At 42.9% G+C, this 133788-nt stretch overlaps 3 protein-coding genes and 1 non-coding gene across 5 annotated transcripts; 2 read left to right on the plus strand and 2 right to left on the minus strand.

Moving 5' to 3' along the window:
- Positions 1 to 8093: 8093 nt before the first annotated feature.
- On the minus strand, positions 8094 to 33290 carry dhx29 (DEAH (Asp-Glu-Ala-His) box polypeptide 29). The gene is made up of 28 exons (XM_021622707.2): positions 33135 to 33290; positions 32217 to 32412; positions 31974 to 32047; positions 31772 to 31885; positions 31507 to 31636; positions 31244 to 31371; positions 30925 to 31068; positions 30504 to 30630; positions 25981 to 26148; positions 25438 to 25606; positions 24642 to 24762; positions 23993 to 24355; positions 23628 to 23894; positions 23243 to 23386; positions 15881 to 16057; positions 15321 to 15461; positions 14911 to 15055; positions 14595 to 14715; positions 14364 to 14448; positions 14040 to 14257; positions 13839 to 13914; positions 12628 to 12852; positions 11967 to 12103; positions 11574 to 11664; positions 10641 to 10973; positions 10228 to 10359; positions 8684 to 8780; positions 8094 to 8481 (listed from the first exon to the last, which is right to left on the minus strand). The coding sequence occupies exons 2-28, from the start codon at positions 32380 to 32382 to the stop codon at positions 8426 to 8428; spliced, it is 4149 nt and encodes a 1382-aa protein (XP_021478382.2). The 5' UTR covers positions 32383 to 32412; positions 33135 to 33290; the 3' UTR covers positions 8094 to 8425.
- On the plus strand, positions 32787 to 87837 carry LOC110536793 (exosome RNA helicase MTR4). The gene is made up of 26 exons (XM_036936984.1): positions 32787 to 32925; positions 34902 to 35045; positions 35321 to 35387; positions 35491 to 35553; positions 35693 to 35805; positions 36005 to 36179; positions 36423 to 36638; positions 37011 to 37109; positions 43200 to 43320; positions 43466 to 43597; positions 50543 to 50622; positions 51622 to 51732; positions 52022 to 52123; positions 56926 to 57051; positions 63940 to 64090; positions 64639 to 64811; positions 65038 to 65106; positions 66720 to 66848; positions 68182 to 68292; positions 68487 to 68675; positions 78242 to 78405; positions 80736 to 80841; positions 83130 to 83186; positions 84033 to 84195; positions 86869 to 86973; positions 87562 to 87837. Exons 1-26 carry the CDS (start codon positions 32834 to 32836, stop codon positions 87612 to 87614), a joined length of 3111 nt encoding a protein of 1036 aa, XP_036792879.1. The 5' UTR covers positions 32787 to 32833; the 3' UTR covers positions 87615 to 87837.
- On the plus strand, positions 36784 to 36913 carry LOC118937929. The gene has a single exon (XR_005035337.1). It is a non-coding gene; the product is annotated as a small nucleolar RNA SNORA35 (small nucleolar RNA).
- Positions 87838 to 100075: 12238 nt separating the features above from the next.
- plpp1a (phospholipid phosphatase 1a) lies at positions 100076 to 124931 on the minus strand. 2 transcript variants are annotated; one of them, XM_021622709.2, is made up of 6 exons: positions 124393 to 124931; positions 111807 to 111958; positions 109642 to 109925; positions 107120 to 107177; positions 102074 to 102250; positions 100076 to 100722 (listed from the first exon to the last, which is right to left on the minus strand). In XM_021622709.2, exons 1-6 carry the CDS (start codon positions 124448 to 124450, stop codon positions 100603 to 100605), a joined length of 849 nt encoding a protein of 282 aa, XP_021478384.1. In that variant the 5' UTR covers positions 124451 to 124931; the 3' UTR covers positions 100076 to 100602. The 2 variants fall into 2 exon arrangements, with proteins under 2 accessions (XP_021478384.1, XP_021478383.1); XM_021622708.2 differs by lacking the exon at positions 111807 to 111958 and adding an exon at positions 116348 to 116502.
- Between the last annotated feature and the right edge of the window lie 8857 nt (positions 124932 to 133788).

The raw sequence follows: 133788 nt of genomic DNA on the forward strand, positions 1-133788 counted from the left end.
TGTCAAGTCATGTAAATTACAGTTATTTCAATATTTTTTTTGTGATTGCTGATCGGTTCATTTGTATATTTATGATTTGTATATTTATGAATCAAAAGTTTGGACACACCTACTCATTCAAGGGTTTTTCTTTATTGTACATTCTAGAATAATTGTGAAGAGATCAAAACGATGAAATAACACATATGGAATCATATAGTAACCAAAAAAAGTGTTCAACAAATCAAAATATATTTGAGATTCTTCAAAGAAGTCACCCCTTTCCTTCATGACAGCTTCAAATCAAAACAAGTGTTATTGGTCACATACACATGGCAACTACCTTATACACACAAATACACACAAATGTAAAGGGATGAATAAGAATATGTACATATGGATGAGCGATGGCGTGCGGCATAGGCAAGATGCAGTAGATGGTAGGTAATACAGTATATACAGTGGGACAAAAAAGTATTTAGTCAGGCACCAGTTGTGCAAGTTCTCCCACTTAGAAAGATGAGAGAGGCCTGTAGTTTTCATCATAGGTACACTTCAACTATGACAGACAAAATGAGAAAAAAAATCCATAAAATCACATTGTAGGATTTTTAATGAATTTATTTGCAAATTATGGTGGAAAATAAGTATTTGGTCAATAACAAAAGTTTATCTCAATACTTTGTTATATACCCTTTGTTGGCAATGTTATATACCCTTTGTTGGTCAAAAGTTTTCTGTAAGTCTTCACAAGGTTTTCACACACTGTTGCTGGTATTTTGGCCCATTCCTCCATGCAGATCTCCTCTAGAGCAGTGATGTTTTGGGGCTTTTGCTGGGCAACACAGACTTTCAACTCCCTCCAAAGATGTTCTATGGGGTTGAGATCTGGAGACTGGCCAGGCCACTCCAGGACCTTGAAATGCTTCTTGTGAAGCCACTCCTTCGTTGCCCGGGTGGTGTGTTTGGGATCATTGTCATGCTGAAAGACCCAGCCACATTTCATCTTCAATGCACTTGCTGATGGAAGGAGGTTTGCACTCAAAATCTCACAATACATGGCCCCATTCATTCTTTCCTTTACACGGATCAGTCGTCCTGGTCCCTTTGCAGAAAAACAGCCCCAAAGCATGATGTTTCCACCCCCATGCTTCACAGTAGGTATGGTGTTCTTTGGATGCAACTCAGCATTCTTTGTCCTCCAAACACGACGAGTTGAGTTTTTACCAAAAAGTTATATTTTGGTATCATCTGACCATATGACATTCTCCCAATCTTCTTCTGGATCATCCAAATGCTCTCTAGCAAACTTCAGACGGGCCTGGACATGTACTGGCTTAAGCAGGGGGACACGTCTGGCACTGCAGGATTTGAGTCCCTGGCGGCGTAGTGTGTTACTGATGGTAGGCTTTGTTACTTTGGTCCCAGCTCTCTGCAGGTCATTCACTAGGTCCCCCCCGTGTGGTTCTGGGATTTTTGCTCACCGTTCTTGTGATAATTTTGACCACACGGGGTGAGATCTTGCGTGGACCCCCAGATCGAGGGAGATTATCAGTGGTCTTGTATGTCTTCCATATGTCTTGTATGTCATTTCCTAATAATTGCTCCCACAGTTGATTTCTTCAAACCAAGCTGCTTACCTATTGCAGATTCAGTCTTCCGAGCCTGGTGCAGGTCTACAATTTTGTTTCTGGTGTCCTTTGACAGCTCTTTGGTCTTGGCCATAGTGGAGTTTGGAGTGTGACTGTTTGAGGTTGTGGACAGGTGTCTTTTATACTGATAACAAGTTCAAACAGGTGCAATTATTACAGGTAAGGAGGACAGTGGAGGACAGAGGAGCCTCTTAAAGAAGAAGTTACAGGTCTGTGAGACAGAAATCTTGCTTGTTTGTAGGTGACCAAATACTTATTTTACACCATAATTTGCAAATAAATTCCCCCCCACTGTACATATGAGATGAGTAATGTAGACATTATTAAAGTTCCGTTATTTAAAGCTTTGCACACTCTTGGCATCCTCTCTACCAGCTTCATGAGGTAGTCACCTGGAATGCATTTCAATGCATTTCAATTAACAGATGTGCCTTGATAAAAGTTTATTTGTGGAATTTCTTTCCTTCTTGGAGCCAATCAGTTGTGTTGTGACAAGGTAAGGGAGGTATACAGAAGAAAACCCTATTTGGTAAAATACCAAGTCCATATTATGGCAAGAACAGTTCAAATAAGCAACAAGAAACGACAGCCCATCATTATTTTTAAGACATGAAGATCAGTCAATCCGGAAAATGTCAAGAACCTTGAAAGTTTCTTCAAGTGAAACCATCAAGCGCTATGATGAAACTGGCTCTCATGAGGACCACCACAGGAAAGGAAGACCCAGAGTTACCTCTGCTGCAGAGGATAAATTAGAGTTACCAGCCTCAGACATTTTTGCCCAAATAAATGATTCACAGAATTCAAGTAACAGACACATCTCAACATCAACTGTTCAGATGAGACTGCATGAATCAGGCCTTCTTGGTCAATTTGCTGCAAAGAAACCACTACTAAAGGACACCAATACTAAAAAGAGATTTGCTTGGGCCAAGAAACATGAGTAATGGACATTATACCGGTGGAAATCTGTCCTTTGGTCTCATTAGTCCAAATTTGAGATTTTTGTTTCCAACCACCGTGTCTTTGTGAGATGCAGAGTAGGCGAACTAATTATCTCCACATATGTGGTTCCCACCGTGAAGCATGGAGGAGGAGGTGTGATGGTGTGGGGGGGCTTTTCTGGTGACACTGGTTTTCTGGTGACACTGACTGTGATTTGCTGCGTGGAGGTGGTACCGAATAGACCGGACCGTACAGGCGCACTAGAGCTCTTGAGCACCGAGCCTGCCCAACCTTACCTGGTTGAATGCTCCTGGTTGCCCTGCCAGTGCGGCGAGGTGGAATAGCCCGCACTGGGCTATGCAGGCGAACCGGGGACACCGTGCGCATGGCTGGTGCCATGTAAGCCGGCCCAAGGAGACGCACTGGAGACCAGATGCGTAGAGCCGGCTTCATGGCACTTGGCTCGATGCCTACTCTAGCCCGGCCGATACGCGGAGCTGGTATGTACCGCACCGGGCTATGCACCCGCACTAGGGACACCGTGCAGCGTGGTTATCTTTATATATCTTTAATGAAAGATGAAAAATGAACAATATACAAAACAAGAAAACGTGAAAAACCAAAACAGCCCTATCTGGTGCAAAACACAGAGACAGGAAACAATCACCCACGAAATACTCAAAGAATATGGCTGCCTAAATATGGTTCCCAATCAGAGACAATGATAAACACCTGCCTCTGATTGAGAACAACTCTAGGCAACCATAGACTTTCCCAGACAACTTAACTAAACACAATCCCATAAACTACTAAACCCCTAGACAAAACAAACCACATAAATCACCCATGTCACACCCTGTCCTAACCAAAATAATAAAGGGAACACAGAATACTAAGACCAAGGCGTGACACACCATGTTTTATTTATTCGTTTTTATCTGTATTGTTTATCACTTATTTTCTTTGGTACAAATAAATTAAACCATCAACCTACATCACAATATATTAAGCTAGCTAGGGCTGTGGGTCCAGATCCCTTGATCCCAAGTTTAACACCTCTGAAATTCTCTCGATTTCCAAAGCAAAACATTTTGAATTGCTTGCGGTTAAAGTGAACGTATATAAGGACTCCCACATCACTGTAGTCAGCTACTATAGACCGCCCTCGGCTGCTATAGACCGCCCTCGGCTGCTATAGACCGCCCTCGGCTGCTATAGATCGCCCTCGGCTGCTATAGATCGCCCTCGGCTGCTATAGACCGCCTTTGGCTGCTATAGACCGCCCTCGGCTGCTATAGATTGCCCTCGGCTGCTACAGACCGCCCTCGGCTGCTACAGACCGCCCTCGGCTGCTACAGACCGCCCTCGGCTGCTACAGATCGCCCTCGGCTGCTATAGACCGCCTTCGGCTGCTATAGACCGCCCTCGGCTGCTACAGACCGCCCTCGGCTGCTACAGACCGCCCTCAAGTTAAATGACTCTAAACTCATTATTTTAGGAGATTTGAACTGGAACATGCTTACATCTGTATTGGACTCTTTTAAAGAATTGTGTGACTCTGAATCTCGCTCAATTAATTCATGCTCCTACAAGACCGAATCCCAGAGCACCTAACAAATCAACTCTATTGAACATTCTTCTAACGAATACCCCTCACAAATACACACCGACTGGGATATTCTGTGATGTCAGTGATCACTGTGCAATTGCTTGTGTTAGAAATACAAAAATGACCAAAGCCAATCCCTGTTAGATTTTTAAAAGACGTTTTAGACACTTTTATGAGCAAACATTCTTACATGATCTGTACTATAATATTGATAGAGTACGTCTGATTCCCGATGTTGACACTGCCTGGGACTATATGAAATTTGCTTCCATTTGTGATAAGCATGCCCCTGTGAAGAAATGTAGAATCAATGGAAAGGACAATCCCTGGTGTTCAGATAACTTGGCAGAATTAATTAGAAAGAGAAATGTCTCTTGGGCTCAAGCTAGACATACAAATGCTCCTGTTGACTGGGCCACCTTCAGGGCGCTAAGAAACAAATGCACAAGATTGATCAGGAAGTCCAAATCAGATTTCTATCCAAATGCAGTCACAGAGAACCTGAACAACCCTACCAAGTTCTGGAAGCTAATAAAATCTGTGTCAGGTTCTAATACTGAGGTAAAGACAGTTTCAGGTTGAATATTCAACGGATATTTGCGCTTTCAAACCTCAATAGCTTTTAAACTACTTCAGCAAAAGAATCCAAATAAGTGTCATGATGTTGGAAAAATTTGTTCTTATTTTCAAGATATATACATTAATTTGCTTTCCAAAGCTAATAAACATGTGGAAATGTGAGCAGCATTTTGTATTCCTAGTTGAATTAGTTAGGGAGCATAAGCAAAGTACTTTTTTTTTTACATTCGAATTTCAACAGCTGGTCATGTGACTGACCTCAAACAAGGTTCAGAATGTATACTCAGTGGGCCTACACACAGATGAAAATGGACAAACTAAAGGGTGTGCAATGTGTAGGCCCTCTGAGTGTACATTTTGAACCTTGTTTGAGGTCAGTAACAATGTTTATTACAAAAGTAACAATGTTTATTACAGCAACAGGGGCAGGCAACCGACAGGTCAAGGCAGGCAGGGGTTGATAATCCAGAGTAGAGGCAAAGGTACAGGACGGCAGGCAGGCTCAGGTCAGGCAGAGGTTGGTAATCCAGAGTAGAGGCAAAGGTACAGGATGACAGGCAGGCTCAGGTCAGGCAGAGGTTGGTAATCCAGAGTAGAGGCAAAGGTACAGGATGGCAGGCAGGCTCAGGTCAGGCAGAGGTTGGTAATTCAGAGTAGAGGCAAAGGTACAGGACGGCAGGCAGGAAAGGTCAAAACCAGGAAACTAGAAAACAGGGACAATAGCAAAGACATGCGCAAGGGAAACCACTGGTAGGTTTGAACGAACAAAACAAACTGGCACAGACAGATAGAAAACACAGGTATAAGTACCCAGGGGATAATGAGGAAGATGGGTGACACCTGGGGGGGGGGGGGGGGGGGTGGAGACAAGCACAAGGACAGGTGAAACAGATCAGGGCGTGACAGTTGGTGGACCTAAGGAAAACTACAAGCGAATATTTGTTGAATACCCAACCTGAATCTGTTTTTACCTCTGTGGTTCTAATGTATCCTCTGGCCTTCCTGACCATTTCATGATGGATTCTAATGAAGTGAAGGATAAAGCCGATAATGAAGGAGTTTTAAACAAGCAAATATCTGCTGGTTCAGTTTTTAATAATGGTGGGGCCCAGGGCTCTAATGTAAGCTATGTTACAGTAAACTATGATATAGGCCCTCATGGGAACTATTTGAACTTTGAGCCTGTTTCTTATGCTGAGTTCTATAAAGCACTAAAGGCAATAGACAATAAAAAGTCTGCAGGTCCAGACAACCTGGATCCCTACCTCTTACAGGTAGCAGCTTGTATTATTACTGAACCTGTGGCTCACATTTTCAACGTGTCTCTTGACCAATTCCATACCCAGCATTTGGAAATCAGCTCATGTCCTCCCACTGCTGAGCGTGGAGATCCTTCAGATGCTAATAACTATCGTCCTATCTCTAAACTCCCTATCCTGGCCAAAGTCTATGAATCCCTAGTGAACTCCCTATCCTGGCCAAAGTCTATGAATCCCTAGTGAACTCCCTATCCTGGCCAAAGTCTATGAATCCCTAGTGAACTCCCTATCCTGGCCAAAGTCTATGAATCCCTAGTGAACTCCCTATCCTGGCCAAAGTCTATGAATCCCTAGTGAACTCCCTATCCTGGCCAAAGTCTATGAATCCCTAGTGAACTCCCTATCCTGGCCAAAGTCTATGAATCCCTAGTGAACTCCCTATCCTGGCCAAAGTCTATGAATCCCTAGTGAACTCACAGCTGAAAAACTTGTTATTTGAAAAGAACATACTGAGCGGGGTTCAGTCTGGCTTTAGATCGGGACACAGCACCACAACTGCAGCTATAGCAGTGGCAAATGACATTAATGCACTTGATAAAAAGCAACATTGTGCTGCTTTGTTTGTTGATTTATCAAAGGCCTTTGATTCAGTTGATCGTGAATTGTTACTAGCTAGACTCAGTAACATTGGTCTCTGTGAAGGGGCAGTAAACTGGTTTAGGAACTATCTTTCTGACAGAAAATAATGTGTATATACTGACAATCACAAGTCTAGCTTTCTTGAGATTAATAGTGGGGTTCCCCAGGGTTCCATTTTAGCTCCTGTGTTCTCAATTTTTATTAATGATTTGGGAAATGGAATGCAATCAGCAAAGTTGCATCTATACGCAGATGATAGTCATATATTTATGTGCTCCTTCTCTGGTTCGGGCTGTTGAAGAGCTCCAGACTGCTTTTCAGTCACTGCAGGCCTCCCTTTATGGTCTCAAACTGGTCTTGAATGTACAAAAAACAAAATTAATGAACTTTACCAGAGCTCGCACTCAGCCATAGAACGTTAGCATTGTCACATCTGGTGGCTTATACATTGAAAAAGTGTAATCCTACAAATACCTTTGTATTTGGTTGGATGACAAGTTGTCCTTTAAAGTTCATATGGATAATCTTGTGAGGAAGCTTAAATTGAAATTGGGTTTTTATTTTCGTAATAAGGCTTGCTTGCCGCTTATGGCTAGAAAGTAGCTTATTGAGTTTTCTCTCTGTAATTGAATTAATTGACTTATTGTATATGCATGCAGGCTCCTCTGTCTTAGAGATCAGACTCTGTTTATCATGCATCCTTTATTACAAATGCCAAGTCACTCACCCACCATTGCACCTTTTACCAAATGGTAGGTTGGACCTCACTTTATATACGCAGAAAGCTACATTAGTATATGTTCATCTACAAAGCCCTTTGGGGTAAACTCCCTCTTCACCACCAGCCAAGTTCTGTTTGGTAGCATCCGAACCGTTCGGGCTACAAACCAATGGGACCCCACTATAGAAAGATTCTGAGCAACATGATGGTGTTCTTGTAAAGGTCAAAATCAATATTTTTTCCGCAAAATTTTTTATATACATTTTTTTTTATACCTAAATCAAATAGTTAAATGAGCCATAGTATGACTATCTTAAAACATTTCCATATGTCACCTTTTCACCCCCCTCCCCCAACATCTTAAACTTTAAAGAATTATGCAATAAGGCCCGAGGGGGTGTGGTATATGGCCAATATGTCACGGTTAACGGCTGTTCTCTGACACGACGCAACGCAAAGTGCCTGGATACAGCACTTATCCATGGTATATTGGCCACAAACCAGTGAGGTACCTTATTGCTATTATAAACTGGTTACCAACGTAATTAGAGCAGTAAAAATAAATGTTTTTTTATACCCATGGTATACGGTCTGATATACCATGGCTGTCAGAACCACCCAGTTTATAATCTGAAATAACTGTTTGGGCAGCACCAGTCTGGCATAATTGCAGGAATATTTCAAGGATGTTTACTAGGCGCACACACAAGGCCATTAGAGTTTTGTTTATTTTAGAAAACAAAGACATGCTAATCACCAAAGGATGTTTGTTACATTCCGAGGGAGGGAGCTATGAATTCATTTCAAATGTTTATTTCCCTAAAACCGATATCAAACATAAATTAGCCATCAACACCACATACAGCTTTATTTTGTTTGGCAACAGTCATCATTGATAAGAGAAGAAATATATTCTTTAATTTCATGATTTAAATGTCATTATACAGTACAACCACCACCTTCTGATCTTTAGGCTGTCCATCTGTCCTTGGACAACAATGTATGACCAAGGTCTCCAATGAGAGGTCAGAGGTCACAGTGATCAGAAGACATTCTCCATCTTGATCAGTTCTATTATCAACTGGATGGTCTTCTCATCTACGGGAGAGAGTAAAAGAGTAAACAACACCATTTACCACTACACAGTTAAACAACACACAGCACAATGTCATGAACACAAAAAATAAAAATGTAGGGGGCTTAGGAAGAGACGAAGGATGAGGAAGAAGGAAACAGAAAATGATAGAGGGATTCAAGAGAAAAGGGAGGGGGAAAAGACAGAAAAAGGGTAGAATATGACCTTCTAGATTCATCCTTGGGTTCTCCAGCTTCTTCTCCAGTAGTGAGTCTATGAGCTTCCTCAGATGTTTAAAGATCACTCCGATCCTCACTGGGGCCTGGGAGAGAGAGAGGAGGACAGGGAGGAACAGAGATCAGACAGAGCCTTGCTTGCGACAGTATGCTCAACTACAAGGGTTTCCTGGACCTAGATTAAGGCTGCAGTCCAAACACAGTAATTTTAGCCCTCGCAATAGCCACTTTCCCTTGGGGGAATCCTCGTCAAAACCGGATGCAGTTTGATTGCCATCTTAAGTGGAGGTCCAATTCACTAACGTTGCCCCCTCGGCCCTTGATTTAGCTTGAGGGAGCGAGTGATTGATATGGGTTGATATGACCCACAATTTAATGCAAACTGTAGTCACGTGTCAAATTGAATCAACATGGCTGAATTTTCGGCATGTCAGACAAAATTATGACGCTAGCTTGCTAAAAGAAATATATATAGATGACATTGATTTTAGCATTGTCAAATTGGCTTAGTCTCGTAGTGAGGACTCTATAAAAACGTAGTTAGCTTCATAAACATATTTTGGGGGAATTCAGAAATGTATTGGAATAAATAAACTATAATACTAGCTAGCCAGCTATGGGCAACTGTAGCTAGCTACCTGACAGGATTGCTAGCTAGCTGTTAGCTTACTAGGTACATTAATAGCTTTAGGATTGTTTTTAAACTCAATTTCAATATTTCCTCCAACAACGTTACCTCTCCGATCAACACTCTTCCTCGCTTGGGCAATGGACATTTAAAGTACACTCGGATGTAATGATGTGGTTTAGGGCCGAGGGCTGTCTACTTTGAATTTGGATTGTAGCCTAAGACTAGTATTGGACTATAGAGCACTTACAATGGAGATTCTCTATTGAGAAGACATTTTATTTTTAATCTGGGTCTGGGAAACTGGCTACAAGAGTTAGATTTTCTTTCTCTTTGTGTATCACACTGTCTCTGCTGTAGCACTGACACACCACTCTAGTAATTTGTAAAAATCGCTGAAGTTGGAGACTTTTATCTCCCTCACCAACTTCAAACATCTGCTATCTGAGCAGCTAACCGATCGCTGCAGCTGTACATAGTCTATCGGTAAATAGCCCACCCAATTTTACCTACCTCATCCCCATACTGTTTATATTTATTTACTTTTCTGCTCTTTTGCACAACAGTATCTCTACCTGTACATGACCATCTGATAATTTATCACTCCAGTGTTAATCTGCATAATTGTAATTATTCGCCTACCTCCTCATGCCTTTTGCACACAATGTATATAGACTCTCTTTTTTTCTACTGTGTTATTGACTTGTTAATTGTTTACTCCATGTGTAACTCTGTGTTGTTGTCTGTTCACACTGCTATGCTTTATCTTGGCCAGGTCGCAGTTGCAAATGAGAACTTGTTCTCAACTAGCCTACCTGGTTAAATAAAGGTGAAATAAAAAATAAAATAAAATAAAATTCACAACACAGACATGTAATACAGCTGACCCAGATATGAACTCTGACCTGGAAGTGTATCCATCCATCCAGAGAGATGAGTCTCTCCCGGTGTTGTACGTCGATGTCCCCTCCAAACAGTAGCATGGGGAAGGGAGAGATCAGCGTTGTGTCCCGCAGGTAGATCTTAGAGTATTTTACCTGAGGGAGAGTCAAAATTAGATTTAAAAAAATGTGCAACTTAATAGTATTTTACCTACAATTACACACAGTAAATTATTTTATTTAGGCCTACCTGGGAGTTAGAGGTTTCCCCGGCCTAGCCACACCCTTGGTTAGGATTACAAGTAGGGAGAATTTGATCCTATATCTCCAGTTAAGGGCACCTTCTACACCCAGTGAGTAATCGATTTCACCACAGAGATTACAGACAGGTAGATTGAATGATCATCGATCAATATATCTCTATGGGACCAACTGACCTTCTCCTGGAAGAGCAGCCAGCCGCGTGTCTGCAGGCAGCGGTTGACAGAGGAGGGGTGGACTTGGGCCTTCCCCTGGGCTGTCTCCACAGAGCACGCCACCCGGTCCAGGACGTCCACAGAGGGAGTGTAGAGGATCCGCCCCACGCTGTCATACAGTCCTGCCGTCAGCACCGCGTTCAGGACACAGATCTGAGGCTTACCAAGGGGGGTGAGGGGAGCCTGGGGACCCCTGGGGTCAGACCGATCCCGGGAAGGTGGTCCTCGACCGGACCTGGAGGAACCAGAGAATCCAGCTTGGTCCATCATACGCATCAGCTCCTGTTTGATGTCCTGATGGAGAAGAGATCCAGGTTTAATGTCCTTACCAGCCACTCTAAATGTCGTATGATCTCTTATAACTAGTGTCACTGTGTACAGCAGTTGTACATGCTCAACAGGGTTGGGGTAAATTCAATTTCAACGGCCTCCCGAGTGACACAGTGGTCTAAGACACTGCATCGCAGTGCTAGCTGTGCCACTAGAGATTCTGGGTTGGAGTCCAGGCTCTGTCGCAGTCGGCTGCAACCGGGAGACCCATGAGGTGGCGCACAATTGTCGCAGCGTCGTCCGGGTTAGGGGAGGGTTTTGGCGGCAGGGTCCTTGTCCCATCGCACACTAGCGACTCCTGTGGCGGGCCAGGCACAGTGCATGCTGACACGGTCACGGTGTTTCCTCCGGGTTAAGTGGGCATTGTGTCAAGAAGCAGAACTCCCATACGGGAGTTGCAGCAATGAGACAAGACTGTAACTACCAATTGGATACCACAAAATTTCAATTCAGTCAATTCAAGAAGTAAACTGAAATTCGAAATTGACCCCAACCCTGACGCTCACTGTTAAAGCATATCAGATGAGAGAACCACACACACACACAAGTTAGAAAATAGAGTACCTCTATGGTGATGAGGGCGGTACGGTTCAGGAAGTGTTTCCTGCAGTAGGCCATTTCGGCTCGATATCCCTCACTGCGTATGTTCTTCCACCTGTTAGCAGAACAATACCATTAGAGAACAGAAACCAAGATGGTGGCTGAGCCATTAAAATGGCACAGGAACAATCAACTTCTTCAGGGTTAGGCTATGTGTCATTTATTTTTTTTAAATGTATTAGGCACAATATGGAAGAATGTATTGAAACAGAGAGGGACTAGGTGAACTTGACCAAGAAACACATGTTTTCTTTACTGTCGCAAAACAATTTGCTGCCACGTGCCCAACTGAACATGACCCTGAATTAGCTATCTCCGATTTTGGTCATTCATACTCTTGAAAAGAGATGCACCTACCCCAGGTAAGCATTGTAGATAGTCAGGTGATCTGAGTTGGCTACAGCCAGGGCAGCTTTAGCCAGGTTAGCCTGATCCTTCTGGTTCATGGGTGTGGCAAAGGGAGACTTCTCCGAGATCGCTGCTGCTATAGTCGCCTGCAATACAATTACATTCAGTCATTATGGAAATTAGATTTATCCTTTAAAGCTGGAATCCTTAGTTGCTACATCTATTTTTGGACTTAAAAATAAATTATATATACCCATTTATTCTTGAAGAAAATAACTTCTAAATGCCTCATGAGCTTAGTTCAACTGTCGTACCCCATCAGTACTCAAAGTATAAGCTTGTTTTACTCCAATATTTGTAAACAATGTCAAATGTAAACAAACACTGTATAGCCTGAAAACATGGTTAAATCTATCATTTTGATATCATGGATGGTCAGTCCTTGAATCCATAGCTCTTGTCTATGAATTTGAGTGGTTAAATTTCTCCAGGCCCATCCCTCAGCTTTTTACCAAGACACAGGCAGGGTGACTGCTTTGTTCTTGTTTCAATTAAGGATTCTAGCTTTAACTAGGTGAGTCCCATTTCACATGGTTGATTGCTGATTTTGCAAGCAGTTAATACAATACAATGCTAATTCAGAAATGTACGACACCCCGTATGGACTTACAATGGGGTCCAGGCAGCCCAAGATGGCACCAAAGATGAGCATCTTGCCGATCTTGACGTTGACAGGCAAGGTGGCGAGATGGTGACCCAGCGGGGTGAGGGCGTGGCCCTCCGGTATACACGCTCCGATCCTCCGGAGCAGGCACACGGCGTTACTCACAGACTGGGGCTGGGGCGCGTCTAGGGCTCGACACAAGAACTCCTCTGGAGACCCATACTCACATTTCTGTACAGGGGACAGAGACGGAACAGTGATGGTTAGGGTGGTTTACAGTGGTTTGGGGTGGTTGGGGTGGTTACGGTGGTTTGGGGTGGTTACGGTGGTTTGGGGTGGTTACGGTGGTTTGGGGTGGTTACGGTGGTTAGGGGTGGTTACGGTGGTTTGGGGTGGTTACGGTGGTTAGGGGTGGTTACGGTGGTTTGGGGTGGTTACGGTGGTTTGGGGTGGTTACGGTGGTTAGGGGTGGTTACGGTGGTTTGGGGTGGTTACGGTGGTTACGGTGGTTTACGGTGGTTGGGGTGGTTAGGGGTGGTTACGGTGGTTACGGTGGTTGGGGTGGTTACGGTGGTTTGGGGTGGTTACAGTGGTTACGGTGGTTTGGGGTGGTTACGGTGGTTGGGGTGGTTACGGTGGTTGGGGTGGTTACGGTGGTTGGGGTGGTTACGGTGGTTTGGGGTGGTTACGGTGGTTGGGGGTGGTTACGGTGGTTGGGGTGGTTACGGTGGTTGGGGTGGTTACAGTGGTTTGGGGTGGTTACGGTGGTTGGGGTGGTTACGGTGGTTGGGGTGGTTATGGTGGTTGGGGTGGTTACGGTGGTTGGGGTGGTTACGGTGGTTTGGGGTGGTTATGGTGATTGGGGTGGTTACATTGAGATTGCCATCTATTTTTCAAGTGAGCCCTGTGAGTGGATTGTTCCTGTGTCTATTATGAAGAATATCTAAGAATAATTAAGTAATAAGGCACCTTGGGGGGGGGGGGGGGGGGTTGTGGTAAATATACCACAGCTAAGGGCTGTTCTTAGGCACAGTCCTTAGCTGTGGTATATTGGCCATTTACCACAAACCCCAGCTGCCTTATTGCTATTATAATGTAATTAGAGCAGTAAAAATAAATGTTTTGTCATACCCGTGGTATACGGTCTGATATACCACGGCTGTCAGCCAAATCACCATTCAGGGCACGAACCACCCAGTTTACAGTTGTCAGTGTACCATGATATGAAGACACAGCTCCTCCAGTGGAACCCTCAGTATCTCTGGTATGGAGTAATCCATGAAAGCCTGAAACCTGTTACATAGAAGAACATTCACAATCAGGCTGTAACTTGTGTAGCTGCTGACCTCAGATAAGGCAGTAGAGGTATTTGTGTCGTAGACAGCAACTTGTTCTGTGATTGAGAGGGAGGGGCTGACCTGAATTTGGGGTACAGGCGGAAGCAGAAGCCATCCCGCACGCGTCCTGCCCTGCCTTGCCTCTGGAGGGCGCTGGCCTTGCTGACAAACGTCTCCACCAGGGAACTCATCTGGCTACTCTCATGGTACTTGTTTTCTTTGGTCTTTCCGGTATCAATAACGAACACAACATCAGGTATTGTTACTCCAGTTTCCGCTATGTTTGTGGACAGCACAATCTAAAATAGGGTAGACAGGGTGATAAAAATTAGTTTTTCACTTTTGTTAATTCATAGCAATATGTATCTCAGTTCATCACTGCACTAAACAAAGAAACCCCAGTACCTTTCTAACTCCAGTAGGGGGCACTGTAAATGCAGCAGCCTGGTCCTTAGATGACAGTGTGGAGTGCAGGGCTACCAGTTTGTACCTGGACAGTGAGACATAAACCAATCTCTTTATGAAAGCTAAAACCTTTGCTACAACAAAATAGTTTATAAATTAATTTAGAAATTGCTAGCACGCAAGATGGCATTCTTCTCAGGATGACATTGTCAGTGAAGACTATAAACTTACCTGTCTTTGCCACGGAACCTCTTGTCTGTGGAGAGCAGGTCATAAAGCTGTTGGATGTGGGCCAGACCTGGGAGGAACACCAGAACAGCTCCATCCACCACTGCAAACTGAGGAGACTTATCTGGGGGAAGGGGAAAAAATATTACAGTTGGCGAAACACCAATCAATCAATCAACATCTAAATTGCCCCAACATGTAGTACAGCCATTTCAACAACCATAAACCATATATAAACTGGACTAACTCTCCAGCTCTCTCCACGTCCTCACACTGGGCTGAATGAACCCGCAACTCTGTCCAGGAGCTGTGTATTTACCCAGGTAGTCGAGCAAGTCCAGGACCAGTTCCATGTTGATTTTGTTGGGGTTCATGTACTGCAGGGCGTGGCGGGTCCGGCTGCTGAAGTGGTCCAGGTCAGGACCCAGGTCCCAGCCAGAGCCTGTGTCTTTCACTATAAACTCCTGGAGAACACACACAAAACACCATGAGTTACGTATTGGTTCCTGTTCACTGTAATGCACAACATGGATCTGAGGCATTTACAGTAGTGTAGAATAGGATAGCACACAGCACAATGATCACTATAGTTTAGGAAATAAGGCACTACAGTGTTTTCAGAGACAAGTCAGTAATCAATCTGGCCCTGTGACCCAATGCAGCAGGTAGGTACTATCACAAGGCCCCTCAATCCCAAAGATCTCACCCCTCTGTCACACCCCCTCTCACCTGGTGCTGCATGCTCTTCCCTCCTTTCTGCGTGAAGTTGATGTTGACCTCCTCCTCCTCCTCCAGGATCTTCTGGCTGTATTCAGAGTCCTTCTCCAGAACATAGCCTGTCTCCTCCACTATGTCCTCCAGATGGAACACCTGACAATAGAGGTGCCACAAAGCACTTCAGAACCACCGAAATATAATCACTTTCCGCTTTATTGCCGTGGCGACACTCAAAATGGCCGACCAGTCCACCCATTATGACATTTTATTTCACCTTTCTATTCATTTTAATGATATGGTCAGAACACATCAGGACAACACCATACAGCACGATACAACAGAATATCTGAGACACACTGTAACAATACTCTACTACATCGATCGCTGAAATAACATTTTATATCAGGACAACCACAAGTAGTATGATACAAATAACATCCTTTTTGGCACTTAGACAGACTAAGACAGGACTATAATTCACTTGTGATGGAAAATACAATTTAAACAGAAAATACAGTTCATATTTTCATATCTGTGAACTATAGGGAAATGAAAAGTTCCCGACATCTAACCTCGACAGGGAAGGTTCTGCCAGGGATGTTGACTATAGGACAGCGGTTGAAGTAGGCAGCGAACTTATCACAGTCGACCGTGGCGCTCATCATGACCAGGTGCAGGTTGGAACGTTTCTGGACCACGTCCTTCAGGATGGTCAGCAGGAAATCAGACTGGACGCTGCGTTCATGGACCTAGAATGGATGAGACAGACAGCGTGTTTGATGGGATCGGTTTGAGCAAGGCAAGGCAGCATAGTTTATTTTGGTTATTTGGCATGCAGGGTAATATGTAGATTAGTAAGTCTGCCCAGTTTGGCTGCAATGTAGTTGATCTGAAACATGCACAGACTGAAGTGTGAGAGTCTGACCGAACCCTGGGCACAGTGGGCAGTGTGTAAGAGGTCAGGTGTCTAGACTAGAGTTTTCATAGATCCACCTGGACACAAATTCCACAGACGCAATCGGGAACCGAGCGGGTCACAGGTCTGTGTCAGATCTGTTATGATTGTCATGGGTCAAATCAAATCGTATTAGTCACATGTGCCAAATACAACAGTGAAATGCTTACTTATGAGCCCCTAACCAACAATGCAGTTAAAAAAAATAAGAGTAAGAATAAGAAATAAAAGTAACAAGTAATTAAAGAGCAGTAGTAAAATAACAATAGCGAGACTATACACAGAGGGGTACCGGTACAGAGTCAATGTGTGGGGGCACCGGTTAGTTGAGGTAATATGTACATGTAGGTAGAGTTATTAAAGTTACTATGCATAGATGGTAACAGAGAGTAGCAGCGGTGTAAAAAAAAAGGGGGGGGGGGGGGCGCAATGCAAATTGTCTGGGTGGCCATTTGACTAGATGGTCAGGAGTCTTATGGCTTGGGGGTAGGAGCTGTTTAGAAGCTTCTTGGACCTAGACTTGGCACTCCGGTACCGCTTGCCCTGCGGAAGCAGAAAGAACAGTCTATGACTAGGGTGGCTGGAGTCTTTGACAACTTTTAGGGCCTTCCTCTGACATCGCCTGGTGCAGAGGTCCTGGATGGCAGGAAGCTTGGCCCCAGTGATGTTCTGGGCCGTTCGCACTACCCTCTGTAGTGCCTTGCAGTCGGAAGCCGAGCAGTTGCCATACCAGGCAATGATGCAACCAGTCAGGAAGCTCTCGATGGTGTAGCTGTAGAACCTTTTGAGGATCTGAAGACACATGCCAAATATTTTCAGTCTCCTGAGGGGGAATAGGTTTTTTGTCATGCCCGCTTCACAACGGTCTTGGTGTGCTTGGACCATGTTAGTTTGTTGGTGATGTGGACACCAAGGAACCTGAAGCTCTCAACCTGCTCCACTACAGCCCTGTCGATGAGAATGGTGGCGAGCTCTGTCCTCTTTTTCCTGTAGTCCACAATAATCTCCTTTGTCTTGATCACGTTGAGGGAAAGGTTGTTGTCCTGGCACCACACAGCCAGGTCTCTGACCTCCTCCCTATAGGCTGTCTCGTCGCTGATCACTGTTGTGTCATCGGCAAACTTAATGTTGGAGTCGTGCCTGGCAGTGCAGTCATGAGTGAACAAGGAGTACAGGAGGGGACTGAGCACGCACCCCTGAGGGGCCCCCGTGTTGAGGATCAGCGTGGCGGATGTGTTGTTACCTACCCTTACCACCTTAGCACCTGAATAGCATTCTCACATGTGTTCCTTTTGTCCAGGTGGGAAAGGGCAGTGTGGAGTGCAATCAAGATTGCATCATCTGTGGATCTGTTAGGGCAGTATGCAAATTGGAGTGGGTCTAGAGTCTCCGGGATAATGGTGTTGATGTGAGCCATGATCAGCCTTTCAAAGTCCTTCATGGCTACAGACGTGAGTGCTATGGGTCGGTGGTCATTTAGGCAGGTTACCTTTGTGTTCTTGGACACAAGGACTATGGTGGTCTGCTTAAAACATGTCGGTATTACAGACTCAGACAGGGATAGGTTGAAAATGTCAGTGCAGACACTTGCCAGTTGGTCAGCGTATGATTGCAGTACATGTCTTCCGTCTGGCCCTGCGGCCTTGTGAATGTTGACCTGTTTAAAGGTCTTATATCGGCTGCGGAGAGCGTAATTACACAGTCTCCCGGCAGCTGCTGGTGCTCTCATGCATGTTTCAGTGTTATTTGCCTCGAAGCGAGCATAGAAGTAGTTTAGCTCGTCTGGTAGGCTCGTGTCACTGGGCAGCTCTTGGCTGTGCTTCCCTTTGTAGTGTAATGGTTTGCAAGCCCTGTCACATCCGACGAGCGTCAGAGCCGGTGTAGTACGATTCGATCTTAGTCCTGTACTGATGATTTGCCTGTTTGATGGTTCGTATTACTAGTTTATCTAGCTTGTCCTGCGTTGCATATAATCGATGCGGTGCCTGTTTATTTCTCATCGAATCACAGCCTACTTGGGTGATTATTTAACAAGCGCATTCGCGAAAAAAGCACTGTCGTTGCACCAATGTGTACCTAACCATAAACATCAATGCCCTTCTTTAAAATCAATACGCAAGTATATATTGTTAAACCTGCATATTTTGTTAATATTGCCTGCTAACATGAATTTCTTTTAACTAGGGAAATTGTCTTGCGTTCCGTGCAAGCAGTCAGGGTATATGCAACAGTTTGGGCCGCCTGGCTCGTTGCGAACTGTGTGAAGGCCAATTTAATCCTAATACAGACCATAGTTAATTTGCCAGAATTGTACAGAATTATGACATAACATTTAAGGTTCTGCAACGTAACAGCAATATTTAGACTTAGGGATGCCACCCGTTAGATAAAATACGGAAAGGTTCTGTATTTCACCGAAAGAATAAACACTTTGTTTTCGAAATGATAGGTCATTATTATGGTCAAATCTGGAAACTAAGGCTCGTATTGCTGTGTGTTATTATGTTATAATTAAGTCTATGATTTGATAGAGCAGTCTGACTGAGCCGTGGTAGGTTTATTTGTGTATACCCTCTCAATCTATACACAATACCCTATATAATGACAAAGCAAAAACAGGTTTCATACATTTTTACAAATGTATAAAAAAAACATGGACTGAAATATTACATTTACATAAGTATTCAGACCCTTTACTCAGTACTTTGTTGGAAGCACCTTTTGGCAGCGATTACAGCCTTACAGCTGAGAGGGTATTGTGTATAGATTGAGAGGGTATTGTGTATAGATTGAGAGGGCATTGTGTATAGATTGAGAGGGCATTGTGTATAGATTGAGAGGGCATTGTGTATAGATTGAGAGGGCATTGTGTATAGATTGAGAGGGCATTGTGTATAGATTGAGAGGGCATTGTGTATAGATTGAGAGGGCATTGTGTATAGATTGAGAGGGCATTGTGTATAGATTGAGAGGGTATTGTGTATAGATTGAGAGGGTATTGTGTATAGATTGAGAGGGTATTGTGTATAGATTGAGAGGGTATTGTGTATAGATTGAGAGGGTATTGTGTATAGATTGAGAGGGCATTGTGTATAGATGAGATAAATCTATTTTAGAAGGCTGTAAAGTAACAAAACGTGAAAAGAATCAAGGAGTCTGACTTCTTTCCGAATGCAGTGTATATTGTGAATCACCCATAAGTTTGAAAATAATCTTAAATGATTTCTAGGCCATATCACCCAGTCCTAAGAATATGGTCATTCAGTAGACATAAGGAAAGATGAGTAACTCAGTGAACATATGGTACAGAAGACCAAGTCATGCTGTTCAATGAGGAACATCGGAACTGACTGAATTGAAATGAAGGGTTTGACTACAACCCCGAATCAATGCATGACATAAGGAGAGCTGAGCAACTCATGGTTCAGTTTAAATTGAACAGATCTTGAATCAGTTAAACATTGTCATCACGTCTTTCTCTCACCACAGGAGTTGTCAGAGTATGAAACATGAACATGGAGTTTGACCCTCCCATTGAAATCAATACCAGCTGTTGGTGAGGGACTTAAAAGGGGCAATCAGCAGTTGCTACATCCATTTCCAGAGTTCTAAATTAAGGATATGTACCCATTGATTCTTGAAGAACATAACTTCTCAATGCCTCATGAGCTGCCACACTCCAATGTTAATAAACAACGTAAATGTAAACAAACCATAATAAGCCTGAAAAACACACATCCATAGCTTTATGAATTTATGAGTGGTTACATTTCTCCATCCCCATCCATCAGCTTTTTACTGAAACAGTAGCGGGGAGTGCACTTCGTTATCCTTCCTGTTTTGAGTAGAGGTCGACCGATTAATCGGAATGGCCAATTAATTAGGGCCGATTTCAAGTTATCGTAATCAGAAATCGGTATTTTTGGACGTCGATTTATTTTTTAATTTTTTATTTAACCTTTATTTAACTAGGCAAGTCAGTTAAGAACACATTCTTATTTTAAATGACGGCCTAGGAACAGTGGGTTAACTGCCTTGTTCAAGGGCAGAACGACATATTTTATTTGTCACGTGCACCAAATACAACAGGTGTCAACCTTACAGTGAAATGCTTACTTACGGGCTCTAACAAATGGTGCGAAAAAAAAATGGTGTTTGTGTGTGTAGGTAAGTAAAGAAATAAAACAGTAAAAAGACATTTGAAAAAAAGAGTAGCAAGGCAATATACAGACACCTGTTAGTCAGGCTTATTGAGGTAGTATGTATATATATATATATATATAAAATTCTGTGTGATTATTTAGGTATTTAGTAAATAAATAATTAAGCCTATTTGTGTATTGCTGATTGAACTTATTAGCTAGGGTTCGTGCAGATAACCCATTTCTTACAACAATCAGAATGAGACTGATCAAGGTGCCGATTAATAATTGACTGCTATTGATATAAAAGATCTTCAGATCTTTAAGACAGTGGATTCAGGAGATAACCGCTCTATATAAATTAATGCTTCCCTGGTTCCCCAGGTTATTAATGGTTTAATTGTTGCATGGTTTAATTCAATCACGTAATAAATTAAACGTTAGGTAATCGATTTGATAAAATAGCATGTCATATAATTTAATCATAGTCAGAGATACGACAGGCCAGATTGGGAATTCAGCCAGGACATCGGGGTTGACACTAGAGGTCGACCGATTAATTGGAAAGGCCGATTAATTAGGGCCAATTTCAAGTTTTCATAACAATCGGTATTTTTGGACGCCGATTTTGCCTTTTTTTTTTACACCTTTATTTAACGAGGCAAGTCAGTTAAGATCACATTCTTACTTTCAATGACGGCCTAGGAACAGTGGGTTAACTGCCTTGTTCGGGGGCAGAATGACAGATTTTCACCTTGTCAGCTCTGGGATTCAATCTTGCAACCTTACGGTTAACTAGTCCAACGCTCTAACCACCCGCTTCTCATTGCACTCCACAACGAGCCTGCCTGTTATGCGAATGCAGTAGAAGCCAAGGTAAGTTGCTAGCTAGCATTAAACTTATCTTGTAAAAATATCAATCAATCAATAATAATCAATAGTTAACTACACATGGTTGATATATTACTAGTTTATCTAGCGTGTCCTGCTTTGCATATAATCCATGCAACGCTGGGGATGATTTAACAAAAGCACATTTGCGAAAAAATACCGAACGGTTCTGTAATTCACTGAAATAAATGTTTTGTTTTCGAAATTATAGTTTCCGGAATCGACCATATTAATGACCAAAGGCTTGTATTTTTGTGTGTTATTATGTTATAATTAAGTCTATGATTTGATAGAGCAGTCTGACTGAGCGATGGTAGGCAGCAGCAGGCTCGTAAGCATTCATTCAAACAGCACTTTTGTGCGTTTTGCCAGCAGCTCTTCGCAAGCACAGCATTGTTTATGACTTCAAGCCTATCAACTCCTGAGATTAGGCGGGTGTAACCGATGTGAAATGGCGGTTAGCGGAGTGCGCGCTAATAGCGTTTCAAACATCACTCGCTCTGAGACTTGGAGTGGTTGTTCCCCTTGCTCTGCAAGGGCCGGGGCATCTGTGGAGCGATGGGTAACGCTGCTTCGAGGGTGGTTGTTGTCAATGTGTTCCTGGTTCGAGCCCAGGTAGGGGCGAGGAGAGGGACGGAAGCTTTACTGTTACACTGGCAATACTAAAGTGCCTATAAGAACATCCAATAGTTAAAGGTATATGAAATACAAATGGTATAGAGAGAAATAGTCCTAGAATTTCTATAATAACTACAACCTAAAACCTCTTACCTTGGAATATTGAAGTCTCATGTTAAAAAGGAGCCACCAACTTTCATATGTTCTCATGTTCTGAGCAAGGAACTCAAACGTTAGCTTTCTTACATAGCACATATGGCACTTTTACTTTCTTCTCCAACACTTTGTTTTTGCATTATTTAAACCAAATTTAACATGTTTCATTATTTACTTGAGGCTAAATGGATTTTTATTCATGTATTATATAAAGTTAAAATAAGTGTTCATTCAGTATTGTTGTAATTGTCATTATTACAAAAAAACACACACAAAAAAAAAAGAACAAAAAAAAAAATCGTCCAAATAACCAGTATCGGGTTTCTTTGTGATCCTCCAATAAATCGGTATCGGCGGTGAAAAATCAAAATCGGTCAACCTCTAGTTAACACCCCTACTCTTACGATAAGTGCCATGGGATCTTTAGTGACCACAGAGAGTCAGGACACCCATTTAATGTCCCTTCCAAAAGACGGCACCCTACACAGGGCAATGTCCCCAATCACTTCCCTGGGGCATTGGGCTATTTTTTAGACCAGAGGAAAGTGTGCCTCCTACGGCTCTTCAACACCCCTTCCAGCAGCATCTGGTCTCCCATCCAGGGACTGACCAGGACCAACCCTGCTTAGCTTCAGAAGCAAGCCAGCAGTGTGATGCAGGGTGGTATGCTGCTGGTAAAGTATCTTAAAAAATGAAATAGAGGCCTCCTTAGTGGCCCAGCGGTCTAAGGCACAGCATCGCAGTGCTAGAGGCATTCCTACAGACCCAGGTCCGATCCCGGGCTGTATCACAATCGGCCGTGATCGGGAGTCCCATTGGGCGGCACACAATTGGCCCATCGTCGTCCGGGTTAGGTTAGGGTTAGGCCAAGGGTGCTTTACTTGGCTCATCGCGCTCTAGCGACTCCTTGTGGCGGGCCAGGGGCCTGCAGGCTGACCTCGGTCGTCAGTTGAACGGTGTTTCCTCCGTCACATTGGTGCGGCTGGCTTCCAGGTTAAGCAGGCGGGTGTTAAGAAGCGCAGGTAGGCGGGTCATGTTTCGGAGGACGCATGACTCGATCTTCGCCTCCCGAGCCAGTTGGGGAGTTGCAGCGACGAGACAAGATCCAAATTGGGGAGAAAAAGGGGGTAAAATACACAAAATAACATATATAAATAACAATAACTAAATACCTCGTCCACTATGATGTGGGTCAGAGAGCTGAGCATGTGGTCCTGCTGCAGCTTCCTGAGGAGAACCCCGGTGGTGCAGTACAGAAGACGGGTCGAGTCTGAAGACTTGTTCTCCATCCGGATCTGGTACCCGCACAGCGACGACTGAAACATCAACATTGTAAACAAGTAATAGAAAATACCTTCATCAAATGTGTTGTATTCAACTCTTCCCTTACCCAACACCTAACCTTTTTGAGGCACCCTTAAACCACACAAAACCACCTAACGTAACCCTTTAACCACTTCCACCACCCCAACCTACATGTAACTTATTGTTGTCAAGCTCAATCCAATCTCAAACCACCTAACCACTTCCACCAGTCCATCACATATTCCCTCTAACCTTGGATCCAGGCCCGTCGTCACAGCCCAGCTCCTGAGACACCCTGCTAGCCAGACTCATGGCAGAGATCCTGCGTGGCTGGGTGACCACTATGTTACAGGGCTGTGCAGCAGCTCCCCCAGTCAGAAGCTCCTCTAGAATAAACTGGGGGATCTGGGTACTCTTCCCGCTGCCCGTCTCCCCCGCTACCACCACCACACGGTTGCGTCGCAGAGCCTCCATAACCCGCACGCGGTGCTGGAACACCGGGAGCTGCTCTCTGTCCGTCTGTAGAGTTTATAAACATTTAGTAAAGTGTCACTCTATTACAACTATTGATAAGACATTACAACTGATTAAAAATAGATTAAAAAAACATTACAGACCTGTAACCGCCTGGACAGGGCTGAGCCACGGAGCTTCAGAAGAAGGGCCCGAGCCGCCACCTCTGCAACCCCACCACCTCTCTCCTTCGGGGTAATGGTTTTCCCTGGGTCCTCCTCTTCCTCCAGGTTGGCCAGGCTCTCCCAGTCATCCTCGAGCTCGTCCCCAGCTCCCTGCAGCCCTGGCTGGGGAGAAGGACACTTCTTCTGGGGTTGCTGCTGCTTCAGTCGGGTCAGCAGTCGGGTGATGAACTGGTCTCGGGGTTTGTTGATGGCTGTGCGGAGCTCCTCCTCCTCTGCCTGCTCGCTGTCCCGCCACTCCAGCCACACCTCACGGTACGTGGGAGGGATCAACATATGGACTGACTGGGATGGCGAGAGAGCAAGAGAGAGAGACAGAGAGAAATAGAGACAGAGAGAGCCACACACAGATAGAAAGGCAGACAGAGAGAGACAGACAGACAGAGAGAGCGAGAGAGAGACAGACAGAGAAATAAAGAGAGAGACACAGAGAGAGAGAGAGAGAGAGAGAGAGAGAGAGAGAGAGAGAGAGAGAGAGAGAGAGAGAGACACAGGTTACAGTTATTGGAATGTAAAAAAGCATCAAAAACACACCTGACCCTAGTTGAGGTTACATACAGTATGAACTCACCTGTCCTTTACATAGGTTGTAGATGGCCAGTGTTGCACCCAGGTGCTGAGCCTGCATGCCGTCCTCAGTGAGAATATTGGGACAAACCTCCAAAACATCATCCAGTCTCTGAACACGAACCCTGGGAGAAACAATACCAGTCTTACTGTGAGACAAAACACATATCATACACTGTCCAAGTCTGGCTGACACCAAACTCCAAGTCTTCACCACTTGGAAAGGCTCCTTGATGTTGCAGGCACGATAATGAAGGAGGCTGTGATTTTTTACTGGTTGGTTCTCCTCTGTGTCTTTCTCACTCAAACGCCCACACAGACAACCACACACAGCCCCTGAGCCCCACTGCCCCTAACCCGGATTGGTTCTTTCAAACTTTTTTTCAGGCGCTTAGGGGCTGTGTGTGGCTGTATCAGGGTTAGGGGGTGGCGCTCAAGGGCTGTGTGTGGTTGTTCATGTGGTTGTGTGTGAATTCTGCATTTAAAACAGACTCCTGACCAGACCAGTGTGTCAGCTGTCCCTGGCTGTCTACCATGTCAGCCAGGCTAAAACTGTTCATCTTCCAAACACTATCCCTGGAGGATAACAGATTGCAGAAAACGGATGTGCAGCTTCTCTGACTATCAATGTTAAGGTAAATTTCATTTTTATGCAGCTAATTCAGTCAAATAAACTGAAATTCCAACTCAATGAAAACTCATTGAAAAAGCAGTTGACTGAATGAAATGGCATTGACCACAAGCCTGCAGACTACTTTAACAACATGACAGAGATCCTGAGATTGGATCCAATCACTCACCTGCACTTCCAGTATCTCCCAGCAGCAACCTTCTGGAAGGAGGGAGCAGGGCTCTTAGGGAGGTTCTTCCTGACCCAGTCAATCAGGAACTGTTTGGGGGACTTGCCGGTCCAGCTGCGAGCCGTGTAGTCAAAGTTACGGATGTCTTTCGGCTCATTATTTTTCGCTGCTAAGGAGACAGAAATATGATGTTTTAATACGAAACCTCAGTACCACAGTTATACTGTAATGTGTAGGATTTTACTACACAACTTAATATGCATTTGAACACTCACATACAACTGCCATGCACTATTGTTTTGAATAAGTACAGATACAGTGCATCATATACTCAGTTGACACCACAGGAGGCTGGTGGTGCCTTAATTGGGGAGGACGGACTCCTGGTAATGGCTGGAGCGGAATAGGTGGAATGGTATCACCAACATCAAACACATGGTTTCCATGTGTTTGATGCCATTCCATTTGCTCCTTCCCTGCCATTATTATGAGCTGTCCTCCCCTCAGATTGACCAAACAGACATTTGATCAATTCATACTTACTTTTCTCTGCGGGAGGGGGCGTTTCCTTTTCAGCTTGTTCAAACAGGCCGAATGCCAGTTCTTCCTTGCCCTCAGTTGGAGCAGGTGGTTTCTTCTCCTCGATTTTGGGCATGTCTACAACTTTTATCACTGTGTTGAACATAGGATGGGATTCTAGTGGCTTCATCTCTAAAATGTGAATAGAAACATAACCATTAATATGTGGTGTGAAAATAAAACCTATATAAACTCAGCAAAAAAAGAAATGTCCCTTTTTCAGGACCCTGTCTTTCAAAGATAATTCGTAAAAATCAAAATAACTTCACAGATCTTCATTGTAAAGGGTTTAAACACTGTTTCCCATGCTTGTTCAATGAACCATAAACAATTAACAGGTACAGGACGGCAACAACAACTGCCCGAGTTACACCAGGAACGCACAATCCCTCCATCAGTGCTCAGACTGTCCACAATAGGCTGAGAGAGGCTGGACTGCAGGCTTGTAGGCCTGTTGTAAGGCAGGTCCTCACAAGACATCCCCGGCAACAACGTTGCCTATGGGCACAAACCCGTCGCTGGACCAGACAGGACTGGCAAAAAGTGCTCTTCACTGACGAGTCGCAGTTGTCTCACCAGGGGTGATTCGCGTTGATCATCGAAGGAATGAGCGTTACACCAAGGCCTGTACAGTCGTGACCAAAAGTTGAGAACGACACAAATATTAATTTCTTTAGAATATTAGATATTTTTGTCAGATGTTACTATGGAATACTGAAGTATAATTACAAGCATTTCATAACTGTCAAAGGCTTTTATTGACAATTACATGAAGTTGATCCAAGAGTCAATATTTGCAGTGTTGACCCTTCTTTCTCAAGACCTTTGCAATCTGCCCTGGCATGCTGTCAATGAACTTCTGGGCCACATCCTGACTGATGGCAGCCCATTCTTGCATAATCAATGCTTGGAGTTTGTCAGAATTTGTGGATTTTTGATTGTCCACCCACCTCTTGAGGATTGACCACAAGTTCTCAATGGGATTAAGGTCTGGGGAGTTTCCTGGCCATGGACCCAACATATCGATGTTTTGTTCCCCAAGCCACTTAGTTATCACTTTTGCCTTATGGCAAGGTGCTCCATCATACTGGAAAAGGCATTGTTCGTCACCAAACTGTTCCTGGATGGTTGGGAGAAGTTGATCTCGGAGGTGTGTTCTTTATTCATGGCTGTGTTCTTAGGCAAAATTGTGAGTGAACCCACTCCCTTGCCCGAGAAGCAACCCCACACACAAATGGTCTCAGGATGCTTTACTGTTGGCATGACACAGGACTGATGGTAGCACTCACCTTGTCTTCTTCGAACAAGCTTTTTTCTGGATGCCCCAAACAATCGGAAAGGGGATTCATCAGAGAAAATGACTTTACCCCCATCCTCAGCAGTCCAATCCCTGTACCTTTTGCAGAATATCAGTCTTTCCCTGATGTTTTTCAGGGAGAAAAGTGGCTTCTTTGCTTCCCTTCTTGACACCAGGCCATCCTCCAAAAGTCTTTGCCTCACTGTGCGTGCAGATGCACTCACACCTGCCTGCTGCCATTCCTGAGCAAGCTCTATACTGGTGGTGCCCCGATCCCACAGCTGAATCAAATTTAGGAGACGGTCCTGGTGCTTGCTGGACTTTCTCGGGCACTCTGAAGCCTTTTTCACAACAATTGAACCGCTCTTCTTAAAGTTCTTGATGATCCCATAAATGGTTGATTTAGGTGCCATCTTACTGGCAGCAATATCCTTGCCTGTGAAGCCCTTTTTGTGCAAAGCAATGATGATGGCATGTGTTTCCTTGCAGGTAACCATGGTTGACAGAGGAAGAACAATGATTCCAAGCACCACTCTCCTTTTGAAGCTTCCAGTCTGTTATTCGAACTCAATCAGCATGACAGAATGATCTCCAGCCTTGTCCTCGTCAACACTCACACCTGTGTTAACGAGAGAATCACTGAAATGTCAGCTGGTCCTTCTGTGGCAGGGCTGAAATGCAGTGGAAATGTTTTTGGGGGATTCAGTTCATTTGCATGGCAAAGGGGGACTTTGCAATTAATTGCAATTCATCTTATCACTCTTCATAACATTCTGGAGAATATGCAAATTGCCATTACACAAACTGAGGCAGCAGACTTTGTGAAAATTAATATTTGTGTCATTCTCAAAACTTTTGGCCACGACTGTACTCTGGAGTGGGCTCGATTTGGAGGTGGTGGGTCCGTCATGGTCTGGGGAGGTGTGTCACAGCATCATCGGGCTGAGCCGGTTGTCATTGTAGGCAATCTCAACGCTGTGCGTTACAGGGAAGACATCCTCCTCCCTCATGTGGTACGCTTCCTGCAGGCTCATCCTGACATGACCCTCCAGCATGACAATGCCACCAGGCGTACTGCTCGTTCTGTGCGTGAGTTCCTGCAAGACAGGAATGTCAGTATTCTGCCATGGCCAGCGAAGAGCCCGGATCTCAATCCCATTGAGCACGTCTGGGACCTGTTGGATCGGAGGGTGAGGGCTAGGGCCATTCCCCCCAGAAATGTCCGGGAAATTGCAGGTGCTTTGGTGGAAGAGTGGGGTAACATCTCACAGCAAGAACTGGCAAATCTGGTGCAAACCATGAGGAGGAGATACACTGCAGTATTTAATGCAGCTGGTGGCCACATCAGATACTGACTGTTACTTTTGATTTTGACTCCCCCCTTTGTTCAGGGACTCATTATTCCATTTATGTTAGTCACATGTCTGTGGAACTTGTTCAGTTTATGTCTTGAATGTTTTTATGTTCATACAAATATTTACACTAAGTTTTTTGAAAATAAACGCAGTTGACAGTGAGAGGACGTTTCTTTTTTTGCTGAGTTTACTTCTAGGAAATATTATCAAAAAGGATGCTCTGTGGTCAAATACGGAACATTGATGAATATGTTATTGTAAGTAGTTTGAAAGAATGTATGCAGATCAGGGGTGGGCAACTGGCAGCGGCCCCCATTATGTAGGCCCACGAATAAATTTCCAAATACCAAAACATAACATCAAATATTTAGTACCATAGGACTGGTACTGTATATATATATTTTTAGGAACTCAGTCTGGGTCTCAGCTTACTGTTGAGAGTTAGAATAGTAGAATACACCAGGTGCAATTTCGAAAATGGGTTGTGCATCAGCAGTTTCTCTTTCTATGTCAGTCAGTAGCTAGGTTTCCATCCAGTTTGCAACAGATTTTCATGCAAATATTCAAAGATTTGTATAAAACAATATGAGCACTTTCCCACCAGGGATGTGTTTCAATTAAACTGACCTTTTGTGGATAAAAGGCTGTGCATGATGATGTAATGCACATAAAAATTTACTTTTGCCATTAGATTCCAATGGGTTTCGATCGCATTTTCAATTCTACTGATGATTTTGTCACAAAACTGTTGTTATATAGTAAATATGCCTAATCTGGTCTTGGCAGATGTGCTCTAACCAACAGCTGGCAGATACAGTGCGGGTAGGCTACCTGCATTATGAGATTATTATAGATAAGAGCGATTTATTTGTATTTGTCAAACGGCGGCCAGGCATTGATGTCAACAGAGTAAGACCCTCAATATTTATTGGAAAGGAGCATCAAGCTCATCACCTTGCACTATCACCCCCCTGTGAAGTTCATAACTAATTTAATCTGTAGTCTAATAAACTGCATGCATTCCTGAGTCGTAGTGGGAGGACCACACAGCATATCATCGTGTGACTCCAAGTTTACTTCCATATGATGGTTATTGTTATTACATCATAAGGTGTTTCTACTGCCATTTCTTGCATAATTAATTTTACAGACACAAAAAGATCCCACCATGTCGAACGAACAAATTGTCTGTCGGCATTCATAAAATTGTACCGGCATTTCATGTTTCCATCAGCCCGGTCGTTACTTTATTCACGCGTCAGGTAATCAAATAGTTGGATGGAAACGTGGTTACTGACAGTCACTCAATTAAAAATTGTTTTAGATTGGTAAGTTATCTAAACTTGTAGTAATCATGGTTGAATTACCGACTGGGTCGTCCCCCATTGATTTTGTTAATCATTCTGACTCAGATATCATATTAAAAACTGCTAACATTTCTTTCCACTCTATGGAAAAATGTGTACAAGTGCAGGAAAGTAGCTGTAAAACTTCACATTTTTCTCCACGCCCCATGGCAAAATTAGTAGAATTACATTAAATGAGTTATAAAATAACAAAATCTTCTTTCTGTCCCATGGCTAAATGTGTAGAATTGGAGCAAACGTGCTTTAAAATGGAAAAATGTTTCTGTTGTTGGGGGGGGCAACAACATTTTGCTTAGGGCCGGCTCTGACTGCATGTGTGGGTATGGATGTGGGTACGGAGACCGATGTGCCACTGAGGCCCCTCATGATGAGTTCCGATTTTCTGTGGCACCCATCCCCGTTCAAAGTTGCCCGTCCCCGATATAGATAATGTGGGTGTTCAGTTGACAATGGAGGACCCATACAGACCTTGCTGTATGACTCTGATTCTGTCCTGTGCAGTCCTCTGTCCTCCTTTGTCCTTCTTGGCCTTGGCTGTAGCAGCCATCTCCTTGGCATCATACAGCTGTGCAGTGAGCACCAGGTATCTGTCGTTCTACACAACATCACATGACCAGAGTGAAGGGAAACAGTACTACCCATCAAGCCCAGTAGTTATAGTCCCTAGAACTTTCAGAAAAGTAGCCTGGGTGCCAGTCTGTTTCTGCCGTCTTGCTAACTCCTTATGGAATTGTCATGCTAAACATTCCATAATGTGTTGGCAAGAGTGCAGAAACAGAGTTGCACCCAGGCTATGAGAAAAGTAAGACCAGCTTAGATTGTCACCATTTATACAATACATATCAGTGTAACAGGTGAATGTGTGACATGATTGCTGAGTTCAGCTTACCGGATCAAACTTCTCATCCAGTTCTGGGTTCCGTGTCTTCTTCCCACTCTGCTCCTCCTCTTCTTCGCTGCTCTCCTCACTGGACTGCTCTGCGTATCTAAGGATCCACTCCTTCACACTGGCTCCCTCATCCTTCACAGGCACCTGTCAACATGGAGATCACCATGGAGATGACTGATCATTAATTGACTCACAGACTCAGAATGTGTAGAAAATGTTTCCCAGAATCTTACGTTGCCAGACTGTAAATGTCACAATTGCTCCGCATACTCTAAGCAACACAATAGGAAAGGGTGGATCAAGGCTATATTTTCCCCACCTTTGCAGGCTCTTTCTTCGGCTCTTTGGGAGACTCAGGTTCGGGTGCTTGGGGTGCAGGCTGGAACTTTGGCTTGGTCTCATGGTTCTCTTCCTGCATCCTCTGACTGAAACCTGCTGGCAGCTCCTCTGGAGGAGAGGAGGTGGAGGGAATGAAAGAAAGCTAGAGTAAAACGAGTCAGTCAGAGGATCAGTGAAGAAGTTTACTGCAATAAGAGGGTAAAAAAAAACAGACAATTTGAAAATCAGTATAAGTATAAGTACCATCTTTCAGGTTCAGGCAAAGCCAGTCGAGGGCAGAGTGCAGGTCTCCTCCATACAACACACTGCTTTTCATGGCTTCCTCAATGTGCTCCGTCTTAAACTTGAACTTCTGCAGAGCTAAGTAGAGATCCTGTATAACACAATCACAAGCTACATCATGACAGTGTAACACAAAGCATATGACATTAGAATATATTAACAAAATACATATGACAGACATGTGAATAAAGGATTGTTTGTTACTGTGACATATGATGTTCTTTACCAGCAGTTTCTTGTTGGTGAGTCTTCCTGATATCGGTCCTTTGTCTCCATTCTCTTGCCTGAAATCATTGATCAGTTTGATGATCTTCTTCTCCAAGTCCGTTTGAATGACAACCTGTCACAGAAGTAAAACATTTCAGAACGTGTTTATAAAGTAGTAGGCTAATAACAGGGTTAAACATCAATCTATTCTGCACACTTACTTTGAGTATAGACTTGTCAGTGACTCCTCCTGTGTCCACTTGTGCTGTGTTTGTGAGGCTGTAGGTCTTTGGACCTGTCAAACGAGTCAATGAAAGTGTCAGACTCACACAGATGGTTTAATTATGCCTGCCATATGCCATCCAACATTGAATCATGTATTACAGGCTATCATTACCCATTAGGGGTTTCTGACTCATAACAGCCACAGCCTTCTGAGAAATTACTTTATATGAGTGACATACCTTTTGGCTTGATATCTTTCACAGCAGATTTAGCAGGAGTTGGCTTCTGCTTTTTCCCAGTAGTAGCAGGGTCAGCCACGCCGTTTCCAACAGCAGGAACATTGTTGCCTGCTGCTGCCGGTTGGACTGTAGGGATAGTGGCTGATTTCTTCTTCTTTCCACCCATTCAGAAACTGCGATCTGTTGCCCTACAGGTCTAATAAATTGAAAAACATCTGCCAACAGCTAATTTCATATGTTTCTTAAATATATAACGGTTGTTTGGCTACTCTAAAAACAGATAGATAGCTAGTAACATTAGCTAGTTAGCAAACAGCTACACCTTGCAGGCACCGGTGAAAAGACACAAGCACTTCCAACGCAATCTGTTTGTCACGTTATAATAACACGTTATAACACCGCTGTACTAAACTAGTATATAGTCAGTTTAAACGATTGACTATTCAAGAGTGGAGTCGAGCATGTTTTCTATATTCATAATAATGCTGTGGCTAGTTTGCCAAATAATAAAACGCGTCTAAAATATTTTTCGCGAGTTATGAATTGGTAGTTTCCGGTTTCCGTAGCGGAAGTAATATTGTTGCATTGTGGGATTTGTGTGCTTTCATCTTGCAATCATGGCGGACGCCTTTGGAGACGATTTGTTCAGCGTGTTCGATGAAGAACAAACATCTTCAACTAAAAAGAAACCACCAATACCTGAAAAGGGGTATGTTAGTTATGGGTTTTCATTCGGTTCGAAAGTTATTTTCAATTCATAAAGTAATGACACAGACAACTATCAAATAAGAACACTCGCAAACAACATCTCGCATTGCTGGCTAGACAATGCTAACGACGGCTAGCTACTAACGTTACATATACACCGGTTTATGTTTAATTCCAGACTCTTGGTTGTGAGACTGTTGTTGTGCTTACCAGTTAGCTGATGATATGAACATTTGGCCACATTTTATTCGTTTAAATATTTAGTGTTAGTGATTTTAGATATAGTATAGTCGGAAGGTAACTATCAAACTAGGCAGCATTCTGCCTTCTCCCTACAGTCCTCAGACATTAACTTCGTCCACGACTGCCTCGTGAACTACATTACAATCCCGACGCTGTGTTAACGTTTAGACACGTAGATACGCATCGCTTACAATATGGCTGGTATTAAAGATGGTAGATAAATGACGCTGTTTTACTCAAGCCGTTTACTTTTGAAATAAATGGTAAGTTCCGGTCTGCTTAACGGGGTTGATCTCCCATGCCCCAATCCGATAGCGGCTGGGTCTGGCCTGCTTCGTTAATTGACTGAAATGTAACCGGGGGGGCACTTCTGTCTCAGGTGTAATCTTTCCCAATATGCCATTCTGTACAGATGTTCCACTGTGTCCCTCGTTCAGTTTGAACTTTGACCCTTATCAAAGGACCACACTTTGGAAGATCAGCCAGATATTGCTGTGGAATAATAACCTGCCAATATATAATACCCCTTCAAATGAGTTTTGGCAATTTCGTTCACACCCATTGCTGACAGGTGTATAAAATATTGCACACAGAGCTCAGTGACTTTCAGCGTGGCACTGTCCTAGTATGCCACCTTTCCAACAAGTCAGTATGTCAAGTTTCTGCCTTACTAAAGTTGCCCTTGTCAACTGTAAGTGCTGGAAATGCCTTGGAACCGTTATGGCTCAGCCGCAAAGTGGTAGGCCACGCAAGTTCACAGAACTGGAGTGCTGAAGCGCGTAACAACCGTCTGGCCTCGGTTGCAACGCTCACTACCGAGTTCCAAGCTGCCTCCTGAAGCAACATCAGCTTCATGAAATGGGTTTCCATGGCCGAGCAGCAGCACACAAGCCCTAGAGCTCCATGAACATGGTTATGCCTAACATTTTTAGAAGCATTAGACCAGAACCGTGATACTGTTTGAACATTAGTCATGAAACCAAGCGTTGGCTGGAGTGGTGTAAAGCTCGCCGCCATTGGACACTGGAGCACTAGAAAGGCGTTGTCTAGAGTGAATCACGCTTCACCATCTGGCAGTCCGACGGCCGAATCTCGCTTTGGCGGACGCCAGGAGAATGCTACCTGCACCAATGCATAGTGCCAACTGTAAAGTTACGTGGAGGAGAAATAATGGTTTGGGCTAGGCCCCTTAGTTCCAGTGACAGGAAATCGTAACGCTTCAGCATACAATGACATTCTAGACAATTCTGTGCTTCCATCTTTGTGACAACAGTTTTGGGAAGGCCCTTTCCTGTTTCAGCATGACAATGCCACCATGCACAAATGAGGTCCATACAGAAATGGTTTGTCAAGATCGGTGTGAAATAACTAGACTGGCTTGCACAGGGCCCTAACCTCAACCCCATCAATCAACTTTGGGATGAATTGGAACGCCGACTGCGAGTCAGGCCTAATCGCCCAACATCAATGCCCAACCTCACGAATGCTCTTGTGGCTGAATGGAAGCAAGTCCCCGTGTCAATGTTCCAACATCTAGTGAAAAGCCTTCCCAGAAGAGTGGAGGCTGTTATAGCAGCAAAAGGGGTAACAAATCCAGATTAATGCCCATGATTTTGGAGTGAGTTGTTCGACGAGCAGATATCCACATACATTTGGTCGTGTAGTGTATCAAATCAATGGAAGATGTAATTGACGGAATTACTGATTTATTCTCACTTTATTCTCACTTTTCAGGAAAGCAACCAGTAATAATGATAAAGGCGGAACGAACGAGCCCCCTGCTGCCAAGACCAAGAGGGAAGCAGACAACGACGGGACAGATGAGGTGGTGTTCGGGAAAAAGGCCAAGCTGGAGACTGTCTCTACAGAGGAGATCAAGTAAGATGACGTGACTTTGAACAATTCTAGATTTGCTGCCTTAAGATCAGATATAGCTGCAGCATGGGATTGAGTCCGGCCCACTGCAATTTCAGTGCACTCTTTCATCTCTACCGACTGCCTAGATTTGTAATTGTGTCAAGTGTTATGATTCCCTGTTGGTGTAGACACATGGCTTCATGGCTATATGATACACAAATTAGAGTGATGTGTGAATTCTACTCATGGTTGGTTAAGGGATTGAATGCTAATGAATATGAAATGGCCATCCCCAGTCTTGCCGACTGCATGCCCAAAGTGAAGGTGGAGCCGGTTGAGACAGTGGAAGGATGCAATCACGAGGTAAGAGCTTTCACAGATCTTTTTATATATTTTGTTAATATTTCTTTCCAATATATCAACCGGCTTCCCCTTACTGACATTTGTGTTTTCCTTACCTGAACAGGTGGCTCTGCCAGCCAATGAGGAGTACACACAGCTTAAGCCTCGTGTGGGGAAAGCGGCCAAGGTAGTGTAACTGTAAATCTCTGTTGTGTGGATATGGTGAAAGCACGGTCTGAAAATCAGGGCCTTAAACATTGCTTTGTCAAGTGACTCCAGTCAACCCATTTCTGTTCCTGCTAATGTCTTTCTGGTCTGTTTTGCAGGAGTACCCCTTCATTCTGGATCCCTTCCAACGTGAGGCCATTCTGTGTATAGACAACAACCAGTCAGTGCTTGTGTCTGCCCACACCTCTGCAGGAAAGACTGTCTGTGCAGAGTGAGTTTGACACACCGAGTGTGTGTTATTTTGGCTGTAAATTAGTTAATTGATTCATGTCACTGATTGGCTTGAGATTCCACTCACCTGATGTCCCAGGTAAAAATCAGTACCTGTACTTAGGACCTCAAAGGCCAGATTAGTGTATCTAGGCAGTCTCTTAAACACTTTCCCAAACCCACGTCTACCCCTCCTCCAGGTATGCCATAGCTCTAGCCCTGAGAGGGAAGCAGAGGGTAATCTTCACCAGCCCCATCAAGGCCCTGAGTAACCAGAAGTACAGAGAGATGTACGAAGAGTTCCAAGATGTTGGCTTGATGACCGGTGATGTCACCATCAACCCCACTGCCTCCTGCCTTGTCATGACCACTGAGGTACAACATCAGAGCTTTCCGTTATCATTCCATTATCATCACATTATCAACTCTCCACTCTGTCTGCTCAACTTGATATTGCCCTTGGCGCCGACCCCCGCTCCGACCTCCGACCCCTGCTCTCATCTGTCTCCTCTGCTCCATTCTATATTTTGGAGGGATAAGGATAAAACGGAAGACGCATTTCTGTGGGCATTTGTGTATACATTGGACAATAAAGTTAACTTCTCCTTATTGTTTCAGATTCTGAGGAGCATGTTGTACCGAGGGTCAGAGGTCATGAGAGAGGTGGCCTGGGTCATCTTTGATGAGATCCATTACATGAGAGATGCAGAGCGTGGTGTGGTCTGGGAGGAGACCATCATCCTGCTTCCTGACAATGTCCACTATGTCTTCCTGTCCGCCACTATCCCCAACGCCAAGCAGTTTGCTGAGTGGATCTGCCACCTCCACAAACAGGTGGGGTTTATTTCATTAACTTGGTCACTTACTTGACTTAACCCTTGGTTCCTATAAGAAGCGCAGGCTGTTGACAGATGTCCCACATCTTGTGCCTCCAGAGGTGTCCACCACATATCCTATTACTTTTAAAGACCGGTCCCCTCGTCACTGTCTAGTGACCGGTCTGCCATCCCCCTGGCTGCCCTGTCTCACTCCAGTGCCACACTAACCTTGGTCAGCAGAAGGACTGGGCCGCAACACTGGCCGTTCCCTTTCGAAGGCCGAGCACACACTTGGAAAGAATTTACTGAATCGACTTAACTGTGAATAAATTGTTATTGTGATGAGATGCTAATACTTTACTGGTGACTTCCTCTTGTCCCCATGCAGCCCTGTCACGTGGTGTATACTGACTTTCGGCCCACCCCCCTGCAGCACTACATCTTCCCAGCAGGTGGCGACGGACTTCACCTTGTGGTGGATGAGAACGTAAGGACATCCACAATACCAGAGGTTTCCTCTTGTCTTTGCTGTGACAACACGTTACCTTCTGCATTTACTTTTCACACTCACACACAGATGATGCACACCCTGTCATGGTGGAAATGCACTTAATTCACTTCCTTGTACAGTCATTTGATAGATGTATCCATAAAGATAAAGTGGAAATGTTTAGGAGCAGCAATGGCTCAGTTGTGAAGTGGATGATCACACAAGCTCACAGAACAGTACCGCTGATGCGTAATTCCTCAGTTGCAAAGCTCACTACCAAGTTCCAACCCACCTCTGGAAGCAATGTTAGCACAATAACTGTTAGTTGGGAGCTTGATGAAATGGGTTTCCATGGCCAAGCAGCCACACATAAGCCTAAGATCACCATGCGCAATGCCAAGTGTTGGCTGGACTGGTGTAAAGCTCTGCGCCATTGGAATCTTGAGCAGTGGAAACGCATTGTCCGGAGTGATGAATCACGCTTCACCGTCTGGCAATCCGACAGGCTAATCTGTGTTTGGCGGATGCCAGGAGAATATTTTTTATTTAACCAGGTAGGCCAGTTAAGAACAAGTTCTCATTTACAACTGCGACCTGGTCAAGATAAAGCAAAGCAGTGCGACACAAACAACAACAGTGTTACACACAAACAAACGTACAGTCAATAACACAATAGAAAAATATATATACAGTGTATGCGAATGTAGTAAGATTGAGGTAAGGCAATACATAGACCTTTGTGGTGAAATAATTACAATTTAGCATTAACACTGGAGTGATAGATGTGCAGAAGATGAATGTGCAGGTAGAGATACTGGGGTGCAAAGGAGCAAAATAACAATATGGGGATGAGGTAGTTGGGTGGGCTGTGTACAGGTGCAATGATCGGTAAGCTGCTCTGACAGCTGATACTTAAAGTTAGTAAGGTAGTAATGCTACCTGCCCCAATGCATAGTGCCAACTGTAAAGGAGGAATAATGGTCTGGGGCGTTTTTTCATGTTTCGGGCTAGGTCTGTGTTAAGCATTGCTTGCATCACGCTGTTGTCCTAACAGACCAGATGGGTTACAGTGATGAGAGCACACAAAAATCACTCCATTATTTAGGTTCGGTTTACAATGTCTGTCAGTGGGATGACTAAGCATGGTGTTAGGTGCCTGGCTAAACATACAAGTAGCAGCCATTCACACCTCTGAGAATAGTAGCTTAGTGATAACTATTCACACCTCTGAGAATATTAGCTTAGTGATAACTATTCACACCTCTGGGAATAGTAGATAGTGATAACTATTCACACCTCTGAGAATAGTAGCTTGGTGATAACTATTCACACCTCTGGGAATAGTAGATAGTGATAACTATTCACACCTCTGGGAATAGTAGCTTGGTGATAACTATTCACACCTCTGGGAATAGTAGCTTGGTGATAACTATTCACACCTCTGGGAATAGTAGCTTGGTGGTAACTATTCACACCTCCGAGAATAGTAGATAGTGATAACTATTCACACCTCTGAGAATAGTAGCTTGGTGATAACTATTCACACCTCTGGGAATAGTAGATGGTGATAACTATTCACACCTCTGAGAATAGTAGCTTGGTGATAACTATTCACACCTGAGAATAGTAGCTTGGTGATAACTATTCACACCTCTGAGAATAGTAGCTTAGTGATAACTATTCACACCTCTGGGAATAGTAGCTTGGTGATAGACATTCACACCTGGGAATAGTAGATAGTGATAACTATTCACACCTCTGGGAATAGTAGCTTGGTGATAGACATTCACACCTGAGAATAGTAGCTTAGTGATAACTATTCACACCTCTGGGAATAGTAGCTTGGTGATAGACATTCACACCTGGGAATAGTAGATAGTGATAACTATTCACACCTCTGGGAATAGTAGCTTGGTGATAGACATTCACACCTGAGAATAGTAGCTTAGTGATAACTATTCACACCTCTGGGAATAGTAGCTTGGTGATAGACATTCACACCTGAGAATAGTAGCTTAGTGATAACTATTCACACCTCTGGGAATAGTAGCTTAGTGATAACTATTCACACCTGGGAATAGTAGATAGTGATAACTATTCACACCTCTGAGAATAGTAGATAGTGATAACTATTCACACCTCTGAGAATAGTAGCTTGGTGATAACTATTCACACCTCTGGGAATAGTAGATAGTGATAACTATTCACACCTCTGAGAATAGTAGCTTAGTGATAACTATTCACACCTCTGGGAATAGTAGATAGTGATAACTATTCACACCTCTGGGAATAGTAGATAGTGATAACTATTCACACCTCTGGGAATAGTAGATAGTGATAACTATTCACACCTCTGGGAATAGTAGCTTGGTGATAACTATTCACACCTCTGGGAATAGTAGATAGTGATAACTATTCACACCTCTGGGAATAGTAGCTTGGTGATAACTATTCACACCTCTGGGAATAGTAGATAGTGATAACTATTCACACCTCTGGGAATAGTAGATAGTGATAACTATTCACACCTCTGGGAATAGTAGCTTGGTGATAACTATTCACACCTCTGGGAATAGTAGCTTAGTGATAACTATTCACACCTCTGGGAATAGTAGCGTAGTCATAGCCATTCACACCTCTGGGAATAGTAGCGTAGTCATAGCCATTCACACCTGGCTTAGAGAACTATTCACACCTCTGGGAATAGTAGCGTAGTCATAGCCATTCACACCTCTGGGAATAGTAGCGTAGTCATAGCCATTCACACCTGGCTTAGAGAACTATTCACACCTCTGGGAATAGTAGCGTAGTCATAGCCATTCACACCTGGGAATAGTAGCGTAGTCATAGCCATTCACACCTCTGGGAATAGTAGCGTAGTCATAGCCATTCACACCTCTGGGAATAGTAGCGTAGTCATAGCCATTCACACCTCTGGGAATAGTAGCGTAGTCATAGCCATTCACACCTCTGGGAATAGTAGCGTAGTCCTAGCCATTCACACCTGGGAATAGTAACGTAGTCATAGCCATTCACACCTCTGGGAATAGTAGCGTAGTCATAGCCATTCACACCTGGGAATAGTAGCTTAGAGAACTATTCACACCTCTGGGAATAGTAGCGTAGTCATAGCCATTCACACCTCTGGGAATAGTAGCGTAGTCATAGCCATTCACACCTGGGAATAGTAGCTTAGAGAACTATTCACACCTCTGGGAATAGTAGCTTAGTGATAACTATTCACACCTCTGGGAATAGTAGCGTAGTCATAGCCATTCACACCTCTGGGAATAGTAGCGTAGTCATAGCCATTCACACCTGGGAATAGTAGCGTAGTCATAGCCATTCACACCTCTGGGAATAGTAGCGTAGTCATAGCCATTCACACCTGGGAATAGTAGCTTAGAGAACTATTCACACCTCTGGGAATAGTAGCGTAGTCATAGCCATTCACACCTCTGGGAATAGTAGCGTAGTCATAGCCATTCACACCTGGGAATAGTAGCTTAGAGAACTATTCACACCTCTGGGAATAGTAGCTTAGAGAACTATTCATACCTCTGGGAATAGTAGCGTAGTCATAGCCATTCACACCTGGGAATAGTAGCTTAGAGAACTATTCACACCTCTGGGAATAGTAGCGTAGTCCTAGCCATTCACACCTCTGGGAATAGTAGCGTAGTCATAGCCATTCACACCTCTGGGAATAGTAGCTTAGAGAACTATTCACACCTCTGGGAATAGTAGCTTAGAGAACTATTCATACCTCTGGGAATAGTAGCGTAGTCCTAGCCATTCACACCTCTGGGAATAGTAGCGTAGTCCTAGCCATTCACACCTCTGGGAATAGTAGCGTAGTCATAGCCATTCACACCTCTGGGAATAGTAGCGTAGTCATAGCCATTCACACCTCTGGGAATAGTAGCGTAGTCATAGCCATTCACACCTGGCTTAGAGAACTATTCACACCTCTGGGAATAGTAGCTTAGAGAACTATTCATACCTCTGGGAATAGTAGCGTAGTCCTACCCATTCACACCTCTGGGAATAGTAGCGTAGTCATAGCCATTCACACCTGGCTTAGAGAACTATTCACACCTCTGGGAATAGTAGCTTAGTGATAACTATTCACACCTCTGGGAATAGTAGCGTAGTCATAGCCATTCACACCTCTGGGAATAGTAGCGTAGTCATAGCCATTCACACCTGGCTTAGAGAACTATTCACACCTCTGGGAATAGTAGCTTAGAGAACTATTCATACCTCTGGGAATAGTAGCGTAGTCCTAGCCATTCACACCTCTGGGAATAGTAGCGTAGTCCTAGCCATTCACACCTCTGGGAATAGTAGCGTAGTCATAGCCATTCACACCTCTGGGAATAGTAGCGTAGTCATAGCCATTCACACCTCTGGGAATAGTAGCGTAGTCATAGCCATTCACACCTCTGGGAATAGTAGCGTAGTCATAGCCATTCACACCTGGCTTAGAGAACTATTCACACCTCTGGGAATAGTAGCTTAGAGAACTATTCATACCTCTGGGAATAGTAGCGTAGTCATAGCCATTCACACCTCTGGGAATAGTAGCGTAGTCATAGCCATTCACACCTCTGGGAATAGTAGCGTAGTCATAGCCATTCACACCTGGCTTAGAGAACTATTCACACCTCTGGGAATAGTAGCTTAGTGATAACTATTCACACCTCTGGGAATAGTAGCGTAGTCATAGCCATTCACACCTCTGGGAATAGTAGCGTAGTCCTAGCCATTCACACCTCTGGGAATAGTAGCGTAGTCCTAGCCATTCACACCTCTGGGAATAGTAGCGTAGTCCTAGCCATTCACACCTCTGGGAATAGTAGCGTAGTCATAGCCATTCACACCTCTGGGAATAGTAGCGTAGTCCTAGCCATTCACACCTCTGGGAATAGTAGCTTAGAGAACTATTCACACCTCTGGGAATAGTAGCTTAGAGAACTATTCACACCTCTGGGAATAGTAGCGTAGTCCTAGCCATTCACACCTCTGGGAATAGTAGCGTAGTCATAGCCATTCACACCTCTGGGAATAGTAGCTTAGAGAACTATTCACACCTCTGGGAATAGTAGCTTAGAGAACTATTCACACCTCTGGGAATAGTAGCTTAGAGAACTATTCACACCTCTGGGAATAGTAGCTTAGAGAACTATTCACACCTCTGGGAATGACCGATGTGTTGAATATTAGGGCCGGATGTTGACTGTCGAGATTGCTTACAACTATTAAAGTTTTATCCTTCACTACAGAAGACCGACCTGCGTCAAAGTTAGATATGTCAGTTTGTAATAGAATGTGAAATAAGCCCAGAGTGTCTGATCGTGTCTACTCTAGGGTCGGTTATTGATCCAGTGTCTGATCGTGTCTACTCTAGGGTCGGTTATTGATCCAGAGTGTCTGATCGTGTCTACTCTAGGGTCGGTTATTGATCCAGAGTGTCTGATCGTGTCTACTCTAGGGTCGGTTATTGATCCAGAGTGTCTGATCGTGTCTACTCTAGGGTCAGTTATTGATCCAGAGTGTCTGATCGTGTCTACTCTAGGGTCGGTTATTGATCCAGAGTGTCTGATCGTGTCTACTCTAGGGTCGGTTATTGATCCAGAGTGTCTGATCGTGTCTACTCTAGGGTCTGTTATTGATCCAGAGTGTCTGATCGTGTCTACTCTAGGGTCGGTTATTGATCCAGAGTGTCTGATCGTGTCTACTCTAGGGTCTGTTATTGATCCAGAGTGTCTGATCGTGTCTACTCTAGGGTCGGTTATTGATCCAGAGTGTCTGATCGTGTCTACTCTAGGGTCAGTTATTGATCCAGAGTGTCTGATCGTGTCTACTCTAGGGTCGGTTATTGATCCAGAGTGTCTGATCGTGTCTACTCTAGGGTCGGTTATTGATCCAGAGTGTCTGATCGTGTCTACTCTAGGGTCTGTTATTGATCCAGTGTGTCTGATCGTGTCTACTCTAGGGTCTGTTATTGATCCAGTGTGTCTGATCGTGTCTACTCTAGGGTCGGTTATTGATCCAGTGTGTCTGATCGTGTCTTGTTTCCTCCAGGGAGAGTTCAGAGAGGACAACTTCAACACGGCCATGCAGGTGCTGAGAGACACAGGGGACTCTGGGGGCAGTAGCGGAGGTGGCAAGTGGGACACCAAGGGACGCAAAGGAGGAACACGAGGTGTGTGACTAACTGCCTATACTGCTGACCACAAGTACTAATGTGAGCAAAGTTTTGTCAGATGACTTAGTGTCATCTAAATTTGGGTTTCAAAATTCCTGGAATGTTATCCAATATCCCGTTTTGTTCACTGTGTTTCCTTTAGGGCCGTCCAACGTGTTCAAGATCGTGAAGATGATCATGGAGAAGAACTTCCAGCCGGTTATCATCTTCAGCTTCAGTAAGAAGGAGTGCGAGGCCTACGCCCTGCAGGTGTCCAAGCTGGACTTCAACACAGGTAGCTATTCCCTCGATGGGGAGAATTCATTAGAGCACACCATAGCAATGTGCTTTGCAGTGGAAAACGGATGATTCTTATTAGACATGTTCAGGTAGTCTGCCTCCACCAGTCTGTTTTCTTCTACTTGGTGCTTGCTGCGTACAATCATGTACCTCCTCCAAGGGTGGGACTGGAATGTTAGGAATTTTGCTAACAGTGTTTTTAATAGTCGCCATCACTCAAGATTCAAACAGGGCCTAAAATTAACACCTGCCAGCTGCGGGTAGATTTCACCAGTCACGTTGGCGCGTGGTCAGGGCTCCACAGTGCTAGTATATCATTTGTATAAAAAAATGGTATGGTATCTGTATAGTGTGGTGTATCTGTAGGGGGGTGTCTGTATGGTGTGTGGCTCCACAATGCTAGCATTTCACTCGCATTTGTAAATACAAATTGTGTGGGGTGTCTGTATGGTGTGTGTGGGGTGTCTGTAATACAGACACCATACAGACACACACACCATACAGACACCCCACACACACCAGACTACACAATTTTTATTTACAAATGCGAGTGAAGTGCTAGCACTGTGGAGTGGGTGTCTGTATGTGTGGGTGGTGTCTGTATGGTGGGTAGTGTCTGTGTGTGTAGGTGGTGTCTGTATGTGTGGGTGGTGTCTGTATGGTGGGTAGTGTGTGTGTGTGTGTGTAGGTGGGGTGTCATTTCTTTGTAAAAAGGTATTTTGGAATCTACCAGCCACAAAATGTTAATTTTAACTGTACATGTAACTCACTGCTCTCTCTCATTTGCTCTCTTCGTGGTGTGACTAACAATACAAACTACATCCACTGATTTGTTATGCAGACTATGCTGATTCATTGCGCGATGATCCTGAGTATCAGCAGCAGGATGATGAATCTAGGCTGCAGATTTAATTGGTTAACTGTGGAAAAACCCACGAGTCAGAGTACGTTCTGCGTAGCTGGTGCAAGGGCACTAAATGTTCTCTGTCCACCGGCCAGACTAGGATGGCTGCGTATCCAGTGAGCCGACGACTCCAGCAGACATCAATATGCCCCATTGTGCTTACCTGGCTGCTTTTAGATCTCTGCTCCACTTACAGTGAAGAAATGCATTATGGGGTACTGCCCAGTCAGTCTCTGAGGGGGGAGACAACAGTGTAATGATAAAGATGGAGCAGATAAATCTTGGCTTGACCCTACAGAGGTTTCTATCCCTCCATCCTGACCAGAGGCTGTTTGTACTAAAATAACAAATATTTTGACATTCTTTCTCCCTTTGTTGTTGCGTTGCAACACACTGACGCTGATACATCTTGTGAAAGATTTTGTATTTACACAACCAATTTCGCTAAGCCGTGCGTGTGGTTTATGCAGAAGGTTTTAGAATTCCTCTCTCTCTCTCACTCACTCCACTCACTCACTCACTCACTCACTCTTTCACTCACTCTCTCACTCACACTCTCACACACACACTCACACACACACACCTGTATCACCGTAGCAGTTCTTTAATAGCATCGTGATAAGGAGCAGCACTGTTGTAGTTTCGTCTGTTGTATTTATAGAAACAGAGCTGCTGGTCTGTTTTCAGGTTTAGGCAAATCCAGTGTTTCTTTAACCCTGTCCTCAGGACTCCAAGGGCTGCACATTTAGTTCTTTTGCCCTAGTACTACACAGCTGATTCAACTAGTCATCCAGCTTTGATTGTTTAACTCAGCTGTGTAGTACTAGGGCAAAAAAACAAAATGTGCAGCCTTTTGTGTCCCCGGGACGGCAAGGGTTGTAGTAATGCTATTGAGGATCATAGAGAGAAGGGAGCCACGTGCATCAGTCTTTCTCTTCTCTCTCCCTCCTGACCCCTCCCCCTCTAATGAACTTCTCTGGCTGGGGTTTAATCCTTTGACACATTGTTTCTGGGCTGTGTTTCTGGAACTGTCAGGCATGGCTTTTCCTCTGACACTGCCCCTGGAACCAACCAACCAACAGCATTACAGACTGACCGGCTCTATGATGAGTAGTCACATGTTGAAGTGTCTAATTGACTGATAAAGTGTGCGGTTGTTAAATAAGTAGTCTATCACTTGACTAGGCTACCAAGAGAATCAGACTATGATAAATGGTCATATGTTTGTTTCTCAGGCTGACCTGGATGTCATCTGATTAACTGTGTGTGGTGTGTGGCGTGGAGCCTGTATTGTGTGTGGGGCCTGTATTGTGTGTGGTGTGGCGCCTGTATTCTATGTGTGTGTGGTGCCTGTATTCTGTGTGTGTGTGTGGGGCCTGTATTGTGTGGGGCCTGTATTGTGTGTTTGTGTGGTGTGGCGCCTGTATTGTGTGTGTGGTGTATTGTGTGTGTGGTGTGGAGCCTGTATTGTGTGTGTGGTGTGGAGCCTGTATTGTGTGTGTGGTGTGGCGCCTGTATTGTGTGTGTGTGTGGTGTGGCGCCTGTATTGTGTGTGTGTGTGGTGTGGCGCCTGTATTGTGTGTGTGTGTGGTGTGGCGCCTGTATTGTGTGTGTGTGTGGTGTGGCGCCTGTATTGTGCGTGTGTGTGGTGTGGCGCCTGTATTGTGTGTGTGTGTGGTGTGGCGCCTGTATTGTGTGTGTGTGTGGTGTGGCGCCTGTATTGTGTGTGTGTGTGGTGTGGCGCCTGTATTTGATGTGTGTGTGTGGTGTGGCGCCTGTATTTGATGTGTGGCGCCTGTATTTGATGTGTGGCGCCTGTATTTGATGTGTGGCGTGTGTGTGATGTGTGGCGCCTGTATTGTGTGTGTGTGTGATGTGTGGCGCCTGTATTGTGTGTGTGTGTGTGTGTGTGATGTGTGGCGCCTGTATTGTGTGTGTGGTGTGGCGCCTGTATTGTGTGGGTGTAGCGCGGCGCCTGTTGTGTGGCGCAGCGCCTGTATTGTGTGTGTGATGTGTGGCGCCTGTATTGTGTGTGTGTGGCACCTGTATTGTGTGTGATGTGTGGCACCAGGACTAAATGTCAGTTGGCTTTTCATAGCCAGTCATTCAGAGTATCTATACTGCTCCTGCTGTCTCTAGAGTTGAAAACAGCAGGTCTGGGACAGGTAACACGTCCGGTGAACAGCTCAGGGTTCCATAGCCGCAGGCAGAACCGTTGAAACTGGAGCAGCAGCACGACCAGGTGGACTGGGGACAGCAAGGAGTTATCATGCCAGGTAGTCCTGAGCCATGGTCTTAGGGCTCAGGTCCTCCAAGAGAGAAGGAGAAAGAGAGAATTAGAGAGCATACTTAAATTCACACAGGACACCGGATAAGACAGGAGTACTCCAGATATAAGACTGAACCTAGCCCCCGACACAAACTACTGCAGCATAAATACTGGAGGCTGAGACCGGAGGGGTCAGGAGACACTGTGGCCCCATCCCATGATACCCCCAGACAGGGCCAAACAGGCAGGATATAACCCCACCCACTTTGCCAAATCACAGCCCCCACATCACTAGAGGGATATCTTCAAACCACCAACTTACCATCCGGAGACAAGGCCAAATATAGCCAACAAAGATCTCCGCCACAGCGCAACCCGGGGGGGCGCCAACCCAGACAGGAAGATCACGTCAGTGACTCAACCCACTCAAGTGACGCACCCCCTGGGTACGGCATGGAAGAGCACCAGTAAGCCAGTGACTCAGCCCCTGTAATAGGGTTAGAGGCATAGAATCCCAGTGGAGAGAGGGGAACCGGCCAGGCAGAGACAGCAAGGGCGGTTCGTTGCTCTAGAGCACCTTCACACTCCTGGGCCAGACTACACTCAATCATATGACCCACTGAAGAGATGAGTTTTCAATAAAGACTTAAAGGTTGAGACCGAGTCTGCGTCTCTTGCATGGGTAGGCAGACCATTCCATAAAAATGGAGCTCTATAGGAGAAAGCTCTGCCTCCAGCTGTTTGCTTAGAAATTCTAGGGACAATTAGGAGGCCTGCGTCTTGTGACCGTAGCGTACATGTAGGTATGTACGGCAGGACCAAATCGGAAAGATAGGTAGGAGCAAGCCCATGTAATGCCCTTGCCTTAACAGCAAGCCAGTGTAGAGAGGCTAGCAATGGAGTAATATGATCACATTTTTTGGTTCTAGTCAGCGTTCTAGCAGCCGTATTTAGCACTAACTGAAGTTTATTTAGTGCTTTATCGCTTTGTGGCGACTGTATAGTGTGGTGCCTGTATAGTGTGGTGCCTGTATAGTGTGGTGCCTGTATAGTGTCTATAGTGTGGCGCCTGTATAGTGTCTGTATGGTGTGGCACCTGTATGGTGTGGCGCCTGTATGGTGTCTGTATGGTGTGGCGCCTGTATGGTGTCTGTATGGTGTGGCGCCTGTATGGCGTGGCCCCTGTATGGTGTCTGGGTGGTGTGGCGCCTGTATGTTGTCTGTATGGTGTGGCCCCTGTATGGTGTCTGTATGGTGTGGCGACTATATGGCACCTGTATAGTGTCTGTGTGGCGCCTGTATGGTGTGGCGCCTGTATGGTGTGGCGCCTGTATGGTGTGGCGCCTGTATGGTGTGGTTACTATATGGCACCTGTACTGTGTCTGTGTGGCGTCTGTATGGTGTGGCCCCTGTATAGTGTCTGTATGGTGTGGTGTCTGTGTTGTGTGGCACCTGTATGGTATGGCGCCTGTATGGTGTCTGTATGGTGTGGCGCCTGTATGGTGTCTGTATGGTGTGGCGACTATATGGCACCTGTATAGTGTCTGTGTGGCGCCTGTATGGTGTGGCACCTGTATGGTGTGGCGCCTGTATGGTGTGGTTACTATATGGCACCTGTACTGTGTCTGTGTGGCATCTGTATGGTGTGGCCCCTGTATAGTGTCTGTATGGTGTTGCGCCTGTATGGTGTGTCGACTATATGGCGCCTGTATAGTGCTTGTATGGTGTGGCGCCTGTATTGTCTGTGTGGTGTCTGTATGGTGTGGCCCTTGTATGGTGTGGCCACTGTATGGTATGGCGCCTGTATAGTGTCTGTATGGTGTGGCCCCTGTATAGTGTCTGTATGGTGTGGCCCTTGTATGGTGTGGCCCCTGTATGGTGTGGCGCCTGTATGTTGTCTGTATGGCTTCTGTATGGTGCGGCTTCTGTATGGTGCGGCGCCTGGATGGTGTGGCGCCTGTATTGTGTCTGTATGGTTTGGCGCCTGTATGCTGTCTGTATGGTGTGGCGCCTGTATGCTGTCTGTATGGTGTGGCGCCTGTATGCTGTCTGTATGGTGTGGCGCCTGTATGGTGTTGCGCCTGTATGGTGTGTCGACTATATGGCGCCTGTATAGTGCCTGTATGGTGTGGCGCCTGTATTGTCTGTGTGGTGTCTGTATGGTGTGGCGCCTGTATGGTGTCTGTATGGTGTGGCACCTGTATGGTGTGGCCCCTGTATAGTGTCTGTATGGTGTTGCGCCTGTATGGTGTGTCGACTATATGGCGCCTGTATAGTGCTTGTATGGTGTGGCGCCTGTATTGTCTGTGTGGTGTCTGTATGGTGTGGCCCCTGTATGGTATGGCGCCTGTATAGTGTCTGTATGGTGTGGCCCCTGTATAGTGTCTGTATGGTGTGGCCCTTGTATGGTGTGGCCCCTGTATGGTTTGGCGCCTGTATGTTGTCTGTATGGCTTCTGTATGGTGCGGCTTCTGTATGGTGCGGCGCCTGGATGGTGTGGCGCCTGTATTGTGTCTGTATGGTTTGGCGCCTGTATGCTGTCTGTATGGTGTGGCGCCTGTATGCTGTCTGTATGGTGTGGCGCCTGTATGCTGTCTGTATGGTGTGGCGCCTGTATGCTGTCTGTATGGTGTGGCGCCTGTATGGTGTTGCGCCTGTATGGTGTGTCGACTATATGGCGCCTGTATAGTGCCTGTATGGTGTGGCGCCTGTATTGTCTGTGTGGTGTCTGTATGGTGTGGTGCCTGTATGGTGTCTGTATGGTGTGGCACCTGTATGGTGCCTGTATGGTGTCTGTATGGTGTGGCGCCTGTATGGTGTGGCTACTATGGTGTGTCGACTATATGGCACCTGTATAGTGTCTGTGTGGGTGGCCCATGAATAGTGTCTGTATGCTCTGGCGCCTGTATAGTGTCTATGGTGTGGCGCCTGTATAATGTCTGTATGGTGTGGCGTCTGTATGGTGTGGCGCCTGTCTGGTGTGTGTGGTGTCTGTATGGTGTCTGGTGTGTGTGGTGTCTGGTGTGTGTGGTGTCTGTATGGTGTGGCGCCTGTGTGGTGTATGTCTGGTGTCTGTATAGTAATGTGACCATGGCGTCTAGTATTTCTATAGCGGTGTGAACACATTTATAGGAGAGGAGAGGAGAGGCGCACCCTCCCATACCGGCACACACAGGGTCCTGCCTACAGTCACCGTGGAGTGCAAATACAAGTCATGTATTTGAATATGAAAATGGCTGTGGGTTATCATATCTGCATGTATTTTATTCTTGTTTGCCTCAGTTCCTGGTCTGATCCATCAGACTGTCTATCACTGCATGTACTTTTACATGGTCTGCGCTGCAACATTGTTCTCAGACAAAACACTCACTACCTGCCCTGTCAGAGGGTCCTGTGTGGCTGTCTGTAGAGCGTGGCGTTTGCAACGCCAGGGTTGTGGGTTCGATTCCTATTGGGGACCAGTACAAAAATGTATGCACTCACTACTGTAAGTGGCTCTGGATAAGAGCGTCTGCTAAATGACTCACTACTGTAAGTGGCTCTGGATAAGAGCGTCTGCTAAATGACTCACTACTGTAAGTGGCTCTGGATAAGAGGGTCTGCTAAATGACTCAATACTGTAATTGGCTCTGGATAATTGTCTGCTCAATTGACTCATGTAAATGTAGAAGGCTGTTGATCTTTGGAGTGGTGGCGGAAGTGGCACTATACATGTCTGATGGTCGACCGTGTCAGTTAATATGCACATGTCCCATTTGTTTTTCCAGATGAGGAGAAGCAGCTTGTAGAGGAGGTGTTTAACAACGCTGTAGACTGTCTGTCTGACGATGACAAGAAGCTGCCTCAGGTGGGTCGGTTGATTTGAATATCATTAAATATATACATGCCCACACACTGAAAAAAGCCTGATTTGCTTGTTTGCAATACATGCTGTTCTCACTTAAATCAGCCAATTCATGCATCCCATACAATGTCAATAGAGGCAGAAGAAAAGTCTCCTGTCATGTTGAACTCCACTCTAATAAAGTCTGTGTGAATTGGGTCTCCTTGATGTGTGGTCATCCATGGCTATTAGAACTCTAACACACGAGCCACAGCAAAGAGCAACGTGAAGAGCTTGTTCTGAAATGGTTCAGATCGGTGACATGCAGAGATATTTTGGAGGTTCTGAAAGTGGATTCTTTATTAGCCTGTAAAAGTTTCCACCAGTCTCTCTGTGGTTCGCGCTAGTGGTTTTGATTACAAGCACACTCTATATTTCCTTATTTCTCTATCCCTTTATACCGTTAGTTCAGGCTGTATAGGATGTGTTCTTCTGTGGTTGTTTCTGTTTGTGTAGTTTGAGCAGGCAGACTAGCGATTTAAGACAATTGGGACAGTAACGAAAGGTTGCTGGTTCGAATCCTTGAACCGACTAAGTTAACCTGTCAACATAATCCCTTGAGCAAGGCACGTAACCCTAATTGTTCCTGTAAGTCGCTCTGGGTAAGAGCATCTGCTGAGTGACAAATGTAAAATTCTACTGAGCGGTGGTCGTTGGTTTATAGTGTAGTAGAGCTGTCAGAAGGCTGCTGCAGTTTGAAGGCTGGCTCAGAGGGTCTGGTAATGGTCACAACCATGTGTGTGGCTCTGCTAGGGTCAGAGGAGGACAGCATATTTTTATTCTTCAGATGGATGGCTGGCTTAAGCTAATGTGAACAGTAAAAAAAAAAAAAATAGTTTTACATTTTGATCTGACATCATTGTATGGCTTCACTGATTTCTAGATTGTCTTTGACATATATTAGTGTGTCTTTAACAATAAATGTGTTATTCATCAAATGACTTATTATTGCTGTGTTTCCAGGTAGAGAATGTTCTACCACTACTGAAGAGAGGTATAGGGATTCACCACGGGGGACTGCTCCCCATCCTGAAGGAAACCATTGAGATCCTCTTCTCTGAGGGGCTAATTAAGGTAGGCCTTGCCGGTCTGGAACTTACCTGGATCTCACTTTAACTTATACAGAACGTTGTCATTCACTTGAAACCTTTTCACGCTATCACTCCCACCCCAAACATACTGTGCTGGCTTGGATATTGTCATTTCCAGCACGGTTCCAGCAACTATTATGGATCCAACCAGACTAGCACAGTATACCTCGGCTAATCTCAGCTCAATAGGGTGAAAAAGCTATAGCCATTCCTGTGTGTTTTAAATTGGAGTGAGTTTGTTAAATGTATTGTTGTTGATCCTCTCTCCTCAGGCGTTGTTTGCCACAGAGACCTTTGCCATGGGCATCAACATGCCTGCCCGCACCGTCCTGTTCACCAGCGCACGCAAGTTTGACGGCAAAGACTTCCGATGGGTAACACACCTTTTAATAAGCCATGCTCCCGCTGGGTAACGCACCTTTTGATGAGCCAGGCTCCCGCTGGGTAACACACCTTTTGATGGGCCAGGCTCCCGCCGGGTAACACTCGTTTTGATGAGCCTGGCTCTCACATACCTGTGATTGTGCCACGCGCTCTTCTCTCTGTCTAACAGGTCATATTGAGGGTTCATCATTTCCGTTGTGTGTGTGTGTGCATTGACGCCTTTATAAGGCCACGGAGGGAGCACAGAGGGAGCTGGGAGTCTCTGGCGTAAGATAAACAGCCACGTATTGTTTGTGAGGAGCTGGGGGCCACGGGGCCGGCCGTGAATCAAGCTGTTGGGAATGAAAGGGCCAGATCGTTACACCTCTGGCTCGGAGAGGGATATGGGGGAGAAAAGATGAGGAGAGAGGGAAAGGGAAGCGGCTGTCCAAGAGGCTCGCGAATAACATCTGGTGTGGTTAAACTGGTGCCAGAACACCACGCATGCAGTCAAGGCTTCCCTTCTCCTCTCCCCCCTCTCTCCTTTCCTCCCTCAGTAACAAAACAGAGAGCAGAAATCCAGGGCCTCTTCGTGGGGTGACTGCTCCCTCTTATCTCGCTCCATATGCTCATCTTTCTCCATCCCTCCCTCCTCCCCTTCCCCCTCTCAGAGATTTATGAGGAGAGGACCGTCCAGAGCCAGTCTTATAATCAGGACCTTATGATGTAGAGCACCAAAAATGCCCAAGAGATTATGATTGAATCTGCATGACGAAGGTATCAACAGAGCTGTTCGGGTTAGTTTCGTGGCAGAGAATGTTTATACAGTTAGAGATGAAAGAAAATCTGTTGATTAGCCTAATCAGGGCCATGTGTGTCATGCAGCGTTAGTAAAGCAGAGGGTTTTAAAGCCAAGGGGCAAATCAAGGCATTCCAGCTCTCCTCCATGTTAATGTTCTGAAGAGGTGTTGCAACGCCAGGGTAAAGTTTCAAGTTTTACTAGTCTGGGATACACATGGTAAACACCGTCCAACGAAATGCTTACTTGCAGGTTCCTCCTCGACAATGCAACAACCACAATAAAAGTTAAGAATATGATCATAAAGTAAATGGCTTAGTAGAATATAATAAACATTTTTGCATAAGAATCAAATCAAGTTTTATTTGTCACATGTGCCGAATACAACAGGTGTAGACTTTACCGTGAAAAGCTGAATACAACAGGTGTAGACTTTACAGTGAAATGGTGTAGACTTTACAGTGAAATGCTGAATACAACAGGTGTAGACTTTACAGTGAAATGCTTACTTACGAGCTCCTAACCAACAATGCAGTTAAAAACAAATAAGAATAAGAAATAAAAGTAACAAGTAATTAAAGAGCAGCCGTAAAATAACAATAGCGAGACTATATACAGGGGTACCGGTACAGAGTCAATGTGCGGGGGCACCGGTTAGTTGAGGTAATATGTACATGTAGGTGGAGTTATTAAAGTGACAATGCATAGAGAGTAGCAGCGGTGTAAAAGGGGGGGGTGCAAATAATCTGGGTAGCCATTTGATTAGACATTGCGGTGTCTTATGGCTTGGGGGTAGAAGCTGTTTAGAAGCCTCTTCAACCTAGACTTGGCGCTCCGGTACTGCTTGCTGTGCGGTAACAGAGATAAGTCTATTACCAAGGTGGCTGGAGTCTTTGACAATTTTTAGGGCCTTCCTCTGACACCGCCTGGTATAGAGGTCCTGGATGGCAGGAAGCTTGGCCCCAGTGATCTACTGGGCCGTTCGCACTACCCTCTGTAGTGCCTTGCGGTTGGAGGCCGAGCAGTTTCCATATCAGGTAGTGATGCAACCAGTCAGGATGCTCGTGATGGTACAGCTGTAGAACCTTTTGAGGATCTGAAGACACATGCCAAATCTTTTCAGTCTCCGGAGGGGGAATAGGTTTTGTCGTGCCCTCTTCACAACTGTTGGTGATGTGGACACCAAGGAACTTGAAGCTCTGATCCTGCTCCGCTACAGCCCTGTCGATGAGAATGGGGGCGCGCGCTGTCCTCTTTTTCCTGTAGTCCACATTCATCTCCTTTGTCTTGATCACGTTGAGGGAGAGGTTGTTGTCCTGGCACCACACGGCCAGGTCTCTGACCACCTCCCCATAGGCTCTCTCGTTGTTGTCGGTGATCAGGCCTAACACTGTTGTGTCATCGGCAAACTTAATGATGGTGTTGGAGTCATGCTTGGCTGAGCAGTCATGAGTGAACAAGGAGTACAGAAGGGGACTGAGCACGCACCCCTGAGGGTCCCCTCTGTTGAGGATCAGCGTGGAGGTGTTGTTACCTACCTTTACCACCTGGGGGCAGCCCGTCAGGAAGTCCAGGATCTAGTTGCAGAGGGAGGTGTTTAGTCCCAGGGACCTTAGCTTATTGATGCGCTTTGAGGGCACTATGACATTGATCGCTGAGCTGTGGTCAATTAATAGCATTCTCACATAGGTGTTCCTTTTGTCCAGGTGGGAAAGGGCAGTGTGGAGTGCAATAGAGATTGCATCATCTGTGGATCTGTTGGGGAGGTATGCAAATTGGAGTGGGTCTAGGGTTTCTGGAATAATGGTGTTGATGTGCGCCATGACCAGCCTTTCAAAGCACTTCATGGCTACAGATGTGAGTGCTATGGGTCGGTGGTCATTTAGGCAGGTTACCTGAGTCCCTGTGCCCAAGAACACTATGATGGTCTGCTTAAAACATGTTGGTATTACAGACTCGGACAGGGAGAGGTTGAAAATGTCAGTGAAGACACTTGCCAGTTGGTCAGCGCATGCTCGCAGTACACGTCCTGGTAATCTGTCTGGCCCTGCGGCCTTGTGAATGTTGGCCTGTTTAAAGGTCTTACATCGGCTGCAGAGAGCGTGATCACACAGTCTTCCGGCAACAGCTGGTGCATCTCATGCATGTTTCAGTGTTATTTGCCTCGAAGCGAGCATAGAAGTAGTTTAGCTCCTCTGGTAGGCTTGTGTCATTGGGCAGTCCTCGGCAGTGCTTCCCTTAGTAGTCTAATGGTTTGCAAGCCCTGCCACATCCGACGAGCATCAGAGCCGGTGTAGTACGATTCGATCTTAGTCCTGTATTGCCGCTTTCCCTAATTGAAGGTTCGTCGGAAGGCGTAGCGGGATTTCTAATAAGCTCCCGGGTTAGAATCCCACTCTTTGAAAGCAGCAGCTCTAGCCTTTAGCTCAGTGCGATGTTGCCTGTAATTCATGGCTTCTGGTTGGCGTATGTAGGTCATTGTGGGGACGACATCATTGATGTACTTATTGACGAAGCCAATGACTGATGTGGTGTATTCCATAGGCGGAATCCCGGAACATATTCCAGTCTGTGCTAGCAAAACAGTCCTGTAGCTCAGCATCTGCTTCATATGACCACTTTTTATTGTTTGAGTCACTGGTCCTTCCTGCTTTAATGTTTGCTTGTAAGCCCGGAATCATGAGGCTTGAATTATGGTCAGATTTGCCAAATGGATGGCGAGGGAGAGCTTTGTATACGTCTCTGTGTATGGAGTAAAGGTGGTCTAGTTTTTTTTTCTCTCTCTGGTTGAAAATTACCATGCTAATTGAAATTTGGTAAGACATATTTAATGTTCCCTACATTCAAGTCCCCGGCTACGAGGAGTGGCGTCTCTGGGTGAGCGTTTTCCTATTTGCTTATGGCAGAATACAGCTCATTCAGTGCGGTCTTTGTGCCAGCATCCGTCTGTGGTGGTATATTGACACCTACGAAAAATACAGATGATAAACTCTTGGTAGATAGTGTGGTCTACAGCGTATCATGAGATACTCTACCTCAGGTGAGCAAAACCTTGAGACTTCCTTAGATATTGTGCACCCGCTGTTATTTACAAAAATACATAGTCTGCCGCTCCTTGTCTTACCAGACTCTGCTGTTCTATCCTGCTGATACAGCGTATAACAAGCCAGCTGTATGTTGATGGTGTCGTCGTTCAGCCACGACTCAGTGAAGCATAAGATATTACACTTTTGAATGACCCGTTGGTAGTTTAATCTTCCGCGTAGGTCATCGATTTTATTTTCCAAAGATTGCACGTCTGCTAGCAGAATGGAGGGAAGTGGGGCTTTATTCGATCGCGTACGAGTTCTCAGAAGGCAGTCCTCCTTCTGGCCCCTTTTTCTCTGCCTTTATACAAATGAAGCAGTATATCATACACGTCAGGCTCGTCGGAGTTGTTAAAGGGTAAAAAGGATTCTGCCAGTCCATGGTGCGTAATCGGTGTTCTGATTTCCTCAAGTTCTTTTCGGTCATATGAGACGGTAGCAGCAACATTATGTACAATATTAGTAAAAAATAATCATTTACAAACGACGAAAATAAACAAATAAAAAACACAATTGTTTATGAATACGGAAAACGTCAGCCTTGTTCTCCGGTGCCATCTTTATAATACAAGAATTACAATTTATAATATTTACACGTTTGGGGGATTGGCGCCAAGTAATGTAGATGTTGCATAAAAAAACAATCCACCTTCAGGAGCATACCCCCGCTGACTGTTCTAGCTCGTATTTGGTTCAGAAAAAAAGCATTTGAACATGTACATGTAGACCTCTAAAAGAATCCTTCCCATGACATTCTGTACACATTGGTTTGAATGACTAGAAACTGAAAGTTTTCCTTGTTTCATTGGTCCTACACATTTATTCTGCTCTACATTACATCTCTGTGTGAATGTTGACGTGCTGTGTGTGTGTGACAGATGTGTGACCATATTAATGAGTTGTGCATCTCTCTCTCTCTCTCTGTTAGATCACGTCTGGCGAGTACATCCAGATGTCTGGCCGAGCTGGCAGGAGAGGGATGGACGAGAGAGGTATTGTCATCTTCATGGTTGATGAGAAGATGAGCCCTGCAGTAGGGAAACAGCTGCTCAAGGTACTACTGACTCCACAGACTGCACACTGGGGTTTTTAAATAACAGCCGTGTGCGTCTGTGGAACATATTCTTGGAGATGAATGATTAATCATCATAGTTTATCTCCATGTATAAACTGTGTCAATACACACACAAACCATTGGGATGCCTAAAGTCTTGGCATTGATATCTTCTTTAGACGTTATACAGTGTACGTACTAAGACATGTGTTTTGAGTCCCTGTAGACTTTGGCCAGTTGTAAAATCCGTTCAGCACCAGACCAGTAACTCTTGGAACGTTGCAATAATCCTAACCCCTGTTGGGATGATGTCACAATGGTTCTCGTGCCAACACAGCTCCCCAAGTGTTCTCAGAACGACTCAATCTCTCCCCTCCACACGCTGTCCAAGTGACATACAGACTCTGCGAATGATTGCAATGAGGGGGGTGGAGAGATTAAGGGATTTACAATTGCAACCTGAGCCAAGACCCTCATATCCTCCTGAGCTGCAGTGGGAGAGTGAGTCAGTCATTTTGGGGTTGTCTCCTGGGTCATAGAGCTACTTCCCGGCCCTCAGGTCGTTAACAAACACGCTCCACAGCCGAACACACACAGGCGTGTGCAGAAAAACACTTCTCTGAACCGTTAGCAACTTCCTGACCCATGGGTCATTTACAAACTCACTCAGCTGTAGCCAAACACTTCTCTTAAACTTTAGGGAGCAATGATATCATCAGGTACCTAAGGACTCTTGGTATGATTAACTGACTTAAACGTTCAAACCTCAACCCCCTTCCTGATCCATTTTTGGAGTTCTGTAGAAGTTTTGCAAAGGGAGTCATGATATGACCTGGGAAGTCTGGAGCCTTGGTTTGATTAACAGGCTTTCAGGCCTCAAACTCCAAACCTTAAACCTCTTTCTCTCCATTTAGGGGTCTGTCATGTTAAAGTTGTCTCTGGGACAACAGTCAGTCCTCCATGTCTCTGCTCTGGTACCTTGGGTTGTTGGTCCTGGGTTGAGATCCATTTAGGCTTGCACAACTGGGTCTTTAATGGGCCAAGGGGCAGTTTAACACATGACAGATTAATGGCAGGGAGTGAAATGTCTCATTTTAAATTATCTGGCCCCCCTGGAGATCTCATTTCTCTTCTGACTATTCTGTTGTAATCGCTCACTAAGACTTTCAATTGCGCAAGACAGTATCTGCAAAACTCAAACTGCCCTTGGCTTCGTTGACGAGTGGTCTCAACTAGAGGTCCACCGATTATGATTTTTTTCAACGCCGATACCGATTGTTGGAGGACCAAAAAAAGCTGATACCGATTAATCAGACGATTTTTAAAAAATTATTTGTTTTATTATATTTGTAATAATGACAATTACAACAATACTGAATGAACACTTATTTTCACTTAATATAATACATCAATAAAATCAATTTAGTCTCAAATAAATAATGAAACCTGTTCAATTTGGTTTAAATAATGCAAAAACAAAGTGTTGGAGAAGAAAGTAAAAGTGAAATATGTGCTATGTAAGAGAGCTAATGTTTAAGTTCCTTGCTCAGAACATGAGAACATATGAAAGCTGGTGGTTCCTTTTAACATGAGTCTTCAATATTCCCAGGTAAGAAGTTTTAGGTTGTAGTTATTATAGGAATTATAGGACTATTTCTCTCTATACCATTTGTATTTCATATACCTTTGACTATTGGATGTTCTCATAGGCACTTTAGTATTGCCAGTGTAACAGTATAGCTTCCACCCCTCTCCTCGCCGCTACCTGGGCTCGAACCAGGAACACATCGACAACAGCCACCCTCGAAGCAGCCTTACCCATGCAGAGTAAGGGGAACAACTACTCCAATTCTTAGTGAGTGACGTTTAAAAAGCTATTAGCGCACATCGAGCTAACTAGCTAGCCATTTTACATCGGTTACACCAGCCTAATCTCGGGAGTTGATAGGCTTGAAGTCATAAACTGCTCAATGCTTGAAGCAAAGTGAAGAGCTGCTGGCAAACGCACAAAAGTGCTGTTTGAATGAATGCTTACGAGCCTGCTCCTGCCTACCACGGCTCAGTCACACTGCTCTATCAAATCATAGACTTAATTATAACATAATAACACACAGAAATACGAGTCTTAGTTTCCAGATTTTACCATAATAATGACCTATCATTTCGAAAACAAGACGTTTATTATTTCGGTGAAATACGGAACCGTTCCGTATTTTATCTAACGGGTGGCATCCCTAAGTCTAAATATTGCTGTTACGTTGCAGAACCTTAAATGTTATGTCATAATTCTGTACAGTTCTGGCAAATTAATTATGGTCTGTATTAGGATTAAATTGGCCTTCACACAGTTCGCAACGAGCCAGGCGGCCCAAACTGTTGCATATACCCTGACTGCTTGCACGGAACGCAAGACAATTTCCCTAGTTAAAAGAAATTCATGTTAGCAGGCAATATTAACAAAATATGCAGGTTTAACAATATATACTTGCGTATTGATTTTAAAGAAGGGCATTGATGTTGATGGTTAGGTACACATTGGTGCAACGATGGTGCTTTTTTCGCGAATGCGCTTGTTAAATAATCACCCAAGTAGGCTGTGATTCGATGAGAAATAAACAGGCACCGCATCGATTATATGCAACGCAGGACACAAGCAAGAAACTAGTAATATCATCAATCATGTGTGGTTTACTAGTGATTATGTTAAGATTGATTGTTTTTTATAAGATACGTTTAATGCTAGCTAGCAACTTACCGTGGCTTCTTGCGGCACTCGCGTAACCGGTAAGCAGCCTGCCACGCAGTCTCCTCGTGGAGTGCAATGTAATCGGCCGCAATCGATGTCCAAAAATGCAGATTACCGATTGTTAAGAGAACTTGAAATCGGCCCTAATTAATCAGCCATTCCGATTAATCGGTCGACCTCTAATGTTCACATCAGAAGCCTCCTCTCTAAGTTTGTTTTATACTGCTTTAGCACACACTGCCAACCTGGATGTCCTAGCTGTGTCTGAATCTTGGTTTAGGAAGACAAAAAATCTTCCTGAAGAAAATCCTGAAATTCCATCTCTTTGACAACTGTCAAAGGGGGTGGAGTTGCAATCTACTGCAGAGATGGCCTGCAGAGTTGTCTTACTATCCAGGTCTGTACCCAAACTTTTCGAGCTTCTACTTCTAAAAATCCACCATTCCAGAAACAAGTCTCTCACCGTTGTCGCTTGCTATAGACCACCCTCTGCCCCCAGCTGTGCCCTGGACACCATATGTGAATTGATTTCCCCCTGTCTATCTTCAGAGCCCGTACTGCTAGGTGACCTAAACTGGGACATGCTTAACACCCCGGCCATCCTACAATCTAAGCTTGATGCCCTCAATCTCACACAAATTATCAATGAACCTACCAGGTACAACCCCAAATCCGTAAACACGGGCACCCTCATAGATATCATCCTAACCAACTTGCCCTCCAAATACACCTCTGCTGTCTTCAACCAAGATCTCAGCGATCACTGCCTCATTGCCTGCATCCGTAATGGGTCTGCAGTCAAACAACCACCCCTCATCATTGTCAAACGCTCCCTGAAACACTTCAGCGAGCAGGCCATTCTAATCGACCAGGCCCGTGTATCCTGGAAGGATATTGACCTCATCCCATCAGTAGATTATGCCTTGTTATTCTTTAAAAGTGCCTTCCTCACCATCTTAAATAAGCATACCACATTCAAAAAAATCAGGAACAGATATATAGCCCTTGGTTCACTCCAGACCTGACTGCCCTTGACCAGCACAAAAACATCCTGTGGCGTACTGTACTAGCATCAAATATCCCCCGTGAGATGCAACTTTTCAGGGACGTTAGGAACCAATATACACAGGCAGTTAGGAAAGCTAAGGCTAGCTTTTTCAAACAGAAATTTGTAGCACAAACTCAAAAAAAGTTCTGGGACACTGTAAAGTCCATGGAGAATAAGAACACCTCCTCCCAGCTGCCCACTGCACTGAGGCTAGGAAACACTGTCACCACCGATAAATCCACGATAATTGAGAATTTCAAAAAGCATTTTTCTACGGCTGACCATGCTTTCCTCCTGGCTACCCCTACCCCGGGTAACTGCCCTGCACCCCCCACAGCAACTCCCCCAAGCCTCCTACAATTCTCCTTCACCCAAATCCAGATGGCTGATGTTCTGAAAGAGCTGCAAAATCTGGACCCCTACAAATCACCTGGGCGAGACAATCTGGACCCTCTCATTCTAAAATGATCACATGAAATTGTTGCAACCCCTATTACTAGCCTGTTCAACCTCTCTTTCGTATCGTCTGAGATCCCCAAAGATTGCAAAGCTACCACGGTCATCCCCCTCTTCAAAGGGGGAGCCACTCTAGACCCAAACTGCTACATACCTATATCCTACCCTGCCTTTCTAAGGTCTTCGAAAGCCAAGTTAACAAACCGATCACCGACCATTTTGAATCCCACCATACCTTCTCCGCTATGCAATCTGGTTTCCGAGCTGGTCATGGGTACACCTCAGCCACGCTCAATGTCCTAAACGATATCATAACTGCCATCAATAAGAGATAATACTGTGCAGCCGCTTTCATCGACCTGGCCAAGGCTTTTGACTCTGTCAATCACCACTTTCTTATTGGCAGACTCAACAGCCTTGGTTTCTCAAATGACAGCCTCGCCTGGTTCACCAATTACTTCTCTAATAGAGTTCAGTGCGTAAAATCGGAGGGCCTGTTGTCCGGACCTCTGGCAGTGTCTATGGGGGTGCCACAGGGTTCAATTCTCGGGCCGACTCTCTTCTCTGTATACATCAATGATGTCGCTCTTGCTGCTGGTGCTTGTCTGATCCACCTCTATGCAGACGACACCGTTCTGTATACATCTGGTCCTTCTTTGGACACTGCTAACTAACCTCCAGATGAGCTTCAATGCCATACAACTCTCATTCCGTGGCCTCCAACTGCTCTTAAATGCAAGTAAAACTAAATGCATCCTCTTCAACCGATTGCTGCCCTCACCTGCCCGCCGGTCCAGCATCACTACTCTGGATGGTTCTGACTTAGAATATGTGGACAACTACACGTACCTAGGTGTCTGGTTAGACTGTAAACTTTCCAGACCCACATTAAGCATCTTCAATCCAAGATTAAATCTAGAATCGGCTTCCTATTTCGCAAAAAGCAACCTTCACTCATGCTGGCAAACATACCCTCGTAAAACTGACTATCCTACCGATCCTCGACTTCGGCGATGTCATCTATAAAATAATGTTCTCAACTAGCCTACCTGGTTAAATAAAGGTGAAATAAAAAAAATTAAATACAAATGTGAACACCTTTTGGTATGAATTGGAGCGCAGAATGCAAGCCAGGCCTTATTGCCCAACATTAGCTCCCGACCTCACTAATGCTCTTGTGGCTGAATGGAAGCAATTCCCGCAGCAATGTTTCAACATCAAGTGGAAAGCCTTCCCAGAAGAGTGGAGGCTGTTATCGCAGCAAAGGAAGGACCAACTCCAAAATAATGTCAATGATTTTAGAATGAAATGTTCGATGCACAGTTGTACACACACTTTTGGCCATGTAGTGTATATCTCATGTGCAATTTTTTTATGCTAAATATAAGCCTCACTAAAAATGTTATTATTTAATCAAATAGTTTAACGTGCTTTTTTGTTTAAGTCGGTCTATGAAAATACCCTTTTTGTTACAAATTTGACCTGAACCATGCACAATGCACGAATAATGACTAACTTCTTGAAGCAGGCATTATAGAAAAATGAACACGGGTCTCATACACAATCTCTCAAGCACAAGTCCACGTGCTAGTGAGTAGCCAGCTAATCTTTATACTTGAAGTTTAGCCTACTTGGATCTGTTTACTTGCGAACACATCAGAACAGTTGAATTATGAACACAGCCGTCTCCAACCATTTGAACAGCGTGCTAGTCTGTCCAATTTGTTCAGATGTTGAAATAAATGACCTGCCTCATTTTTCAGAATGACAACAAGTTACCAATTCCTTATATAATTGTTTTATGCTTATTACACTTTTATAGAACAGACTAGACAGCTAGTATAAGTCTTTGGCTAAAAAGCTGCTAGCGGTACTGCAACCTGAGCTTTCATTTTCCAGAATCAATGTTCATTGATACTTTAGTTTTAGTAGTGTCTGTTCTGTGTGCAATTTGAGTAGTTGAGACATTAAAATGGTGTAGATAGAAAGGGTAACTTCTCTATTACAGTGTAATGTCTGTGTGTTTGTGTCCATGTGACCCATTCTGTTGGACCAAACCTCAAATGCAAATAGCGAGTTGAAACTGCTTGACAGAGAGGAAGATGTGATCTCTCAACTTTATTTGTTGTGTGTTGCAGGGGGAGGCGGCTTGTGTGTGTGTGTGTGTGTGTGTGTGTGTTTTTGTGTGTAAACAGAGGAAGAGGCGAAGCGAGAGGTTTCACTCTCGCCAGAATCTGTCCCAAATAAGCCCAATGTGTTTCTATGGGCTTATTTTGGACATAAGTTTGTTGCCTGCCTTTCAGCCTTTGGGACAACAACTCCCATTATTAGGGTGGAAACATGAGCATCTCGTCATTATATTCAGATCTCTGGTGTACATGAGAAGGAGCGAAGGAGACGAGACCAAAAAGACAACATGGGAACAAGCGGACATAAACGAAAAATAACAAAGAACATTGTTTCTTGCCATGAAGGAATTTGGAAATTCGCACATAAAAACAAACATTTGAATTAATCAAATTATTTTATGTATCGCTCAGCCTTACTTCCTCTCCTGTTCCACCTCACCTACAACATGGTCCTCAACCTGCTGAATAGCGACCTGTTTAACCTTCCTCTCTCCTCCCGCTCTCCACAGGGCTCAGCTGACCCTCTCAACAGTGCCTTCCACCTCACCTACAACATGGTTCTCAACCTGCTGCGGGTGGAGGAGATCAACCCCGAGTACATGCTGGAGAAGTCTTTCTACCAGTTTCAGCACTACAGGGCTGTGCCCGGCGTCGTAGAGAGTGAGTGCAGACAACCCTTCAAGTCTAGTCCTATATGTAATTCTCGGATCCTCTTTCATAGGAATTCTCCTGCCAGTGGTGCTTTATTCAAATTAATTTACCAAGTTCATTCAACGTTCTGTTCTGTTGATTTGGTCTGGCTAAGTATAGCACAAGTAATGTTTTATCTTTGAGCATTTGAACTCTATACACTGAGTGTACAAAACATGAACACCTGATCTTTCCATGGCGTAGACTGACCAGGTGAATCCAGGTGATAGCTATGGTCCCTTACTGATGTCACTTAGGGCTGCCTGGTATACCGTATTTTACGAAATAACGGTATTGATGCACTGACCGCCAAGCAAGCATCTCAATATTAGCAAGGTGTTCTTAATGTTTTGTACACACTGTACATGGCAACATCAGGTGCTATTTCTGTGTCGTTTGACCACCGCTGTGGACATTGTGTTAGGTTTGCTATGATCACCTTAAAATTAGAATAGAATACGAGAATCCCCATTCTAGTTTTTCTCTGGGTATGATTGATCTCTGTTTTAACTCCACAGAGATGGGGAAGCTGGAGAAGATGTATAACGCCATAGAGATCCCCAACGAGGAGAGTGTGGTCACTTACTATAAGATCCGCCAGCAGCTGGCTAAACTGGGCAAAGAGATCGAAGAGTTTGTCCACAAACCCAAGTTCTGCCTTCCTTTCCTCCAGCCTGGTAGATTGGTCAAGGTTAGAAACAAATAGCACTCATACCACAGCCAACACCACCAACTGAAATATTTCTATATTGCACAACCACACAGACAAAATGTGCTCCACCATTTCCCCATCTACTTTGTCTTTGTTCTGTTTAATAAGGCTTCCGCGGATAGAAAACAACTTAGTTTTGCTCAGATAAGGAACTATTTATTACTGAACATACAGATGTGCCAATTGCGTTGACCCTTTTTTACAGGTCAAAAACGAAGATGTTGACTTTGGATGGGGCGTAGTCGTTAATTTCTCAAAGAAGTCAAACGTCAAGGTAATATGGATTAAAAAAAGAGACGTCCTCTCACTTTATTTTCAGCAAACTTAGCATGTGTAAATATTTGTATGACCACAACCAGATTCAACAACTGAGACATAAACTGAACAAGTTCCACCGACATGGAAAAATGTGTCCCTTAAGAAAGGGGGGGGTCAAAATCAAAAGTAACAGCCAGTATCTGGTGTGGCCACCAGCTGAATTAAGTACTGCAGAGCATCTCCTTCTCATGCACTGCACCAGATTTGCCAGTTCTTGCTGTGAGAGGTTACCCCGCTCTTCCACCAAGGTGCCTGCAAGATCCCAGACATTTCTGGGGGGAATGGCCCTAGCCCTCACCCCCGATCCAACAGGTCCCAGACGTGCTCAATGGGATTGAGATCTGGGCTCTTCGCTGGCCATGGCAGAACACTGACATTCCTGTCTTGCAGGAACTCACGCATAGAATGAGAAGTATGGCTGGTGGCTTTGTCATGCTGGAGTGTCATGTAAGGATGAGCCTGCAGAAAGGGTACCACATGAGGGAGGAGGATCTCTTCCATGTAACGCACAGCATTGAGATTGCATACAATGACAACATGCTCAGTCCGATGATGGTGTGACACCGCCCCAGACCATGACGGACCCTCCACCTCCAAATTGATCCCACTCCAGAGTACAGGTCTCGGTGTAACGCTCATTCCTTCGACGATAAACTCGAATCCAACCATCACCCCTGGTGAGACACTACCGCGACTCGTCAGTGAAGATCACCTTTTTGCCAGTCCTGTCTGTTCCAGCGATGGTGGGTTTGTGCCCATAGGCGATGTTGTTGCCGGTGATACAACAGGCCTACAAGCCCTCAGTCCAGCCTCTCTCAGCCTATTGCGAATAGTCTGAGCACTGATGGCGGGATTGTGCGTTCCTGGTGTACCTCAGGCAGTTGTTGCCATCCTGTACCTGTCCCACAGGTGTGATGTTCAGATGTATTGATTCTGTGCAGGTGTTGTTACACGTGGTCTGCTTCTGCGAGGACGATCAGCTGTCCGTTCTGTCTCCCTGTAGCGCTGCCTTAGACGTCTCACAGTACGGATAATGCAACTTATTGCCCTGGCCACAGCTGCAGTCCTCATGCTTCCTTGCAGCATGCCTAAGGCACGTTCACGCAGATGAGCAAGGACCCTGGGCATCTTTCTTTTTGTGTTTTTCAGAGTCAGTAGAAAGGCCTCTTTAATGTCCTAAGTTTTCATAGCTGTGATCTTAATTGCCTACCATGTGTAAGCTGTTAGTGTCTTAACGACCGTCCCACAGGTGCATGTTCATTAATTGTGTATGGTTCATTGAACAAGCATGGCAAACAGTGTTTAAACCCTTTACAATGAAGCTCTGTGAAGTTATTTGGATTTTTACTCATTTTCTTTGAAAGACAGGGTTCTGAAAAAGGGACTTTTCTCTTTTGCTGAGTTTGTTGAATGTTATCAGAAAGTATCTTTGAAAACAACATTTAGTATTTAAAGTAACTACAAAGTAGATATAGTTTATCGCTTATGTTTTGGCCTTTGTGTAATGTACGTGTTGTCCTTCAGCTTAGTGTCGTGCCCATGTTGAGTATGTATGTTTTTCTTCTCCAGGCCAGTACAGGTGATGCAGACCCTCTGTACGTGGTGGAGGTGCTGGTCCACTGTAGTCAGGAGAGTGTGAAGAATGCAGCTACAGAGGCTGCTAAACCTGCTGCCACTGGGGAGAAGGGTGAAATGCAGGTGTGCATATGATGGAAAACGCCATGGCTCTGTCAGAAGTAGCACCCTATTCCCTATTCTAGTGCACTACATTTGACCCTGTGTGAGAGACCCAATAGGAGCCAATTGAGATAGTCCATGTGTATGCATTGCTGTGACGACTGGACACTATATATTCCTAGTTTGGTGGTCAGCAGTAGGATGGAATCCAAAATTAATACATTCTAGAATGTAGTCCACACACAATCATTATGGGAGGGGTTACTAACTGTCCTTGAGACTGAAGGAAATCAAACATGGCCAAGGCTTTAGTGGTCAAACTGCTGCTGGGCTGTGTCCTAGAGAGCTTCTCTTCAATTTAAAGCAACATCCACACAATTAAATGGAATAATGTTTGGCTAATACTGCATATCCTCTTGATTCTAAGATACATTTTCTAAAATGGTATCTAATTTAGAGCCATTTAAGACGTTCCTTCATTCTCAGATTGAAACATACCATGCTTGTGTGGTTGGAAAAGATGCTCCTCATTCAAAACATTTGGTTTGGTAACCTTCCATGTAATATAAACACCTTCCGAACTCTTAGATCTCTTTCAGTTAAGAGTTCATATTCACACACTCCCACAGTGTTATTTTTTTACCTGATTTCATTAGCTGTTGCTGCTGCACATTTGACTTAAGTTTGCTTGGCTTAATGGACCAATAGAACAGCCCCTAAAGTACAAACCCTGCCCACCACCTGGCCCTCCAGGCAGGTTAAAGGATACACTCAAAGTATTTGAAAGATCTCAAGTGGTATTTGAACCCAGATCTAATTCCATGCATTAAAACTGCCTCTGCTGTTGCGGCGCATTTTCCCTCAATTGTACGCTAGTCCCTTTAGAGTCCCAGTGTCTTGTGTTATTTAGTTCTGTCAACCAGTCCTAAACCCCTGAGCTCTGTGTCTACATCAAGAGTACTTCAGCTGCCTCTTGGCTCATATTATCTCTGAGGAGCCAATAAACTCCAGCTAAAACACTTCCTGGTCCTGCTCTCTGGGCTGGCTTCTGCTAAATGCCTTATGCTGCATTAACTAGAAGTACAGGCTAGGGGAACAAGTTTGATTTAAACTGGAAAGGTTAAATCAGGTGTTCTTCAGTTTGTGCTAAGATAAAGATCCCACAGACTTGTAGACATAGCAGCAGTCAGGATTGCATTTTAGTGCTGTATTTGTGTTTAAAACCCCCATTAAGTATTTCAGGATCTCCTGCTGCAGTCGATGATGGCTACCATGTTGGATACTAAATAGATACTAATATATTTAGAGATGAACTGTATACATAAAATAATATACTATTTGTCTTTGTGATCAGGTGGTTCCTGTGATGCTCCGCCTCTTGACCTCTATCAGTTCAGTCCGTCTCTACATCCCCAAAGACCTCCGGCCTTATGACAACAGACAGAGCATGCTGAAATCCATACAGGTGTGAGAGACAGCCTTGTGTTCATCAATGCCTTTCTCAACCATTAACACTATTGCTCAAGCTACTCAGAAATCAGTTTTATTCCATGAAAACAGGCTGGGACATTGGAGACGGTTATATATAGTTTTATTGTATTTTACTTTCATTAAAGCTGTTCTTATGCTTCATTCTCTGGTCCCTTCTCCACCACACAGGAGGTGCAGAAGCGCTTCCCAGACGGAGTTCCCCTGCTGGACCCCATTGATGACATGGGCATCAAGGACCCAGGCCTGAAGAAGATCATCCAGAAGGTGGAGGCATTCGAACACAGGATGTACTCCCACCCCATGCACTCCGACCCCAGCCTGGAGGCTGTCTACTCCCTCTGCGAGAAGAAAGCCCTGGTGAGGATGGGTGGGGTGGTGTTATTTTGGATGGTTGGTTCATGTCCTGTAGGACCACACTGCGGTGTGTGTGGCAGGGGACCATACAACGTTCTGTCAGTAATGTACTGACATAAACAAGCACAGGATGAGTATCAGAGGAAAATAATATTGGATCTGGCTCTCATTCACTTACTCACATTTTGGCAGAACATTCAGCACCAAACGACTGTTCATCTTTTTAATTGACCTTTATTTAACTAGGCAAGTCAGTACAAATTCTTATTTGCAATGACGCCAAACCCTGACGACGTTGGGCCAATTGTGCGCCTCCCTATGGGACTACCAATCATGGCCAGATGTGATGCAATATAAGAGAATATAAAGACTCGTATTTCACTTACCAGTCTAACGTTAGCATCCTCTCATTTAGCTGTTGTCGATTATATTTTTCTGCAAGACTATCGTCCAAAATCTGTATACTTGGACTTTGATTTAGCTTTTCCAATATTAGTAGCCATAAAGTAAGTTCAACATTTGCAAAACACTTAGTTTTCATAACTCACAGGTATGCTTAACACGGAACCCAAACCGGCTGCGCGCGTGCGCTATTGTGCATAAATGTATTTTGCCCCCCCCCACACCAAACGCGATCACGACATGCAGGTTCAAATATCAAAACAAACTCTGAACCAATGACATTAATTTGGGGACAGGTCGAAAAGCATTAAACATGTATGGCAATTTAGCTAGCTTGCACTTGCTAGCTAACGTTAATTTGTCCTATTTAGCTAACTTGCTGTTGCTAGCTAATTTGTCCTGGGATATAAACATTGAGTTGTTATTTTACCTGAAATGCACAAGGACCTCAACTCTGACAATTAATCCACACATAAAACGGCCAACCGAATCGTTTCTCGTCATCTCTCCTCCTTCCAGGCTTTTTCATCTTTGAACTTATATGGTGATCGCATCTAAACTTTCATTGTATTACCCCGACAACTGGCAACAAAGTTTGTCTTTCAATCACCCATGTGGGTATAACCAATGAGGAGATGGCACCTGCTTCTATAAACCAATGAGGAGATTACTTTCAGCGCGATCTGCGTCAGAAATAGGAACGGCTTCTATTTTAGCCCTTGGCGTCACAGACGCTCGTTGGCGCGCGCGAGCAGTGTGTGCAGTAATTGAATAACATGGATTTCTACATTTATTTTGCGACGGAAGCGACGTGTCCGGTCTGGTCAGCATGTAATGCGCTTCGCCATATTCTTGCATGAATGTCCAAGAGGAACTAGCTTCCTGGCGCAAGGTTTACTGGATGATTGTGCGACGGATACTGGGTTTCCAAATACTCTCATAAACCCCAGCTCATTGGCTATGTAGCTAGCTTGGTTTGAACACGATTGGTGCTCGTTTGACAAAGTTACAGTCAATCAAGTGAACACCGCCCGTGTTACTAAAATTGGTATCCTATTGGATATACTAAATGCCAAACAATATCGTGAAGTCTGGTTACATTTTAGGGTGTCTGATTAATAAATATGACCATAATTTGACTGGTTGAAACAACGTTTGGCATTAGATTTTCACAGATTTCTTTCTTTGCAAGTTGAACGGGTGGAAATACAAAATCGACCGCTATATGGACCTTTTTAGGATATGATGACGCGTTATTTCTGGGACCCTTAGGATGACAAATCAGAGCAAGATTTCAGAATGTAAGTACATATTTCACCTTTAGATGTGAATGTATCAAACCTGTCGTGGTGAAGTGTTTTTTTTTTGTTTTGTGCTCTCCTCAAACAATAGCATGGCATTTTTGACAGTCATAGTTACTGTAAATAGGACAATGCAGTTAGATTAGCAAGAATTTAAGCTTTCAGCCGATATGTACCACAAAAAAATGTTCCGCTAAAATCAGCATACATGACATTGCGCTACATGATTTACAACGGTCCCGTTGACAGGAAACCAATCCTGAAGAAATTAACTTGTTAGGGATCAGCCGCGTTTTTTTCTAATTTCGCCTTAAATGACGTACCCAAACTTAACTGCCTGTAGCTCAGGCCCTGAAGCAAGGATATGCATATTCTTGGTACCATTTGAAAGGAAACACTTTGAAGTTTGTGGAAATGTGAAATTAATGTAGGAGAATATAACACAATAGATCTGGCAGAAGAAAATACAAAGAAAAAAACAACCTATTTGTTGTACCGTCTCTGAAATGCAAGAGAAAGGTCACATCTAGCCTTGAAGCTGGATGTAATTTAGATGGTGTCCACAAGAGGGCAACAGTGTTTGCGCCAAGTTTCAAACTGAATACTTGAAGAATGAACAATCCACATAACATTTAGAATGAAGTCACCCAGGTGTCTGTCACTATTTGCCCAAATGTACCAAAGTGTCTGAATTGGTAAATTGATATATTTTCAAGAACATAACTACAGAAAACATACAAAAATGCTATGCTAATAAAAAATACAAGTTTACGCACTCCCAGGAATGTCATACATTATGAAAATGTACTAACAGCAGACCCAACAAGAATGCTGATCCAATGTCTCCAAATACATGTGAAATATTTAAGATAAGGGCCAAGTTAGCAGCCAACACTGATCAAATGTCATAAGTGTACACACCACAAACACAAAGTAAAAAAATGACACATTATTTACAATGACTGGACTTACAACACACCCTCTACACAAGATTGTGCTGCTGGTCCCAAGTCCCTTTCAGCAGTAAAGCACTTACCATCTACTTGTAGGCTGGCTGGGTATTCATACCTCTAGATGGTGAGCAGCAGTCAGACTAAGTGGGGGATGGAGGCCTTGAATGTGGCCTCTTTGAAGTCAGTAAACTCAAGTTTACTTATTATATTATACCTTTTTTTTGCAATACACCAAATAAACAACATCTATAAACATATATATTATATTGAGTGGAGAACACTGGTGAAGGTTGTGTACCAAATCTTTGTCTTTCTAGTTGGCTAGCTTTGAAATGCAGAGGAGGAGATTTCAAAGAAATAAGGAGAAAAATGAATATAATTTTGCAGCCAGGTGCCTGTGAAAGCATTAGTGTTAAGTCCCAGCTGTAGTCCGACTTTGCTGGCCTGGGTATTATATTTTCCATTCCGCACTGTCCTTTTTCCCAGTTCAATTCCAGCACATATGGTGAATGTGTAGCCAGGCCAGTACAGTACAGCTCGGCTTGGTTAAAGTTAGCTCTGTAGTGTGAAACGGGCCCTGCTCCTACAACTGGCCTTGGTCATGACCTCTGTGACGTCTGCGCAATCGATGTGTGTGAGATATATTACATATCTGTGCATGGGGAGGGACAAAGCCCTATAAACCAGATTACAAACGCACTGTGTTTGATTTGGCAAGACTTGAGAATTACACCCATAATAATCCAAGATGAATAGTCGTTTTCCTTGTTTTTTTTCTCCGTATACTAATCTCACTTTCCATCTACGGACTGAATATACTTTCCTGCAACCCGCCTCACCCAATGTGGTACAGATCTGCTATTTTTATACTTTAGAACCGGAAACCCCATCAGAAGCTAGCCAGCTAACTAGCTACTAGCTAGTAGTCAGTTAGCCACTGCTAGCGGTCTTCACCGTTAACTCGGACGCCAGCTAGCTTCAGCTCGGTCAATACCTGCCAGTCTGCACAGTGCGATATCAACCCAGATCATATCAGACTGCTTTTTCTCTACCACGTTCCTGCCGCAAGCTCTGGACCATTACACCGGATCATCGCAGTTAGCTGCAACCGAGTGGCTACTGCCTCTGTCCCGAAGCAAGCACCAGTTAGCCTTGAGCTAGCCTCGAGCAAGGCCCATCTCCCGGCTAGCCGAAGAGGTCTACCAGCTAATTCTTGGGCTACAATACCTGGAATTGGAAAGCTGCCGCGGTCATCCCCCTCTTCAAAGGGGGAGACACTCTAGACCCAAACTGCTACAGACCTATATCTATCCTGCCCTGCCTTCTCTAAAATATTTGAAAGCCAAGTTAACAAACAGATCACCGACCATTTCGATTCCCACCGTACATTCTCCACTATACAATCTGGTTTCTGAGCTGGGCATGGGTGCACCTCAGCCACGCTCAAGGTCCTAAACAATATCATAACTGCCATCCATAAAAGACAGTACATAGTGCAGCTGTCTTCATCAACCTGGCCAAGGCTTTTGACTCTGTCAATCACTGCATTCTTATTGGCAGACCCAATAGCCTTGGTTTCTCAAATGACAGCCTCGCCTGGTTCACCAATTACTTCTCTAATAGAGTTCAGTGTGTCAAGTCGGAGGGCCTGATGTCCGGACCTCTGGCAGTCTCTATGGGGGTGCCACATGGTTAAATTTTTGGCCGACTCTCTTCTCTGTATACATCAATGATGTAGAGCTTGCTGATGGTGATTCTCTGATCCACCTCTACGCAGACAACACCATTCTGTATACCTCTGGCCCTTCTTTGGACACTGTTAACAAACCTCAAAAAGAGCTTCAATGCCATACAACATTCCTTCTGTGGTCTCCAACTGCTTTTAAATGCTAGTAAAACTAAATGCATGCTCTTCAACCGATTGCTGCTCGCACCCGCCCGCTCGACAATCATCACTACTCTGGACGGTTCTGACTTAGAATATGTGGACAACTACAAATACCTTGGTGTTTGAGACTGTAAACTCTCCTTCCGGACTCACATTAGGCATCTCTAATCCAAAATTAAATCTAGAATCGGCTTCCTATTTCGCAACAAAGCCTCCTTCCCTCAATCATACCCTCGTAAAACGGACTATTCTACCGATCCTTGACTTTGGCGATGTCATTTACAAAATAGCATCCAACACTCTACTCAGCAAATTGGATGGAGTCTATCACAGTGCCATCCGTTTTGTCACCAAATCCCCTTATACTACCCTCCACTGCGACCTGTACGTTCTTGTTGGCTGGCCCTCACTATATATTCGTTGCCAAACACACTGGCTCCAGGTCATCTATACGTCTTTGCTAGGTAAAGCCCGACCATATCTCAGCTCACTGGTCACCATAGCAACACCCACCCGTAGCACGTGTTCCAGCAGGTATATTTGACTGGTCATCTGCAAAGCCAACACCTCTTTTGGCCGCCTTTCCATCCAGTTCTCTGCTGCCAATGACTGGAACGAATTGCAAAAATCACTGAAGCTGGAGACTCATATCTCCCTCACTAAATTTAAGCATCAACTGTCAGAGCAGTTTACCGATCACTGTACCTGTACACAGCCCATCTGTAAATAGCACACCCAACTACCTCATCTCCATATTGTTTTTTTAAATTTGATTTTGCACATCATCTGCACATCTATCACTCCAGTGTTAATGCTAAATTGTAAATATTTCACCTCTATGGCCTATTTATTGCCTAAGCTCCCTAATCTTACTACATTTGCACAAAATCAAATAAAATGTATTCATAAAGCCCTTCTTACATCAGCTGATATCTCAGTGCTGTACAGAAACCCAGCCTAAAACCTCAAACAGCAAGCAATGCCAGTGTAGAAGCACGGTGGCTAGGAAAAACTCCCTAGAAAGGCCAGAACCTAGGAAGAAACCTAGAGGGAACCAGGCTATGGGGGGTGGCCAGTCCTCTTCTGGCTGTGCCAGGTGGAGATTATAACAGTACATGGGCAAGATGTTCAAATGTTCATAGATGACCAGCAGGGTCAAATAATAATAATCACAGTGGTTGTCGAGGGTGCAACAGGTCAGAACCTCAGGAGTAATTGTCAGTTGGCTTTTCATAGCTGATCATTGAGAGTATCTCGACCGCTCCTGCTGTCTCTAGAGAGTTGAAAACAGCAGGTCTGGGACAGGTAGCATGTCCGGTAAACAGGTCAGGGTTCCATAGCCGCAGGCAGAACAGTTGAAACTGGAGCATCAGCACGGCCAGGTGGACTGGGGACAGACAGCAAGGAGTCATCAGGCCAGTTAGTTCTTAGGCATGGTCTTAGGGCTCAGGTCCTCCGAGAGAAAGAGAGAATTTAGGGAGGGCATACTTCAATTCGCACAGGACACCGGATAAGACTGGAGAAATTCTCCAGATACAACAGACGGACCTAGTACCCCGACACATAAACAACTGCAGCATAAATACTGGAGGCTGAGACAGGAGGGGTCGGGAGACACTGTGGCCATGTCCGACAATACCCCCGGACAGAGCCAAACAGGCAGGATATAACCTGTACATAGATTTTTCTATTGCGTTATTGACTATACGTTTGTTTATCCCATGTGTAACTCTGTTGTTTTTGTCGCAATACTTTGCTTTGTCTTGGCCAGGTCGCAGTTGTAAATGAGAACTTGTTCTCAACTGGCCTACCTGGTGAAATAAAATCAAAATTAAAATAAACACTGGCTCGTAAAAAATTCAATCTCCAACCCTCTGCTTGGCTTCTGGGACTATGCCACTGCACAAAGTATCGGCCTGCATAACATCTTGTCCAAATCCTGCCACAGCAGGACACACGTGCATACAGACCGGCAGGCAGACACTTTCACTAGAAACACAAAGCTGGTTAAATTCTATTTCTAGTATTTGTTGTAATTGACTTAGGCTTGAATTCAAGACATAGTACAGTATAAGTTCGTAGGGTTATGCCTAAGTATCTGCTAATCAGCTTTACAATATCAGTTAATGTGTAAAATAAATATCCTCTGACTTAGTGGATTGTCTAGAGCTGGAGGTAGCCTAACACAGGACCTGGAGGTAGCCTAGCGCCGCTGTTGTCTATCCCATGTTGTCAAACTCTCCCCGCAGCATGTTCTAGTGGTGTTGGGTGAGCCTGTAATTGGATAATGGTCTTAAGCAGGGACTGTTACACAAGGTGTGTGGCGGAGAGGAACAAACTGGCCTGTAAGACAGACCGAGACTATTAACCAACACTTGGTCTCAGCTGTGTCAGTTCCGACTGGGCTGAGATCTGATTTGGATTTCATTCCTCAGTTTGCAGCCTCAGTCATGCAAGGCAGCTTTGTGCTACTGTTTTACGGGCTCCTAACCAACTGTGCTTTATTACATGCTCCTTACAGACACTTTTTTTCGCATTATTTGTAACTTATTTTGTACATAATGTTGCTGCTACCGACTCCACTCTGGGCTCCCGAGTGGCGCAGCACAGCATCTCAGTGCAAGAGGCGTCACTGCAGTGACCTGGTTCGAATTCAGCCTGCATCACATCCAACCGTGATTGTCCCATAGGGCGGTGCACATTTGGCCCAGCGTCGTCCGGGTTTGGCCGAATTTGTTCTTAACTGACTTGCCTAGTTATATAAAGTTTACATTTTTTTTTCTCGAAAATACTCCCGAAAGAGCTTCTGGATATCAGAACAGTGATTACTCACCTCAAACTGGATGAAGATTTTCTCTTTAATGAGTCCGACTCAAAAGAATACGGTTTCTCCGAAACCAGGCCCAAATCCCCGTCATTCGCGTGAAGAAAAGACTGATACAGAGGGGGAGATGGGGGTGTCTTGTGAGACTTTGGTGGCAAGTGGGTAACCTGCCTCTACCGTCCGATCTATTGGCCAACGTACAATCGCTGGAGAATAAACTGGATTAGCTCTGTACGAGACGTTAACTGTTAACTATATCTTGCTCCTACCCCCAAGCCATAAGACTGCTGAACAATTAATCAAATGGCCACTGGGCTATTTACATTACAATTAAAACATTTAATTTATATGATTTAAAATAGTACATTTAAAGGATTGTTTGCACTGAGAGCAGGGATTTTTCTGCCATAGAAGCACTTGGCCGGGCCGCCTAAGCATATATTTTGGATGCCTAAGTCTATATACGAATTTAAAATACATTTTTAGAATGTAAAACTAAAACCAGATATAAAGTTTATAGGAAAGAAAATGGTGATACGCTTAGAAATGTCCTTGTTTTCCATGAAAACATACTTGAAATGAGTTGCAAAATGATGAATAGGAAATATAGTCAAGACGTTGACAAGGTTATAAATAATGATTTTTTAAAAATTGAAATAATAATTGTGTCCTTCAAATTTTGCTTTCGTCAAAGAATCCTCAATTTGCAGCAATTACAGCCTTGCAGACCTTTGGCATTCTAGTTGTCAATTTGTTGATGTAATCTGAAGAGATTTCACCCCATGCTTCCCGAAGCACCTCCCACAACTTGGGTTGGCTTGATGGGTACTTCTTACGTACCATACGGTCAAGCTGCTCCCACAACAGCTCAATAGGGTTGAGATCCGGTGACTGTGCTGGTCACTCCATTAGACAGAATACCAGCTGAATGCTTCTTCCCTAAATAGTTCTTACATAGTTTGAAACTGTGCTTTGGATCATTGTCCTGTTGTAGGAGGACATTGGCTCCAATTAAGCGCTGTCCACAAGGCATGGCGTAGCAAAATAGTGATAGCCTTCCTTCAAGATCCCTTTTAGCCTGTACAAATCTCCTCCTTTACTACCACCAAAGCACCCCCAGACATTACATTGTTTCCACCATGCTTGACAGATGACGTCAAGCACTTTTCTGCATCTCTCTTCTTCATTGTGATCCGAACACCTCAAACTTACATTTGTCTGTCCATAACACTTTTTCCCCCCAATCTGCCTTTCTTTGCAACTCTGCCTAGAAGGCCAGCATCCCGGAGTCGCCTCTTCACTGACATTGAGACTGGTGTTTCTCGCAAGGAATAGCGTTAATTTCTCAGAACAAGAATAGAGTGACGAGTTTCAGAAGTACTTTGCTTCTGGCCATTTTGAGCCTGTAATCGAATCCACAAATGCTGATTCTCCAGATACTCAACTAATCTGAAGGCCAGTTTTATTGCTTATTTAATCAGAACAACAGTTTTCAACTGTGCTAACATAATTGCAAAAAGGTTTTCTAATGATCAATTTGCCTTAAAAATCTTCTGTTTTTAGCTACATTAACACCATCTACACTGTATTGCTGATCAATTTGATGTGATTTTAATGGACAAAATATTAGCTTTTCTTTCAAAAACAAGGACATTTTAAGTGACCCCAAACTTTTGAACGTGTGTTATTTTTTATAATGATATAATCTTTGTGCGCTAACAATCACCAAAATCAAAGCTAGACCGTCAGGGTAATTGAAAATATGAATTACCAGTATTGCTTTTAAGTCTGAGCAGAAAAAACGGCATTAGCCGTGGCAAAATCCAGGGAATTATCTTGAAAACGGCAACAGTTTCTCTCACCTCGCGGCAGAATATGTAGAATCCTGAGAAATTTGCTTTAAAAGGGCAACATTTTCTCTCCGCTCCATGGCAAAATGTGTAGACTTGTAGGAAATGAAGTTTAAAGCTGATAAAATGCGTCTTGACTCCATGGAGAATTGCAGGAAATTGGTGTAAAAATGCTGAAATTGTACACACAAAAATTAGGGTCTTTAAAAGGTTTTAAATTCTGCTGCTCCAATTCCAACTCCCACTGCAATGCCTAAGCCCCTTTTTGATCCACAGAGACTATTTTCTTTATCCTTACTAGAGGGTAATGTTTTAAGCAGTTATGTTATCCCGTGTCTCTCTGTCTGTCAGATTGCAGGGGACATTAAAGGGGCCAAGCGGGAGCTGAAAAAGGCTAGGACCGTCCTGCAGATGGACGAGCTGAAGTGCAGGAAGCGTGTCCTGAGACGTCTGGGGTTCGCTACTTCCTCTGATGTCATCGAGATGAAGGGCAGAGTGGCCTGTGAGATCAGCAGGTAAGGAAAAGAACATCTGCAGCAGTAACACTTTACCCCAAAATGTGTATTTTGGTAATGATGAAAAGCACAGGACATAGAATACAACCTACATCAGTCAGATTTAATCCCATCCACATGGATACATGTCGATCTTAGGTAGTTCTAATCTAAAACCAGACAATAGCAGATGTACCGAGCCCAATCTTATCATGCAACCTGTTTAAAAGCAAGGTTATGTTATAATTCTGTTTAAGGCTGTATTAAACCCCTCTCTGTAATAATACTATGATTGATCCTAGAACAGTGTGTATATTACCTTGCTATTGAATCTCTCTGTAACAATACTGTGACAGATCTGATACCTGTGTTATTGCTGTGTATGATCCAGTGCTGATGAGCTGCTGCGAACAGAGTTGTTCAACTTAGAACAGTTATATACATTAAACAAAAATATAAATGCAACAATTTCAAAGATTTTACTGAGTTCATTCAAGTAAATCAGTCAATTTAAATGAATTCATTAGTCCCTGATCTTTAGATTTCACATTACGGGGCATTTGGGCTGTCCCCGAAAAAAGAAGAAGAAGAAAATCTTAGTTGCCCGAAAGTCATCTGCTCTGTCGACCAATCGATTGGTCAAAATTAAAACATTTATTTGTAAAACGTGTATGTAACACCCTATTTGTTTTGATAAAAACAACTATAAATGCATTGAGCTTGTCTGATGCTTTAAGCTCACTGTTTGATTAATTAAGACACAAATTACTCAAAAGGGAGCCAGAGATCAAGATAACCAGAAAAAAAAACCTTCACCTGTCCCGACCATTCTCCCGCTCCTACTGGCTTTCGCAGATTCCGCCATTACGCTCCTGAAGTTGCACATTTAGGTGCAACAATTTAATTTATGTCTTCGTATCTGACTCATTATCATGTGGTTAATCAAAATTATATCCAAATGAAAATGAGACAAACCTATAAAGTAACAATTGCCATCTATGTAAAAATAACCTATAAAGCCAACAAATGAAAACATTGCAGCCTGCAGGTATGGGTATGCAGCAATGGGACAAGATTGTAATTAAAATTGGGAGAAAGAGGCTAAAAATTCATACAAATTAAAATACACTCTTAAAAACCTTTAAATCACATTGGCTATGCATGCCCTGTTTGCAACAGCTTGAAACATTGTATCAACTATTAACTTGGGTCTGGCCTGAAGCTCCTTGGAACATTGTGTAAAATATTCTGGGCCCTCAGTTTCCACCTCCTGTGAGCTCAGAACAGACACAGCTGTAGGCTATTTGCGCAAGGGATAAGTAATCAGGTAGGCCTACTTTATGACAGTTCAACTGGATTTTTATATTTTTCCGTTTCATGCTGAGTGGTTATCAAAAGGGATAGAGCTGGAAAGATTATTCAAATTAATTGAGGAAGTATTGTAATTCTCAATGGATGTAAAAACACACTTTGTTTGCTTGCTGTTCGAGGTGAAAGATTTATTTTTTATTTATTTATTTTTAACTGACTTGCCTAGGTAAATAAAGGTTAAGAACAAATTCTTATTTTCAATGATGGCCTAGGAACAGTGGGTTAACTGCCTGTTCAGGGGCAGAACGAGAAGCTCCACAGCTCATAAGTGGTGGTGCATTAAACCAATCAGAAATGCTATCAGATCCCCAAATGTGCACATTTATATGCCTACATTTGCACGCAGACCAGGTAGCCTGTACTTCTAAAAAATCTAATAACATTTTATTGGTCACATACACATGGTTAGCAGATGTTAATGCGAGTGTAGCGAAATGCTTGTGCTTCTAGTTCCTACCGTGCAGTAATATTTAACAAGTAATCTAACAATTTCACAACTACCTTATGAGGACACAAGTGTAAAGGAATGAATAAGAATATGTACATATAAATATATGGATGAGCGATGAACGAACGGCATAGACAAGATGCAGTAGATGGTATAGAGTACAGTATATACATATGAGATGAGTAATGTAGAGTATGTAAGCTTTATATAAAGTGGCATTGTTTAAAGTGACTAGTGATACATTTATTACATCCAACTATTAATTATTAAAATGCCACACTTCAAGTGAATGGATTATCTTGGCAATGAGAAATGCTCAATAACAAGGATGTGAACAAAATTGTGCCCCAAAATTGAGAAATAAGTGCGTATGAAACTTTTCTGGGATCTTTTATTTCAGCTCATGAAACATGGGACCAACACTTTACATGTTGCATTTAGATTTTTGTTCGGTGTATATTGTGTATAAAAAAACAACAACAAATGTATTGACAATGTGACTGATCTTAGAGCTGTGTTCTGTTTGATCCAGTGCTGATGAGCTGCTGCTGACTGAGATGGTGTTCAACGGTCTGTTCAACGATCTGACTGCAGAACAGGTTACTGCTCTGCTCAGTGTCTTCGTCTTCCAGGAGAATGTAAGACACACACACACACACTGGGAACACACTCCGATGCACACCATTTCCTACGCAATCAGATAAGACACTTTTGGCCAGATAAATAATCCTCCTTTCCCCATGCCATCACGCCACCTCTTACTTACATACATACATACATATACACATACATACATACACTCATACATACATCAACAAAAGCACACTAACCTATTACCTTGCAGTAACCTCGTGCCCTTATCTCTTGAGTTTACGATTCCATCTCCAGTACATCCTCTTGGGGCTTCCTCTCCCCTCAAGGATTTCCTGTGTCAATTGTTTGAAAACATTTTGTCTTGTCTAGCTCAATTTCAGACCTCTCCAATAACAAATTCCACTCACTCCAGGCAGCGGCCGGTCAATCTGTTAAAAGTAGACCTTAGTAGGTCTCTGGCACGCTAAGTGATATGAGCCTTCACCGGGTTCTCAGTACTGCCAGATGCGATCGTGTTCCCTGCACTCAGCCCCTCCCAAGCTTCATTATGGCACCCCTCATGTCTCTTTTGTATCTAATGCTCCTATACTTCTGAGTATAACAATGTTCAAAGTTTCACCCAGAATCCAACAACACCAAGGAACTTGAAGCTCTCAACCTGCTCCACTACAGCTCCTTCGATGAGAATGGGGGCGTGCTCTGTCCTCTTTTTCCTGTCGTCCATCTCCTTTATCTTGATCACGTTGAGGGAGAGGTTGTTGTCCTGGCACCACACGGCCAGGTCTCTGACCACCTCCCTATAGGCTGTCTTTTCGGTGATCAGGCCTACCACTGTTGTGTCATCGGCAAACTTGATGATGGTGTTGGAGTCGTGCCTGGCCGTGCAGTTATGAGTACGGGAGGGAACTGAGCACGCACCCCTGAGGGGCCTCTGTTTTGAGGATCAGCGTGGCATATGTGTTGTTACCTACCCTTACCACCTGGGGGCAGCCCGTCAGTTAGTCCAGGATCCAGTTGCAGAGGGAGGTGTTTAGTCCCAGGGTCCTTAGCTTAGTTTAGTGATGAGCTTTGAGGGTAGTATGTTGTTGAACGCTGAGCTGTAGTCAATGAACAGCATTCTCACATAGGTGTTACTTTTGTCCAGGTGGGAAAGGGCAGTGTGGAGTGCAATAGAGATTGCATCATCTGTGGATCTGTTGGGGAGGTATGCAAATTGGAGTGGGTCTAGGGTTTCTGGAATAATGGTGTTGTGAGCCATGACCAGCCTTTCAAAGCCCTTCATGGCTACAGACGTGAGTGTTATGGGTCGGTGGTCATTTAGGCAGGTTACCTGAGTCCCTGTGCCCAAGAACACTATGATGGTCTGCTTAAAACATGTTGGTATTACAGACTCGGACAGGGAGAGGTTGAAAATGTCAGTGAAGACACTTGCCAGTTGGTCAGCGCATGCTCGCAGTACACGTCCTGGTAATCCGTCTGGCCCTGCGGCCTTGTGAATTTTGACCTGTTTAAAGGTCTTACATCGGTTGCGGAGAGCGTGATCACACAGTCTTCCGGCAACAGCTGGTGCATCTCATGCATGCTTCAGTGTTATTTGCCTCGAAGCGAGCATAGAAGTAGTTTAGCTCGTCCGGTAGGCTCGTGTCACTGGGCAGCTCTCGGCTGTGATTCCCTTTGTAGTCTGTAATGGTTTGCAAGCCCTGCCACATCCGACGAGCGTCAGAGCCGGTGTAGTACGAGACTACATTGCAATTTAGTCTTCTATATGTCATATCTACTGCCTGCAAGTATCCGTCTCTTGTCCCTCTTGTCTGTCAGCAGATAGTCTCTGTGACATTCACATGCCACTGTCGTCCAGTGTCTGGGTGCCCCGCTGGCGTCCATTGTCCTATCATTAGTCAGGCTAACAAAGGACATACCAATTTGAAGCTAAGGACAAAATATTGTGACCTTTCATAATTTGAGATCTGTTAAGGTCAACCGTATCCTTTAGAGAAGATACATTTAGCCGTCACAGTAAAACGAGATGCTCTGCAGTCTGAGGGCTTCGTCCCATTACTGAAGTGGGTCACTCTGCATGTTTCTTAAATCAATAACCGACAGACGGCAGTAATGTTTTATTGACACTTAGGAGTACTGGAGCAGAGACCGATCAGTTATCCTGCCGAGTGCCCCGGACCACAACATCGGCTGACATTTTCTGTTGATTTTCCAACTATTCTTCATGTTGAATTGGCGAAAACAGCCTCTGCTCTTCGACACACAGCAGGTGGTCGCGGTGTGTCCAAAGTTTTAGACTAACGTCATGTTTGTGTTCTCCTCCTTCCCTCAGGCGAATGAGATGCCCAAGCTGACAGAGCAGCTGGCTGGACCACTGAGACAGATGCAGGTAAACATTCCACGTGACGCTGCGGAATAGGAGCTGTCCAGGGGGTTAGCCTAGGTTACAAAGCAAGATCAATGTGTGTCCCTGGTCAAAAGTAGTGTATTTGGGGCACAGCCAATGAGTTTAGCAGCTGGCTTTTATAAATATGATTAAATAACTTAGTGGTGCCAGTAACCGAGAGGTTGCTAGATCGAATCCCCGAGCTGACAAGGTCAAAATCTGTCGTTCTGCCCCTGAACAAGGCAGTTAACCCACTGTTCCTAGGCTGTCATTGTAAATAAGAATTTGTTCTTAACTGACTTGCCTAGTTAAATAAAGGTTAAATAAATAAAATAATGAAAATATAGCATTGCAATGGGCATGGTAGCAAACTGGATACGTGGTGATGATGCTTTATGACACACCCCTCAGACCTGGTTTAGTCTGCTTCTCAGGTGTGTGGTTTCTTATACTTAGTTCATGTTAAACCAAAGCATTGATGTTTAACTAGACTGTAATCTATGTGAGACTTGGCAGCCAATCAGTTTACCTATTCTATTGACTTACTGCTGTTTCTGTCTGCTGAGACTTGGCACATTCTGCAAATCCAGCTAGGTCCACAGTCTACAATCTAGATGTTTGGTGAAAGATTTGGGTCTCCCTGCCTGAGTGTTTGCCTTCATTTGAATGGCTGCTTGAGATGAACAGGAAACTACAAATAAAGTTTAATTTAATGATACCTTTCCTGTCCATTTAATTTTCTATTTACAAGGATTCAGCACCCAAACAACTTCAATAATTATTCTGAGCTCGAGCATGTTATTTATTATCCAATGTCTGTTTTCTTGAACTGTCTGTTGTGGTTGTCAGGAGTGTGCCAAGCGCATTGCTAAGGTGTCTGCAGAGGCTAAACTGGAGGTGGATGAGGAGACCTACCTGGACAAGTTCAGGCCTCACCTGATGGATGTGGTCTACACCTGGGCTAACGGCTCCACCTTCGCTCAGATCTGCAAGATGACCGACGTCTTCGAAGGTAACAACCCCACAGACACCTGTCGCCCTACTGTCGCCCTGTACAGAACTACGAAATGGTTAGCTCTTTCCAAATGTTCTTATGCAGGACGTCAGACATCTTTGAAGGTAAATTATACATGCATGTTAGTCATTTAGCAGGTGATCTTATCAAACTTAGTCAGTGCAAGGTAACTTGCTTAATGCCTGCCCCCAATGTCAATGAAATGGATGTCTGAGCGCTTTCAATTGTTGTCTTTCTGTTTCCATGTGGGGTCTTTCTGTTTCCAATGTCTACATCTAGCAGTTAATAAAACTATTTGGTTTGGCATCTTTCATGTAGTAGGTCATTGAAGGTGAGCCAAAAGACCTGGTGAGGAACTCGGTTGAAACACATGGTTTTCTCTGCATTCTGACTTGGCTTTGGTCCATTATATATTGTCAGGAATTGTTTTTGTCTGAAAGAGGCACATAGTTGGGGGCTTGGAGTGGGAGAGACTCTTCAAAGGAGGACAGATTTGAAGGCCTCTGGATGAACTTCAATGGGCTGAAATGTATAGCTTCAAAATGTTTACAACTATCATGTGCGTGCAATGGACTGTCCTTACATCAAGAGTGGCACTGTCTATGAATTTGAGCGGGATTAGGCCTGCATTTCCCTATACCCAATCTGTAATCCAAAATAAATTGAGCTGAAAAACGGATCCCAGATTGTAGCTTTAAAGGGATACCCATTTGTATGTCTCTATGTGCAGTTTGAAGGAAGTTGCGAACTAGCATTAGTGTAATGTCTGGAAGTCTTTGGTAACGTCTAGCATGCTAGTAGATACCATAGACTTCCAGTCATTGCGCTAACACTAGTTAGCATTGGCTCGCAAAACTACCTTTAACTTCCTTCATACTGGACGCAGAGACAAAATGGTATCCATGAGTTCGTTGGGGTCTGGGGAAGTAGATCAAGGGCTTTATTGCCAAAATCCCGAAGTATCCCTTTATAAGGCACCATGAGAGTAGAGGATTTAAAATGAGAAATGGCTGAAACCGATCCCCCCCCTAATGCTCTCATTCTCTGTCACTGTGAGAACGCTCTGGACATCACCCTGACATGAGCAGTAAAATATGTAGCTCCCTTTTTAATTACGAGATCCATGTTCATTTATTAGATCTTTCTGAGATTGTCTCTGGCTTCCATGCTAACCTTGACTGGAAACTGTGGTTGTATTTTACTAAGGAGGAGTTGAAGTGAGTAAGAGGGATTATTGCTCTTCTCTCGGTGAGTGAGGGTGTGGTCACTGACCGGGGGATCCTTGGTGTGGTTGGTGCTCGTGGTACCGCGGAGTGGTTCAGTTAACCCCTTAATGCTTACCTATATACCCCCCCCCCCATTCTGTCGGTCTTTAGTATAAACCCCCCCTATCTGTCGGTCTTTAGTATAACCCCCCCTATTCTGTCGGTCTTTAGTATAACCCCCCCTATCTGTCGGTCTTTAGTATAATCCCCCCTGTTCTGTCGGTCTTTAGTATAACCCCCCCTATCTGTCAGTCTTTAGTATAACCCCCCCTATTCTGTCGGTCTTTAGTATAACCCCCCCTATCTGTCGGTCTTTAGTATAACCCCCCCCTGTTCTGTCGGTCTTTAGTATAACCCCCCCTGTTCTGTCGGACTTTAGTCAAAACCCCCCCTGTTCTGTCGGACTTTAGTCAAAACCCCCCCTGTTCTGTCGGTCTTTAGGATAAACCCCCCCCTGTTCTGTCGGTCTTTAGTAACCCCCCCCCCCCCCTGTTCTGTCGGCCTTTAGTCAAAAGCCCCCCTGTTCTGTCGGACTTTAGTCAAAACCCCCCTGTTCTGTCGGACTTTAGTCAAAAACCCCCCTGTTCTGTCGGTCTTTAGGATAAACCCCCCCTGTTCTGTCGGTCTTTAGGATAACCCCCCCCCCCCCCCCCCCCTGTTCTGTCGGTCTTTAGGATAAAACCCCCCCGTTCTGTCGGTTTTTAGTATAATCCCCCGTTCTGTCGGTCTTTAGGATAATCCCCCCTGTTCTGTCGGTTTTAGGTGTAATCCCCCCCTGTTCTGTCGGTCTTTAGGATAATCCCCCCTGTTCTGTCGGTTTTAGGTGTAATCCCCCCCTGTTCTGTCGGTCTTTAGTATAACCCCCCCTCCCGTTCTGTCGGGTCTATAGTATAATCCCTCCTGTTCTGTCGGTCTTTAGTATAAACCCCCCTCCCGTTCTGTCGGGTCTTTAGTAAACCCCCCCCCCCCCCCCCCCCTGTTCTGTCGGTCTTTAGGATAAAACCCCCCCGTTCTGTCGGTTTTTAGTATAATCCCCCGTTCTGTCGGTCTTTAGGATAATCCCCCCTGTTCTGTCGGTTTTAGGTGTAATCCCCCCCTGTTCTGTCGGTCTTTAGGATAATCCCCCCTGTTCTGTCGGTTTTAGGTGTAATCCCCCCCTGTTCTGTCGGTCTTTAGTATAACCCCCCCTCCCGTTCTGTCGGGTCTATAGTATAATCCCTCCTGTTCTGTCGGTCTTTAGTATAAACCCCCCCTCCCGTTCTGTCGGGTCTTTAGTATAACCCCCCCCCCCCCCCCTGTTTTGTCGGTCTTTAGTTGAACCCCTCCTGTTCTGTCGGTCTAAAGGGAGTATCATTCTGTCTCCCTGCGCTGAGTTGTCTGTTTGCATATTGATCCCTGTCTGTAGGTAGTATCATCCGCTGTATGCGTCGCCTGGAAGAACTGCTGCGTCAGATGTGTCAGGCAGCCAAGGCCATCGGCAACACCGAGCTGGAGAACAAGTTTGCAGATGGTAAGATCTGTTATGCACACTGGCTGACTCGATCCTCACACAGCTCAGAGAATTCAACTATAGTCTAAACTAGTAGATCAAGTTTGCAGAGGGTAAATTTGTTCTGCCTACTTCCCTCTTGTAGCCTGCTTCCCAGAACCAGATTAAGCCTACTGGACGAGGAAGCATTCTCAACTGCAAATCTTGTTAAATGGCTTTTTAGATATTTTTGGCAGACTGGTCCTAAAACTTCCTCTGCAGTCTGTGGAGGTAACCCTCGGGCCCTCTGCAGTCTGTGGAGGTAACCCTCGGGCCCTCTGCAGTCTGTGGAGGTAACCCTCGGGCCCTCTGCAGTCTGTGGAGGTAACCCTCGGGCCCTCTGCAGTCTGTGGAGGTAACCCTCGGGTCTGTTGTACACTAGGTTCTGTGTTAGGTTTTAGCTAGACACTTGGAAACTAAATTACTACAAACTTGTGCGTAACATTTGGACCCCAACAGTAACAAATGTCGAGTTGTATGGACCAGTTTGTTGTGAGGCACCCATTAGACTGTAATAACATTGGCGTTAGCAAGTAAATAGTAATGTATTTCTTCTGTCTTTCCTTATAGGTATCACAAAAATCAAGAGGGATATTGTGTTTGCTGCTAGTCTATATCTGTAATTTGTTGTATTTTGTAAGAATAAGATTGTGTTTGTGTAATTTCATCATGATATCATCCAGACAATGTTTTTTTATATTTTTATTTGTATTCATGTTGATAAGCATGAAATGGCTTTTTTTCCTTCCAAAAAGTGCAACACATTTGTACATAGTTAACACAATTTTAATTAAAAAAAAACGTCTGTAGTGATTTATTTTACATACGGATGGATAAAAAAAAAAAGGTATTTTGTTTGTCTATTTTGTTGCTTCGGGTACAGATGCATTATATTAGTCTTGTTGGGATAGTCGGGTACAGATATATTATACTAGTCTTGTTGGGATAGTCAGGTACAGATATATTATATTAGTCTTGTTGGGATAGTCAGGTACAGATATATTATACTAGTCTTGTTGGGATAGTCGGGTACAGATATATTATACTAGTCTTGTTGGGATAGTCAGGTACAGATATATTATACTAGTCTTGTTGGGATAGTCGGGTACAGATATATTATATTAGTCTTGTTGGGATAGTCGGGTACAGATATATTATACTAGTCTTGTTGGGATAGTCAGGTACAGATATATTATATTAGTCTTGTTGGGATAGTCAGGTACAGATATATTATATTAGTCTTGTTGGGATAGTCAGGTACAGATGCATTATATTAGTCTTGTTGAGATAGTCAGGTACAGATATATTATACTAGTCTTGTTGGGATAGTCGGGTACAGATATATTATACTAGTCTTGTTGGGATAGTCAGGTACAGATATATTATATTAGTCTTGTTGGGATAGTCAGGTACAGATATATTATATTAGTCTTGTTGGGATAGTCAGGTACAGATATATTATATTAGTCTTGTTGGGATAGTCAGGTACAGATATATTATATTAGTCTTGTTGAGATAGTCAGGTATATTATATTAGTCTTGTTGGGATAGTCAGGTACAGATATATTATATTAGTCTTGTTGGGATAGTCAGGTACAGATGCATTATATTAGTCTTGTTGAGATAGTCAGGTACAGATATATTATATTAGTCTTGTTGAGATAGTCAGGTACAGATATATTATATTAGTCTTGTTGAGATAGTCAGGTACAGATATATTATATTAGTCTTGTTGAGATAGTCAGGTACAGATATATTATACTAGTCTTGTTGAGATAGTCAGGTACAGATATATTATATTAGTCTTGTTGAGATAGTCAGGTACAGATATATTATATTAGTCTTGTTGAGATAGTCAGGTACAGATATATTATATTAGTCTTGTTGAGATAGTCAGGTACAGATATATTATATTAGTCTTGTTGAGATAGTCAGGTACAGATATATTATATTAGTCTTGTTGGGATAGTCAGGTACAGATATATTATACTAGTCTTGTTGGGATAGTCAGGTACAGATATATTATACTAGTCTTGTTGGGATAGTCGGGTACAGATATATTAGTCTTGTTGAGATAGTCAGGTACAGATATATTATATTAGTCTTGTTGGGATAGTCAGGTACAGATATATTATATTAGTCTTGTTGAGATAGTCAGGTACAGATATATTATATTAGTCTTGTTGAGATAGTCAGGTACAGATATATTATATTAGTCTTGTTGGGATAGTCAGGTACAGATATATTATACTAGTCTTGTTGGGATAGTCAGGTACAGATATATTATATTAGTCTTGTTGGGATAGTCAGGTACAGATGCATTATATTAGTCTTGTTGAGATAGTCAGGTACAGATATATTAGTCTTGTTGGGATAGTCGGGTACAGATATATTATATTCTTCTTGTTGGGATAGTCAGGTACAGATATATTATACTAGTCTTGTTGGGATAGTCAGGTACAGATATATTATATTCTTCTTGTTGGGATAGTCAGGTACAGATATATTATACTAGTCTTGTTGGGATAGTCAGGTACAGATATATTATATTCTTCTTGTTGGGATAGTCAGGTACAGATATATTATACTAGTCTTGTTGGGATAGTCAGGTACAGATATATTATATTCTTCTTGTTGGGATAGTCAGGTACAGATATATTATACTAGTCTTGTTGGGATAGTCGGGTACAGATATATTATACTAGTCTTGTTGGGATAGTCGGGTACAGATATATTATACTAGTCTTGTTGGGATAGTCAGGTACAGATATATTATATTAGTCTTGTTGGGATAGTCAGGTACAGATATATTATACTAGTCTTGTTGGGATAGTCAGGTACAGATATATTATATTAGTCTTGTTGGGATAGTCAGGTACAGATATATTATATTAGTCTTGTTGAGATAGTCAGGTACAGATATATTATATTAGTCTTGTTGGGATAGTCAGGTACAGATATATTATATTCTTCTTGTTGAGATAGTCAGGTACAGATATATTATATTCTTCTTGTTGGGATAGTCAGGTACAGATATATTATACTAGTCTTGTTGGGATAGTCAGGTACAGATATATTATACTAGTCTTGTTGGGATAGTCGGGTACAGATATATTATATTAGTCTTGTTGGGATAGTCGGGTACAGATATATTATATTCTTCTTGTTGGGATAGTCAGGTACAGATATATTATACTAGTCTTGTTGGGATAGTCGGGTACAGATATATTATATTAGTCTTGTTGGGATAGTCGGGTACAGATATATTATACTAGTCTTGTTGGGATAGTCGGGTACAGATATATTATATTAGTCTTGTTGGGATAGTCGGGTACAGATATATTATATTAGTCTTGTTGGGATAGTCAGGTACAGATATATTATACTAGTCTTGTTGGGATAGTCAGGTACAGATATATTATATTAGTCTTGTTGGGATAGTCAGGTACAGATATATTATATTAGTCTTGTTGGGATAGTCAGGTACATATGCATTATATTAGTCTTGTTGGGATAGTCAGGTACAGATATATTAGTCTTGTTGGGATAGTCAGGTACAGATATATTATACTAGTCTTGTTGGGATAGTCTGGTACAGATATATTATACTAGTCTTGTTGGGATAGTCGGGTACAGATATATTATACTAGTCTTGTTGAGATAGTCAGGTATATTATATTAGTCTTGTTGGGATAGTCAGGTACAGATATATTATATTAGTCTTGTTGGGATAGTCAGGTACAGATATATTATACTAGTCTTGTTGGGATAGTCGGGTACAGATATATTATATTAGTCTTGTTGGGATAGTCAGGTACAGATATATTATACTAGTCTTGTTGGGATAGTCGGGTACAGATATATTATACTAGTCTTGTTGGGATAGTCGGGTACAGATATATTATACTAGTCTTGTTGGGATAGTCAGGTACAGATATATTATACTAGTCTTGTTGGGATAGTCAGGTACAGATATATTATATTAGTCTTGTTGAGATAGTCAGGTACAGATATATTATATTAGTCTTGTTGGGATAGTCAGGTACAGATATATTATATTAGTCTTGTTGAGATAGTCAGGTACAGATATATTATATTAGTCTTGTTGGGATAGTCAGGTACAGATGCATTATATTAGTCTTGTTGGGATAGTCAGGTACAGATATATTATATTAGTCTTGTTGGGATAGTCAGGTACAGATATATTATATTAGTCTTGTTGGGATAGTCAGGTACAGATATATTATATTAGTCTTGTTGGGATAGTCAGGTACAGATGTATTATATTAGTCTTGTTGAGATAGTCAGGTACAGATATATTATACTAGTCTTGTTGGGATAGTCAGGTACAGATGCATTATATTAGTCTTGTTGGGATAGTCGGGTACAGATATATTATACTAGTCTTGTTGGGATAGTCAGGTACAGATGCATTATATTAGTCTTGTTGGGATAGTCGGGTACAGATATATTAGTCTTGTTGGGATAGTCGGGTACAGATATATTATACTAGTCTTGTTGGGATAGTCAGGTACAGATATATTATATTAGTCTTGTTGGGATAGTCAGGTACAGATATATTATACTAGTCTTGTTGAGATAGTCAGGTACAGATATATTATACTAGTCTTGTTGAGATAGTCAGGTACAGATATATTATACTAGTCTTGTTGGGATAGTCAGGTACAGATATATTATACTAGTCTTGTTGGGATAGTCAGGTACAGATATATTATACTAGTCTTGTTGGGATAGTCGGGTACAGATATATTATACTAGTCTTGTTGGGATAGTCAGGTACAGATATATTATATTAGTCTTGTTGGGATAGTCAGGTACAGATATATTATATTAGTCTTGTTGGGATAGTCAGGTACAGATATATTATATTAGTCTTGTTGGGATAGTCAGGTACAGATATATTATACTAGTCTTGTTGAGATAGTCAGGTATATTATATTAGTCTTGTTGAGATAGTCAGGTACAGATATATTATACTAGTCTTGTTGGGATAGTCAGGTACAGATATATTATATTAGTCTTGTTGGGATAGTCAGGTACAGATATATTATATTAGTCTTGTTGGGATAGTCAGGTACAGATGCATTATATTAGTCTTGTTGGGATAGTCAGGTACAGATATATTAGTCTTGTTGGGATAGTCAGGTACAGATATATTATACTAGTCTTGTTGGGATAGTCAGGTACAGATGCATTATATTAGTCTTGTTGGGATAGTCAGGTACAGATATATTAGTCTTGTTGGGATAGTCAGGTACAGATATATTATACTAGTCTTGTTGGGATAGTCAGGTACAGATATATTATATTAGTCTTGTTGGGATAGTCAGGTACAGATGCATTATATTAGTCTTGTTGGGATAGTCAGGTACAGATATATTATACTAGTCTTGTTGAGATAGTCAGATATATTATATTAGTCTTGTTGGGATAGTCAGGTACAGATGCATTATATTAGTCTTGTTGGGATAGTCAGGTACAGATATATTATACTAGTCTTGTTGGGATAGTCAGGTACAGATATATTATATTAGTCTTGTTGGGATAGTCAGGTACAGATATATTATATTAGTCTTGTTGGGATAGTCAGGTACAGATGCATTATATTAGTCTTGTTGGGATAGTCAGGTACAGATATATTATATTAGTCTTGTTGGGATAGTCAGGTACAGATATATTATATTAGTCTTGTTGGGATAGTCGGGTACAGATATATTATATTAGTCTTGTTGGGATAGTCAGGTACAGATATATTATATTAGTCTTGTTGGGATAGTCAGGTACAGATATATTATACTAGTCTTGTTGAGATAGTCAGATATATTATATTAGTCTTGTTGGGATAGTCAGGTACAGATGCATTATATTAGTCTTGTTGAGATAGTCGGGTACAGATATATTATACTAGTCTTGTTGAGATAGTCAGGTACAGATATATTATACTAGTCTTGTTGGGATAGTCAGGTACAGATATATTATATTAGTCTTGTTGGGATAGTCAGGTACAGATATATTATATTAGTCTTGTTGGGATAGTCAGGTACAGATGCATTATATTAGTCTTGTTGAGATAGTCGGGTACAGATATATTATACTAGTCTTGTTGGGATAGTCAGGTACAGATATATTATATTAGTCTTGTTGGGATAGTCGGGTACAGATATATTATATTAGTCTTGTTGGGATAGTCAGGTACAGATATATTATATTAGTCTTGTTGGGATAGTCAGGTACAGATATATTATATTAGTCTTGTTGGGATAGTCAGGTACAGATGCATTATATTAGTCTTGTTGAGATAGTCAGGTACAGATATATTATATTAGTCTTGTTGAGATAGTCAGGTACAGATGCATTATATTAGTCTTGTTGAGATAGTCAGGTACAGATATATTAGTCTTGTTGGGATAGTCAGGTACAGATATATTAGTCTTGTTGGGATAGTCAGGTACAGATATATTATATTCTTCTTGTTGGGATAGTCAGGTACAGATATATTATATTAGTCTTGTTGAGATAGTCAGGTACAGATATATTATATTCTTCTTGTTGGGATAGTCGGGTACAGATATATTATACTAGTCTTGTTGGGATAGTCGGGTACAGATATATTATACTAGTCTTGTTGGGATAGTCGGGTACAGATATATTATACTAGTCTTGTTGGGATAGTCAGGTACAGATATATTATACTAGTCTTGTTGGGATAGTCAGGTACAGATATATTATATTAGTCTTGTTGAGATAGTCAGGTACAGATATATTATATTAGTCTTGTTGGGATAGTCAGGTACAGATATATTATATTAGTCTTGTTGGGATAGTCAGGTACAGATATATTATATTAGTCTTGTTGGGATAGTCAGGTACAGATATATTATATTCTTCTTGTTGGGATAGTCAGGTACAGATGCATTATATTAGTCTTGTTGGGATAGTCAGGTACAGATATATTAGTCTTGTTGGGATAGTCAGGTACAGATATATTATACTAGTCTTGTTGGGATAGTCGGGTACAGATATATTATACTAGTCTTGTTGGGATAGTCGGGTACAGATATATTATACTAGTCTTGTTGAGATAGTCAGGTATATTATATTAGTCTTGTTGAGATAGTCAGGTACAGATATATTATATTAGTCTTGTTGAGATAGTCAGGTACAGATATATTATATTAGTCTTGTTGAGATAGTCAGGTACAGATGCATTATATTAGTCTTGTTGGGATAGTCGGGTACAGATATATTAGTCTTGTTGGGATAGTCAGGTACAGATATATTATATTAGTCTTGTTGGGATAGTCAGGTACAGATATATTAGTCTTGTTGGGATAGTCAGGTACAGATATATTATATTAGTCTTGTTGGGATAGTCGGGTACAGATATATTATATTAGTCTTGTTGAGATAGTCAGGTACAGATATATTATACTAGTCTTGTTGAGATAGTCAGGTACAGATATATTATATTAGTCTTGTTGGGATAGTCAGGTACAGATATATTATACTAGTCTTGTTGGGATAGTCGGGTACAGATATATTATATTAGTCTTGTTGGGATAGTCAGGTACAGATATATTATACTAGTCTTGTTGGGATAGTCGGGTACAGATATATTATACTAGTCTTGTTGGGATAGTCGGGTACAGATATATTATACTAGTCTTGTTGGGATAGTCAGGTACAGATATATTATACTAGTCTTGTTGGGATAGTCAGGTACAGATATATTATACTAGTCTTGTTGGGATAGTCAGGTACAGATGCATTATATTCGTCTTGTTGGGATAGTCAGGTACAGATATATTATACTAGTCTTGTTGGGATAGTCAGGTACAGATATATTAGTCTTGTTGGGATAGTCAGGTACAGATATATTAGTCTTGTTGGGATAGTCAGGTACAGATATATTATACTAGTCTTGTTGAGATAGTCAGGTACAGATGCATTATATTAGTCTTGTTGAGATAGTCAGGTACAGATGCATTATACTAGTCTTGTTGGGATAGTCAGGTACAGATATATTATACTAGTCTTGTTGGGATAGTCAGGTACAGATATATTATATTAGTCTTGTTGGGATAGTCGGGTACAGATATATTATATTAGTCTTGTTGAGATAGTCAGGTACAGATATATTATATTAGTCTTGTTGAGATAGTCAGGTACAGATATATTATATTAGTCTTGTTGAGATAGTCAGGTACAGATATATTATATTAGTCTTGTTGGGATAGTCAGGTACAGATATATTATATTAGTCTTGTTGAGATAGTCAGGTACAGATGCATTATATTAGTCTTGTTGGGATAGTCGGGTACAGATATATTAGTCTTGTTGGGATAGTCGGGTACAGATATATTATACTAGTCTTGTTGGGATAGTCAGGTACAGATATATTATATTAGTCTTGTTGGGATAGTCAGGTACAGATATATTATATTAGTCTTGTTGGGATAGTCAGGTACAGATATATTATATTAGTCTTGTTGGGATAGTCAGGTACAGATATATTATACTAGTCTTGTTGAGATAGTCAGGTACAGATATATTATACTAGTCTTGTTGGGATAGTCAGGTACAGATATATTATATTAGTCTTGTTGGGATAGTCGGGTACAGATATATTAGTCTCGTTGGGATAGTCAGGTACATATATATTATATTAGTCTTGTTGAGATAGTCAGGTACAGATATATTATACTAGTCTTGTTGGGATAGTCGGGTACAGATATATTATACTAGTCTTGTTGGGATAGTCAGGTACAGATATATTATACTAGTCTTGTTGGGATAGTCAGGTACAGATATACTAGTCTTGTTGGGATAGTCAGGTACAGATGCATTATATTAGTCTTGTTGGGATAGTCGGGTACAGATATATTATACTAGTCTTGTTGGGATAGTCAGGTACAGATATATTATACTAGTCTTGTTGGGATAGTCAGGTACAGATATATTAGTCTTGTTGAGATAGTCAGGTACAGATATATTATACTTAGCCTTGTTGGGATAGTCAGGTACAGATATATTATACTAGTCTTGTTGGGATAGTCAGGTACAGATATATTATACTAGTCTTGTTGGGATAGTCGGGTACAGATATATTATATTAGTCTTGTTGGGATAGTCAGGTACAGATATATTATATTAGTCTTGTTGGGATAGTCAGGTACAGATATATTATATTAGTCTTGTTGGGATAGTCAGGTACAGATATATTATATTAGTCTTGTTGGGATAGTCAGGTACAGATATATTATATTAGTCTTGTTGGGATAGTCGGGTACAGATATATTAGTCTTGTTGGGATAGTCAGGTACAGATATATTATACTAGTCTTGTTGGGATAGTCAGGTACAGATATATTATACTAGTCTTGTTGGGATAGTCAGGTACAGATATATTATACTAGTCTTGTTGGGATAGTCAGGTACATATATATTATATTAGTCTTGTTGGGATAGTCAGGTACAGATATATTATATTAGTCTTGTTGAGATAGTCAGGTACAGATATATTATATTAGTCTTGTTGGGATAGTCAGGTACAGATATATTATATTAGTCTTGTTGGGATAGTCAGGTACAGATATATTATATTAGTCTTGTTGGGATAGTCAGGTACAGATATATTATATTAGTCTTGTTGAGATAGTCAGGTACAGATATATTATATTAGTCTTGTTGGGATAGTCAGGTACAGATATATTATATTAGTCTTGTTGGGATAGTCAGGTACAGATATATTATATTAGTCTTGTTGAGATAGTCAGGTACAGATGCATTATATTAGTCTTGTTGGGATAGTCAGGTACAGATATATTATATTAGTCTTGTTGGGATAGTCAGGTACAGATATATTAGTCTTGTTGGGATAGTCAGGTACAGATATATTATACTAGTCTTGTTGGGATAGTCAGGTACAGATATATTATACTAGTCTTGTTGGGATAGTCAGGTACAGATATATTATATTAGTCTTGTTGGGATAGTCAGGTACAGATATATTATATTAGTCTTGTTGGGATAGTCAGGTACAGATATATTATATTAGTCTTGTTGGGATAGTCAGGTACAGATATATTATACTAGTCTTGTTGGGATAGTCAGGTACAGATATATTATATTAGTCTTGTTGAGATAGTCAGGTACAGATATATTAGTCTTGTTGGGATAGTCAGGTACAGATATATTATACTAGTCTTGTTGGGATAGTCGGGTACAGATATATTATACTAGTCTTGTTGAGATAGTCAGGTACAGATATATTATATTAGTCTTGTTGGGATAGTCAGGTACAGATATATTATACTAGTCTTGTTGAGATAGTCAGGTATATTATATTAGTCTTGTTGGGATAGTCAGGTACAGATATATTATACTAGTCTTGTTGAGATAGTCGGGTACAGATGCATTATATTAGTCTTGTTGGGATAGTCAGGTACAGATATATTATACTAGTCTTGTTGGGATAGTCAGGTACAGATATATTATATTAGTCTTGTTGGGATAGTCAGGTACAGATATATTATACTAGTCTTGTTGAGATAGTCAGATATATTATATTAGTCTTGTTGGGATAGTCAGGTACAGATATATTAGTCTTGTTGGGATAGTCAGGTACAGATATATTAGTCTTGTTGGGATAGTCAGGTACAGATATATTATACTAGTCTTGTTGGGATAGTCAGGTACATATATATTATATTAGTCTTGTTGGGATAGTCAGGTACAGATATATTATATTAGTCTTGTTGGGATAGTCAGGTACAGATATATTATATTAGTCTTGTTGGGATAGTCAGGTACAGATATATTATACTAGTCTTGTTGGGATAGTCAGGTACAGATATATTATATTAGTCTTGTTGGGATAGTCAGGTACAGATATATTATATTAGTCTTGTTGGGATAGTCAGGTACAGATATATTATACTAGTCTTGTTGGGATAGTCAGGTACAGATATATTATATTAGTCTTGTTGAGATAGTCAGGTATATTATATTAGTCTTGTTGGGATAGTCAGGTACAGATATATTATACTAGTCTTGTTGGGATAGTCAGATATATTATATTAGTCTTGTTGGGATAGTCAGGTACAGATATATTATACTAGTCTTGTTGGGATAGTCAGATATATTATATTAGTCTTGTTGGGATAGTCAGGTATATTATATTAGTCTTGTTGGGATAGTCAGGTACAGATATATTATACTAGTCTTGTTGGGATAGTCAGGTACAGATATATTATACTAGTCTTGTTGGGATAGTCAGGTACAGGTATATTATATTAGTCTTGTTGGGATAGTCAGGTACAGATATATTATACTAGTCTTGTTGAGATAGTCAGGTATATTATATTAGTCTTGTTGGGATAGTCAGGTACAGATATATTATATTAGTCTTGTTGGGATAGTCAGGTACAGATGCATTATATTAGTCTTGTTGAGATAGTCAGGTACAGATATATTATATTAGTCTTGTTGGGATAGTCAGGTACAGATATATTATATTAGTCTTGTTGGGATAGTCAGGTACAGATATATTATATTAGTCTTGTTGAGATAGTCAGGTACAGATATATTATATTAGTCTTGTTGGGATAGTCAGGTACAGATATATTATATTAGTCTTGTTGGGATAGTCAGGTACAGATATATTATATTAGTCTTGTTGAGATAGTCAGGTACAGATATATTATACTAGTCTTGTTGGGATAGTCAGGTACAGATATATTAGTCTTGTTGGGATAGTCGGGTACAGATATATTATACTAGTCTTGTTGGGATAGTCAGATATATTATATTAGTCTTGTTGGGATAGTCGGGTACAGATATATTAGTCTTGTTGGGATAGTCGGGTACAGATATATTATACTAGTCTTGTTGGGATAGTCAGGTACAGATATATTATACTAGTCTTGTTGGGATAGTCAGGTACAGATATATTATATTAGTCTTGTTGGGATAGTCAGGTACAGATATATTATATTAGTCTTGTTGGGATAGTCAGGTACAGATATATTATATTAGTCTTGTTGGGATAGTCAGGTACAGATATATTAGTCTTGTTGGGATAGTCGGGTACAGATGCATTATATTAGTCTTGTTGGGATAGTCAGGTACAGATATATTATATTAGTCTTGTTGAGATAGTCAGGTACAGATATATTATATTCTTCTTGTTGGGATAGTCGGGTACAGATATATTATACTAGTCTTGTTGAGATAGTCAGGTACAGATATATTATATTAGTCTTGTTGGGATAGTCAGGTACAGATATATTATACTAGTCTTGTTGAGATAGTCAGGTATATTATATTAGTCTTGTTGGGATAGTCAGGTACAGATATATTATACTAGTCTTGTTGAGATAGTCGGGTACAGATATATTATATTAGTCTTGTTGGGATAGTCAGGTACAGATATATTATACTAGTCTTGTTGAGATAGTCGGGTACAGATGCATTATATTAGTCTTGTTGGGATAGTCAGGTACAGATATATTATACTAGTCTTGTTGAGATAGTCGGGTACAGATATATTATATTAGTCTTGTTGGGATAGTCAGGTACAGATATATTATACTAGTCTTGTTGAGATAGTCGGGTACAGATATATTATATTAGTCTTGTTGGGATAGTCAGGTACAGATATATTATACTAGTCTTGTTGAGATAGTCGGGTACAGATGCATTATATTAGTCTTGTTGGGATAGTCAGGTACAGATATATTATACTAGTCTTGTTGAGATAGTCAGATATATTATATTAGTCTTGTTGGGATAGTCAGGTACAGATATATTATATTAGTCTTGTTGGGATAGTCAGGTACAGATATATTATACTAGTCTTGTTGGGATAGTCAGGTACAGATATATTATATTAGTCTTGTTGGGATAGTCAGGTACAGATATATTATATTAGTCTTGTTGGGATAGTCAGGTACAGATATATTATACTAGTCTTGTTGAGATAGTCAGATATATTATATTAGTCTTGTTGGGATAGTCAGGTACAGATATATTATATTAGTCTTGTTGGGATAGTCAGGTACAGATATATTATACTAGTCTTGTTGGGATAGTCAGGTACAGATATATTATATTAGTCTTGTTGGGATAGTCAGGTACAGATATATTATATTAGTCTTGTTGGGATAGTCAGGTACAGATATATTCTACTAGTCTTGTTGGCAGATACATTTTATATTAGTCTTGTTTGGGATAGTAACGATAATACAAAGGAAGCTATGATAGTAGCAGTCCAGCCAAGGCAACATGGGTGTGACTCAATGTCCAATAGGGAGCTAGGCTCCAGGTCATAGGTCAGAAATGCACAAAGCAGGGTTACATTCACAGGTTTGGCAACGCTCCAAATGGCACCCTATTTCCCTACATAGTACAGTACTTTTGACCAGAGCCCTATAGGCTATGCTATATAGGGAATAGGGGGCCATTTGGTACTTAAGCCTTTCTGTCCACCCCAGTGGTCCGTCCCTTAGTGGGGTATGATGCGCATGCAGTAAACACTTCCCCACTGGCTACACGCCATGTATGGTTCCGGATGGTTCCTCTCCTTTATAGTTTAGTTGGGGCTGCTGTCGTAGTGGTTTCCGTTTGTGGGTGTCTCCTGCAGGGTGGTGTGGGGAATATCCTCCTTCTGAGGCTCAACCTTCTTCTTGAAGAAGTCTGACACGAAGAAGACCTGCAGCAGAAAAAGAGTGGTAGAGTAAGTGGAAGGAGAAGTGGGAGATTCCTAGGTCTACAGTGCCTTCGGAATGTATTGTAATGAAACAGCAGGGAGCAGGTCTCGAACCCTCGACCTTCGAGCCCGAGGTCCGGCGCGCTATCGACTGTGCTGCAAAGACAGCAGAATCGATTTCCGCGCTTATAAACCCAGGGTCGTCACAGTATTCAGACCCCTTCACTTTTTCCACATTTTGTTATGTCATAGCCTTATTCTAAAGTAGATTAAATCGTTTTTTTCCCACTCATCAATCTACACGGAACACCACATAATGATAAAGCAAAAACAGGTTTTTAGACATTTGTAAAAAAAAAAATGAACTGAAATGACATTACTCAGTACTTTGAAGTACCCTTTGGCAGCGATTACAGCATCAAGTCTTGGGTATGATGCTACAAGCTTGGCAACCTGTATTTGGTGAGTTTCTCGCATTCTCTGCAGATCCTCTCCAGCTCTGTCAAGTTGGATGGGGAGCGTTGCTGCACAGCTATTTTCAGGTCTCTCCAGAGATGTTCAATCGGGTTCAAGTCCAGGCTCTGACTGGGCCACTCAAGGACATTCAGAGACTTGTCCCGAAGCCACTCCTGCGTTGTCTTGGCTGTGTGCCTAGGGTCGTTGTCCTGTGTGAAGGTAATCCTTCGCCCCAGTCTGAGGTCCTGAATGCTCTGGAGCAGGTTTTCATTAATGGTCTTTCTGTACTTTTCTCCGTTCATCTTTCCCTCGATCCTGACTAGTCTCCCAGTCCCTGCTACTGAAAAACATTCCCAGAGCATGATGCTGTCACCACTATGTTTCACCTTAGGGATGGTGCCAGGTTTCTTCCAGGCGTGACACTTGGCATTCAGGCCAAAGAGTTCAATCTTCATTTCATCAGACCAGAGAATCTTGTTCCTCATGGTCGGAAAGTCCTTTAGGTGCCTTTTGGCGAACTCCAAGTGGGCTGTCGTGCCTTTTACTGAGGAGTGGCTTCTGTATGGCCACTCTACCATAAAGGCCTGATTGGTGGAGTGCTTCCTAAAAAGCTGTTTTCATTTTGTCATTATGGGGTATTGTGTGTAGATTGATGAAAAATAATCATAATTTAATCAATTTTAGATTAAGGCTGTAATGTAAAAAAATTGAAAAACAAAGGGTCTGAATAGGTTCCTGAATGCACTGTATAAGCCACTTTAATGCTACAGATCACAAGGTTTGGAAACCACCTCTGGGTGATAGATAGTATCAAAGCTGAAAACCAATTTCCATTGTAAAAAATGGACCAATCAAGTTATTATTTTGAACCAAATGAAGCGGTGTCGTGGTTACTCACTACCAGTGTTGCCATGAGCACTCCCTGGATAAGGCCAACCAGGACGTCGCTCCAGTGGTGTTTGTAGTCAGACACACGAGACAGTCCGGTGTACACAGACGCCGCGATCAGGAAGAACTGTAGGGTTGGTCTCAGGAGTCTGGCCCACCCTGCCTGCAGCCTGGCCTGGATGTACAGCTGGGAGACACAGATGGAAATGAGTTGTTAGAATAAGGCCTTGTGGTTTTTACTACTAACCTGTTTGGCCAGTTTAGCCTGTAACTATTTTCCAGTTGAAGTCCTGTTTATACCTGGTGCTAACACGTGGTTGTTGTCATCTGAGTAAGATAATCCAATCTCTGATCAAGATAATCCAATCTCTAGTCAAGATTTGCCACGTCAACACTTGGCATAACACATTTTCTGTCTGCATTGTGACCAGATTTCATGGTCCCGCTGTATGAAAATGATTAGACTTAAAATGAATAAATTCATACTATAATATATATATTTTAAGACCATTATGGTCAATGGTGCCAGCTGTCAATTAATTTAGATGATGGGATAATCATCATTTAAATATTTTTATTGACCAGATCCATCTACACTATATTCAGACACAATGCATGCCTGGGTACTTTACACGTATTCTGACCTTGAACTTAAGCATGGTGGAAATGCCAGTACCAGAAAGCCACGCATTTGGGGCGAAGATCAAAGAAATTGAGGTGTGGCGGAGGCGTATATAGATATGGTTTCAAGGTAAGAATACGCCGTAAGGTAGCGCTAACCTGCCTGTTGGAAAAAGTATGACTTTTGTTAGAAATAACGGCATTCTCCATGCGCTGTAATTTATAAATGTAATATGATTAGCTAGGTGAACTAGTAATCTGTTTGAATAAGGGGATTATAAATAGGCTAATTGACCATTTTGTTTGATCTATTTGACCTTGTTTGCTGGAGATGAATGTGAAGCCAGTCATATGGCAGGAAACTGGAACGCATAACATGACAGGTAGTCCCATTCATGCCTCTTTCCCACAGTGAAGTAAGAAATGCTGTGCCATTATGGAGGATTTTAATTGTATGGCCTAGTAACTTGCAGTGATTACATTTGGATATCAAAGCAAAGAGTCTCGTCAAATATACCCTTTCAACTCTCTAGAATGTTCTAATCATTATGCCGACTTTTCCTGCCTCCTTCAATTTGTAGGCTATAGCCTATGATGACTATTATTATTTACTATTGGTAGCGACCGTAAGTAATAAACACTTATTTAAATGCCAAATAAGTGTTATTTCCCTTCCCTACATTTGTCTCATTCCATTGCGTCGTTTGATTTTGCCTGCCGTTCTGTTTCCTCTGTAAAGCCATCATATCATTGTGGCTGAGGGGGAAGTGGATACTATAGTATTTAATGAAGGCCAAACACAAATTGTAGTAACAATGAATTGGGACATGTATGCTTATTAAATCACGGCATAAGACTTGGCACTTGCCATCACAGTTCTATGATCAGTGCGGGCAATTAGGGTATACTATTGTGTACTATTCTCCATATTATAATTGTAGGCTACAGTACTTCCAACGTTACCCTTGATTAACTGAACGCGGTAACTTTAGGTAGGAATCAAACCACCTTTTTTTAATACCTGCCACAAACCTGGTTACACACCTCCATAAGGTAAGTCTGAATAACTACTCAGAAGTGCGTAGGATAGACATTCATTCCTTAAGTCTGAATCGGACCCCAGGGCTTTTGATCGTCTACACCTGTCTACAAATTGTGGGCACAATCAGGGCAAAGTATGAATGTTAGCACCAGGTATAACCGGTTTAAATGGATTTACTACTATCTTGTTGGACTAGAATAAAATCAAAGGTTTGCTGTCCCAATACCCAACCTCAACACAAAACAGAAGGGTAAGGAGCAGCACACTGTCTGCTGCATAGCAGCGTCGCCAGAGCAATTGTAGTTTGAGGGTAGTTGTTGACATGCTTTAAACCTCTCTTGGGTTTCTACTTGGGTTTGTGTGTTTCTTTTGGGTGGGTCACAGTGCTGGCTAATTTAAGTCTGGTCTGGTTTTGTCGTTTAATGATGTTCGTGAGGAGCTGGTTTTGCCACTGTGTGCTCTGGTAATTGTTTGCTTATGCAAACGTTCTGATGAGGGCGGCTGTGTAACCTTGCATGCTCTCTTCTGTTTCCTTAAATCAGCACTGTGACTGGGCTATTCTCTATTACCACTCTACATGGCAGATTCTGCACAGCCAAAACCTCAAAAGTATTATTTAACCAACCAATCAGCTTCCGTTAACGAGGCCTATAACTTTTTGAATAAAGTTTAAAGGCATGAACATGTCAAATTTAATATACAGGTTGAGATACGTGTGTCATCTGTATCAGTTATCCAAACAAATAATCTACTGATCAATTTAGAACCATTTCTATCCAAAGGTGACTGACTGCTTATTGTCTACAAATCAGTGTACATGGTTGAAAAACGCTTCTATGGGACACATCTATGCTTGCCTCAGTAGTTCTCAATAATGGGTGTGTCTGGTCTATTCATTTAAATGACAAACAAACCAGCCACACTTCTTAAAATAGACTATGGGATTGTCATTGCCTTCAGTTCTGTCTGACGTAAACATAGTGATTTTACTGGTATGCAGGGATAGACCGGACACTGTTGGTCTCTTGTTTGAAGAATGTTTTACTGCTATTTGAAGGACTTAACTTCCATTTAGTGACACGGTGCTTCCATTTGCTGCAGTGAGTGTCCATACTTTGTAATGTGCCAGGACTTTGTCCCCATGACTATTTTTATGTTTTGTTCCTTACTGAGTCACCACAGAGTAATAAACCAAAAACTGTTCAAACAGGAACAGCCATTCATGAAGAGCTGTTGCTGGTGTGATCCTGGGTCATCCCGTACCTCACCACCGATAAGACAACTGGTTTAAACTGGGGTCATGTTCAGTAGTGCTTCCCGTTGCAAAATATTTAATGGAAGATGACAGTTCTGTGCTCTAATTGGATATGTTAGCGTTTTCTCCCTATTGCACACACCCCTCTCTGACCCTGGTCACAGTACTAATGGGGAGGCCCAGTAGTGACATATAGGGGTCATGGTCACAAAGCTTGTCAGTCTTGCTCATAACTGAATTAAGGTTGGTTCCTGGAGGAGAGGGAGCGAGGGGGTAAGAGCACAGGCTACCTCTGCCAATGTGCTGTTGTTAGAGCCTACAGTGTGTTAAAGCCATGTCCCCCTTGCCATTTTTATACTCATTTTGAAAGTTACTGTAGGTAATGAAAGGGTGTATTATAGATTGTGCGTGTTACTATATCCCAGAGTAGAGGTCTATACGGGTCCACCCGAATACCCGCGCAGGTCCGGATCCAGAATTCAGGTCCTGAAGACAACAGTGCCTCTTCAACCTCAGGAGGCTGAAGAAATTTGGCTTGGCCCCTAAAACCCTCACACATGTTTACAGATGCACAATTGAGAGCATCCTGTCGGGCTATACCACCGCCTGGTATGGTAACTGGACCGCCCGCAACAGGGCTCTCCAGAGGGTGGTGCGGTCTTCCCAATGCATCACCGGGGTCACACTGCCTGCCCTCCAGGACACCTACAGCACCCGATATCACAGGAAGGCCAAAAAGGACATCAATCACCCGAGCCACTGCCTGTTCACCCCGCTATCATCCAGAAGGCGAGGTCAGTACAGGTGCAGCAAAGCTGGGACCAAGAGACTGAAAAACAGTTCACGGCCATCAGACTAAATAGCAATCACTAGCCAGCTTCCACCCGGTTCCACAACCCTGCTGCTTTGGAATCACTGGCCACTTTAGTGTTTAAATGTTTGCATACTGCTTTACTCATTCATGTATATACTATTCTACTGTATTTTAGTCAATGCCACTCCGACATTGCTCAATCTAATAGGCCCATATTTCAAGATGTGTGTATTTTTGTGAATTGTTAGATATTACTACACTGTTGGAGCTAGGAACACAAGTATTTCACTACACCCACAATAACATCTGCTAAATATGTGTATGTGACCAATAACATTTCATTTGAATCCTGTTTCTAAGAACGCTCTAAATAAACCCTAGTGTTCTCTGTTGTGGTCAGGAGTCGGACCTCGCGGAAGATCTGCATAAAAATGTTCAGGTACTTTTCAATTGAGCCGACATGCAGTGTGTACCGTGAATACAGTCTCCGCGACTGTGGGAAGATTGCCTTTTAATTGTCAATCGCGCTATAAAGTGGGTCTTCAGCGCTACGGATTGAATAGAGCCCTAACACACACTACTATGTGGACCATTCAGAGCTGCCTAATGTAACGTTACACTGCACCCCAGTAAAGATCAACATGACCAAACCCACTTTTTTTCCCATTTTACCCCTAAATGTACAAACACCTCTAAATGTACCCCTGCACATTGACTCGGTACCGGTACCCATTGTATATAGGGAAAGGGAAGTTATTATTTTGTTACTTTTTTTTATATACTTCAGTTTTAGTAAATATTTTAACTGCATTGTTGGTTAAGGGCTTGTTAGTAAACATTTCACGGTAAAGTCTACACCTGTTGTATTCAGCATTTCACGGTAAAGTCTACACCTGTTGTATTCGGCTCGTGACAAATAAAATTAGATTTGAACACAGTGCACTGCATGTCTTGTGCTGTAATGACCTTGGAGTAAACTCAGTTGGTCGCTAAGCAATAAGGCACAAGGGGGTGTGGTATATGGCCAATATACCACGGCTGAGGGCTGTTCTTTGGCACGACGCAACGTGGAGTACCTGGATACAGCCCTTAGTTGTAGTATATTGGCCATATACCACACACCCCCAAGATGACTTATTATTATAAACTGGTTACCAATGTAAAAATACATGTTGTGTCATACCCGTGGTATACGGTCTGATATACCATGGCTGTCAGCTAATCAGCATTCAGGGCTCGAACCACCCAGTTTATAATATTATACATGCCCTATCAGTGAGTGCACATATTGCCCTTTTGAGGAAACCCCATAGTGGATACTTACTGCCAGGAACAGCATGCAGTACATGGAGAAGGAGGAATGGCCAGAGTAGAAAGACAGCCTGCAACACAACAACAATGGCATCATGGGATTGCTGTGGGCACTTTGAATGCTGGGAAAAAAACTCTGGGAAATAATTTGGCATCCACTTCAATCGGCTCTGTGTTGGTGATAGATAGATTATCCTATTGTTCCATTGAATAACATAACTGGCTAAACTCACACACGTACACACAGAGGGGCTAAACTGTGACACACCCTTTTCCGGGTGATAGGGTTGTGCTGGAGAGCGGGGAGAGACGTCCGTTGACGTCTGTTATGGGGGTTGGATGTTGAGACAGTGTCAGTCAGCCTGGCCGATCGGGCAGTTAGAGGGCCGCTAGCCTAGCTCACTCATCCGGCCAGCTTTAGTGTCTTCCTGTTTACTTAAGCAGTGCTGCACTGCCCGCCCAGCAGATTACTGATAACCAGCGGCTGATATAAACACTGGAGAGTTGCAGGCCCACAGACACTAGTTACTGTTGAGCTAGCCGCAGTGCTGATGTGGACACTAGTTTGTGTTGAGAGAAAGCCACAGTACTGAAGTGGATACTAGTTCGTGTTGGGAGAGTCAGTGTAACACTGATAAATAGGCTGGCTGCTTATCAGGGAAAATGTCTTAAGCGCTTTCTCTGTACTTTAACCCTTCCACATCTAAGTGTGGGAGTAAAGGCCAAACTTGAATAAAGTGGTAGGCCCGTAGCCTACCACTTTAAAGATGAGGGGGTTGCCCTAAATACACTGGACTAGGAAGCTTGGGTTTACCTTGGCTTGTCTTTGTGTTAATGGGTCTTGAAATTCTGCTACTGAACCGGTGGTGGGTCTGACTGAGCTTGGACGTTCCTTCCGAGGTCTGCTCGGCCTCTGAGCTTTCACTGAAAGCTATTCTCCAAGCGTACGTGTTAATTATCACCATGGTAAATTGTCAGTATCAGATGAGGCGCTAACCGAATTCTGTAAAACCAGGTCACTCTAAATTGAATCTGACAAGATTCGAACACCCTCCCTTGTTTACTCAAACTGACGGATGTACACAGGAGAGGAAGTCTGTCCTTATTTTAGTTTTGAAATCAACATCCAGGATTTTCTATTTCTAGAGAAACAAACAAGTTAGTTGTCAAGTGGCTGTTGGTCTGTCCCACCCTTAGACATACCTTATTGTTACTGTGGTGGGTGATAGTTAGCTAGCTAGTGGTCTGTCTCTATACAGACTTTCATTATGGCTGTGGTGTGAGACAGCTGCCTGTCTGCCTATCTGTAGACTGTCATTACCTCATGGTCATGTGGTGAACCTCTCCCATGTTAGCCAAGTATAACCTATACAGAGACTACCCTAATCTCTACCATGATCCTTGGGTGGGCTCTCTCAGTCTCTTGTGGCCACAGAAGGTCATATTTACCTAGGTGTGGCTCTGGTCTCCCATGGCAGCCCTTGCCTGATCGGGCCCGGCTTTCGGTGTTTTCTTTGGTATGGTAGTCATTAATAGAACAAACACCTGCCTGGTGGACCGAGTGAGTAGAGCAGGGCAGAATAACCTACGGATCATCTTTCTGCAATGTTAGCATTTCCCTTAGGGACATGAGGCCCATCAGCCAGAGCCTTGGCTTGTGTTGTATGTGTGTTATATAGGTAATCCTCTCTAATGGTTTACAGAGGATTTGGGACCTGACTCTGTCGTCCCTCACTGCTGTACTGTCCTCACAGGGTAAATAAAGATAATTAAATAGTGAGGTTGACTTACAGCTCTTGGATCCCTCTCTGTGTGATATCTGGCTGAACTTTTGTCTTCAGCCTTATCCACCAGAACAGTGGAATACTGAGCTTTCTCTCAACACTAACTAGTGTCCACTTCAGTACTGTGGCTCTCTCCCAAAACAAACTAGTATCCACTTCAGTACTGTGGCTCTCTCAACACTAACGCAGCCTGAAACTTCAAAGTGTGGGCTTGCCTTCCTCAATGATCTCATGGTCAGCACTCAGCATATTATCTGACCATAATAAACAATACAACAGGATATTGAATTTCAGTTGATGGATGTCATAATTCAGTCAGTAGATTTGAAAGAAGCATCCCAGCCAGTCAAATAGTTTCCTACCCCTCCCTTTGATGTTTGCATATCTGAAAAGGCATATGATGGAAGCTCCACCAAGTCACTGTACATACTACCTCAACTAACCAGTGCCCCTTCACATTGACTTTGTACCGGTACTCCCCTTTTATATATCATTTTTTTACTGCTCTTTAATTACTTGTTACTTTTATCTCTTATTCTTATCCATATATTTTTTAAACTGCACTGTCGGTTAGGGGGTTTGTAAGTAAGCATTTCACTGAAAGGTCTACTACACCGGTTGTATTCGGCGCATGTGACTAATACAATTTTATTTGACTCTTCAGATCTGCCTTGAACACTGAAGCGATAGGGGGCCACTGGGTAGTGGGTAAGTTTGGCCCAATTGTCAGTTTCCCCTCAACAACACCCACCTGCCCTCATTGGCCAAGCGTGCGTCCCCTGTGCAGGTAAAGTCCTCTATGTAGGTGCCTGCCGTGCAGTTGATCAGCTTCCAGTCAGGCTTGCACACGTCCAGGAAGTGGGGTCGGAGCCGGCCAATCGAATACTTGGCGATGTCAGTGAGCGATTGGCTCATGGCTGCCCCGAACACGAATGTGCCGATGGCTTTGTAAACACGGGCCACATACATGTTGCTGAAAGAGGACTTTGATTTGATGCGTTTGAGATAGACCGAAAGGCACTCTCCAAAGACCATCTGTGAGGAAGGGAGGAGAGGAAGTAGACATGTCGAGGTTAGGTCTCTCGCTGTTCCCTCACAGCTTGGAGTTACAAGATTACAACTGTTACAAGTCAGTCACTAAAATTACAGGAATTTCAAAAGGTGCAATGCAGCTGTTTTATCTCAATATCAATTCATTTCAGGGTAAACAAGTACCTTACTGTGATTGTTTGTAGTTAAAATGGTCAAAAATAAACATATCTTCTTAGCAGAGAACAATTTCTCAAGGAAAAATGTTGCTTAGACTGTCAGTGGTTTGAGTGGCGAGGGAAAACTGAAAACTAGCTGCTGTTGGCAGAGGTTTGGAACTCTTAATGGTCTATTAATAAATGTACTGCATGGTGATGTCACCATGGAAGGCCAAAGCTCCCTCCAATCAAAACAGGCTGACATTTCAGGTGGTCTTTTCAAACAGCTCTTACACTAAAAGGGCATTCTAATTTTTTACAATTTCACAGTTATTCAAAACCTCAATGTGGAAATGCATATAAAACACAAAAATCATGTTCTTGACTGCACTGACCCTTTAAGTAAAATAGACCCTTGCATTTTAGAGGAATGTCCATCTGAGTGACTATAAAGACCTAACAAGGATGTCCCCTGAAAAACGTGTGTAAAGTCAAATGAGTAGATGTTTTTTAAACAGGGAAAACAAACACACTGGTGCATCACAATACAGCTTCTGAGTCACACCTGAGCAGTCAAACTTAACCTGTTCCTTTAGAAGATATAGCTATTTGTGGTCAGATGTGTGTCAACAGTAGAAACTATTTTGAGACCATATTGAATGTAAAACATACGTCATGGAAACATTGTGGGTGGGTGGGTTGGGGGTCTTTTTAAATTGTGTGTTCTTGTAAATAAGCAGATGTGGTTATTATAACTGTCTGGCTCACACCTCTCTACCACTGAGGGACAATGGACCTGAAAGCATGAGAGGTTATTTGGAAGTGTGTGTTTACATTCCCCTGTCTGGAAATAGGCCTAAAACTACCATATGAACATACGCTTACTGCTGTACTGTCAAGGGGGTGGTGTTGTCCTGGTAACGGTTTCCGTTTAACTTAAACCCCAACTGTTCAAACATTTAGGGTAATTCCAGGTCATTCATGACATGTAAATGAGTTACATCCAGTGTGAGGGTTTACTGGAAATGTGTGCAGACCATGAGGTGAATTTATGTACCTTTTAATGGAACAAAGAAAGCTTTTTATGAATGAATGCTGCAAAACCTGTTGTAAGACTTGAGCCCTGTTGTGGCTGTTATTATCTAAAGTGCCTCATCTCATAGTAGTAGTGCTGATGTAGGATCAGTTTTGTTTTGATGAACAATATGTGGACAGGGGCGACCTGATCCTAGATCAGCACTCCTGCTCCGAGACGCTTTATGAATATGATATTTACTAAGACAGTCAGTGGAATACTGGCCAAGAGTCAAGCGGGAGATCTCTGAGGGAGGGACAGTTTGGCTATTCCTTTTGTATCGTTCAGATGGAGACTATGAGTAGGCTTATGGAGAGGCCTTTGTTTCAGTGACTTTAAAGGTCAACCGCCATGGTCTGATACATTTGTGGTCTGTGAGTACACAGAGAAGTAACTAACACAGGTTGGGGTTTGATTTTTCAGTTTTCGTGATACTCTAAAATAGGAAGTTCTTACTCCTCTGTTTACATGGTGCCTATGCGCCATCTTTGGTTGATTGTGTTATTTTTAATAGTGTTATTATTAGACAATACGATTAATGAAGCAAGCCGTTAAACTAGACATACAAGTCATTTGTGTATGTATAGCCTAAATGAATTAAGCACAAAATGGCAAAGGAAGAGAAAGAAGTTAACATAAAACAGGTGCACTTACAGTGAGTACTGTGACTGGTATCATAACTCCACCTAACAACTCATAGGATATGGTGTCTTCTTTTAGAGGGTACTTGATCGAATCATCGTTACAGAAAAATCCCCGTTTGAAGGGATTGTGTAGCGGTGTGAGTATTGCGAACGGGAGTCCAGCTAGCAAAATGAAAGAGAACAGGAGGAACAGGTTAGGAGAGTAGACTCTGAACACCTTGTTATCCTGCACCCACATACACCCGTCTAACACTGAGCAGAAGAGAGCATTCGGAGAGGAAAGTCCCGACCAGCCAAGACATACACTGTAGTGATCTTGTATGGCTCAGTTGGTAGAGCACGGTTCTTGCATTGCCAGGTTTGTGGGTTTGAGTCCCGGGGCCACCCATATGTAAAACGTGTGCAAGCATGACTAAAAGCATCTTCAAGTAGATATTTCAACATTGCAGGCTGTCAGGAACAGGAGGAATGGAAAAACAACATGGTAGCTAAAGAGTTGTCATGGGAACTAACACTACTCTCTCCCCTGGTGAAGAGGTGTTCATGGAAGAACCAACCAGCCCAAATGATCCTCCCTCTCCACCACCCTAAACTTTCACAGCTGTTTCGTGCTTGAGTGCACAGTGCAATGGACATGCAATCCACAAGTAGGCCTAGATGTCCATTACACAACGACCAGCAATAGTGTTCTCTCTCTGCTCTCTTCTCTCGAAATTCAATTCAAGGGGCTTTATTGGCATGGGAAACAAATGTTTACATTGCCAAAGCAAGTGAAATCTCTCTGTTCCTCTTTCTCTCTCCCTGCGTTCCTTAAAGCACAGTGGGTCATCATGTTAGAAGTAACTGGAATGCTTTTTCAGGAAGATGTTAGTTACATTAGAAACTTCCAAATAGAGTTTCCCACTACATACAGTAGGGAAACGGTATACTTCAAACGTGCTGTGGAAGCAATCATTAGTAATTCGTAATAAACACAAAACCATAGTTTTTAAAACGTCAAATCGCACACTGCAAGCTTTGACACACATTGACCCAAGGAAAGTAGAAGCAGGCTGTGTAAAAAGGTTAGTTGAGCTTAGTTCACATTAGTATGCAAATCATTTCCATAGCTGAATAAAGGGGTTATATTTTTTTACATTATCATGGTCAGATCCTACTACTGACATCGTCAAGGACAGAGAGGAGAAACTGGCCCCCCATGACTCTCAGGTGATAGATTCACTCTCACTAGCCAGACCCCTTTTCTCTGTTCTGTTGAAAGCTGCATTGTGAAGCACCACAGTTTGAAATGTTGCCACGGCAACGGGTTGATGTAAGAAATAAATCAGTTGGTCTGGTCCAGGGGACTGGAGTTGAGATGTAAGTGTTGTGTATGGGACTCCAGTGAATTATAATGGAATAGACATAGTTTATGAAAAACAAAAGTCTAGTGTGTGTGTGTTAAGGTTATCACAGTAAAGAATTTAGAAGACCAGGAAGAGGAATCAGTCACCAACACTACACGCACACCAGCTCAACTTCTGACCGTAACACAGGATAGTAGACAATAGCTAGTAGTAGACATGCTTTCCTAAGTAACACACAAAGGGAACAGTGCCAACACTTCTGTCTCTGTCATTCTTCAAATAGAATCTGTATCAACAGTGTTCCAGGAAAGTGTTCCAGTTCTTTTTGGACAGAGATGGTAACCTGTGTTTGTTCCAAAGCCTATCAGCAGGAACCTCAATAACAGACATGTCAATTTGATTTAATCTCATTTCTGGTAGAATCAATAATTTATGAATGCATCTATGGCCCAAGTCAGAATAAGTGATATGTTATAAATCATGTTTGAATGGCCTAGTTAACAGGGTAACAAAATAAACAGCTTGACTACAGGGTTGCTAGTTCTTTTCAGGTTTTCCTGATCGGTTGGACTCTAAAGGCCTTACTATTGATGAAAACCACAAATGATCCAATAACATCTGAGAAGCTTTCACAACACAAGCTTCAGAAGTGACTGAAATGGCATGCGGATATCAGGATGTGTGTGAATGAAATACTCTATAGGGGTGGCTGAAATGACATGCGGATATCAGGATATGTGTGAATGAAATACTCTATAGGGGTGGCTAGAATGAGGTGTGTGAATGAAATACTCTATAGGGGTGGCTGGAATGAGGTGTGTGAATGAAATACTCTATAGGGGTGGCTGGAATGAGGTGTGTGAATGAAATACTCTATAGGGGTGGCTGAAATGAGGTGTGTGAATGAAATACTCTATAGGGGTGGCTGGAATGAGGTGTGTGAATGAAATACTCTATAGGGGTGGCTGGAATGAGGTGTGTGAATGAAATACTCTATAGGGGTGGCTGAAATGACATGTGTGAATGAAATACTCTATAGGGGTGGCTGAAATGACATGTGTAAATGAAATACTCTATAGGGGTGGCTGGAATGAGGTGTGTGAATGAAATACTCTATAGGGGTGGCTAGAATGAGGTGTGTGAATGAAATACTCTATAGGGGTGGCTGGAATGAGGTGTGTGAATGAAATACTCTATAGGGGTGGCTGGAATGAGGTGTGTGAATGAAATACTCTATAGGGGTGGCTGGAATGAGGTGTGTGAATGAAATACTCTATAGGGGTGGCTGAAATGACGTGTGAATGAAATACTCTATAGGGTGGCTGGAATGAGGTGTGTGAATGAAATACTCTATAGGGGTGGCTGGAATGAGGTGTGTGAATGAAATACTCTATAGGGGTGGCTGGAATGACGTGTCAAAATAAAATGGGGATATGTGAAAGGGGAATTGGGACACTGTGGACTGTGCATCCTCTTGAGTTAACCCTTACCCGGTCGGCAAAGCTGGTTGAAATATCATTCCAATCCAGTTTATATGGTTGTAATCTGGTTGAAATAACATCATTACAACCGGTTGATATGGTTATAAACTGGTTGAAATAACATTACATTAAACCCTGATGAAGACAGCTTGTCTGTCAAGGTGCTTGCCAGCACCTCGCCTTAACAGGTGTTCTACTCTGCTAGCCAGCACCTCGCCTTAACAGGTGTTCTACTCTGCCAGCCAGCACCTCGCCTTAACAGGTGTTCTACTCTGCCAGCCAGCACCTCGCCTTAACAGGTGTTCTACTCTGCCAGCCAGCACCTCGCCTTAACAGGTGTTCTACTCTGCTAGCCAGCACCTCGCCTTAACAGGTGTTCTACTCTGCCAGCCAGCACCTCGCCTTAACAGGTGTTCTACTCTGCTAGCCAGCACCTCGCCTTAACAGGTGTTCTACTCTGCCAGCCAGCACCTCGCCTTAACAGGTGTTCTACTCTGCCAGCCAGCACCTCGCCTTAACAGGTGTTCTACTCTGCCAGCCAGCACCTCGCCTTAACAGGTGTTCTACTCTGCCAGCCAGCACCTCGCCTTAACAGGTGTTCTACTCTGCCAGCCAGCACCTCGCCTTAACAGGTGTTCTACTCTGCCAGCCAGCACCTCGCCTTAACAGGTGTTCTACTCTGCCAGCCAGCACCTCGCCTTAACAGGTGTTCTACTCTGCCAGCCAGCACCTCGCCTTAACAGGTGTTCTACTCTGCCAGCCAGCACCTCGCCTTAACAGGTGTGCGTTTCTTTCGCCTCCACACTGAAATAACATTACAATCAGTTTATATGGTTATAAGCTGGTTGAGGTAACATAATTAAATGGTTTATATGGTTATAAACTGGTTGAGGTAACATAATTAAATGGTTTATATGGTTATAAACTGGTTGAGGTAACATAATTAAATGGTTTATATGGTTATAAACTGGTTGAGGTAACATAAATGGTTTATATGGTTATAAACTGGTTGAGGTAACATAATTAAATGGTTTATATGGTTATAAACTGGTTGAGGTAACATAAATGGTTTATATGGTTATAAACTGGTTGAGGTAACATAATTAAATGGTTTATGGTTATAAACTGGTTGAGGTAACATAATTAAATGGTTTATATGGTTATAAACTGGTTGAGGTAACATAATTAAATGGTTTATATGGTTATAAACTGGTTGAAATATAATTACAACCAGTTTATACGGTTATAAGCTGGTTGAAGTAATAATGGGGCGGCAGGTAGCGTAGTGGTTAGAGGGTTGGGGCTGTAACTGAAAAGGTTGCTGGATCAAATCCCCGGGCGGTTTATATGGTTATAAGCTGGTTGAAATAACATCAATATGTTTACATGGTTGTAATCTGGTTGTAGTGGCATCGTATCAATTTGTTTTGATTACTGGGTATGGCCTTGTTGAATTGAACTCTTTGGTTCTGACACCTAAGCTCTATGGACATCCTCCCTAAAGTTGAAGCCTTACATCATGACCAGGTGTTTAACAAAATAACTAAATGGAACACTGTGTATGGTATCAAAAGTTAACTGGCAATTTGGATAGAACAGCTGCCTGTTTATTAGTTAGGGTAGTACTGTAGCTGTCCATTATAATGTACTCTAAGCCAGCTGTTCAATATTTGGTTAGTAAAAATGTAAGATTTTGTTTTGTCAACTCTTCCATTGTTACTTACAGAGCAAATGGGCAAAGTGAAGCCCACACCGTAGAGCACATTGGAGGTGACTGTGCTGGGGTGGAAGGGGTAGCTGATGCTGTCATCGTTACAGAAAAAGCCCCTCTGATAGGGCTTGATTTGGCCCAATTTAAGGGCTGCCAGGGGCAGTCCCGCTGTGGATGGAGAGAGGAAGTTAAGGGGTTAACTTTGTAACAATAGTATTATGTCTTGCAGCAGGGACACTATTGACAGCAGCAACACCACAGTGTCTACCATGCTACTACAGTACCAGCACGTGTTTGTAATGATGCAGAGATGTTAATATTCAACCAGAGACTTCAGACTCAGAGCAGTGTTTCCTCTACAATTGTACAGGCGGGGCATGCATCCCTGCCTAGCTGTCTTGTCCCCTGCCCAGGCGTTTAATTGGAAAAAGTCACTCATGGAACTGAATTTACTTTAAAGAACTCACACATTCCACCCCAATTCTATTCTTTCCCTGACCTAAAATTGTTTGGTTTCTATTCATTTTTTCCAGAAATGCTGGTTGGATGATTACCAGATTTCCTGCTTATTCACTCATAATTCCAGGAATCTCCAGGATTTCTGAAAAACGAGGGAGTTTTGGGAAAGGTACCAGAATTTTGCAACCCTACTCTAAGGGAACGATTGTTTCAGAGAGGAATGTTTTAGAGACTGGTCTGGGACCAATCCGTCACTAGCTATGAGAATGAGTTCCCAAGGGAGGCCCTTCAGTAAATGCTCCAGTTGAATGACAACATAGCATCAAAAGAAACGGTTCAACAACAATGACATCACATATGATGAAATGACAACATAATGACCGTTTTTTCACAGCACAGGTTGTACAATCTCTTTGGGAAATCGGTGCTGTAGTGCAATTGGTGAGTAGTAGCTCATTACTCTATGGATCCAAACGGTAAAGACCGGTTGATAGTGTATCATAAATAATAGGTTATGACCGTTCAATGTCTGACTTGAATGTGTCTTCTCTGGCTCCCTGTCCGTTCAGCCTTTTGTTATTGCTGGGGAAAGGCATGCTGGGAAAACGGCACAGCCTTTTTTATTCTGGTTCAAGTTGAAGCCAGAAGCATGAGGCCCCTCTTCCCCTGAGGGACAGAGTGGAGGTCTGTGTTGCTCAACTGTCACACTACATCCTCAAACTCATACACTCAGCATGTAAACACTCTGCCGTACTCAGCATGTAAACGCTCTGCCGTACTCAGCATGTAAACGCTCTACCGTACTCAGCATGTAAACGCTCTGCCGTACTCAGCATGTAAACGCTCTGCCGTACTCAACATGTAAACGCTCTGCCGTACTCAGCATGTAAACGCTCTCTCTCAATTCAATTCAGGGGGTTTTATTGGCATGGGAAACATATGTTAACATTGCCAAAGCAAGTGAAGTAGATAATATACAAAAGTGAGAAACAATAAAAATGATCAGTAAATATTACACTCAGACGTTCCAAAAGAATAAAGACATTACAAATGTCATGTACAGTGTTGTAACGATGTACAAATGGTTAAAGTACAAAGGGGAAAATAAATAAACATAAATATGGGTTGTATTTACAATGGTGTTTGTTATTCCCTGGTTGCCCTTGTGGCAACAGGTCACAAATATTGCTGCTGTGATGGCACACTGTGTAATCTGAGGGAAATATGTCTCTAATATGGTCATACATTTGGCAATAGGTTAGAAAGTGCAGCTCAGTTTCCACCTCATTTTGTGGGCAGTGTGCACATTGCCTGTCTTCTCTTGAGAGCCAGGTCTGGCTACGGCAGCCTTTATCAATAGCAAGGCCATGCTTACTGAGTCTGTACATAGTCAAAGCTTTCCTTAGGTTTGGGTCAGTCACAGTGGTCAGGTATTTTGCCACTGTGTAGTCTCTGTTTAGGGCCAATAGCATTCTAGTTTGCGCTGTTTTTGTTCAATAAGTAATTATCTTTTTGTTTTCTCATGATTTGGTTGGGTCTAATTGTGTTGCTGTCCTGGGGCTCTGTGGGGTCTGTCTGTGTTTGTGAACAGAGCCCCAGGACCAGCTTGCTTAGGGGACTCTTCTCCAGGTTCATCTCTCTGTAGGTGAGAGATTTGTTTTGGAAGGTTTGGGAATCGCTTCCTTTTAGATGGTTGTAGAATTTAACGGCTCTTTTCTGGATTTTGATAATTAGTGGGTATCGGATTGATCCTTACGTTGAACACAAAGGATATTTTTGCAGAATTCTGCATGCAGAGTCTCAATTTGGTGTTTGTCCCATTTTGTGAATTCTTGGTTGGTGAGGGGACCCCATACCTCACTTCCATAAAGGGCAATGGGTTCTATAACTGATTCAAGTATTTTTTGCCAGATCCTAATTGGTATGTCAAATTTTATGTTCCTTTTGATGGCATAGAGGGCCCTTCCTGGCTTTGTCTTTCAGCTCGTTCACAGCTATGGGGAAGTTACTTGTGGCACTGATGTTTAGGCCGTGGATTTTATAGTGTCGTATTTTTTCCCCCCAACACCACTTTCCATCCATTTGTATAGCACACCCTCATGCCAAATTGAGTCATAGGTTTTTTGAAATCAACAAAGCATGAGAAGACTTTGCCTCTGTTTTGTTTGTCAATTAGGGTTTGCAGGGTGAACACGGTCTGTTGTACGGTAATTTGGTAAAAAGCTAATTTGACATTTGCTCAGTACATTGTTTTCACTGAGGAAATGTACGAGTCTGCTGTTAATGATAATGCAGAGGATTTTCCCAAAGTTGCTGTTGACGCATATCCCACGGTAGTTACTGTGGTCAAATTTGTCTCCACTTTTGTGGATTGGAGTGATCACTCCTTGGTTCCAAATATTGGGGAAGAAACCAGAGCTAAGGATGATTTTAGAGTTTAAGTATAGCCAATTGGAATTTGTCATCTGTATATTTTATCGTTTCATTGAGGATACCATCAACACCACAGGCCTTTTTGGGTTGGAGGGTTTGTACTTGTAGTTCATTCAATTTAATTGGAGAATTCAGTGTGTTCCGGGTAGTCTTAAATAGTTGATTCTAAGATTTGTATTTGATCATGTATATGTTTTTGCTGTTTGTTCTTTGTTATAGGGCCAAAAAGATTGGAGAAGTGGTTTACCCATACATCTCCATTTTGGATAGATAACTCTTCGTGTTGTTTTAGTGTTTTCCAATTTTCCCAGAAGTGGTTAGTCTATTGATTCTTCATTTACTTTGAGCTGATTTCTGACATGCTGTTCCTTCTTTTTCCATAGTGTATTTCTGTATTGTTTTAGTGATTCACCATAGTGAAGGTGTAGACTCAGGTTTTCTGGGTCTCTATGTTCATGGTAGGATAGGTTTCTCAATTTCTTTTAGGTTTTTGCATTTATCAAACCATTTGTCATAGTTGTTCATTTTCTGGTTATCTGTTTGACATGTTTAGATTTAATAGGGAAGCTGAGAGGTCAAATATACTGCCTAGGTTCTCTCTCTCTCCAAAGAGGACAGGAGAGGACACACACAGGAGAAGCTGGTCATGGTTAAGCTTCAGTGCAAATAGCTCAGAGATATCCATTCACCAAAACACTTCAAATAGTAGGATCTTTATGGACCTTGGTTATCTCAATCACATTCAAAATGTCAAACATTTCAAAGGGTCTGCTATACTGTATAATGTGTTTCGGTTACTTTGTTGTCAGTGAAAGTTCTGAGATAGAACACCACACAGACATGCAGCAGACAGTCATGATATTCACATGAAGGTTTCTGGCAACCAGCAGAGTAAATGCGGAACGATTGCTTGACACGGAGTGTGGGATTTCTTTTGAAGCCTAATTTAGATATGTTTCTTATCATTTCTGATATTTTGGTAGGCTATTTGTTAGTCAACTTGTCCATAATTAGATACATGAAGCTTCTCTTGTCATTACTACCCTACAAGACTACATAAACCATTTCTCACCAGAATGTCATAAATCGATGAATGTTTCAATCTAGTTGACATCGGTAAAGTTCTCTTTCATCTCTGCTGCTATCACGCAGCAGACATTTTAGGGACCAGGGATAACAAACAAAAAGCTTGACAATAACAGGAAAGATTTTAGGGGAAATAAAAGCTGTGAAAAACGACCCAACATGATCCTAAAAAATATTTGAGTTCGACTTGGATGAGTATTTATGTCAAACCTATGGACAAAAATAGTCTTGTTCATGCATCTAGCTACCATCCTGACGCTTTGAAGAGAGGCTTTCATACAGCCAATTCTTACGCATCAGACGCATCTGCACCCGAGACATGGACATAAACATTACTTGAATTTCCTCAATAGAGGCCTGCAGTTGAGGACATGGTCAGAGATCTGACAAATTACAAGTGATCTTAAGTTCTGTGCCATTGACCATGTTTCCCAAGCCCCAGATGCCACGATATGGATGAACGTCTTCTCCAGAGTGAAGCCCGATGGATCTTCTATCTGAAAACTCTACACCCCCAAGGCTTAAATTAGTAATTGGACCTTGTAATGTTGTCTGGATGCACCAGCAGTCCCCCCGCCTGCCCTCTGAGCTGTACACCTGAGTACTGTACCGATACATTTTTCTAGAATGTTTTTATGATAACGCTATTTAGCCTATAACGTTGTTTTACTTCAATCGTATGTAAAAATTTGAATTGTAATTTTTGTATATTTCTCTACATATTCTCTGTTCATATACTTTGTTGACTCCCCATTCGCTAGTATCTAATGAAATAGATGTTTGCACCTGCTGCGCTACAGTGTCTACTGAAGTCTCTTATTTACTCTTTTTACTTTCAGTTTTTTAAATAACTGTTACCCTGTGTTTTCTTTTGAGCGTGGATTAAACTGGCTAGATTATTTTAGCATCTCGGCCTCTGTGTTTTTCCTTTTCATGGTTTGAGTGTGAGTACCTTTTGAACTCTGTTTATCATTTCCGACCTTTTGGTCGGCTATTTTTTAGCTCTCAAACAGTTCTCAGCGGTTACACATTCGCCCACAGTTGGTTCCAAGTGAACGACAATTCCCGAAACTGTAATTTAACATTAAGAAACATCAATAATCATTTCTTTCAAACCGGCTTTCGAAACATTATCTTTCATATCAGTGAGAAATAAAAAATACACTTACTGTAGCAGTTTTGCACAGATCCACAAACTGTGTGTGACTCCAGTTGCAAACTACACCTCCTCCCCAGTATACTTACTCCTTAATCACCACTGATGAGTATAAAAGTACTGTAGTGGAGGTATACACCTTTTCAATTAAGGCTGATGGAACAAATCAGAATGTTTAGCTTAATGTTGCTAAACTAATATGTCTTCACATTTTAAACGCAGCAATGTGCATACAGAGGTAAACTTAAATGTTCCAAAAGGCAATATGCGGGGAAAAAACGTTCTAAATGCACACCGCACATGAGGTTTCATGGACAGAGATGGAAATATCCATTAGAAATGTAGAAAGTGGGGAGATCTGCTAATATGACTGCATTTGGCTACTAGTGTCACACCCTGATCAGTTTCACCAGTCCTCGTTATTGTCTCCACCCCCTCCAGGTGTCACTTGTTTTCCCCAGAGTATTGATTCCTGTCTCTCTGTGCCAGTTCGTCTTGTATGGTTCCAAGTCAACCAGCGGTTTTCCTATTCTCCTGCTTTTTGCATTCTCCTTTTTCTAGTCCTCCTGGTTTTGACCCTTGCCTGTTTCTGGACTTTGTACCCGCCTGCCTGACCATTCTGCCTGCCTTTATTTCACCTTTATTTAAACAGTTTGGCCAGTTGAGAACAAGTTCTCATTTACAACTGCGACCTGACCAAGATGATTAAACATTGTAAGACTCCCAACAATCTGCCTCCTGTGTCTCGTCTTGTGCCTTGATAACTAGACAATGAAAGAACGTGGAATGGTCAGGAGAGCAGAGCGCATACGAGGATATTTATAAAATATTTCCCTCGGATTTTGGCTAATATGAAGTTAAACATCCAGGTTTCAAACAATTGCATTACAACCTGTAATTAAATAGATTTTTATTTGTATTTCATGTAATGGACATACACTAAATAGTCCAAATTGGTGAAGCGAAATCTAAAAAATAAAAACCTGAAAAGTGGTGCGTGCATATGTATTCACCCCCTTTGCTATGATGCCCCTAAATAAGATCTGAAGGTAATTGGTTGCACCAGAAGTCACATTATTAGTTAAATAAAGTCCACGTGTGCAATCTAAGTGTCACATGATCTGTCACATGATCTCAGTTCTGAAAGGCCCCCCAGAGTCTGCAACACCACTAAGCAAGGGGCACCATCAAGCAGGCGGCACCATGAAGACCAAGGAGCTCTCCAAACAGGTCAGGGACAAAGTTGTGGAGAAGTACAGATCAGGGTTGGGTTATAAAAAATATCAGAAACTTTGAACATCCCACAGAGCACCATTAAATCCATTATTAAAAAATGGAAAGAATATGGCACCACAACAAACCTGCCACTGTCACTGAGTCTGAAGGTAGGTCTCAAAATACCTCCACAGGGACACCTCCAATTGACTCAAATTAGGTCAATTAGCCTATCAAAAGCTTCTAAAACCATGACATAATTTTCTGGAATTTTCCAAGCTGTTTAATTAAAGGCACAGTCAACTTAGTGTATGTGAACTTCTGACCCACTGGAATTGTGATACAGTGAGTTATAAGTGAAATTATCTGTCTGTAAACAATTGTAGGAAAAATGACTTGTCATGCACAAAGTATATGTCCTAACCAACTTACCAAAACTATAGTTTGTAATAAGAAATTGGTGGAGTGGTTTTAATGACTCCAACCTAAGTGTATGTAAACTTCCGACTTCAACTGTATCTCTAGTATTTACTATATGTTCTGAGAACCATAGAATCCACTTTCAACACACACCTTGTGATGAAGGTTTTGTATTTTTAGTATGCTATCACCCCAAACCATATGTATGTCATGACTGAGGAAGCTCTATCTAGTAGAGAGACACTATCTGAGTGTGAAATCAGTTCCAAGTTGATGTAATCTTGACAGAAAAAAAGTAGCACTCACATCAGTTATATTCATATTGCTAAGTTTCTTACTCTCTAAGCACATTTAAAACATCTGAATCAGTTCTTCAGTACCATAGAGTTAGACTAATGTTCAGCACACAGGGAAAGGAAATTAGTGCACTGCTCTCTGGGATACCTTATCTATGACCCATCCAGGACTTCCATAATTCATCATTAGATTAAACTCCTACACCAGGATTCCTAAATAGAGGGCAAGTAGGATCAAGAATCATTAACACAATAAGGCCATGAAATTTCCAAGCAACAATGGATAAATCATTACAAATGAATGGTTATTCAGTACTGCCTGAAATAGAAACCAGCACCCCCTGAAAATTCGGAATTAAAACTATTAATAATTTATTTAAAAAAACATTTTCCCCACAAATGTAGGCCACTGGGCCTTTACTAGTCCTGTATTGGCAGCTATGGAAAACAGCACCTGATAGCTTTGAAAAGCCAATATAATTTGTTGACGCTAGATACTGTAGGGGTGATGGCTATAACTGACGCCAGATAATGTAGGGGTGATGGCTATAATTTAATGCAATCTAAACAACAGCAAGGCTCATTCCATAGTCCCTACTTTTACGGCAGGAATACAATTTTAATAATCATTCTAGAACGCAAGAGTTACATTTGTTATCGTTCTATTACATTGTATCATCACCAATTCCACAAGCAACTAACTGTTCAACATCAATCAACGGAGTGCAGCAGGAGCAGTAAGACACATGGCACTCAATCTCTTTCACTGCTTTGGTCACAAAATACTTGTTTTGGTGTTATTTAGCCTACTTATTATCAAATGATCAACTTCTTCTCGAAAGATTCACCCTCGTTTGACCAATAAGCAACATATAACCACTCCCTCGATAGCCTATACACTTGACAGCGATTGTCAAATATTATGTAAATAAGGTTAACTCATTACAATATAACAACATTATAATAAGCAAGTCATAGCAAGCAGATACATACCGAGAATTAGACAGGCGATGTCAAGCAGAATAAAAGGAATCCCTCTCGTCTCGAACATTTTTACGGTTTCTCCTCAGCTCGTTGACACAGATGATCCTTAGACCACTCGTGTTGTTGTCGTATCCTTGAAAGCTTAGTAGCCAAGTAACCGTAGATCTGATTAGACTAAACCTAAACAATACTTCGACCTAAAAATAATATTAGAAACCGTCAATTGAGAAGCCTAACCTTTGAAGCCTTAGAATGGCGACAGACAGCGTAAATGCCGTAAATTGACACAGAATGTTAGAGCAGATCCTCCCCTTTGAATGATCGTGCGCATGGAATCGTCGTGCGCATCGAAATTCTAATCACCGTGGCCCGGTAAATTAGACAGTCCTTTGCGTATAATTTAAAATCGGTTGGCAGAGCCGACGGTGAAGGCTATAATGTAGAGAGGTCTGTATACTCTGTAGTCTACCAGACAGCGCAAAGAGCCATGAGCACAGTGGGGTTTCGTTATGGCAGCTGGCGAAGAGGATGGACCGAAGAGACTATCGCCTGCCAGCACAATAGAAAATGACATCACGGATAACGTCTAATTTACCTTTCGCTCCGCCTACTCTAGGCCTACTCCCATTGCTGTGTTAATTTATTCAATTAAAGTAGCAACGTTATTATCGTCCTTTAATAACTAATTGAGCAAAAGATACACAGATATCACATAGGAAGAAAATATCTTATGCAGCCTGCTTGATAGGCTAAATGCAAAGCATCATTTGTAAACCTGTAACAAAAAGCTGTATTGGTTTTATCAATAAACATTCCCAAGACTTCTCATAAATATTGTATGCTTTATCTTATAAAGCCTATATCATTTAATCAAGCCTATATCATTTATCCAGGACATTTTATTGATGTTTAGGAACCATATTGTTTTCTTCATGTGCTCGTGTGAAATGGGAAACTGGGAGTTGGAAAGTCTGAAATCCGACATGTTCGTGTTCAAGTGCTGTTATTAATGTTGTTAATAATAACGTTGTTAATAATGAAGTTAGCTAGTTTGCTTAACATTGCCATATGGTCAAACTAGCTAGGCCTACATGAGCTAAAGGCTACCTATTAATAAGGAAGTTGTCAAAAACTGATCTGTCAACTTTTGGTTGAAAAGGTGAAAGGTAAGTGGTAAAAATTCACAAGTTGACAACTCCGCAAAAAAAATTTTTAGCACTTGCAATTCCGACGTGGAGTACAGATAACTCCGATAGCACGTGAACACGGGCGAGAATGAAACGCATGAGTGGGATCATCTTTCACGGGTTGGTTCTTATTCAACCTGTAGGCGTATGGTACAGATTACTTTTCTCAGGATTATATTTTATTAAAATATTTTGTATTTTTTTTTGTTTTGTTTATTTAACCTTAATTTACCTAGGCAAATCAGTTAAGAAAAATATAGAATTTACAATGATAGCCTACCAAAAGGCCTCCTGCGGGATGGGGGCTGGGATTAAAAATACAAAATTAAATAAAAATATAGGACAAAACACACATCACAACAAGCGAGACACCACAACACTACATAAAGAGAGACCTAAGACAACAACATAGCATGGCAGCAACACATGACAACACAGCATGGTAGCAACACAACATGACAACAAAATGGTAGCAACACAACATGGCAGCAGCACAAAACCTTCAAGCTGCATACTGACCACATCTCCATCCTCTAATAATGCATGATGTTGTGTGCTAGGATGTAACAGGATGCACTAAAGGTCAGTCTCCGGTTGCAAATGGCTTATAGGCAAATCATGTCCAAAGTGATAGCCTCATCTCCACAACATTCTAACAGGTTTTGGCACTTCGGTTCCTCAACAGCGATACAATGCTGCCATCTAGGTGTACCACTGAAAACTGTAATGATGAGACAACCATCTACTGGACATCACTGAAAAATATCACTGAGTGTCCGGAGCCCCAATGGCTGCCAGTGTGGCCAGAGGTGCAGGTAAGATGGTGGACAGGAAAACAAGGAGAAAAGTGGAACAGAAGTAAATATGGAATGGGGGAATGCACATGAAATCTATGCAGCCTACTCAATCACTTTTTATAGCTGCTGTTTACAGGCCTCCTGGGCCATATACAGCGTTCCACACTGAGTTCCCTGAATTCCTATCGGACATTGTAGTCATGGCAGATAATATTCTAATTTTTGGTGACTTTAATATTCACATGGAAAAGTCCATAGACCCACTCTAAAAGGCTTTCAGAGACATCATTGACTAAATGTCTCCGGACCTACTCACTGCCACAGTCATACTCTGGACCTAGTTTTGTCCCGTGGAATAAATGTTGTGGACCTTAATGTTTTTCCTCATAATCCTGGACTATGGACCACCATTTTATTTCATTTGCAATCGCAACAAATGCTCAGACCCCAACCAAGGATCATCAAAAGCCGTGCTATAAATTCTCGGGCAATCCAAAGATTTCTAGATGCCCTTCCAGACTCCCTCCACCTACCCAAGGAAGTCAGAGTACAAAAATCAGTTAACCACCTAACTGAGAAACTCAATTTAACCTTGCACAAAACCCTAGATGCAGTCGCACCCCTAAAAACAAAAAACATTTTTCATAAGAAACTGGCTCCCTGGTATACATATAATACCCGAGCTCTGAAGCAAGCTTCCAGAAAATTGGAAAGGAAATGGCGCTACACCAGACTGGAAGTCTTCCGACTAGCTTGGAAAGACAGTATTGTGCAGTATCGAAAAGCCCTCACTGCTGCTCGATCATCCTATTTTTCCAACCTAATTGAGGAAAATAAGAACAATCGCAAATGTATTTTTGATACTGTCGCAAAGCAAACTAAAAAGCAGCATTCCCCAAGAGAGGATAGCTTTCACTTCGGCAGTGATAAATTCATTAACTTCTTTGAGGAAAATATCATGATCATAAGAAAGCAAATGACAGACTCCTCTTTAAATCTGTGTATTCCTCCAAAGCTCAGTTGTCCTGAGTCTGCATAACTCTGCTAGGACCTAGGATCAAGGGAGACACTCAAGTGTTTAAGTACTATATCTCTTGACACATTGATGAAAATAATCATGGCCTCTAAACCTTCAAGCTGCATACTGGACCCTATTCCAACTAAACTACTGAAAGAGCTGCTTCCTGTGCTTGGCCTTCCTATGTTGAACATAATAAATAAATGTCTCTCTATCCACCGGATGTGTACCAAACTCACTAAAACTGGCAGTAATAAAGCCTCTCTTGAAAAAGCCAAACCTTGACCCAGAAAATATAAAAAACTATCGGCCTATATCGAATCTCCCATTCCTCTCAAAAATGTTTGAAAAAGCTTCCTTCCTGAAGACAAACAATGTATACGAAACACTTCAGCGTGGTTTTAGACCCCATCATAACACTGAGACTGCACTTGTAAAGGTGGTAAATTACCGTTTAATGGCATCAGACCGAGGTTCTGCATCTGTCCTCGTGCTCCTAGACCTTAGTGCTGCTTTTGATACTATCGATCAAGACATTCTTTTGGAGTGATTGGAAACCCAAATTGCTCTACACGGACAAGTTCTGGCCTGGTTTAGATCTTATCTGTCGGAAAGATATCAGTTTGTTTCTGTGGGTGGTTTGTCCTCTGACAAATCAGCTATAAATTTCAGTGTTCCTCAAGGCTCCGTTTTAGGACCACTATTGTTTTCACTATATATTTTAACTCTTGGTGATGTCATTCGGAAACATAACGTTAACTTTCACTGTTATGCGGACGACACACAGCTGTACATTTTGATGAAACATGGTGAAGCCCCAAAATGGCCCTACCTGGAAGCCTGTGTTTCAGACATAAGGAAGTGCATGGCGGCAAATGTTCTACTTTTAAACTCAGACAAAACAGAGATGCTAGTTCTAGGTCCCAAGAAACAAAGAGATCTTCTGTTGAATCTGACAATTAATATTGATGGTTGGACTGTGAAGGACCTCGGCGTTCCTCTGGACCCTGATCTTTCTTTTGACGAACATATCAAGACTGTTTCAAGGACAGCTTTTTGCAAAAATCTGAAACTTTCTGTACAAAAATTATGTAGAACAATTAATCCATGCTTTTGTCACCTCTAGGTCAGACTACTGCAATGCTCTACTTTCCGCCTACCCAGATAAAGCACTAAATAAACACGGTTGCTAGAATCTTGACTAGAACCAAAAAATGTGATCATATTACTCCAGTGCTAGCCTCTCTACACTGGCTTCCTGTTAAGGCAAGGGCTGATTTCAAGGTTTTACTGCTAACCTACAAAGCATTACATGGGCTTGCTCCTACCTATCTTTCCGATTTGGTCCTGCCGTACATACCTACACGTACGCTACGGTCACAAGACGCAGGCCTCCTTATTGTCCGTAGAATTTCTAAGCAAACAGTTGAAGGCAGGGCTTTCTCCTATAGAGCTCCATTTTTATGGAATGGTCTGCCTGTCCATGTAAGAGATGCAGACTCAGTCTGAACCTTTAAGTCTTTATTGAAGACTCATCTCTTCAGTAGGTCCTATGATTGAGTGTAGTCTGGCCCAAGAGTGTGAAGGTGAACGGAAAGACACTGGAGCAACAAACCTTCCTTGCTGTCTCTGCCTGGCCAGTTCCCCTCTCTCCACCGGGATTCTCTGCCTCAAACTAATTACAGGGGCTGAGTCACAGGCTTACTGGTGCTCTTCCATGCCATCCCTAGGAGGGGTGCATCACTTGAGTGGGTTGAGTCACTGACGTGATCTTCCTGTCCGGGTTAGTACCCGAATTGGGTTGTGCCGTGGGGGAGATCTTTGTGGGCTATACTCGGCCTTGTCTCAGGATGGTAAGTTGGTGGTTGGAGATATCCCTCTAGTGGTGTGGGGGCTGTGCTTTGGCAAAGTGGGTGGGGTTATATCTTGCCTGTTTGGCCATGTCCGGGGCCACAGTGTCTCCCGACCCCTCCTTTCTCAGCCTCCAGTATTTATGCTGCAATAGTTTATATTTCTCCTGTCTTATCTGGTGTCCTGTGTGAATTTAAGTATGCTCTCTTTAATTTTCTTTCTTTCTCAGAGGACCTGAGCCCTAGGACCATGCCTAGTAACTGAAACCTAGTAGCTGAAATGCGCAGTAGCTGAAACCTGGTCCTGACTGAGTCCGAACGCTCCTTGACAACAATAACACTAGGCTCCAGAGCACCAACGCTGAATTATTATACAATAGATAGCTGTAATCACCGTCAGACACACCTGGCTAACTTGATGGGTCATGTAATCATCTGGTAAAGTGGAGTATTTTGTTAAGACATGTAGCTAGCTAGAGGGCGGCGCACAATTGGCCCAGCGTCGCCTGGGTTTGGCTGGTGTAGGCCGTCATTGTAAATAAGAATTTGTTCTTAACTGACTTGCCTAGTTAAATTAAATAAATAAATAAAATAAATGCTAGATAGCTAGCTAAACAATTAACAAGTACTAGCAATACAAACCGATTGCCAAGGTAAAGCTACCCAACTAGGTTCAATGTTAGTTAGCTAGCTAACATTAAGCTATAACTAGCAATGCAAATGGATTTCTAAGATACAAATAATTTAATGAGACATAGTAGGCAGAACAAGCAAGGAGGTGTGCAGAGCCATGCACGAGCTAGCAAGATCCTATTGGCGCGTTATAGCATACATCTGCATATTTCCATTGGGAAACAGAGGGTAAAATGCAGGTCGATTGATTGTGGAAATGACAACCAGGTGTGTATGAAAACAAGACAAGACAAATGGATATATGAAAAATGGAGCGGCGATGGCTAGAAAGCCGGTGTCGTCGATCGCCGAACACCGCCCGAACAAGGAGAGGAGCTGACTTCGGCGGAAGTCGTGACAGCTTTTATCAATATATTCGCCTTTTTGATAGGTTTCAGAGATGGACTGATTAGCATCCTCTCTTGAGTCAACAGTGTGCTTACTTTACTGCTGGAACATATTGATATGTTTGCAGTTACCCTCTGGACAACATATCATTAGTATAGCTAGTAGGCAAGGTTATGTAACCTTATTTAGTCCTACCTGCTATGGTGGGTTTTAAATTAATTGGTATTCACACATTTGTTATTGAAGTAGAATTACTGTCATGTTATTGATGCCAAATTGCAAACTTTATTTGCACCTTCTCTATTCCAGAACCAATGGGTGTGCCAGAGTCTTATCACCTCTCAACTAGGTCAGCTGTTTCATCCCGGAACACTATTCTCCTGCGTTGGTCTGTTTCAGTCATTGCAGGAAGAGTGTGAGTCAGTTCTATCACCTGACTTAAATAATCAACCCCCCAAGTCACGGCGATAGACTATGATTTGTAATCAGTTGTGGGCTGGGCTGGAACAAACTCTTATACACACTCCTGCCATTCAGATCTGGACCTGTCCCTCTATTTAAGTCATAATTATGTTCTATGAGTACAATTGGAGGCGGGGGTATTGCTATATAATGCATGCCTCACCTGGTTCACTCAGACAGAGTTCAGTGTGTCAAGTCGGAGGGCCTGTTTTCCGGACCTCTGGCAGTCTATGGGAGTACCACAGGGTTCAATTCTCGGGCCGACTCTTTTCTCTGTATATATCAAAGATGTCGCTCTTGCTGCGGGGGATTTCCTGATCCACCTCTATGCAGACGACACCATTCTGTATACATCTGGCCCTTCTTTGGACACTGTGTTAACAAACCTCCAAACAAGCTTCAATGCCATACAACACTCCTTCCATGGCCTCCAACTGCTCTTAAATACTAGTAAAACGAAATGCATGCATTTTAACCGTTTGCTGCCCGCACCCATCCTGCCCGACTAGCATCATGACTCTGGACGGTTCTGACTTAGAATATGTGGACAACTACAAATACCTAGGTGTCTGGCTAGACTGTAAACTCTCCTTCCAGACTCGTATTAAACATCTCCAATCCAAAATGAAATATAGAATCAGCTTTCTATTCCGCAACAAAGCCTCCTTCACTCATGCCGCCAAACATCCCCTAGTAAAACTGACTATCCTACCGATCCTCGACTTTGGCAATGTCATTTACAAAATTGCCTCCAACACTCTACTCAGCAAACTGGATGCAGTCTATCACAGTGCCATCCATTTTGTCACCAAAGCCCCATATACCACCCACCACTGTGACCTGTATGCTCTAATCGGCTGGCCCTCGCTACATATTTGTCACCAGACCCACTGGCTCCATGTCATAGACAAGTCTTTGCTAGGTAAAGCTCTGCCTTACCTCAGCTCACTGGTCACGATAACAACACCCACCCGTAGCACGCGCTCCAGCAGGTGTATCTCACTGGCCATCCCCAAAGCCAACACCTCTTTTGGCCACCTTTCCTTCCAGTTCTCTGCTGCCAATGACTGGAACGAACTGCAAAAATCTCTGAAGCTGGAGACTTATATTTCCCTCACTAATTTTAAACATCAGCTAACCGATCACTGCAGCTGTACATAGCCCATCTGTAAATAGCCCATCCAATCTACCTACCTCATCCCCATATTGTTTTAACTTACTTTTCTGCTCTTTTGCACACCAGTATTTCTACTTGCACATCATCATCTGCACATCTATCACTCCAGTGTTCATTTGCTAAATTGTAATTACTATTATTATTACTATGGCCTATTTATTGCCTTACCTCCTCACGCCATTTGTACACACTGTATATAGACTTTCTTTGTTTTTTCTAGTGTTATTGACTGTACGCTTGTTTATTCCATGTGTCACTCTGTGTTGTTGTTTGTGTCGCACTGCTTTGCTTTATCTCGGCCAGGTCGCAGTTGTAAATGAGAAATTGTTCTCAACTAGCCTACCTGGTTAATAAATAAAGGTGCATTTTTTAATTTTTTTTAAACACTCTCAAGTTGAACTTGAACTTGTTGACTGGTGCCAGGGTAGCTGCTAAGAAGGAAGCAGCTGAGAAAAAGAAGACTGCAGCCAAGGCAGCTCTGGTTCACACCTGCCTTGTCTGTCGGGTGAATAGTATTGGTTAGGTACTGTATGTGCCTTTAGGTTCATCTCCATGTGTAGGCTATTGTACTGGCCTGTTTGGTACAGTCTTTCATATGTGTAGTAGTTTGTACAGCAAAAAAAATCAAGATCACACAAACAAGCGATAGACAGCTGCCTCTGATTGGGAACCATACCAGGCCAACAAAGAAATAGAAAACATAGACTACCCACCCTAGTCACACCCTGACCTAACCAAAATAGAGAATAAAAAGGATCTCTAAGGTCAGGGCGTGACAGTACCCCCCCCCCCCCCCCCAAAGGTGCGGACTCCGGCCGAAAAACCATGCCGGGTGGGCATGCATCTAGCCTCGGTGGCGGCTCCGGTGCGGGGATCGTCGCCGGAGGAACCGGACCGTAGATCGTCGCCGGGGACTCCGGACCATAGATTGCCGCTGGGGACTCCGGACTGCAGATCGTCGCAGACGGCTCCGGACCGTGGATCGTCCCCTGAGGAATCGGACCGTAGATCTTTGCCGGGGACTCCGGACCGTAGATCGTCGCAGACGGCTCCGGACCGTGGATCGTTGCCGGAAGCTCCGGACCGTGGTTCGTCGTCGGAGGCTCCGGACCGTGGATCGTCGCCGGAGGCTCCGGATTGGGAACCGTTGCCGGAGGCTCCGGGCCATGGATCATCACTGAAGGCTCCGGGCCATGGATCATCACTGGAGGCTCTGTCCATGGATCATCACTGGAGGCTCCGGGCTATGGATCATCACTGGAGACTCTGGACTGCGAACCCTCGCTGGAGGCTCTGGACTGGGAACCCTCGCTGGAAGCTCTGGACTGGGAACCCTCGCTGGAGGCTCTGGACTGGGAACCCTCGCTGGAGGCTCTGGACTGGGAACCCTCGCTGGAGGCTCTGGACTGTGAACCGTTGCCGGAGGCTCTGGACTGCGAACCGTCGCCGGAGGCTCTGGACTGCGAACCGTCGCCGGAGGCTCTGGACTGGGAACCCTCGCAGGAGGCTCTGGACTAGGAACCCTCGCTGGAGGCTCTGGACTGGGAACCCTCGCAAGAAGCCTGGTGCGTGGGGTCGGCACTGGTGGCACGCACTTCAGGGCGAGTGCGAGGAGCAGGCACAGGACGTACTGGACTGGGGAGTCGACTTGGAGGCCTGATGCGTGGGACCGGCACAGATTGCACCGGACTGGTGACTCTTCCAAACGCCTGCGTTGCCGCATACTCCTCGCCAACTCCATTCTCCGGTACCGTCGCTGTTGCTCCTTCGCTGCCTCCACCTGCTTCCATGGCAGGCTTCTGTCTCCTGCCATGATTTCGTCCCACGTCCAGGATATCCTGGCTTTCCTCCCAGGCCCAGGATCCCTGCTCCTCCTGGGCACGCTGCTTGGTCT

This window comes from Oncorhynchus mykiss, chromosome 12, assembly GCF_013265735.2.
Source record: "Oncorhynchus mykiss isolate Arlee chromosome 12, USDA_OmykA_1.1, whole genome shotgun sequence".
NCBI lineage: Eukaryota > Metazoa > Chordata > Actinopteri > Salmoniformes > Salmonidae > Oncorhynchus > Oncorhynchus mykiss.

Bases quoted from the DNA above. Each gene is read 5' to 3' on its own strand.
- plpp1a (XM_021622708.2), bottom strand. From the start codon at position 124,450: ATGTTCGAGACGAGAGGGATTCCTTTTATTCTGCTTGACATCGCCTGT. The intron at 109,926-116,347 runs GTAAGTAACAAT...CCTTCCTCACAG, and splicing joins TCACTTTGCCCATTTGCTCT to ATGGTCTTTGGAGAGTGCCT. The intron at 102,251-107,119 runs GTAAGTATCCAC...TGTGTCTCCCAG, and splicing joins ACTGCATGCTGTTCCTGGCA to CTGTACATCCAGGCCAGGCT.
- dhx29 (XM_021622707.2), bottom strand. From the start codon at position 32,382: ATGGGTGGAAAGAAGAAGAAATCAGCCACTATCCCTACAGTCCAACCG. The intron at 12,853-13,838 runs GTACACTGACAA...TCCCCTGTACAG, and splicing joins AGCTGTGTCTTCATATCATG to AAATGTGAGTATGGGTCTCC. The intron at 11,665-11,966 runs GTAGGTGCATCT...TTCTGCTAACAG, and splicing joins ATCTACAATGCTTACCTGGG to GTGGAAGAACATACGCAGTG.
- LOC110536793 (XM_036936984.1), top strand. From the start codon at position 32,834: ATGGCGGACGCCTTTGGAGACGATTTGTTCAGCGTGTTCGATGAAGAA. The intron at 35,388-35,490 runs GTAAGAGCTTTC...TTACCTGAACAG, and splicing joins TGGAAGGATGCAATCACGAG to GTGGCTCTGCCAGCCAATGA. The intron at 86,974-87,561 runs GTAAGATCTGTT...CTTTCCTTATAG, and splicing joins GGAGAACAAGTTTGCAGATG to GTATCACAAAAATCAAGAGG.